The sequence below is a fragment of the Triturus cristatus genome, chromosome 10, assembly GCF_964204655.1.
Source record: "Triturus cristatus chromosome 10, aTriCri1.1, whole genome shotgun sequence".
NCBI classification, from domain to species: Eukaryota; Metazoa; Chordata; class Amphibia; order Caudata; family Salamandridae; genus Triturus; species Triturus cristatus.
The window spans coordinates 332,282,925-332,427,103 of record NC_140593.1 but is presented as its reverse complement, the minus strand read 5'-3'; the positions used below and the strand labels follow the sequence as shown (position 1 = coordinate 332,427,103).

Sequence of the window (144,179 nt, the reverse complement as noted above, 5' to 3'; positions counted from 1 at the left end):
TTCACTTAAAAAAATAAAGATTTAAAGTGGAGTTATACATAGTAAGAGTTTAACTTACATTACAAAACCTTAGAAATTCACTGAAAAAGCATTACATTTTGAATTTTTAAAAAACACTTAACTTCACCAGTTATATGTAACTGACATGAGTATAACTTGCACCACTATGATGCACTGCTTATGACCTCATACATTACATCACTGATGACATATGAAATCTATGGCAGTGCAAGCTCTACTTAGGTCAGTTATGTATCACTGATGAATTTCAGTTTTTTTAGTTTTAAAACATTAGTTGTATATTATTAGAAAACCTACATATAACTTCTCTTTAACCTTTGATGTTTTTATTGAATTTCTTAGATAATTTTTTACCATAAGTTAAAATCTTATCTTACTTATCTATAATTCTACTTTACCATGTGTTTTTTTTCTAGTAAATAATTCGGTACATTTGATTTTTTCAAAGTACTTGTTGCTAAGTAGTGAATCCCAAGGTAAGTTTACCAAAACTTACCAACAATGGAATGATTCCCGATGTACTGCTTGCAGTGTCATGACTTGCAGTGAATTGCCTGGGATGTAAATTGGCACAATTATTATTATTGACATTTGTTAGGCGCAAAACGAATCATCCTCACGGGGATCTCCCGGCACCACAATATCAGAAGAGCGGAGGGGAGACAACTGATTAGTGACTAAACAAGCAGGTTTTAAGACGTTTTTGAAACTGCCCAAAGGTGGGGCAAGCGCGAATGTCGTTTGGCAGCTTATTCCAGTGGGAAGGCGCAAGATGTGAAAATGAACGACCTCCCATTCTGATTTTGTTGATCCTCCTTGGGCACAACAGCCGCCGATCTCTCAACCTCAGTTGCTGAAAAGGAATATAGGGTACTAGCTTTTTACTGAGGTAAGCCGGATCATACCCATGTAGTGTTTTAAATACCAGACACAGAAGCTTAAATAATGCTTGTTTCCTAATGGGCAGCCAGTGGCATAGACGCAGGAGAGGTTCCGAAGGTGATCGAGATGGCCGATTGAAGGCCAGACGTGCAGCTGTGTTCTGCACAACCTGCAGTCTAGAGAGAAGATCTTCCTTAATCCCTACTAATAGGGAATTACCATAATCCAACCTACTGACTAGTAGTACCCGAATGAGCGACTTTCTTGCAGAAAGAGGAAGCCAAGGAAAAATCTTTCTGAGCATACGCATCAGGCTGAAACAGGTGCCGAAATACTTTTCACGTGTTCTTCCATGGAGTTTGTCGTCCACAATAACACCAAAGTTTTTCACCCATTTTTTGGGGGTGGGGATTTCACCCAGCTCAGGAGGCCACCAATCAGTAGACCAAAGCTCCTCCGCTGTCCCAAACAGCAAAATCTTGGTTTTGGTCGTATTCAACTGCAAAAAATTAGCTGTCATCCAAGCTGCCATCTTTAGTTGGCATTTTATAAAATGTTCTGTGGTCGAAGCGGGTTCTGAATCAATGGTAACTATCAGTTGTGTATCGTCCGCGAACGATACGGTGTCAAAACCACAAGCTCTAATGATAGAGGCCAGAGAAGATACATAAATGTTGAATAAAGTGGGGCTTAAAATGGAGCCCTGTGGGACCCCTTTATCCACAGCCGAGGTCTGAGAAGTAAACGACTCAAGTTGAACTTGCTGAGTTCTGTCGGCAAGGAAACTTTCAAACCATCTAAGTGCCATTCCTCTGACACCAATCTCTCGTAGCCTATGCACTAGGATTCGATGAGAGATGGTGTTGAACGCTGCCGACGGGTCGAGAAGGATCAGCATAGTAGGTGTCCCATTATCCGGGGTCAACTTGATCATATCTGTGACTTCAGTTAGTGCAGACTCGGTCCTGTGCGATGCACGAAAGCCTGACTGAGAGGGATCAAGTAAATTATTCAGTTCAAGATATTCAGTTAACTGCTTATTAATTGAGGCTACCATGACTTTTGAGAACATAGGAAGGAGAGGTATGGGTCTATAGTTTTGAAGATCCAGGGGATCGGCCAAGGCTTTTTTTAATATAGGTCTAATTTGAGCCATCTTCCTTTTCAGGGGGAAGGTGGCTGTGATTAGAGATAGCTTACACACTTCAGTAATGGGAGCTGCAAGAGATTGAATCATCGTGGTTGTATGCAACCATGCTAAGTTCCACCTGTGTGTTAAAAGAGCTATAGATTTTATCAATCTTTAGCTAAAAATGGTTTGCCAGATCATCAAAGAACTGTTGAGTCCGCGGAATGGATGAGTTATTAACCCTTCAGGTTGGTGAAATCTTTCAAAATTTTCAACAATTCTTTGGGAGAATTCTTAGCTTCAGTAATTCTGGTCCCCAGGTGAGATCTTCTAGCGATGCTACATTTTTAAAAGTATTGCCTAAGAGACGTTCTGTACGCTAGTTTGTCTGCCTCCTGTTTTGATTTTCTCCATTTCCTTTCCCATTTCCTGCAAGCAGCTTTATCTTTCTTAAGACTGTCATTGTACCTGACTTTACCCAGGTCTTGCATACTTTACTTGGGGCAATAGAGTGCAGAGCTTTAGTCAGAGAGACCTCTAGTATTTCCAGTGCAGCGTCACTGTCTACACAGTTCTGAAGGACTGGGGCTTTGAACGCAGAGATAAATGAAGCTAGGGTCACCTTCCTCCATGGTCTCTGAAAACCTTGGACAAATTGAGGTTTATTATGTCCTTAGATATGTTTAACAAGAATTTTAGAGCTGAGTGGTCTGTCCAAGTCAAGGCTATAGGGGGATCCACTACTACATCCTATGTGTTAGAACAAATGTTGTCCAATGTGTGTCCCGCTATGTGAGTGGGGCTGAATACTTTGGGAGAAAGGCCAAGAGATTCCAAAGCTGCTATCATCCCTATGGAGTATGGGTCGGAGGTGATATCAAAAAGATGGTTAAAATCTCCTATTAGAAGAAAGTAGTGTGATTGCAAGAAGAGCGGTGCAAGGGATTCCAGAAGAGAAGCGCAAAAAGCTTTTTTATTTCCCCCTGGGGGATGATAGACCACAGCTCCCATCCAGTTGGGGCCATTTGCTACTCTCAAGTTTAAATGCCATCAGCTCCAAGCTAGGGGTAGGGATGGAATCCAAAAGCTTGATGCATAGAGGTAGGCGGGTCGCAATGGCTAGAACCCCTCCCTTCTTCCCCACTCTATCCAGTCTAGAGACTCTGTAATCTCCTGGAAAGGCAATAGCCAAAGATGGAGCGGCGAGCTTATGCAGCCAATTTTCAGTAAAGAAACAAATGTCTGGTTTAAGGGAGTCTAACAAATCCCAGATTTCTGCTGCATATTTGAGAATAGACCAGGCGTTAAAGTACAAACCCTGCAGTGTGTACTTAAGGAGAAGCTAACCACCATTTTCGCAACCATATTGTAGAGCAGAGGAGCCTAGTATGGGAGGTCAGCCTTAGCAGGCAAAACATGGATGTACTTGAATATTACATAAGTGCTCTTTCAAAGCTTTCGAAGATTTAGACAATGTATAAGAAAATAATCAGTAAAACGCATTATTTTACCCAATGTCTTCACATACTTTGGGGGAAAAATATTTTTAGGTAAGAACTAGCAGAAAAGGATATAGCTATTGCTTTAATTTCTTGTCAGTCATTCATTATTGTGCAATTCATAAAGTTGAATAAACAAATAAGTAATGCTAGGGTTAAATATAAATATTGGACCTCACATTGTGTGGATCTGTGTGAGACTCTGCACTTGTTTAGGTAATCTTTAGATGTATAGTAAAAAATATAAAACCCTCTGAATTAGGAAAGAGAGGAAAAGGTATATAGCTATTCCTCCAATCCCTACTTTATCTAACTGATCAGAAGCCAGCAGCCAGTGGTGTCAAATACTGCAGACTGGTCCAGCAAGGCTGCTGCTCCTTCTGCATTTACAATTATTTGAAGATCATCTAATGCTGATTCTAAAACTGAATGTGAGCCACGTGCTGGTCTGAATCCAGCTTTTTAGCAATAGAAATATCTACAGGGCCTCGGCTATAAAAGCTGATAAAGGAACTCAGCCATCTCAGGGCAACATTACCTGCCAAAATGCCTTTGATCGGGAGCCTAGAAAGCAGCTAAAATTATTTGCCTCTGTTGAATCCTGGGAAAAAAATGCAATCATGGGAAAGCAAACATCTTTTTCATTTTTGCTACAACTCTGTCATTTTAAAAAACATGGTACTTTGAATTTTATTAAGGACAACTATCCTTCTCCACTGGATGTAGGTGCAGTGGAGGTGCAGATTAACTACTATTACCGTAACTAATGCATCTGATAGGATAGGAAATTATATCTGGATGGCACCGAGAGTAGGACAGTGATTTGTCTATCTGCTAAATGATGTTTGACCAAACTACTTAGGTGGTTACACCAAATTATATCAGAGAGTGCCCACTTTATTTGTCAGAAACTCAATCAATGATTTTGCACAGATCTTGAGATGGTGGACTAGGAGACATAAAGGTGGACTGAGAGACATAACATTGGGGTGTGTAACTTTCTTTCACACTGCGACTGGCATGACTGCTCGCTGGGGAAGACAGTGATGTGCAAACACATGCAGTGTTCCCTTCCAACTTCCAACTCCTATGGCATTTTTGTCAACTGTTACTCCTTCAAAAAGCAATATGTGGTACAAAAGAAAGAAGAACAACACCGTTTTAACCCACATGGGTCTGCCCCGGTGGAAAAAGGACAGAAGTATGGATAAACTACTTCCCCAGATGACGGTGATTGACTACAGGGAGCGAGCCCTCCTTCAATCGATAAATGCTCTCCACTCAAAGCAACAAGACAGAAACAGTTGTATGGTCTGTGGAGAAGACAAGTCCTACTTTTATTGACTCAATGAGCTTAAACTGTGACACTACAGTAATTGTAGGGTCAGGTGACCCAGGAGGACTTGGTAAGAATGAAAGAATTTAAGCATTGGCAATGATAGCCTATTCAGCTGTAAAATTTGAACGGCCTGGTACAGTGGTGGAAATATTGCACTGTAAGAGTAATACCACACATGATATTATAGTGCCCCCTTTAGAGTGCCACTCCTGACCAGCCCTTTAATGTGGAATTGTGCATTATAGACGTTAATACAACCTACAATCAATAAATGAGCAGCTACCAAGGCACAACAATCAATGTTTGAATATTCAGGCTTAAGAGATGTGTAAAAAGTAGTCAACACTGAATGAAAAGAATATTATTTCCCATGTGCACATATGTGGCATCGATAACTTATTTGCTAGTACGCGCTTTTGCAATACACAATAAATGTAGCCATTGAAAAAAATATTCTTTCTGAGTGAGCTGAGATATCCGCCTGTGCTGCTTAGTAAATGGTGAGCTGAAGGAGACTTAATAACACTATTCTTAAAAATCATGTTGTCAACGAATATTGATAAAAAAGTGTTTTTTTTAAAGCATTACTTCAAGCAAGTAGCCAGCACTGTGATGTTAAGAAAACCTGGCAAAAGTGCACTTGAAAAGTGAACTTACAGTAGGGTAAGACCGTCACAACGTATCCCTATTCCCTTTTGGTGTTGAAGAATCTTCAAACAGTAATAACACATCAGAATATTTTATGTACTCGCAGATCTAATTTTACCCTACTAAGATTACAAACGGATCTCTACGAAAACTGCAACAATGTAGATAAAACATGTACTTACAGGCTGAAGACAAAGCAAAATCACTCAAGAGTCCTAGAAAGAATGGCTGCTACTACTCATACATTTACTGGACAGAAAGACAAATTGTAGACATTCAGACACCTGTTTCAACCACTTCACTCTGCAGAAAATCAGGATGATTACTTGAATAAATGAAATCTTGTGATGTAGCGGACGCGGGTGGGAAATAATAACATAATTTACCATCCACACCATACACTATAATAACTACAATAATATAACTATAATGTCGGGCCCATAAGACATTATTTCTCTGATAACCGTAACAAAGGTCCTCCGACGGATTTTTGGTAGAGGGACTGTGAATTTGAAACCACGGAAATGCTATTTCCCCATGAGGACCTTGAATGAAGGAAATAAGCTAAACAACATAAATTAATTATTAGGCAATATTTATCTGACTCATGAATGAAGACAAACACCTTTCTTTTGATTATCTCTTTTGTTATTCAGATTAATGAATGGTCAATCACAAAAGTCCAAATAGAATGACCTTATTCAGTTCACAAACGTTACAGAATATCACAAAAATTGCATAACAGAATCGAATCACAATAACAGATTCAGCATGAATGGAAGAGTCAGAATAAGAGAAGAACACAGCAGCAGTGAAAATACTTTACCTAAGAACAGAAATTCGAATGCTCAGTGAACATTAGTAGTAAAAATATTCCCACGGCCGTTAGGAATATTAGAGGCAGCACCATCAGTCGATGATGTTCAAAGTCTCAGGAAAGTTCAATGGTTCAGCAGGATTGCCAGCCAGAGTGTCAGGAATCAGCACGGCATGCAGCATACCACGAGCGCAGGACAAGTCCCCAGAAGTCTTGCGAACAAGCCGATGAACACCTTCCCACAAAGGTCTTTATACATTGCTACTTCCTTTCCTTGGCTAAATTGTTACACTTTCTACTTTCTACAAACATTTTCATTGGCTAAACACAATGGTGTGGCGGTCTTCTAACAATGACCTAACCATAATTTCTGAACACTCTTTGTATACAACTTCCTTAGGAGGAAGAGGAAATAACCTAGTTACAAATGTATTTAATTAATGAAACTAACTTTCGAACATCCTTCTACTCTTGCTCATACAGGAAAGAAGGTAATAATTTCAGACAGAATTAGGTTAATATCTACACTCTAAGAAACAAATCGTGACATATGAGGGTCTGCAGCTAAGGACGGCATTGTGTTACAAATCACTGGACAGGAGTACGTGAACACATCCCCTAATATTCTGAGGCCTACATTTATTTGGCAAAAGAGAGAATTAATTCTAAAGAAAAAATCCTACACTATACTTTCACAAAGAATAACGTATTTTCCCTTGTTGTTTTAATTTCTGCAGTAAGGGAGTTAGAATGACACACATTAGATAATACATGTAAACTATATTACTTTCATTTAGTCCTTACTGTGTTTTATTTGTCTAACTAAAGTAGAGCATATTATCGTGCCTTTGCACATTTCTCACGTTGTACACTAATTTCTGTTAACATTAGTAGCTTTCGCTTTCCAAGCATTAGTATTTATTTTCACACCAACAGGTGGATTTCATTAAGCAGATTTTATCACAAAATGCATGCTCCATCAATCCCCCACCTGATGATTTCAGAAACCATTACAACAACCCATATCATATTACTATCTGATATCAATTTGTAGAATGCAGTTTCACTCATTCTCATTTGTTTTAACCTAACACCCTCTAAATCTCGCATGACACTGTAATAAACACCCTTTCGGTCTTCCATTTCTATTACTTCTCGCTTTCTTTTTCTCTATTTCATTTTAACCTCTTTAGTCTTATTTTTGCAACATTAATAAAGCAGCAATATCATTATTATAATGCCAGCAGCCACAGCAACTAGTGGAGTTAGTATCCTTCCTAATATGCTGTTAGCAAATGTAGTAAACCAATTACCTTTAGAAGAGAAACCTTTACCAAGTTTCTCCCAAGCACCATCAACCTTCGGTTTTGCCAAATCTTCATGCAAATGAGTAATGTTGCTGATATATCCTTCCAGATCTTTACTTTTATCTGGAATATATGTGCAACATTGTTGAATTTTTAGCATACTAGAGACTCCGCCCTCTTTTGCCAATATTACATCTAGGGCAAGTCTATTCTGTAAAACCATGGTCCTCATAGCAACCATTTCTGTATCAACCATCGAAAACCACCAGCAGTATCTGTTGATAAACGATCAACCACTGTGGACAATTTGCGAATCTTTTGCAAATTAAGAATCACTGCAACTGAAGGTATCAATGCTCCAAAAATACCTCCAACAATTTCTGCTACACTCAAACCCCTTCTAACACATGTTTTTCATTGGTTCCAGTGTTATTATTCACATGATAAATTTTAGGGAAAACAATACCCATATAAAAACACCCATACCAATGCGGTGTCAACCTATAGTAGGGTTTTTTACCACACACAAAATACACACCAGGGAACAAAGGATCAGTTCCTCCTCTTAATCCCCAGCCCCCTGTAATTTTAAATATGTGCTCACATTCACTGGAACCAACAAAATGATTATTTTATTCAGTGTTCTGCCTAAGCAAGCAATGATTTCCTCTATGAGGCCAATCTAAGGTTATTGAAACCAAAGTCTCACCTTTTTTATAATTACCTTCTTTAAGCGCCCATGGTGGTTCTCTACTCTTCTGTTCTACAGCCCTCTTTTTAAAATCTCTACGCCTATCCTCCACTGTGTTGAATAAATTCTATCTCTACACTGCGCAATTTGCAAGTAAGGTTGTTATGGTGTGCGTATACTGTATCTATTGTTTTAGTAGATTGGAAAAAATCTCCTATATATTCTGCATCCCTTGCACTATATACCATATTCATATTATTTCTAATAAGAAACTTCAGAAAATATCAGATGAAAATTTGAATAGAAGTGTTGAAATGACTCCTTTCCATAAAATAAACTTGTTAGAACACTACACAAAATACCATAAGTTAGTGGTAGGTGATGGTATGTCACCCCTTCAGACACAGACAAGGGTAATTGCATGCACACATAACAATCTCTTGCATCCATAAAATCAACATATTCATAAAGGAGTTTAGTAAACATATTTAACGAGAAGTCATTAATAGACTTGTCAACATGAATACATTTCCAGTTAGTTCCCTAATGTTCATTTCTGGATCATCTCTCAGATCTTTTTTGGTATCTATAATTACATGCTCATTATTATTAGTTGATGTAGTATTGGCTACATTAATAAACATAAAACGTGGTAATACAAACGTTAATACCAACCATACAAATATTGTAGCAAGGACAAATGAACAACAAATGTTAAAACACCTTTGCCTAGATGATCTATTTTTCTGTTTGCCAGTCTAATTTCTAATTCTATCTATTCTAATTCTAATAAATTTGGAAAAATCAAGGATTAGCCAAAAACTCTTAGTCCTAATGATTTTTTTGATTTTTTTCTTCCCAAAAATTATTCTCAAAAATTACTTTAAAACATGTCTAACTAAAAATTCATCAAAGATCATTAATTTCGCTAGAGTAGCTTTAGTCTGTGTACCCCACACTTATTGAGCCCTCAGCTCTTCAACACACTTTTTTATTTCTTTTGGGCTTTACTTCATTTATTTTCATAAATCTCCTCTCTCTTTTTCTGCACCCTTTTCAATTAAACAGTTCATTTAGGGTGGCTTGTACGAGCAACTGCTTTTTTAACAGAAATCAAGAAACTCTTTCTCCCATTAATTTGAAGAAGTAGCCACCATGTATGTCCATTCAGGTGCTGTATATTTTCTATTTGGTACTTTTGTTTTCTTTGTCCTTCGTACACAAACTTCTTCTTCTTCTGCTTCACTCTGTTCTGATTGGCTCGATATTTCAATCACTGTTTCTGGTACTTTTCTGTTAAGAGTGTATTTTACTCTTTTTACTCCTTTTGGCTACATCATTCTTTGTCCTTTTCCCATTTTCATTTTCAATTTCACTTGAAACTGTTGCTGTACTTTCTTTCAGTGTCTCTCTTTTTCTTTTTTCTTTGTTGTTATCCGCAGGGATCACTTCATTTTCAGCATTGACAATGACTGCATCAATTTAATTTGTCCCAGTAGCTTGTACCCACTCTATTTCATTTTCAACTTGCCTTGGAACGTCTCTTTGTTCCCAGTGATCTTCTTCTGCAAGTTCTTCTCTTTCAAGTGGATTTGGGACTCTTTGTGTGGGTATGCCCAGACGTGGGTCCCGTGCTCTCCATGCCACTGGAGTCAAGCTATCCTGGCTGAAGAGGGGTGAAACCCCAAAACCGGTCCTAGGATGCTTGTTTCCAGTCCAGGGAGGACGTGGCCTGGCAGTTCGGGCTGGACTGTTCCCATTGGGTGCAGGGTCAAGACTGATTTGCATATGGCTGTGTCCAAACTGGAATGGCATGGTGAGCAAAAAAAGAATGGATTTTGGCCCAGATCTCTGTAATGGGGTGAATGTATGACATTGTTCTGCATTCTGTCCATGAATTGTTCTTTTTGCATTTGTCTCCCTGAGTGGCATGGGTATCCCCAGACGTGGGTCCCGGCTCTCCATGCCACTGGAGTCAAGCTATCCTGGCTGAAGTGGGGTGAAACCCCGAAACTGGTCTTAGGATGCTTGTTTCCAGTCCAGGGAGGACCCGGCCTGGCAGTTCGGGTTGGACTGTTCCTATTGGGCGAGGGTCAGGACTGATTTGCATATGGCTGGGTCCAAACTGGAATGGCATGGTGAGCAAAAGAACAATGGATTTAGGCCCAGATCTCTGTGCTGGGGTGAATGTATGACATTGTTCTGCATTCTGTCGATCAATTGTTCTTTTTGCACGTGACTCGCATGAATCCAGTTCGGCAAGCCTCCACACTTGACTGCAGTAGTTGTCACCTGTATTATCTGATAAGGCCCGTGCCAACGTGGCTCTAGGCAGTTCTTCCTCACATGTTTTTTACTACGACCCAGTGTCCAGGACACAGGTCATGTCCTTGTTCTAGCTGTGTTGTTGTTGCAACTTCTCCAACCTGGTGAGACGCAGACCGTACCACATCAGCCAATCCTTTGCAATAATCCAGTACCAAATCATCAGTTATGTCCATTAGCTGATTTTCTGGGACTGTCATCTGTCTCATAGCCCTGCCCATTACAATTTCATGAGGGGACAGTCCTGTTCTTTTGTTTGGAATACTTCTCAAGCTCATTAAGACTAATGGAAGTGCGTCAGGCCATTTCAGTGTTGTGGATGCACAAACTTTTGCCAATCTTGGTTTAATTGTGCCGTTTACCTGTTCCACTACTCCTGAAGCCTTAGGTCTATAGGCACAGTGCAACTTTTCTTCAATTTGTAATGCTGCACAAATCATCCGAATGATTTCATTATTAAAATGTGTTCCTCTATCTGATTCCAAAGAGACTGAGAAAACCAAATCTAGGTATTGTTTCTCTGAGAAGCAATTTAGCTACTGTTAAACTGTCATTACGCCTTGTTGCATAAGCTTCAACCCAACAAGAAAACAGACAGACAATCACAAGAACATATTTTAGTCCTTGGCAAGGAGGCATTTCAATAAAATCAAGTTGCATGCGTGTAAAAGGACCTGCAGCCTTTCCAATACGCCCCATGCTTACCACTGTTTTTCTTCCGGCATTTTGTTTCTGACATATCGCACACCTCTAACAGAGACTTTCTGCAATAACCCTAAATTTGGGGTTATACTATGTTTGGCGAAACAACCTAATCATTGCATCTCTGCCTATATGTGTTGGTTCATAAAAGACCCCTGCTATCTGTGACAATAGACTATCTGGCATTACTGGTCTGCCTTCTGTGTAAATCCATACTGCAGTATCTGCTCTATGGGTGAAACCTGACTTGACACAACCCTCTTTCTCTGAATCATTTGCTTCTTCCTGAAGCTCTCTCACTTCGTCCCATGTTTCAACAGATGAGAACATTAAACTGCATTCTGTTTGACCAATATGTTCATTTTGTTGATCCATGTTAATCGTATATATATTCAGAGCACAAAATCGTGCAATCTCGTCAGCATATCTATTACCCAGTGTGACGTATTCACAACCAGAACGATGTGCTGAACATTTCACCACCCCAATTTGTGCTGGCAATTGTAGTGCCATTAGTAGATTTTTTACACACGCTCCGTTTTGTATTAGTGAACCCAAGGAGGTCAAATATCCACGTTGAGACCACAACTGCCCAAAATCGTGGACAACCCCGAAGCCATATTGGCTGTCAGTATAGATTATAACTCTCATTTGCTTTGTTAACCAACAAGATCTAGTAAGAGCCACCAACTCAGCCACTTGTGCAGAACTCACTCTCTTCAAACATGATGCTTCAATCACATTTGCCACTGTACAAATTGCATATGCAGCTCGTAAGCATCCTTCTGAATCTCTCAAACATGGTCCATACACGAACAGAACAACATCTGACTCGACCAATGGAGTATCCTTGATATCAGGTCATGGTTTAGTGCACATTTCAGTCACATCCAAGCAATCATGATCTGCTTCATCCAAAACCACTTCACATCCTGTTGTTGGTAGTAATGTTGCAGGATTTAAGGTTGTACACCTTGCTACAGTAACATTCTCTGCTCCCAATATCACTTGCTCATATTTTGTTAACCGACTGCCCATAACATAATGAGTGTGAGTTCGTGTCAACAAAATCTCAACTGAATTTGGCACATACACTTTCAAAGCATGTCCCATCACAATCGACTCACTCTGCTCAAGACTCATACAAGTAGAAGCAACTGCTTTTAAACAACCTGGAAGAGCTGCAGTGACTGGATCCAAAGTGGCAGAAAAATATGCCACTGGCCTTTATGCTGTTCCGTGTGTATGCATTAGAACTGACCATGCACAACCATCACGTTCATTACAGAACATCTCAAAATCAAAGTCTGGCATTTCCAATGCTGGTGCTTGACATAAACTGTCTCCCAACACCATAAACGCCTTCATGCTTTCCACATCAAGGTGTATTGGATCTGTCACATCTTTGTGTGTCAACTTTTGTAATGACTTGGCAATCAGTGAAAAATTCATAATCCACTGCCTTCAATATCCGACCATTCCCAAAAACACCCAAACTTCTTTCTGTGGTTTTGGCGAATTCATTTGCATGATAGCATTGATCAGTTTCTGAGAAACTCTTCGAACTCCTTTTTCAATGATGTGGCCCAAATATAGTTCTTCTTTTTTGCAAAACTGTAATTTTGAAGGGGACACTTTATGCCCAACTACTGCCAAATGGTTCAGTAAAGCAATTGTATCTGTCACACAGTCTTTTTTCGTTTTCGATGCCACCAATAGGTCATCAATATATTGTACTAGGACTGAATCTTTAGGCATTGCCAATGACTCCAAACATTTTTTCAATATCTGATTAAAGATAGAAGGACTCTCTGTATACCCTTGAGGGACTTGGCACCATGACAAAACACGGTTTCTGAACCGGAATGCAAATAAACATTGGCTATCCGGGTGCAAGGGTATCGAGAAAAATGCTTGACACAGATCAATTACTGAGAACCACTCTGCATCACATGGAATCTGGTATAAAATCACTGCAGGACTTGGTACAATCGGACAACAAGGTATAACAATTTGTTTAACCTTTCTCAGGTCCTGTGCAATCCTATATTTCCTGTTTGGTTTTCGAATTCTCATTATATATGAATTGCATGGACTTCCAAGGATTTCTTTCAAAATTCCTCGTTCAATCAGCAGTGTCGATGAAATCGTTTCAGGACTCATTTTGCACTGGTTTATTTTTGGAAACTCTGCATCAGGCTTTACTGTAATCTGAATCGAAGCTACTCCTTTCATCAATCTGATATCTTTCCCTGTAAAATCCCACACATCCATCAACACTGTGTCTCTCAACTCGACAGGCAAATCATTCGCTGTAAGTAATGGAAACAATTCAAAAACAACAGTTGATGGAGAGAATGCAGATCAATGTCATACATTCACCCCAGGACAGAGAACTGGGCCTAAATCCATTGTTGTTTTGCTCACCATGCCATTCCAGTTTGAATCCACCCGTATGCAAATCAGTCTTCACCCTGTGCCTCATGGGAACTGTTGATCCCGTACTGCCAAGCCAGGTTATCTCTGGACTGGAAACAAGCACAAGCATCCTAGGACCGGTTTCGAAGTTTCACCCCTCTTCAGCCAGGATAGCTTGATTCCAATGGCATGGAGAGCACGGGACCCACGTCTGGGCATACCCATCCCACTTGGGGTGAAAAAGGCAAAAACAACAGTTGATGGAGAGAATGCAGAACAATGTCATACATTCACCCCAGTACAGAGATCTGAGCCTAAATCCATCATTTTTTTGCTCACCATGACATTCTAGTTTGAACCCAGCCATATACAAATCAGTCTTGACCCTGTGCCTCATGGGAACAGTCGAGCCCGAACTGCCAAGCCAGGTTCTCCCTGGACTGAAAACAAGCACAAGCATCCTAGGACCGGTTTAGGGGTTTCACCCCTCTTCAGCCAGGATAGCTTGATTCCAGTGGCATGGAGAGCACGGGAACCACGTCTGGGCATACCCATCCCACTCGGGGTGACAAATGCAAAAACAACAGTTGATGGACAGGATAGCTTGATTCCAGTGGCATGGAGAGCACCCGAAACCGATCCCAGGATGCTTGTTTCCGGTCCAGGGAAGACATGGCTTGGCAGTTTGGGCTGGACTGTTTCCATTAAGCAGAGGGTCGGACTGATTTGCTTATGGCCATGTCTGAACTGGGGTGGCGGAGTGAGCTAAAGAATGATGATGGATTAAACCCAGATCAGTTGACTGGGGGTGAGTGCTTGCAATGTTCAACACTCCGTCCATCATCCCCTTTGGTTTCGCTTTGTTCGCCCTAAGTTGGCATGGTATGCCCAGACGTGGGTCCCTTGCTCACTTTGCCACTGGATTCAAGATAGCCTGGCTGATGAGGGTTATGAACCCGAAACCGGTCCCAGGATACTTGTTTCCAGTCCAGGGAAGACTTGGCTTAGCAGTTCGGGCTGGACTGTTCCCATGAGGCACAGGGTCAGACTGATTTGCTTATGGCCATGTCTGAACTGGGGTGGCGGAGAGTGCTAAAGAATGATGATGGATTAAACCCAGATCAGTTGACTGGGGGTGAGTGCTTGCAATGTTCAACACTCCGTCCATCATCCCCTATGGAAACAATTCATTCACTTCTGTTCCCTGCCTTGACATTTTGAATATGACATCTTCGTCTTGTTTGTAAAATGCTATTCCATCTGGGATGGAATAGATGGAACAGTTCATCTTACAAAGTAAGTCAATACCTAATAGGCTAACCCGACTTGTGTCACAAACATCAAATTTGTGCAATTCTTGGAAATTACCAATTTGAACCTTCATAGGTCTAGTTATTGATGTTTTGATCAATTTATTTGATACTCCTACAACTTGGTTTGGAATTTCCACAGTTCTCACAGTGGAACGGGTAGCACCAGTATCTACGAGGAATGTGAAAGCATTACCTTCAACTTCACCATTGTCATAGGGACCGGACTGATCTGCCGCCAGAGATGCGCCAAGAACGCACTCTTCCTCCCCCCTCAGGCACCATCATTGTGATGTATCTGAGTCATTTTCATCTGTCTGCATGAACTATTGAGAGGCCACCTGTACATTTGAATTTATTTGACCATTTGTTTGATAACCCACATTCGCATTGTACCTTTGCACTTGACCATTCACATCCTGATTTGGCATAGGAGCCAGTGGTATTTGTAAACCCTGATCTCTATTGTGCACTCGCACTGATGTATTCTGATTTTGTTCTTGACCCATTTGAGTTTGACTCATCTGATTCTGGTAACCTTGATTTTGCACTTGCATTAATCATAATTTCCAGTCTGAACTGCATTATATATCATACTCTTACACTCGCGTCTCCAATGTCCAAAGTTTCCACAATTGAAACAAGGATTTTTCTTCTTCCAATTTTCTTCATCACCAAAGTTACCTCTACCTCTTCCCTGACCCATCGGGACTATTTGTGTCACAATATTGCCATTTGTAACTACACCTTTCATCCCAGTGGTAGTCTGGCCATTCTCAACCAAATCTGCATTTAGATAACCTCCTTTCTTTGCCATTTTCATTTGTGCTACCATCAACTTCTCTTTGAACATTTTATGTCTCATTTCTATGTCGTCCCCACAATATTTTGCATATCGAAGTATTTTATCGATTGTTTTACTCTGGCAACAAATTAAATGCTGCTGAATCATAGCACTTATTTCTGGTCTCAATCCATACACAAACCTGTATACATAATGTCCCATATCTTTTTCTGTGATATTTTCTATACCACTAAATTGCTTAAACACTTGAAGAAGCCTCTCATAATATGCATGTACCGATTCCTTCAATTCTTGAGTCGTTCTATCAATCTTTACCCAATCTTGGAGAAATTTTACCCTTCAAATATGTAATAACCTGATTATATTTCTTCATAAATTCTTCAGAGGGTGCTCCTGTTTTTGGATCTCTTGGATATTCTTTATTTGGCCAATCTACAGCAATTTTACACTCAATCCACAAATCTGATCGTACAACAATATCAAAAAGACCATCCAAGTCTACCCACAAGACTTTTGAGACTTTCACAAATCTTTCTACTTGCCTATTTCTCTCAACCGAGGGAAATCATTTGTAAATGACAATATGTCTTGTCTTGACCAAGGAATATGAACCATACCACCTCCTGGTTCCTCTCTCATTGGATATGCTGAGGCAGCATCAACTGTTGCTGATTCTTTTTCAGCTTCTCTCACAGGATACAATGGCAAAGCAACATTCGCTTTTGTATTTTCATCTTCCTTCTTTTTAGCCCATCTTCCTTTCCATCTATCTAATTCTCCCTAACGTTTCAATGTATTAATCAACTCTTTAATCTGCAATTGCTTCCCTGAAACATTCAGATTATCTAAATCCTTGTCTGTAAAACCCAATCTACATGTCTTTTGTAAAGCTTTCGACTTCTCAATGTCAACTCCATACATCTGAGCAACTTCTGCAAAGGTCTCATGTAAGCCTCTTGCTTTTCTCATAATATTTTTACATAAAAATAATCTCATCATCCTGATAACTACTCAATCTCTCAGGACTAATAGTACCTGCAATCATTTCTTCTAAATCTCCTCTCAATTTGCTCACATCTATATATACATCTTTATTTTGACCACTACAGTCAGGTGCAATTTTTCTAATCCACACATCTAATTCTTCTGGCGATGGATTCACTGATCTCTGTAATCTTCACCTGAATGACTTCTTGACCTGCTAGGTTTCTGTTGATTTGTTCTCCTATCAGTCTGTATTTATTTCTTTGGGTCTAATTGTATATTTCGGCTAGGAGTTATATTTGTCTTTTCTGAAATGTCATTTGAATGTTTCATCTCTCTTGAATCTTCACTCACATTCGTAATATTATTTCCATAAACTCCAGTTAATTCTCTGTAATCTGAATGAGAATGCTCATTACTCCTCACTGGAACCGTTAAAGCATGCAATTGAGCAAGTCTCTGCCCCTCATTGTACACTGGAACTATTGGGCCGTTTGTAACTGGAACTGACAAAACATCTGGATTTATTGTCGATTTCATTCTCACTGACTCTTCTCTGTTTACATTTTAAATCTGTCTTTCATTATTAGGTAGTCTATTCACTGGTTCTTCAATTTGAATTAAAGTAGCATTTGGCGAAACACTCGGAACATCTACATTCGCACTAGTCTGTTCCTCATGATATGGAGGAGCACTAGTCGGCAATAATTCATTCAGGCAATCCTTGTGGTTCCAAATTTTCCTTATTCCCTCTACACTTTCCCCCTTCAGTCTCTTCAGCCTCTCTAACATGGAATAATCCAGTTGTTTCTATAATAGTACCTCTTCTCCACATTTTCTTGCGATCATCCCACTTTGCTTCTGAGTATCTGCTCACTGTATTCTTATATCTATTTTGCTGTCTATCTCTTTCTCTTTTGTATGCTTCGTAATCCCACTCTTCAAGAGCTTCGTACTGCATAGGTCTTGGGTTTGGACTCAAATCATTCATTTGTCTCCTCAGATTTTCTAAAACTTTGGTATCAAAAGCAGAGTTTTCTGGAAATGCTAAATTACCATCTTAGTCTGTGTATTTCATCCAATTTTCTAATCAAGTACAAGTATGATATCCCCTTTCTATCACCATAAATACTGCGGCTATCAGAGTTCCTTCTCTAATTCCTTCTCTAATTACTATAGGTTGATCCTTACTAAAGTTTTTAACAATCTTATTATTTTCATGTTTTGTTCTCAAATCGAAAGCTCGTATTTGTGAATAAATCTACAAACCTCACTTCTGTGTTATGGTTTTCCTTCCAATCAATGCTATTTTTGCTGTTCAATCTCAGCCCAGCTCACACTAACTATCCAATAGCAGTGCAGCACTTTTGGTGATATATTCTCACCACTGACCAATACCAGCGTGGCACCTTTTACATCAGTCCTACTCCTTCTACTGACCCTCTCTTTACAAAATCAGCATCAACGTCTTTAAGTCTTTAACTAACAGAACAAACTACATAAAACACAAGTTGTCTGCTCCACTAAGAGAAAATTTGAAAGTATTTAGCACATATTCTAGGAGAGATCTCCAGCAATAAAACCTCGACCAGCGTGATTTTTATTTGTTCTCTAACAAGCGGAAAATTCTCTGGACTTCTCCAGTTGTACTTCTGAAGTGACTCAAATAAACGTCCACTACTTCACTCAACAAGATTCCCTGTACAATACTTTCAGTTTGACGACCGCCTATTACCCTATTACAAGCAGACAACGCACATAAAGCTTAGTGTATGCCACACTAAGACAGCCCGTAGGCTTATCCTGGGATCTCAGACCAACGACAGACCTGTCAATTCCATTGAGATTCAACAAACCTCAACGTGACATAAAGGTACAGACTCAACAAATATATCAGCGTCTAAGTCAGTCTGTTAACTCCGTCTTTTCAAAAACACAGTAATTTTAACCTAACTAACCATCCTCTGCTACCAAAACTGATGTAGCGGAAGCGGGTGGGAAATAATAACATCACTTACCATCCACACCATACACTATAATAACTACAATAACATAACTATAGTGTTGGGCCCATAAAACATTATTTCTCTGATAAGCGTAACAAAGGTCCCCATAAGGATCTTTGGTAGAGTTAAAAGAGACTGTGAATTTGAAACCTCGGAAATGCTATTTCCCCATGAGGACCTAGAATGAAGGAAATACGCTAAACAACAAAAATCAATTATTAGGCAATATTTTTCTGACTCATGAATAAAGACAAACACCTTTCTTTTGATTATCTCTTTTGTTATTCAGATTAATGAATGGTCAATCACAAAAGTCCAAATAGAACGACATTATTCAGTTCACAAATGTTACAGAATATCACAAAAATTGCATACCAGAATCGTTTTACAATAACAGATTCATCATGAATGGAAGAGTGAGAATAAGAGCAGAACACAGCAGCAGTACTTCACCTAAGAACGGAAATTCTAATGTTCAGTGAACATTAATAGGAAAACTATTCCCACGGCCATTAGGAATAGCAGAGGCAGCACCATCAGCCGATGATGTGCAAAGTCAGAGTAAAGTTCAATGGTTCAGCAGGATTGCCAGCCAGAGCATCAGGAATCAACACGGCATGCAGCATACCACGAGTGCAGGACAAGTTCCCAGAAGTCTTGAGAACAAGCCAATGAACACCTTCCCACAAAGGTCTTTATACATTGCTACTTCCTTTTCTTGGCTAAATTGTTACACTTTCTACGTTCTACAAACATTTTCATTGGCTAAACACGATGGTGTGGCGGTCTTCTAACAATAACCTAACCAAAATTTCTGAACACTCTTTGTATACAACTTCCTTAGGAGGAAGAGGAAATAACCTAGTTACAAATGTATTTAATTAATGAAACAGTAACTTTCAAACCTCCTTCTACTCTTGCTCAAACAGGAAAGAGCGTAATAATTTCATACAGAATTAGGCTAATAACTACACTCTAGGAAACAACTCGTAACATATGAAAGTCTGCAGCTAAGGACAGCATTGTGTTACAAATCACGGGACAGGAGTATGTGAACACATCCCGTAATATTCTGAGGCCTACATTTATTTAGCAAAAAAGAGAATTAATTCTAAAGAAAAAATCCTTCACTATACTTTCACGAAGAATACCGCATTTTCCCTTGTTGTTTTAATTTCTGCAGTAAGGGAGACACAATGACACACATTAGAAAATACATGTAAACTATAGTACTTTCATTTAGTTCTTACTGTTTCTTTATTTGTCTAACTAAAGTAGAGCATATTATCGTGCCTTTGCACATTTCTCATGTTGTACACTAATTTCTGTTCACATTAGTAGTTTGCACTTTCCAAGCATTAGTATTTATTTTAACACCGACAGGTGGATTCCATTGAGCAGATTTTATTACAAAATCCATGCTCCATCACTTGTAACCTGGCACAGCTCAAGCCAAGACTCAAAACCTGCTCTCACGTGCTCATATTGGTGGCATGATTGAGGGTGGGCATGGTCTAAGGTCATTACTCCTCTTAATAAGTGATGGGCTAAGTCTGGTGCCTCACCTCATTCGGATGTACCTTGACACCTCTGCCTTGTGGGGCGGAAACTGCAAGGCAATGTGGGAGAAATGTTGCCAGGGACTCCCTGTTGGACGATTGCATATAAATCTTTGCTACAGGGTGTATTACCCATCATGTCAAATTGGCAGTATGACAAATATACTACATCTGCTAAATTTCTGAGAGGTGGGATGTAGTCCATCTAGTATCATTCAGAAAGTGTAGGAGGCAGTATGTGTGCGCATCCTCTGTTGTACCATACCTGTCATGGGTCCGGCTGGTCTCCTCACAGTCTGATAATGCTACTGCTGCTGCATAGAATAAAGGGAAGTTAATGAGGGTCAGAATATAGTTTGGCTCCCAAAGAAAAACAGAGTTCAAAAACAGATGCAAATGCAACTTGAAGGAAAGCTGTTCCCACCTTACTCACAACTTTCATTGGTACCAAACAATTACCTGGTGTGCACAGAGATTGTGCAAGAGGCAGTTTGTCAAAGCTCACTTTCTTTTTATGGGCAAGTACAGTGAATGTGAAGGTTAGCCACGTAGTGCTGAAAGCCAGCAAACCTTAAATAAGTAAGGCTTTTTCATATTTGCTGAGTAAATTATAATTTTTCATCATGAGCTGGAAAAGGTGGGAGTGTTGCAGGCAAGAATAGGAGAATCTCCAAGATATCAGTAGTTAAATATCAAAGAGACATGCCGGAAAGCCCCAAGCAGCTGCATTTATAGAGGAGTTAACTAGTTCCCAGAATTTGGGCAATTGAGAATGCAAGGTGCCTCTCATTTCTCCACGAGACTGCAGAGGTACTTCCAGATCAGATGTAAAGAACTGAATTTACCACTATGCTTAATGAAAATTTCCTGCAAACACATATCTCTTTACATCTTAAGGAGCACTGCCCAGGCTCACGGCCTAGAGTATGGAGGGGATTATTGAAGATCTGAATCCAACCTTTTAGTCATACTGATATCTACAGAACTTGATAGAGGAACACAGCCATCTCCGGTCAACATTCCCTACAAAAAGGGCTTTGATCGGGAGCCTAGAAATCGATGAGTCCCCTACAGCCAGAGTAAAAGAGTCACAGGGGAAGGACAGGCAACCGCATTGTGTCAAACTGTACATCTTCTACCGGGCTGGCTTTGAAGTAGTTGATCACCAGGACACAATAAAGCAGTAGTTTGGCAGGTTGGAAGAATGGCCTATAACCTCTATTCTCTATTAGATTAGGAGGTATGTGCCTTAAACTATTGAAATGACAAATTAGAAACCTACCCTTTGATACGTGCTTAAAAAACACATCATTGTGCATGTTATCAAAGTTTGTGAACCCCTCTTCAAAGATATTTGAACAGATGATGAACCAACAAAACAAACAAGTGCCAGAAGTACACACAGCCATGATGTCCAATACACATTGTCCCAGAAGGCACTTTGTCATTTTCTTATTTGAAATGGGTAGTGTACATTGAGGGCCTTATTTAGAGTTTGGCAGATGAAACACTCTGTCAAAACATGACTGTCTGCCATAATACTGGTGCCGTAGGCTGTAATGCACTTGCAATACGACAGGCGGTAGTAACAGTGTATTCAGTCCGCCAAACTCTAAAGGCCCTTGATTTTCAATACAACTTGTCACATCTAATGAATTTGTGCTGGTCAGTGAAATTCATTGCATTGCCGGAATCATTTTGGGGCTCACACCCAGTGTGCTCATCAGTGTATGTTTGAAACGCACATACTTTCAGAGTTAGAACCTACTAAAAGGCTTGGAGTCTTAATCGGCTCTCTGTTGTGTGTTGTCCTGAGTGATCAGGTTTCCTCAGGCTCCAAGTGGTGTGCCTGATAGAGCCCAATTCAGAGCAGCACAAATACATTGCGGGTGGGAGTAGAAAATGATTCAACATTTTTGGGGCTTTGTATTTCTAGATGCTGGCTTATCGTCATGCACGACTGATCATTTTACACATAGCTCCCAGATCTGATATTTATATGCAATGTTTTCTGTTGGGTCTTGAGGTGGGAGAGAACTGGAATGCGTGTTTGGAATGTGAAATTAGCTTTGTGTTTAAGGGCAGTGACAGTTGCTGGTTTCCCTGCTGCCCTGCTGGCTGCATTTATATGCTCAAGAATAAAGTGAATTCCTACCAGAAAGGAGCGTCTTCATTCTTCCACGGTATCCTTTAATTCGCGACGATAGTGGACCGGACCAGAAGAGCTTTTCTTTTTGCCAGCAAAGTGTCCTGTCTGAAGTGGGACTTCGGCTTCGGCTTTAACACGACTGCAGCAGTTGTGCTTCCCGAGGATTTTATTCCACGTGACCAATGTGCATTCTGCACTCGACATTGCGGTGAGTCGTGCCTCGTTTGAGGGAAACAATACTATTTTCAAAGTGACATTTCGTCACTGGAACGCACTTTGCCTGCACGCCATTATGCTTGCTGCCGCCATTTCAAGACGGCCTTACACTGGAACGCACGTTGCCTGCACGTCATTACGTTCACAGCCGCCATTTCAAGACGGCCTTACTTTACTTTGTGTACTTCGTCGTAGTTCCCATTTTAAGACTGTTTGGTGTGACATGCAATTAAAGCTTTCTTTAGAAAACTTTATTTCGACCGCAAAGGCCATAAAAGCGACACTACATAACAATAATTTTTGTACAAAGCTTAACACATTTCAGCCACCAAAGCAAAATACAGAAATCAATTAAATTAAAACATCCAGAAAATTAACAATTGGTAGCAAATTTCCTCCGCTGTAACCATACAGCATTTAGGAAACGTGAAACAGCAAATACAATTGCAGGATAGGTGTCGTATTTTAAAACTCGCAGGGCATTAGCACAATCACGGAAACCAAGATTCTTACAAATTAATTTTACCCAGCGATTTCTGTGCGCACGATATGTTGGGCAGAAAAAAAACACATGTTTTTCGTCCTCCTGTTTATAGCCACATGCAGGGCATAGAATACTTTTGTTAATGTCCCATTTAGAAGTAAATGATCTTAGTGGTAGGGTACCTATTCTAAACTGGACATCGGCAACTTTTGTAAAGCATACTGGCTAAGCATCACTTAAACGTATGCTAACAACGCCTCGACAGGCACCCCTTTTATGCAAATAGCCTATCTTTTAAGATTAACTACTACACATCTATTCAGCGATAGGTACGCTTTTGACAACACGCAATTATCGGCGATAGGCATGCCTTTTATGAAATTGCCTATCCTTCAAGATCAATCATCTGCATATTTATTCAGCAATAGGCACGCTCTTTACAACTTGCATTTATCGGCGATAGGCACGCCTTGTTACACAAATAGTCTATTGTTCACACAGCTATTATTAAATTTCAACTATAAGCAAGTTTTGTCACATATTAGCCTTCATATTTATACTGTTATTTAAAGAATGTATTTATTTTTAGTGATAAATATCTTCTAGGCGCTTGTAGCAAGTGTGTCATCCTTACATAAGACAGCATCATTACATAAGACAGTGAACTTTCTGTATCTCTGTATATAGATAAACATATAGCTTATTTTAAATATGCAACAATCTTTGAATTCTCCAGCTCCTTTCCTTGCATCTCCTGGGTTACCTTTAGTCTGAGTGGAAACAATGGAAGGAGGATTTTGAAGCTTATTTAGAAACTATGGAAGGTGAAGTTTTCACTCAAAAGAAGAAATATGCCAGTTTATGTCATTCTCTAGGTGTAGAAGGTACAAGATTTTTTCAACATCTGACGGTTGCACCTGCTATGGAAGTGGGTGACGTTATCGACGAGTATGCATCTGGTATGAAGGTTTTGGATCTACGTTTTTTTTAAAAAAGTAATGTCATTATGAAATGTCATAAAATTTTATAAAAGACATCAAATGCCTGGTGAAACGGTTGAAAGTTTTGTTAGTGACTTAAGGGTTTTAGCTGCAACATGTGAGTTTAAAACGTTTAGGGCCATATGTAGGTAGCCTCACATTTACCGATTCATAAATACCGAATTTTACCGATTCGGTAAATGTGATGTAGGTAATGATTCGGTAAAGTTTACCAAATCGGAAAAATTCGGTAATTATGAATCGGTATTTACCGATTCGGTAATGAGGCATACCTTCCCATTGATTCCTATGGGCCTGGAAGCCCATAGGAATCAATGGGAAGGTATGCCTCATTACCGATTCGGTAAATACCGATTCGGTAATGGGGGGAGCATATGCAAGGGTGGCAGGGTGTCACATTGACACCCTGTTGCACCCCTGAATCTTGCATGTGTGCACATGTGGCGCACATACATGCCCTAAGGGCATGTATGTCTGCCACATGGCACTCTTAAATCTGCAAAATATTGCTTTTTGCAAGGTATTCGTTATTTATCACCAACCTATATTTGGTGGTAAATAACGAATTTCTAATAATAATTTTCACTATTTAGAGTGCTCCCTACATCTGATTTCTGGATTCGGTATTTACCGAATCAGTATTTTACCGATTTCTTAATTTCCGATTCGGTAAATACCGAATCCAGAAATCAGCCCCCTACATAGCAAATGCCTAAATACCGGTCGGTAACGGGATATTTACCGAATTCCGGCCGTTACCGACCGGTATTTGGCTTCCTACATGAGGCCCTTAAAGAGGAAGTAATTTGTGATCAAGTCGAGGAAAAGTCAAGCAGTAAAAAGGTTCAAGAAAAGCATCTTACAGTTGACAATTTGACCTTCGATAAATTTATTCAATTGGCTAGTGGAATTGAATCTACCACCAAATTTATGGAACAAATGAATATCAGTACTCAGGTTCAGTCTGTACAAGCACAAGACAAGACTAAGAAAGTCTGGCTCAAAACTGAAAAAAAGAAGAAAACATTTGAGTGTTATCGCTGTGGCAGCAAATTTCATTTAGGTAATTCCCCCTTGTGTTCTGCTCTTGATAAATGGTGTGGTAAATGTAGAAAAAAAGGTCACTTCATGAAAATGTGTAGAGCTAAATAAGTCTGTGAATACTGTTGATGGGAATTCAGAGACTTATCATTCTGATTCTGATGAGGGTATGTGGTATGCATGGTAAGTGAAGGTGAAAATTATAGTGACAGTATTTCAAAAGAAAATGTGTGTAATGAAATCGCCTCTGTGACTGAGTCAATTGTCAGGAAACCTCTCTGTATCATTTTAGTTAATGGTACTGCAATCAACATGATGGCTGATTCAGGCTCTCTCTTTACTCTAATAGGTGTGGAGGAATGGAGGAAATTAAATAGTATACAGTTGAGGAAATCCAAAGTCAAACCAGTGGCCTACAGAGGAGACCCCATTGAAGTGTTAGGTGAATATGAGGCACTCATAGGGTTTAAAGGGATTTTTACTAATGGTACTGTGTATGTAGCAATAGATGGATCGAATTTATTGGGGTGGTTGGATCAGCGTAATTTGACAATTGTGCTTGATCCCAACAGTCGAGAACAAGTTCTCTTACGAAAAGAGGTGACACACGTAATTTCTGTGGAAAATTGTGTTAGGACTCAAGCATTTCCTGATGTGTTTGGAGACAGACATGGGAAGATTAAAGGCTTACCCACTAATTTCAATTGAAAACTGGGGTTAAAACTGTGGTACATAAGGTGAGACATGTTCCTATTTCTATGATAGGTGAACTAAAAAAGAATCAGAAAAAATATGTCTAGAGAATATAATTGAGCCCATCGAAAACTCAGAGTGGCTTTCGCCAATAGTTTTAGCTAGAAAGCCCAATGGATCTTTAAGAATGTGTATCGATTTAAGAGACTTGAATGAGAGGATTTGGGTTGACAGGCATCCTTTGCCTAATATTACTGAAACGCTGTAGGAAAGGGTATACCCAAAATCACTGGGGCCTGGGTGCAAGGCAGTATATAAAGAAGTGGTCCCAGCACAGTGATGTTTTGAAATGCAATATCAAAAGCAAAATCAATAAACAATAAACAATTAAATAGTGCTAAAATGTTATTTAATCACACGAAGCACATGATAACTTTTGAATTAAGCTAACAATTTGCGAACAATATAAGAATAAAGGTTGGAATGCCCAACTAGGTGAGGGGAGGGTGATTTGAGTGAGGTAGTAGGGCAAGTGACATATAACATTCAGCAGTATCACAATTAAATTGTTAGGAATGTTGCTCAATGCCACATAATCATAGTGAACTTCTTCAATTGGTATACAGTCATTTGTAAAGCCATGTACAATAGAACAAACACAGTGCACATTGCACTATTGGTAGTACTGGCGTGGATGGTATGTTGACGTTTCGACCCCTTAACCCATATAGGTTGGTTTAGGTCCTTACTGACGGTGTCTTCCTCAGGACAAGGGTGAAGGTGTGCGAGAGGAGCACCTAAAAATACAATGAGGATTTCGTCAGGTCCAAAGGAGGAGAATTTCATGGACGAGAGCACAAATAGGGATAGATCACTATATTTACCGTGTTAGGGTTGGGAACCTAGTAGGTACAAACTTTGCGTCAAGGACAATAGGGTTCCAGGGCTCCAAAATGGCGTGGGTGGGAGTGATGGACACCTGAAATTATAAGGTGTCAGTAAATGGGTAGTCGAAAGGAGGGCTCACTCAATTGCTATATTGAAAGTTCTAGTGAAAATGAAGTCAACTTACTTAAAAGAGGAAAATACATTTTCACAAAGTTCTCAAGGCAGTAATTAATGCTGCTTAGATAAACGTGGCAAAGCCATCGGTAGGAGTGGTGAAGTAAATCACAAACAGTTTCTGGATGAACTCTATGAATAAAAAGGGGGGTAAAGAACGGAGGACAATCAGTGCAAGGGTCAAAAAGCAAGTGTCTAAAATCAGTACATTAGTTAAAAACAGACTCAATGGTGAAATGCATGCTGCATGTGGCAAGGCCTGGTAATAAAACGGCCGACTCACTTTCAGGAGAAAGGAGTCAAAAAAAGGAAAGCTCTTAGCAATCAATAGAACTACTGAAAAGTGATACAAATGAATAATATCATAGGCATGCAAATTAATGCCGCTTACGTGCGTTATTCAAAAGGTGAAGGTTGAACAACACGCTGCCCAAGCAAGCTGGAAAAGCCGTGTTGGATATGTCAAAATCCACCGCAGGGTACGGGTGAACTCACAGTGATATTTATCGTGGTAGCGTGATGCAAAGGCGGAGACCGCCGTGTCAAAAATGAAACGCGGCTCCCGCCCAAACAATGGCAGGGAGAACGGTGCCCAATTGATGCACGCAAGACAATACAGAGGATCAAAGTATCCGCGTTAGTGCAATAAAGCCCAGTGTAATGGTCATATTTGCATACACAGAGACGGAACGAGCTCGTGTAGGCGACAGGGAAAGGGCAAACAACCCAGTCATGGCGAGATCGACTGTACTAACTAATTTCCTGGGGTAGCTCTTACCGTCAGTTAATCAGGCGTTCCTCTTCGGAATGAGAGTGCGAGCTGCGTCAACATTGTCTCTTAATTTATGTCATGCGCGAGGACGCTATTCGCCGCATGACGTCCCACGCGTGGCAGCAGCTAGATGCTTGCCGTGTCTAGAATATAATAGTGTATTGGAAGAAAGACCCCGGGGTAAGGGGAGAATGGAATCTTTTATGATGTTTAAATGGAAATAATCACATTAATGGATGAAGCACATCATGTTATTGTAGGGAATTAAACAAATGTACAAATCAAAGAGAACATCTGTATAAGTCAGAAAGTAAAACATGGTTAGCAAAGTCAATATGACCCAATCGATGAGGGTGAGGGTCTAAAACCTCACCAAGTAAAGAAATACATGATTAAGATAGTGGCATAGACATTAATGTAGGATCAACGTAGATGACATTTAGACACAAAAGAACTCGACGGTGCAATAGAAAAATAAAAATGTATTTATCTTCCAAGGAAGCTACTATATACAGACAAAGGGCGTAGCGATGGGGGCAGCCTTCGCCCCGGATCTAGCCATCATTTATATGGACAATTTTGAAAAACTGTATGTTTTCAACAACAACCCCTTCTACCAACATGTGGATTTCTGGAAACTATATATTGACGATATATTACTTGTCTGGAATGGCGACACAGTTAAACTCAACCGTTTTCACGAGTGGCTGAACCTATGTGATCAAGATATACAGTTCACAATCCAGTCAGATGCCCATGAGATAGCTTTCCTTGATTTAAAAATTTGTAGTGAGGAGAACAAATTATTCACTACTCTTTACAGAAAATCTGCTGAACGCAAATCTCTCCTAAGGTACAGCAGTTATCATCCATGCGGCCTGAGAGATAACCTTCCGGTTGGTCAATTTCTACGAATTCGCAGAAACTGCACGAAGCCGGTAGACTATTTGGCAGAGTCCGAAGATCTTAGTACCCGACTGATTTCAAGAGGTTATCCCAAATGATTGGTCAAAAGAGCTCAAAAGAGGGCTTGGTTTAATCCAAGGGAAACCCTACTAATGGTTAAAGACAAGGATGACTCCGCGTCTAAAAGAATGATCTGTGTCACAACATTTTCCACCCAGAGTAACGCTGTGAAAAAGATAATAAACAAACATTGGAACCTAGTGTCAGCCGAGATTTACCAACCCAATCCACCCATGCACTCTTTCAAAAAGGCTATGAGTATTAAGGATCCTGTAGTACACTCTTTTCTGGAGAACCCGGTAGAACCAACCATCCAATCACTCTGGAACTTACCACCTGTAAAAGGACACTACAAATGTGGATCTTGCAAAGCATGCCTTACTAGGATACAAACTAAAAGTTTCATCTACAAGCATCACACAATTGTGTTACATTCCTTTACCAACTGTAATTCCACCAACGTCATCTATGGGATAATCTGCCCATGTGGTTTCCTATATGTTGGCCAGACACAACAGAAAATCAAGGCTAGAATATTGCAACACCAAAGTAGGATCAGATGCTCTGTCGCGGGAGCGCCCCTAGTTGAACACTTCAGTCAGATGGGACATAGTCCTGATCAAATGCAATGGTTGGTGATTGAAAAAACAGAGCTGGGCCCAAGAGGGGGCAACATGGCTTCAATCCTTACCATAAGAGAATCTAAATGGATGATCCGTTTGGACACTATCAACTGCGGCCTGAATGAACAAGACCCCAGTAATGCCCAATTGGCTTGTCTCAGCACCTAAGGAGGTCTATTCTAAGTGCACAATTCCGACCTTGCTACTACCTTTCGGGAGGTTCATTGTATCTATATACACTACACTAGATGCCTCCTTACATAGAAATATACACCATTATGTATGATCCCATTATATGTCTTTGTAATCTGTACATGCTTGACATATGTGTTGCACCATGATATTTAACCTCATGACAATATTGCACCGTCGAGTTCTTTTGTGTGTAAATGTCATCTAAGTTGATCCTACATTGATGTCTATGCCACTATCTGAATCATGTATTTCTTTACTTGGTGAGGTTTTAGACCCTCACCCTCATCGATTGGGTCATATTGACTTTGCTAACCATGTTTTACTTTCTGACTTATACAGATGTTCTCTTTGATTTGTACATTTGTTTAATTCCCTACAATAACATGATGTGCTTCATCCGTTAATGTGATTATTTCCATTTAAACATCATAAAAGATTCCATTCTCCCCTTACCCCGAGGTCTTTCTTCCAATACACTATTATATTCTAGACAAGGCAAGCATCTAGCTGCTGCCACGCGCAGGATGTCCTGCGGCGAATAGCGTCCTTGCGCATGACATAAATTAAGGGCCTATGTTGAAGCAGCTCGCACTCTAATTCCGAAGAGGAACGCCTGATTAACTGAGGGTAAGAGCTACCCCAGGACATTAGTTAGTACAGTCGATCTCACCATGACTGGGTTGTTTGCCCTTTCCCCGTCCCCTACACAAGCTTGTTCCGTCTCTGTGTATGCAAATATGACCATTACGCTGGGCTTTATTGCACTAATGCGGATACTCTGATCCTCTGTATTGTCTTGTGTGCATCAATCGGGCACCGTTCTCCCTGCCATTGTTTGGGCGGGAGCCGCGTTTCATTTTTGACACGGCAGTCTCCGCCTTGGCATCACGCTACCACGATAAATATCACTGTGAGTTCACCCATACCCCGCGGCGGATTTTGACATATCCAACACGGCTCTTCGAGCTTGCTTGGGCAGCGCGTTGTTCTTCTATAACTGGCCAACCTTCACCTTTTGAATAACGCACGTAAGCGGCATTAATTTGCATGCCTATGATATTATTCATTTGTATCACTTTTCAGTAGTTCTATTGGTCGCTAAGAGCTTTCCTTTTTGACTCCTTTCTCCTGAAAGTGAGTCGGCCGTTTTATCACCAGGCCTTGCCACATGCAGCATGCATTTCACCATTGAGTCTGTTATTAACTAATGTACTGATTTTAGACACTTGCTTTTTGACCCTTGCACTGATTGTCCTCCGTTCTTTACCCCCCCTTTTTATACATAGAGTCCATCCAGAAACTGTTTGTGATTTACTTCACCACTCCTACCGATGGCTTTGCCACGTTTATCTACGCAGCATTAATTACTGCCTTGAGAACTTTGTGAAAATGTATTTTCCTCTTTTAAGTAAGTTGACTTCATTTTCACTAGAACTTTCAATATAGCAATTAAGTGAGCCCTCCTTTCGACTACCCATTTACTGACACCTTATCATTTCAGGTGTCCATCACTCCCACCCATGCCATTTTGGAGCCCTATTGTCCTTGACGCAAAGTTTGTACCTACTAGGTTCCCAACATTAACACGGTAAATATAGTGATCTATCCCTAATTGTTCTCTCGTCCATGAAATTCTCCTCCTTTGGACCTGACAAAATCCTCATTGTATTTTTAGGTGCCCCTCTCGCTACACCTTCACCCTTGTCCTGAGGAAGACCCCGTCAGTAAGGACCTAAACCAACCTACATGGGTTAAGGGGTCGAAACGTCGACATACCATCCACGCCAGTACTACCAATAGTGCAATGTGTTTGTTCTATTGTACATGGCTTTACAAATGACTGTATACCAATTGAAGAAGTTCACTTTGATTATGTGGCATTGAGCAACATGCCTAACAATTTAATTGTGATACTGCTGAATGTTATATGTCACTTGCCCTACTGCCTCACTCAAATCACCCTCCCCCCCTCCCCTCACCTAGTTGGGCACTCCAACCTTTATTCTTATATTGTTCGCAAATTGTTGGCTTAATTCAAAAGTTATCATGTGCTTCGTGTGATTAAATAACACTTTAGCACTATTTAATTGTTTATTGTTTATTGATTTTGCTTTTGATATTGCATTTCAAAACATCACTGTGCTGGGACCACTTCTTTATATACCAATATTACTGAAATGCTTTCGATGGTTAAAGGTTCTAAGGTGTTTCCTACCCTTGATATGTCTTCTGCATATCATCAAATTTCTCTACACAAAGAATCACGTAATTTTACATAATTTGTTGCACCTTGTGGGGCTTACAGATTTAAGTGCATGCCCTTCGGATTGTCCTCAGCCTTGTCAGTTTTTCAAAGAGTTATTGAAACTATGTTCAAGGGGGTAGACAACATTAGATATTTTCAAGATGACATCTTAGTGTACGGTGCAATTGAAAGAGAGCATGATGAAACATTAGCGCAAGTGTTAACAATTCTCCAAGAGAAATGTGCTACTATTAAATCTTCAAAGTGTAAGTTTGGAGTGTCCAGTGTGGATTATTTAGGGCACAAATTGTCAGCTGAGGGGATCGAACCTAAGGAGTCCTTGGTTAAGGCTATCAAAGGGTTTCCAGTTCCTAAAAGCAAGGAGAAATTAAGATCTTTCTTTGTCATGTTGGAATTTTATGCTCATTTTGTAGCATTATGTGCCGAAAGAACCAAGGGAATGAGGATGCTTCTCAAAAATAATGTTACATTTGAATGGTCAAATGAGGTAAGCAAAGAGTTTGATGATATGAAGTGTGCAGTTGCAGGTGCTATTCCTCTCAAAGCATTTGACACTCGTGATCCTTGTGTTGCTGTAACTGATGCCAGTCAACACGGATTGGGTGCTGTACTCATGCAATCAAGGAATGGCAAGGATGAAATCGTAGCTTTAGCGTCACGTACATTGTGTGGGGCTGAAAGCACTTACTCAGATATTGAGCATGAAGCATTAGTGTGTTGGTGGGGTGTAGACCACTTTAGACAGTACTTATGGGGCACGGAGTTTACCTTGCGTATGGATCATAAACAGTTACTTAACTTGTTCACCACAAAAGGGGCTGGCAAAGACACGCCAAGGATTGCTAAGTGGTATTATCGCATGCAAGGTTTTCAATTCAATCTAGTGTATGCTCCTGGGGTGAAAAATATTGTTGCATATTGTTTATCCACACTGCCCTTGAGGATGGAGGAAGAGGTTAACAAAGATGATGAATGGATAATAGTAGCTTGTACTACAGCTGATGATGAGAGGTGTTGCATTGAGGAAGAGGAATGGAAAGAAGCTGTTAGACAAGATGAGGAATTGCAAGAGTTAGTCTCATATTTGGATGTAGGGTGGCCTAAGGGGAATGTGAAGGATGTGTGCAAGGCATACAAAGAAATTTTTTGAGAATTGAGTGTATCTGAAGGCATAGTTAGGAGAGCGAATGTGTTAGTTGTCCCTCAAACCATTAGCGGAAAATGTTTGGAATTAGCCCAAGAAGGCCAGGTAGGAATGAGGGCCATGTAGAGGAGAATCAGAGATACGTTTTGGTGGCCTGGCTTAGACAAAGATGTGGAGCATTGGGTGAGAGAGTATCCAGCTTGTGCCCTCAGTGACAAGTCTCATGTTACAGTTCCCAGTTCTGTGGAAGCTGTTCTGGTGCCAGAGAAACCCTGGGTCAAACTAGGAATGGACATTATGGTTCTTATGAATGTGCTGAGGGAAGGTCAGACATATGGTATTGTTCTAGTGGATTACTGTTCAAGTTGGGCTGAGGTGAAATTTGTGCGCAGTGCTAATACTGTGGCGGTGATAACATTTTTACATGAGTTATTTATGCATGAAGGTGCTCCCATGGAAATTGTCACAGACAAGGGGGTTCAGTTTAAATCTGAAGAGTTTGGCACGTTCATGAAGAAGTGGGGTGTGGTACATGTTACTACCTCTCCGTACCATCCTAGGAGTAATGGCTTAGTGGAAAGGTGTAATCGTGTGATTAAAGACAACATACAGTTGTCTATGGCCAGTGGTTTGGATTGTCGTAAGGAATTGGAGGATCTAATTTGGGCTTTGCGCACTACTCTGTGTATATCCACTGGTTTGTCTCCTTTTGTTGTGTTGAAAGGGAGGCAAGCAGCGAATAGGTTGGTGCATCCTTGGCTGTGCAGTTCTATGGAATTGAGCGACAAGTTGTCTGATGTGGCTACCAAAGGGGGTGTGCACAGAGTAAGTATGTCTCCTAGGAGAGTGGTAGAATTTTGCAAGTCAAAGAAGGGGATATGGTGTGAGTCAAGGTGCCGGGGATCATTGCCAAGGGGCATTCGAAATTCTCGGAACCTAATAAAGGTTGTTTGTGTGAAAAGATGTGTAGTTTGATTGGATGATGGCAAATAGTGGAATAAGGAGAAGTTGGCCATACAAAAGAAATTCAATCTCGTCAGTGATGATGTTGAAACAAGGGGGTCCTCGTCCGTTAGACCTTCATCTGTTAGACCCTGTAGGGAGAGGGTACAACCACAATAGGTACAGGATTATGTGTTTTCGTACCTTCTGCCATGTCCTTTCTTCATCACAAAACTTTTGTGTTCATATTTGAAGTTTTTACTTTTGGGTTTTTGTTTTTTTTACATACAATTGTTTTCCTTAGAAAAAGGGGGAAGATGTGTTGGGTCTTAAGGTGGGAGAGAACTGGAATGCTGGTTTGGAATGTGGAATTAGCTTTGTGTTTAAGGGCAGTGACAGTTGCTGGTTTCCCTGCTGCCCAGCTGGCTGCCTTTCTATGCTCAAGAAATAAAGTGAATTCCTACCAGAAAGGAGTGTCTTTATTCTACCATCGGTATCCTTTCAAATTCCTTTTAAGATAATATAGATTCCAAGGGTTGCTTTGGAGGCTGAGTTTAGTAAGGACGTTCAGGTGGTGCAGCAGCAGTGGCCGACAGACTATGACTGGGCTGATCAGCTGAAGGTGAAACTTCAAAGAATAATTTGTGTGAAAGTTCAGCAGTTAGGACATTATTAGAAGAAATTCATAAAAAGCAAAGAGAATACGAGCAAACAAAAAGACAGACAGTCGTGTAAAAGAAATGGATTGAAGATTTCAAGTAGGTATAAAAGTAGCCTACAGTTTGAAGGACATTTCCTAAAGTTCCCTAATTTAAAAGGTAGACTTTGGAGTGGCACAAAAATTCATGGTATATGAAATTGCAATACGAAATAACCAGCAGAGCCAGATATGCAAGACCAAAGGCTTCACAAAATTAGTGAGCTACTGAATGGTCTCTTAACCCTCTTAGTGCAGGTGATGCGGTGCTCACATTCTCTGCGCTACCTCTCTAGTGCAGAGAATGTGAATGTCAAGACCTCATAGTCAGGGAAGAAAATCCCTCTTGTGCTTGCTTCGGAGGAATTCCCTTTTCATGCCTACTACATGTGGACTGCAAAGAAAGAACTTACTTTGTAGCTTGATAACATTGTTCAGATTTAATTACACAGCTGCTTTCAGTACTATCAATACCCTAGGACCCAGCTCAGCCCCGAGCTCTGATCTCAATAGGAGAGGTACAATTGGAAAGAGGAGACTCTCCCCTTTCCAGAAGGATCTCTCTCTATTAAATCCATGCTCGAGGATTACCACAGGAGGGTAATACCCGAGAAGAGATCCACACACTAGAAACCAGGATGATTGAAGAATGTGTTGATCCCGCGTTTAGGGACTGACACATTTTTATCATCTGGACCCAATTAATTCCTAATCATCCCTTTCACGCTAGGTGAGTTTAAACAAAACAAACCAATTGTTCATCCTATTTATCCTCTTTCTTGGTGATGAATCTTGTATAGCTAGGGATTGGCAAAATAATATCAGAATTTACCATAGAATAATCTTTTCAGATAACTAATTCAATGGCATTAATAATGACAAACTCCTTTGTGAGTTTAAAATGCTTTATCTAATTACATGCAAATTGCTCATCAAGTACAATACAACTCGAATCATAGGTCATCACACAAGAGAAACATTAGCAAACAAACATCAAAAGTACATCTCAAATGTCAGCGACATGAGTGAGTGGGTAGGCGTAGAGACAACAGGAAAACATTTGTAAATAGATTTATGCAAATTCAGAATATCAAACTAACCAATCTCGCATGGTTTCTAGAAATCAGAAAAGCTATCCTCTGGCCATGAGAGTAAGCAGGGCACCTCAAGAGGAGTTGAGGAACCAAGTCAAAGTGTCAGGATCAGCAGACCAACAGCCCGTCCATAGAATTAGGAAACAGCAACACAGCTCTCCCCTCTCACAAAGTAAGGAAAATGCACTCTAACCCCTACCCACTTACTACTAACAGTTATACCATAAATTCACTAAAAGTCCAACCCTCATTGTGTCATCTCACATAGATTTATTAACTTTAATTGGTCCAAAACAGGGGGTGTTCAGTCACACCACTCTCGGTGTGTCTAACTTTTCAAATGTTTTATTGTTTTAACTTCGCACATTGTAAACAGCTTCCAGCAGAAGAAACTCTAATATCAAGATTCTGTGGTTGTACGCTTCTCCATCTCACTTATTTATCAGTTTGTATTTACAAATGTCCTCATGCTTCCCTCTACAAGGAAATTCCATGCATTGACCTTATTTTCTTCTGTGTACCCTTGGCCATTCACCAGGAACTTGAGAAGGACTGATCACAGTTTCTCCTTTCTACATTTCCAATATGCCATGTTAATTCTAAAAAGTCTCGCGGGCCTTTTATGCAGGGCAGTAGAATATACTTCTAGGAAAAACTAATATAAGCATTATTTATCATTGTATTAAACTCTACTATTAAACACTCTTTGAGAGCTTTCATTTGCTTTTTATTTTCTTACGCACTGTTTGTTATTTTCTAACGGTTAATGAAAAATAATCTCTTGACTTTTTGCATATACATTTGTGGCCTACTCTAACACTCCCAGCCCGTGCTTGTGCAGTTTCCATATTTCCCCTTTTAGTCTTATACTATTAGTTTCATGCCATTTGTTTAGTAATTCACACAATGAGGAGTTCAATCCGAGCAGGTTTTATTTCGCAAAAGCCCTTCTCCATCAGGGTCATGCTCCATGCTCCCCACAACAATGGCCCACAAGAGCACTAGGATTTTTTTGTATTACCAGTAGGCTTGGGGGCCGGTCCTTAATGGCACTGGACAACATCCCTCAAACCATACCACCCACCACCCCCACTGTAGAGATAAACACACCTTTTCTATCCCTTGAGGGCAGATGTGGGAGATTACTCCCAATCAGACTGTCCCAGAGGTGCCTGAGAGCTCTCAAGACACCAGGCACATGAGAAAAGAAGGATGAGTTGTAAACCAACCTGGCCTGGCATTGTGCAGCCCCACACCCGCCTACTGCACCCAAGAAGACTTTATGTCCCACTACAGTAGCAAAAGAGGGTGTAGTCCAAATATGTCAACCCAGTGGGGCAGGGAAGACAGAAAGACCACAAGAAACCAGGGCAACTTTTTTTTTTCTTTAAAGGAATGGGAAGGGGCAGTCAGCGGGTAGCAGGTTGTCTCCACCCACCTAGGCATTTAATGGTGTTTATGCTCCTTCACCCAACGTGTAATTTGGGAGAGCCGTCTCCCAGTTTGCCTGCACCAGTGGGAGTGGGCAGAAATACCACCAGAGTGCAGAGAGAGAAATTCTAAAAAATGTAATGGTTTGGGCCGTATCCAATACTGGAATTGGCCCAGAGCATGAATACTGCCTCCATCCCGCAGGGAAAGAGACGAAATTTGGATTACATTGGGTGTAGTTTTGACATAGTGCTGCAATGAAGAGTGGTTTGGTTAACCCCCATTCTATCTCCTCTAGGAAGTAGAAAGACTATGGATCTGACCTGGACTTTGGCAGATGGTTACATTGTCACAAACATGATGGCTATCCCGTCTGCCTTAATAAATGTTATATAGGCTATAATGCTCTTGTAATACGGCTGTTGGGATATCTGTCATGTTTGTGATGGAATAACACAGCCGACAAACTCTAAATCAGGCCCTATATTGTGCCCGTGGCTTGGACCACTGTCAAAACAGGCCATACCATTCCGCTTTTGGACTCCATCCCCGGGGGCTAGTTGACTTACTGACCCCTGGGGCAGGAAAACTCAAGTTGAAACCTCCAATCTGCCCCCTAAGGTGGTAGTAAGACTAGTGCCATGGGGTGGAGGGGAACAATGCAATGACAGGCAAACCAAGTACTCCATTCTTTTCTCAATTTTTCCCTGGTGGACTTTAGGCACCCCTTGGGTGAGTTGAAAGTGGCTAAATGCCCCAAACCGCTCACCCGAGAAAAGAAGGCAGAAAGCCCATTAGGCCATCAGGGGGAAATGCTTAAAAGGTTATGGAGTACAGGGCGTGAAAAATCCACTTGCTATGGAGAGTCAGCTTTAATCAGAACAAGCTATTTTTAGGTCTTTTCTGGCGAGTAGGAAGACAAACTGACTTTTTACCTCTGTCTCTGAAAGCAGAGCAAATGTGACAAGATAACAAGATTTAAAGACATCTTTATTGCTCACAAAGTGAATGAGCAATAAAAATGGCTTTAAATCTTGTTATCTTGTCACATTGGCTTCGCTTTAAGAGACGGAGGTCAAGTACATTACCGTTAGGTCAAGTAGATTTTTCAAGTTACTAGACCTGCATTTCTAATAAAATTTATATGATTTCTCGAGCCCTGGAGTAGTGAGGGGGTTGGCCCATCCTTGCATTAGGCCCCGATTGCCCTGGCTTAGTACTTCATTCTGCTCCTGTCAGGGGCAGATTTGGGACATTTACCACCAATTTGTCCACCCTAGAGAGTGAGAAAGTTCATCAAACCACCAGAAGAAAAGCTGTGAAAACGAATTGTCACCAGGCTCCACCTTAAGGACCCAGACAGTCTTTAGGTTACCTGGTGGAGGCAGGATTAGGCATTTATCCCTCCCTTACAGCCCTAAAATCAGACATATACTCAAAGAACTCTCTTTCTTCTCTCTTTCCATAGGGATGGCTGCCACATTTGGGCCTGAACATCATCAAGGGAACCTTAGTAACCCTGTGCATTTCTGAAAAGTAGAAACCAAGGATAATCCAGGGTATTGTGGCCTGAAGGGATCCAAGCACGTTTTCTGACCATGAGTACATGTCAAAGATAAACACTATGCATAACAAAACCTAAGTTCCTCTCAAGACATTTGTGGGTGAGCTTAAAACAAAAGACAAGAATTGAATAAAATTCTAACCATGTGAAGAGCACATTGACATGATATTGGTTTCAAACACTCAAGTTTTGATCAATTCCTGTTTGGAATGACAATCCCATCTACAAATATGAAGCTATAGTTTTGTTTGGAAAAGAGTGGGAATACTGAATGGTAGGCATTTTGCCAATACTCGCATATTATAGAAGTTCACCTCTCAGAAAAGTGGGGAAATTCGGCAATTTTAGCCCAGCATTGATATCTACATAGTATTCAAAGTAAGAAGAAAGTTGTGGGACGCACCCAAGCCACACCTCTTTGCATTCACCCAAGTGACTAGTTTTCAGAAATGCTGGGAGTTGGGTGCTGCTCAACCTTGGGTCCAAATACAGCAGCAACCCACAAGCCCTGAATGATTGAAATGCAATGGAAAACTTTTCCTGTTTCTATGTTGCACCATGGGCGATTTCCTGCTGAGGACAATAGGCCACTCACAAAAGTGTGGTACAGTTTTTATGGAGAGAAGTGAGGAAACAGTGGGTGATAGGACTTTTCCTAATCCCTTCAAACTCTGAAGCCTCCCCTCATTGAATTGTGAGGAAACCCTGAGATATTAGCTGACGTTTGATGTATGCAGGGGATTTTGGGTAAGAAAAAGTAGTGTGAACCATTCAAACCATACCACCCTTAACACACCTGGGGGTCTAGTTTTGGAAATGTCTGGGGTTGGTAGGTTTCCCTGGGTGTCAATTGACCCAAATACAGCAATCGGTCAATCGGCCCAAATACAGCAGCTACCCACAAACACAGAATGATGGATATTCGAAGGAAAAAGCTTTACAATTAACTCACTACCTCACCTTTACTCTTTCTACTTCTTTTCCCTCTACCTCACCACTCTCACTGCCTGACTCACAGCTCTCTACCTCTACTCTTCCTCTTTTTTCTATCAATAGCACGAATATGGGCTTCTATAACGCATTCCATTACAATGCGGTTGTTACAACGACCACATTGTTTCTAAGCGATCCATTCCATCGCAAGTTGTTTGAACGACTTGCTGTAGGGAGCACGCTGGACTTATTAATAGTACAATTTACTATTCCAACTCCAGTGTGCGCAACAGTAGGGAAGGTGTTGGAATAGTAAATTATACTATTCCTAAGGTTAGCGCGCCCCCTACAGCAAGTCGTTGAAATGACTTGCGTTGTAATCGAACTTGTAGAAACAACGCAGTCGTTGTAACAACCGCGTTGTAATGGAAGTGCGTTGTGTTAACAGCGTTGTAAATGCTGTTTCCCATTAGCTCCACTTCCCCTCTCTCCAAATACTCTCTGCATCTTCTATATTTCAACTCACCCCCCACCACATTTCTCTCTCTACCTCTCTTTTTTATGCTTCTCTCTGCCTCATCTATCTGTCTTGACTTCTTGTTCTACCTCACAACTCTCTACTTGACCCTCTATCTCTATCTCTCCTTTTTTCTCTCTGCTACATGCAGCATTTGTCATTAGATGTGTGCACAGTTTTAATACAACAAAGCTAAAGAATCGATGCTTGTTAAATAATGTGCAGCCAGCGGAATGAGGGGCAGACAATAATAAAATACAACACTCTGTGACTTGAAAGACATTTTTGAAACAATGATGCTTGTTCACCTTAGCACAGACTGTCTGGAATTCAAACACCTTTCACAGTTTTAACAAGGCGTTCACACTGCCATTGTAGTAAAGCAATATGTGAGACTCGCTGCATTAGAGTAATCCCTCCCCAATCAAGGCCACCTAGTGCTGGCCTCGCCAATAATTTTCCCCTCTTCCGTATGAGTGGACTGCACATACTCTCAATAGACCTCAACGCTTTAAAAAAAAAAACTGAATTAGAACACAAGCAGCACATGTCTAGATGGATGTGTGCATTCATATGGTGTAAATGAAAAGGCCAGCCAACATTATACATTGTCATTCTGCTCAAGTTTAATTTTACAAAGAAAGAATCTGTGTGTTACAATCAACCAAATGTTTTTGTGTCAGGACCATAGTACACTCATTTGTTCCAGTAGGAGAATCTTTTCCGTCATGACAGTGTTGCATGATGGGCATCTCCCACAACAAAAGAAGGCCTATCAACCAATTACAGGCGGCTCTGGGCCACGCGCCTGAAACTGCACATTTAAATAGGAGCTCCATTACTTTTTTTTTCATTTTGTTCAGCTGCGAGCCCAGAACCATCGTTTCTTCTTCAAAACCATTACACCGTCAAGCTAAGTGTCCACAGTCCATGAAGTAATTCTCTGTCTTTTGTTCTTTCCCAAGATGATTAGGATTTCTGTAAGTATGTTGAATCAATCATCTCACTGGATGACTATCATCATCATTGGCTGTCAGCGGGATCACGTTCTGTTCTATCAGGAAACTACGGAACAGTTTAGCTTCTGCCACCTTTATTGATGTTCTTAGTTGATGGCATGCAGTCTCACCTATTATATTTATTTTTGGGGAGTTTGACTTTGCATGGTTGTGTTTTGGTGTACAGACTATGGGCCGGACTACGAGTTTGGCAGTCCTCCTGTAGGACTGCTGCGCCCATAGGAGGACCGCCAAGCCTGTGATGTACAAGCATGCTGGATTCTGAGTTGAATCCAGGGCGGTCAGGGCTGCGGCGGTGGCTGTGTTAGGCTCATAAGAGAGCCTGAATAGCAGACCTCTGCTGTGAGAGTGCCTGCAGCAAGATACTGCACATGTGGCATGCACCACATTGTGCATGCCACACTGTGCGGGAAAGAGGGTGCAATTCCAGAGGGGCACAATATGTGCCCCCCTGCCCCACCTCCCCCCCCCCCCCGGCATTCACCTGCGGTCCCAGATTTGGCCGGGGTGGACCTTGCATCTCTACTACCCTTTTCAAGGCAGGTTCCTCGCCATGAAATGGGCGGTGGATGTGCAAGTTGGAATATGCTTGGCGATTCCGCATCAGCACCACCAGCATATTCCTGCCCCTTTCCGCTCTGCCACTGCCACGAGATCATGGATCCTGGCAGAGGTGGCAGTCCTGTGGCAGTCCAACCGCTACACTTCTAATATGGCGGGTGGACCCTTAGTGGTGGCCGGACCATCACAGCGAGTACAGCAGTCCTGGACCGGCGCACTCATAACAAGCCCCATAGTTTAATATATCATTTTTGGCTCTGAGCGCATCTCTATAATCCGCAGCACGTTCACAAAAAGCACTGGAATTTGCCATTTTTGTATTTCATGATACATTTTTAAAAAATGTGCCATGTTGTGTTGGAAGTTTTAGTTTTTCTTTATCCAAAATAAATATAACAGAAATCGCTGCCCTGACAAGGTCCATCAATCTTACTTGCCACAGTGTAATAGATTGCATCAGCCGAAATGTAGCGATATTTGGGTATTGGTTCACATCTGCAGCGATCTTCTAAAACTGATGAAGTATTGGAGGCCAATGTGCAATGTCTCCACCCAACATAAGCACATGAGAAACAGCACATTATACTCAAAGGAAGAGGGAAAAATGCAATTGTCAATTTAATAGTCAGAAAGCCAGAGCCACAACGATTCTTCATCTTTATTGGTTTCTGTATAAATATGGACTTACTGCACTTGACACAAATTCACTCACTACTCGTTATCTTCTTAAATGGCCCACAACCAACAAAACATACTGTATGAAGGGATAGAAAGCATCTCACAAAGGTGTGGAAAACGTAATAGTTTGCCTTTCACCAGATTTTGTAAGTAAAGCATCAGAGAGCTAATAATTGTGGCCTGATGGTGGTAGTGTACCCAATTGGTTATCTGGGAACAGATTTACATCTACAGTAAGAAATAAAAAGCTTCCTTATTTAAATGTATTTCAAGGTAAAAAGAATGAATCCCTTTTTTGTATGAAACCTAAGCATTTTCTATAATGTAGGGATCCCACTTCTACGAATGAGTAATAGAATAGTTAGATAAATAATGCAACAGCGTTGGTGTGATGCAGCGCAATTGTGCTCTTTAATTTGTAGGGGTGCATTACAATCATGAGTACTTTGCACCGTCATATATTCTTTTTTCGTATAACATTTGGCTATTGGAATGTGAAATGTAATAATGTGTAAAGTGAAGTGTTAGGGTTACTTCGTGCAACGTGGAAAAATTAACATTGTAATTGTGTCCTAAATAATGGAATCTTAATGTTCGTTTTATAAATGACTAGTGAACGCACTGATTTGAACGTACACAATATTAATGTTCATGTATACATGTGATTAATGGAGTTCATATTAATTCTTATGTTAGCCGACTTTTTAGGCATCATGTGTATTTTTCCCTGGCGCTCATGGTTGAAGCATTCGTAATGTTTATATGTATGAAGAATCTTTTTCTTTCTCACGTTTCTGTTGCAGGTGGAAAATTAATCTTCGTTAGTTAGAATAACACTTTTGTTTTAGGAGTAAGGCTTAGGGAGGAGAGGTTACATTTGAACGAGTGGGGCTGATAATGTGAGACGGTGTTTTTTTTCACTGGAGAAGGCCTGGGAATCAAGGTCATCAAGCCAGACGCTGTAAGTATCGTAACCAACTGGAAAATTATCTACAAGGAGGTGTCTAACTGGATGGGGTGATCATGGGATGTGAAATGGGTGTGTCCTAAGATTTTGATGATGGAATTAGGGACAGTGCCCCGGGGATTGAGTTAGGAGAGAAGATCTAAGGGAGAGAGAAGGAGCATTTTCGAATGACTGTAGTTTTATGCTACTTGACCCATTCAATGTGAGTGCACTTCTTAGGAAGTCTTCACGCACTGACACCTTTTCCTGAACTTGTCTTGGGAATGCTTAGTAGGGATTTCACATTAGTGGTAGTATAGGGACAGGCTAATGCTTTTTACTTACAAACCTCCAATGAAGAATAATCTTGATGTTGGTGCAGTGATTGCCCGCGTCCTAATCCTAGATCTTGTCATTCTTTGTATGCTTCACCATCTAACTTTGCCCATAGGTTTGGCTTTGTATTAGTTCCGATGTATTTCTACACCCTTATCTTGAGGTGTTTGTATGTCTAATTATTCTTGGCTTTGTAATAATCTAACTAAACGTAACCTGGAGCCAGTGACCTGGAGCCAGTGATTCTTTGAATTCATGTTAACCCCTTCAGTGCCCATGACGAGATAGTCTCGTCATGGAGCGCGGTTGCGCTGTGCCCATGACGAGACTATCTCGTCATGAACCCCGCCCGCTAATTCAACGCCCGGCACCGGGCGGGGAAAGGGCGGGGCACTGAAGAGGTTAAATTGTGAATGTTAAATCTAATGAGAAAAGTTATTTCTCCCCTCCATACTTTCAAGCAGGAACCAACGGTCTGTCGACCATGGGTTCCAGAGTATATCTAGAAAGGGAACCCGGCACCGTCAACTGTATAATTTAGCATTCCCTGCAGTATAATTTTGTGAATGCTGCTCCATAACTTGGTGTTCAATAGACTCATAATTCAACTAACTCTGCATATGATCTATAATATAGCAGTTGCTGTACTTTTCTTAGAACAGAGGAGATTCCGAAATGGGGGTTATTCAGAAGATGTTTCCAACTCTTTGGTAAATAAATATCATTCTCAGAAACTCTTTATTTAGGGTATGAATGAAGTAAACAGCGTATTGATTTATTTACCTACATTGTACCTACTATATGTAAAAAACATAGACCAGGCTGTGGAAGCAGGGGTAGGGTAATGTTAGGACGACATTACATTGCAAATGAGGACCAGGTGTAGATGCAATTATCAAAAGATGAAGGGCCAATGAGCATACTTCTGGGGTAGGTAGAGTCAAATGGGGAAAGTGGGGAACTGTATTAATAGGTAGGTTTTCACATCCTTCCTCAACTGCAGAAGATAGGGGTGAGTAGTTTCAGCCACAGGTGGTAAATTTATACTTAGGAGGAACAGGGGCAGAGCAAAGATGCACACCAGGAATTCACACTTGTTTGCCATGTCATTATAAAGTTTCTGAATTTCAAATAAAGCTACAGTTGAATATTGATTGGTTCTGCAATGTGCCAACCTGGAGCTCATGGATTGACCATGTGGTCCGGTTTTCTTGGTGCTACAGCCTTAAAGAGCAAGAGGAAGAGTTTGAAAAGAATTAACTTTATTGGGAAGCCAGCCCATCTATCACAGGTCAAGGGTTATATGGTCAAATTTCTTTTACCCTGTTGTTAGAAATGTGCTTTCTAGTTGGCAGAAGGTATGAACCCCGTCCAAGCAGGAACCACAATCCTAGTCAGGGTAAGCTGAATACACACTAAAAAATAACCTCTTCTCACCCTCTAGTAGCTTGGCACAGAGAGGTCAGGCTTATGTAAAGAGGCAATGTGTAAAGTATTTGTGCAACACACACAGTAACACAATGAAGACACAACAAAAAGATTCCACACAGGGTTAAAAAATAGACAATGTTGTTTTTGAATAAATCAAGACCATAATGACAATAACCAAAAAGTAGAACAGGAATTATGAATTGTTCAGGAATATTTGAAAATATAATGCGTAGAGTCTTTAAGCGCCAACCTGGGACATCTGGTCGCGCTTGAACTGTGTAAATCCAAAGTTCAGACCACCCGCGATGGAGTGCGGGTCAGATACAGGGACGAGCCTTGGCCCGCAGAGAAAGTATCTTGGATGTAGGATTTATTGATGTCGAAGACCCGATGCGCAGAACAAAGTAGGCTACGAGGCCTTGTTGATCCCTTGGATGTAGGCGATGAGTCGGTTCTAATCCGCGCAGTCGGGGAAGCTTCGCTGGGTAACTCCTTTGCAATGCAGGCAATGCGCTGTTGTCGAGCTGCACAGTCTGTTGTCAAGCTGCGTAGTCATCGAAGTGATGTCCTTGAGCAGCAATGCACCGGAGAGGATGAGTCAGTTCCAATGGGAGCAATGGAGACAATGCGTCAATTCTGCTGGGTCAGCAGAGAAAACTCACTTAAAAGGGCCCAGGACTCGGTTAGCACCACTTGACAGGTTGGGATTCACAGATGGCAGAGTCCAGGTGCTGTTGCAGGAAGTCTTTGATGTCCCTGGAACTTCAGAACAGGAGGCAAGCCAGCATGCCCTTTGAGTCGCTCTGGGTTCAAATGAGATGCGTCTAGTCCTTTCCTCAGTAGAGTAGAGAGTAGCAGGCAGCTGTGCAGCACAGCAGAGAAGAAAATCAATTCTTTCAGAGCAGCAGTCCAGCAGAATGGCAGTTCATGCAGCAGCACAGCAGTCCTTCCTCCTAGCAGAGTTCTTCACAAGTTCAGTAGTGCCTGGTTTGGTGGGGTCGTAGACCCAGGACTTATACCCAGTGGTGCCTTTGAAGTGGGGGTGACTTCAAAGAAGGTTCTTTGAAGTGCACAAAAGTAATTTATTCCCATCCCTGTCTCCGAACTATCAGTAGGGGCTAATCTGCACTTTGTGTGGGGACGGGACACTGCCTATTAAAGGTACAAGTGTCAGCTTCTCCGTTCCTTCCTGCCCAGGAAGAGCCATCAGAATGCAGATGAGTTCTCAGACACACCTAACCTTCATGTGCTTACGGCTATCTAGAGGGAATGCACAAAGTGAAGCTGTCACCTACCCCACAAGTGTATTGGAGGCAGGCACACAGAGCAGTAAGCGCAGAGAAATGCCCACTTTCTAAAAGTGGCATTTCTAAAATAGTAATGTTAAATCCAACTAAACTGCTTACACAGGCTCTGCAGTGCAAGGCCTGATACAATTTTGAAAGGCTACAGTGTGGATGGCACAATAACTGATGCAGGCCCACTAGTAGCATTTAATTTACAAGCCCTGGGTATATGGTCTACCACTTTACAATGAACTTATAAGTAAATTAAATATGCCAAGTGTGTATACACCAATGCTACCATGTTTAGGGGACAAGCACCTGCACTTTAGCACAGGTCAACGGTGGTAAAGTGCTCAGAGTCCTAAGGCCAACAAAAAGAATCAGCAAAAAGAGGAGGTAAGCAAACAAATGTTTTGGGGAAGACCACCCTAAGTCTGTCAGGTCTAACACATTTTATCAAGTGGGTTATCACAAGGACAATTGTTTTCAGAAGCACCAAGGTGGTGTGGGGCAGAAAAAATTAATAAGGCTTTTCTGCATCACTTTAAGAAGTTAAGAGTCTTGACTGTCGTCCTAAAGTTAGGAGTGTATAGGTTGAGCTTGAACTTTCAGAGGAAGTACAGCAAAAAGATAACACCATATAGGAAATAACTTTTTACAATGATGTGTTCTTTGAAGGTCGGCTGCAAGTCTGTGTAGAACTGAGACTTAACTAAGAAGGGAGTTACTCTTGGCATAATTATGTAATTCAATGTCTTGTCTTGGCTTGGAAACTTGGTTCCAGAGGGTCAGTTTGGAGGGAAAACATAACTGGTGAGTGTGGAGCTTGGAAAACACAAGTGAGGAAAAAATTGGGGATCCGAGCATTTATGGGGAGGTTGTCAGGGTCTCTCTATAGTGCAGCAGGCAGGAATCCTTATATATAAATTTGGAGCCATTGGTAGTGGTTGAAATGAAACTGAAGTTTTATTTCTACTACACTTGCTAGCATTTTACCCAAGATAGTGAGGAGAGTTGTTTGGCTAAGTTGTGACTGTTAATATGAGTCAGGGGCAGGATATGGTCTGCCTTGAGAGAAATATGTGCCAATTGTGAGGAAATAATGGATTGCAAACGGGAGGAGTTAAGGGCTTTATGATAGACATGGGATGATGATTGTAAGGGTTATTGGTTGAGGGGGGTGGAAGCCCCACTCAAGCAACAACAATCCTTGTAATGGTGAACCACAAAAGGCCCTAAATTAACCAGTGCTCAACCTTCTGGCAGCTTGGCACACAAGCAGTCAGGCTCAACTTAGAGGCACTGTGTTAAGTAATTATGCAGAACATAAACAGTAATAAAGTGAAAACACAAGAAAGATCTTAAACCAAAATAGGTGACATTTTGCTAAATAAAATAACACCTAAATGAATTAAATCCAAAAGGTAGAACTAGAACTGGAGTTATACACTTTTTAACTTTTTAATGAAATCTAATGTCTAAAACATCACAGTGCCAACCGCAAACATCTGGTCACACAAGAGTGGGACAAAGTCAAAAGTTAAGGTTGACTGTGATGTAGCACGGGTCAGATATACGAGTTAGATTGGGCCCGGTCTCAGCTTACTTTCGTACTTATAAGAAATTTTGAAGAAAAGTTCCCGAGAAGGTAAAGTTCAGCAGGGCAAGGCAGCCGGCGCTTTCTGGGGAGGAGGCGTCATTGTCGGGGAGCCGCTAGACGGAGTTCCGGTGAAGATTTCTACCTTCCGACTTTGTTACATTTATGGAAGTCGAAAATCTTCATAGTGATGAAGCTGCAGGCTGTAGTCATTGAGGGTTGCATGAGGCTGGATACCTTCGCTGAGAGGACCCACTGAACAGGATTTGCTGCTGTGGAGAAAAATATAGTGGGGGTTCCCGCGGAGTCAGGCCGACCGGTGATTTACCTGGGGCAGATCAATTGGCAGGTAGGTGCCAGTCTTATGTCTCTGTTTGGTTCTCAGTCCACTTTCTGATGAAAAATGTTTAAGTCTCAACTTTTAGGGTTAGGCAGGAGCAGTACATTTAACACCATTTCCAAGGGTCCAGTAGTTGGTGGGAACCCCTGGGGTGTCGAGACTCAGTCGAACAGAGGCCAGGTGCCGAGTCCAAGGTCTCTGGAGCCTGTTATGTCCCAGGAGCTCACAAATGAGGCCAGCCAACCAGCTATTGGTGTCACTCCGGTAGTTCTGGGTTCAAGCAGCAAGGTTGGCCACTGGCAGCAGATCAGTCCTCTGGGGAGCAAGGCAGGCCTCAAGTAGCAGCACCGTCCTCTGGTAGCAGCAGGGCAGACCTTGGGGAACAAGGCAGGCCTCAAGCAGCAGGGGAGTTTTCTGGGAGTCCAGGTAGGCCTTCTGAAGTCTTCCACAGGTCCAGGAGCGTACTGAAGATGTGTTCTGGGGGTCCAATATTTATGCCTGGTGCTAGCCTTTGAAGTGAGGGTTTCTTCTGGTTCTGGAAAGTTCTTTCCTTCCTCTCCCAAGGCTCCAGGAAGTCTGGGGTGACAAAAGGCTAATATCAGGTTCCTGTGTATGTGCACTAGAGGCAGCCCTTTGAAGTGTAAGTGGGGCAGGGACCAGCTCTGCTCACAGCCATCCAGGCAGGATGGGCCATTCACAGTCATGTAACCCAGGGCACTGACAGCAGGCACCAAATGGTTAGGGCAGGAAAATGCCAACTTTCTTAAAGCAGGATTGTCATAATTGTGACTTAAAATCAGACGATTTTCTATTAAAGATGGTTTTAAATTACAATTCATTTGAGTCCAAACATGACATTTCTACCTGCTCCCAATCAGAAGTTAGCACGTATTAAACATAATAAGGTAGCTCAATATTATACTATGAGAGAGGTAGACCTCACAATAGTGAAAAACTAATTTAGGAGTTTTTCACTACCAGGCATGTAGAACATAAAAGTACATGTCCACATTTCTAAATATAATGCACCCTGCCCTATGGGTTTTTTACGGCCTACCTTAGTGGTGACTTATATGTATTGAAAAGGGAGCTTTAGGCCTGGCAAAATAATTATTTTGGCAGGTCGAATTGCAAGTTTAAAACTAAACTGCACACAGACTGCAATGGCAGGTCTGACATGTTTTAAAAGGCTACTTAAGTGGGTCGCAGAATAAGTGCTGCAGTCCTACTAGTAGCATTTAATTTACAGGCCATAAGTACATGTTGTACCATCTTACTAGGGACTTATAAGTAAATTAAAGATGCCAATCAGGTGTAGGCCAATTTTACCATGTTTTAAGAAGTGAACACAAGCACTTTAGCACTGGTTAGCAGTGGCAAAGTGCACAGAGTCCTAAAGCCGACAAAAACAAATTTCAACAAAGCAGGAGGGATGAAGGCAAAATGTTTGGGGAAAGTCACCCTAAGGCTGACATAAAAATACGGCAATCCGTAAGAGTGTGCATCTGTAGAAGGGAGAGAGCAAAAACGTAAAAGTGCTTGCAAGAAACTGAAGAAGAGAGGGATATGAACAAGAGAAGGCATGGTGTATGGGAGATCACGTCTGAGAAAAGCAAAAAAAATTATTTGCCAGGGAAAGATGATTTGTGCACAAGTAATGTGTACATGTGTGGGTGAGGGGCATTTCTTGAAGAAGTAAGAGTGAAAGTGTGTGTGACAGAAAAAGGGATGGTAGGAGGAATATCTGCAAAGAAAGAAACTCTTTAAGAGAGGAGTGTGAGAAAAAAGTAAGACTAGGAGGTATGGGAAAGGAAGAGGTGATGAAGGAATGCATGAGATACGAGAAAGAGAACTGTCAGGAAGAGTGGTGTGGGTGCGTGGTTAGCTTGAGTGACATGAAAAGGATAGAGATAGCAGAGTATTATTGGAAGGACAAAAACAGTGTGCAAATGAAAGTATGAGAAAGGATGGTATGTTACATAAAGGGAGGGAGGTGGAGGGGTGAGACAGGAAATGTGTGAGGATCATGCTTGTAAGAAGATGGGGAGAGATAAAAAGAGATTAAGAGAGTAGCTGTGGGAAGAGATGACAGTGTGAGACACAGGAGAGAGCAGAAGCAATGTCTGGAAAATACTAGGAGGTTGCCTGCGCTGCCATCAGCAGTGTGTGTCATATTGCTATGGAAGCAGAAAATGTGTCATCGTGGAGAAAGGGGGTAACAGAAACATGTTGCTTGAACTAGGATGGCATAAATCATTATGGTAGCGGAAGGTGGTGTAATGGGAGATAGGAGTGCTATAGAAGAGGAAGTAAGAGAGGGGATAAATTAGAAATCTAGGGGTGAGTGTGTTAACAATTAAAAGAATGTGACAGGAGGTGTATGTAATAGATAAAGTTGGGATAGAAGAGAACTTTAGGACATGACAAGCAACAGCGGTGACAGGCCTCTGAGGTACAGCAGCAAGACTTTCAGAAGCTGATATGGAATATCAACTAATTGAGAACTTTGTCCGAACACGCATAGTCACTCATTCATCTGTCTATATATTCAACTCAGCAAGATACAAATCCCTCAAAAGATCTGTCTGTAATCTACATGTCAATCATGCTTTAACAGTACATGTTTTGTAAATAATGAAAGCTTGTACTAATCTCAACTGTTGAATATGATCTGTGGGGAAAGGAAGACTGCACTGGCTGCCTTCTGTCAGAAAATTAATCTCGCTTTAGAACTGGCATGTTATTCTTGTTCAGTGAGGAAGCAAAACTTGCATAGTGCTGCCCAGTTTTTACATGTTCAACGATGGTGAAAGTGTTTGCTATTGCTGAGCAAGCTGAGCTGCTGCACCTGTCCCCCGAAGTAGAGAAGTTTGCACTGATCTTCCCCAAGATGTGCAATATTTGATGTGAGATACCTAGACCCCATAGTCATAAGGAACGTCACTGACTCCACATGGGCTATACTTGAGTGCCGAAACATGTTGATTTACAAGATAAGCTTGTCTGTTGTTTGACTCTACAGCTTTGTGGTCCTGCTTTTCTGCACTAGAGGTCCCTTCTTTAGGGAATACACTTCCCTGTCACAAACTTTCTTTTCTTTTCTTTTTCTCCTTCACCCTAAATAAAAACTGCGTTCCGTCCAGTGCGTTGGGCTGCACCTGGACGTCTGCGGCGGCTCTATAATGAAGCATGCCACTGCATAGTGGGTGAGGGCAGTATTATAAAATCTTTTGATTTTCCCACTTTTTCTGTTTTTCACTGGTTAACTATTCCCACATAGTGGAGGGGGCAGGAACAAAATAATTTTCCAATTAATTTTTCAATCTAAATTGGGTTAACGTCCCTGGCCCTGTTTTAGTAGTCCTTCTCTCTTTTTTGTGAGTTTGGATATTTGAAGGGGAGTCAGAGAAGGCTCATACCCTAGTCTCTTTCTTGTGATTTTTTAGATAATTTCAGCTACCTTATCAGAGTACTGTTTGTGCAAAGAAATCCATACACATTGCACATACATAGAAGGCAGGGTTTAAAGTGGGACAAAAAAGTGAGAGGATCTTTGACAATGACCATGGCCTATGTAATTGACGGTGCAGCCTACAACTAGTGAATCATAAATCCTGAGTATCACAACTTCATAAACTCCTATTCAAATACCAATGACTGAAACTAGCATGCAACAAAGTATTTACATATAAGAAGCAGTAAACAATGTCTGCAGGGTAATGTAAATCATTACCATGTATTATCAGAAGCATTAAAAAATTAGAAATCGATTATGGAACTTTCCAAAATCCAACAAGATATGTTTTTTACTGATACTTTTTCACTGTGTCTATTTTGCTGGCGCTTCTCACGCCATTATTCATTAGCTGATTGTCTCCCCTTTGCTAGCCAACTCTTTACCAAAAGCTTTGTTTCAGAAGTTTACACTGGAGGATCACTGAGTTTCAACCATAACTACACCCATGCGCTGCTGCTGTTACTCAGCATTAAACCATGACTCCAAGTACTGTTAATCAGCATTACATAATAATTCCCACAGACTGCCTGGTACACCACAGTGCAAAATCCTACAAACCGCTGCCTTCCAACCTTGTGTAAAGCGGGTATTGACTTTTCAGAGTGTTGCTGGAGCTCCATTCACATAAAAATCGTAGCCCAACAAAGAATTTCCATTTAAAAGCATTGAATAAATCAATGTTTTGCAGGATTGCAGCAAAGAACAGGGGCACACTCCAGCTCCTCCGAGGGTTGTAAATGCTAAATAAATGCCAGTTTAGTATACTACTGGGGGCTGAAAAGAGTTGCATCAGAGCAGAAACCCTGCAATTTCTGCCCAAAATTCGTCACTCATTTTTGCTGCCACATAAAAAACAGTTCCTGCCCACTCTTAGATTCTGGGCCTCAAGTTCCATAACTTCTGTTGTCAGCGATTTACTGCATGTCAGCATGCTGTCTGAGATTTCCAGATTTTAGAGGGGAAAAGTAACCTTTCCCATTTGAGAATGAGTCAGATTCACATTTTGCACTTTCTTAGACTTGGCCCCAGACCTGCTGCAGAGTGAGGTAGGAGAAACCATGCAAACAGAAGATCATGTTCAACTCCAATAAGGCATCTCCCTTTCAGGTACAGCATTGCTGATCTGATGACCAGAGTTTGCTCTTTGAAAAAATACATTATTTGCCTTCCCACCCCACACAGGTCTCAGAACAGGTGGGTAAGCCCCCCAACCACCCGGAGCTGCAAACAAAATAAAAAATAACCAGTCCAACTCCCTCAAGGCCCCACAGGTCACCATTTTCTTGCATGGTATCCTTTGAGAATGATATATGCACATCATGAGTGATGCAGCAGCAAAAAAGAATAGTGTATGCCAGCCTGGTGTGGAATGCAAATAATGGTGGGCCTTGGAGGCCTTTAAAACAACATCCGAGGACATTGCTTTCCTGTTGTTGTTCCTCTTCCGGTGCAGGCTGGAGAGACACCTGGGAGAAAACTGTACAGTGAGAGTGCCTACATGAGGATAGCCTGCACTCTTGGATCCCATTCAATGTGGCTGCCACAGGGATCCATGCAGATCTCCGTTTCCCACCTACCATGACTGCTTGCTCTAACATACACTTTCCAGACCCGGCTGCAGTGCATAGAGGTTGGAGGTACACAGTTGCCTTTTCATTGTTCCTTTCTCTGCCCTAAGCATGACCCACGGAGACTGGCAAGCTTCCTCTAACTCTACCTCAAGAGAAAGCGTGCTGTCTCTTGCCATTTCCAAGGCTGCTGCTATGCGTCTGCCATGCCCTATGACCTAAGAAGATGCACCCTTCCCCAATCTACTACAAGCTACTACAAGGCACTGCTGGGCACCATCTCCTAAATCATCCATGCTACCCATAAAGGCAGTCCAACAGCATATTTAAACTGATGTCTTGCTGCTGCAGGGACTCTTAATGCATCAGTAGATAGACCCCCCAGGATATCGCGATTTTGCAATTCATAAAAAAAAAATATTTTTACACTTTAATAAAAATCCTGCAATTCCAAGGCACAATGCTGCTGGATTCAAGCTAGCTTGGCTGATGAGGGGTGATGGCCCGAAACCGATCCTAGGATGCTTGTTTCCAGTCCAGGGAGGACCTGGCTTGGCAGTTCGGGCTGGACTGTTCCCATGACGCACAGGGTCATGGCTGATTTGCATATGGTTGGGTCATAAACTGGGGTGGCATGGTGAGCAAAAGAACGCTGGAGAATGTTTGATTTGCTCTGCATTCAATTTTACATTCCTAGACCCCAGTATTTATTACATCAGGCAGTATATGTACCTGCCATAATCAAACCGCTTGGTCTTTGGCCTGTCACTATTGGAGTCTGCCAAGTCACAATCAGCAAAAGACAAACAGATGATGGACGGAATCTATGTGTGCCACCTGACCGCTCAAAAATACGTCGGTACTCTTGATTTTGGCATCAGACTACCAGTTTTTAATGCAAAAAAGTAGATTTCAGCTTTCAATGTGGGCATTAATTTCACCCAATTTTGGTTTCTATCTCTTCTTCTCGTCCAGTTTCAAATATTGACAATTTCTTGCTCTTATGGCCTAATTTGACATTGACCTGACAATGGACAGTGCCTTGACCAAAGCTGCAGCAGGTGCTCACTGTAGTGCTTTTTGCACCTTCAAACATACATGACAGTTCTGAATTCCTATGAGCAGGACCACTTGAATTATGCGATTGTGCGGCTGCTGCAATTTTCACATAATTATAGATTAGCCACATTTGCCACATAATCCATTGTCTTCTGCATAATCCGCAGGTTTCAACTAGGCCTGGGCTAAAATTCCGTTCCGCTCGCGGAAATTGCGATAATTTGACATTTTCGCGTTCCGCGGAGAGCACGAAAATGTCAAAATTTCCACAATCCGCATTTTTTGCTTGCTCGCGCTGTAAAATAATACATTCTCGCGTGTGCGCGATCGCCTTACCTGAATCCCCGCGTTCGCCGACAAGTTTTCCTGATCCGGTCGCGTTCTCCACGAGATGTTGGATTGTTGGTAGCCATTTGCGCTGTCTCGCGACAGTTCGCGCCCGCAGTAACGTCATTCATCGCGCGATCACGTCTTTCTTCTCGCGATCATGCACCGCGAGACAAGTGAAAACAATATGGCCGCGCCCGTGAGCAACCGCATGGGTAAGTTGGCGAGCCGCGACCACGCAAAAAATACCGCGAACGGGCGGGAAAAAAACGTCTGCATCTTCGCGATATTTCCGCGTGTTTGGGGAGATTTTTAACATTTTCGCGATAATTTGAGAAAGTGAATTTCGCAAATTCCGCCCACCCCTAGTTTGAACAGACAAAAGTGTTGTTTCTAGCTAAAAATGTTGAAAAGTTACTGATAACGCAGAAACATGTTGTGCCGCACAGTGGAAGGCTGTTTGGAAAGGTTAACTGGTTGATTATTGCTATATGTGGGTGTTACAATGAGGTGCAACCAATTGCCACAGTGTTAACAAGTGTGAAAATGACAAAAGAATGAAATAATACTATCAGAAAATGTGCCACATTATGCCACATAATAAGCCTTTTCTTGACACATAATTTACTCAGCCCGGCCGCATAATTGCAGCAGCCCTGCCTACGAGATAAGTTTCATGGCAAAAAATCGGAACTTCCTAGTTAACTTGCATTGATTGGAAGGAAGTTTTTAAGAAGAAGCAAGCTAAGTTTTGCCTAAATCATGAGCGCTGCCTGACACACAGCCCTTGACGTTAACATGCCACCTGAGCCGGCTCTTCCCAGGGTGACATCTAGCGACCCCCTCTCCCGCAGGGCTCAAAGGGACACTGCTGTCGTGACTTGTCTCTTGCGAGCTGGCGGACCCCCGCTTTCCGTCATGCGTCACAGGTGCGGATCTCCCCGGGTCAATCTGTGCGTGCGCCTCCTGCGCCACAGGGACCGCGCGTACTGCGCGAGACTCGTCTCGTAGAAGCCCACAGCTCCCGGGCTGGAGGGGGCGGGGTCATCTGGCTGGGTGGACCGTATCTGTATGGGCGAGTCATTTTTGCTAACCAATCACAGACTTCACCGTGAAGTACAGTCACAAAAACCCTACTAATAACCAGCCTCCGAATTACCTCCCATCGCCTTCGTGTTGAGAAGTTAGTTGGAGCAGCGAGCGAAGTAGAGAGAACCGCTGCAGAAAATCGTCTTTCGGGCGACGGAAGGTAAGGCTTGCATAGAGGTTATAAGTAATAAGCCTTAACATATCTGATTGCATGCAATTTACAGTGTATTGTGTTGGATTGTGGTGGTGCGATGATTTTGTTATTACATTTTGAACCGGTTAACACTCTGTTTTCTCAGTTTTCATTTGCTTTAGTTTTGGGAACCGGTTTCATGCTATTATTTCCATCCATCACTTTATCACTTACTTTGTGGGATGAGAAAAAAGAAAGTCTGTTGGCATTCAGTCCTTAAGTGAACCCGTGTTTCTATATTCTATTTATTTAACGCGAGCTGACCACAGTTGTCTATTTTATCAAAATGAAATCATTACAAATGGAAATATTTTGTTTTCACGTCATATAGTAATCAAGTATAACTCAGTCAGAGGAAAAGGTGTCCGAGGTTTTCAGAAACGTCCACTTAAATATCATTTGAATTGACAAAATTATTAAAGCAGAAATGCTTTTATTCAGTTTGCCATTGTGTTCGCTGTATATGTGAAGGGCAAATTCTACTTCGATAAATGATGCATTTCGTCATGTTCAGTATCTTTCATTTCAATAATTAAATTCGTGCTGTGACTCGCGAGCTGTGGGTGGTTAGCGTTCCATAAACGGACCAATTGACCGACAGTCTAATGCTGAAAACACGCGGTTTAAAACCAAGGCATGTTCGTGGCATGTTTATCATCATTCCTATATATATGTTTGTGTTGCCACATTTAAGGCGTGTGGACGGTAGGAAGTCGTCCAGATATGACCTCTGATCATGCCGGCTTTAACACTGATAGTGCACCCGTTCACCCCCCCCCCCCCTCTCCCATGACCACCTCTGCTAGGGGTTCTCTCGCTAGCACACTTTGACAGTGCCCCTCAAGTCTCCATAACCACTGTCTCTCAGATTCATTTAGTTTTATAGCACCACTCATACCAGTGTAAGGTGTCAGACCACTTTACATCACACATACATTGCACAGACAATCAAATGTGTGTAAATCAGTGTATGGCAAATGTTACATCAAGCAAGACTACAAGGTGTGGTGTCGGACTAACATGTCATCGATACTTGTAGGCAATATAGTTTGAGTCCTTATCCTGGAAAAGCACAAATTCAATATGTAAAACATAACATCATTGTTAGGGGTTCTCTTTAATATTAAGAATTGTTTTCTACCCCAATGAACCCCAGTTTGCATGCAGCTCTGATGACAATTAATAGCTCAATGTTCTATATTAGGATTTTGACTTATAAACAAGTAACAAAAGGAGCCCATTGACAGTAGCAGTAACCAACTGACCTATTTACATTATATGCAGTTTGTTATGTGCATGTTACACGTTCTTAGCAGCAGGCATGTTAACCCTCTGCGCTAGGCTGAGTCAAAACTTCCACTAGACAAACCAACAGTCTCTTTCCAGGAAGAGGATTAATCACTGGAGTTAGCTTTACATTTAAATTGATGCCTGAAAATTTCTAGAGGCAAGGAATGCGGCAGCAGGTGCTTTTAAAATGATAATATACTTGCAAAAATGACTCCCCCACCCCAAATCAGCGCCCGGTGCGGTGGCACCGATCACACCGCCCTAGAGCCGGCCCTGCCTCCTGTGATGCCGGGTCTGGTGGCTCAGTGTACTAAAGCGTCCACTGCAGGGGGCTGTGTTCGACCTCATGGTCACAGGTTCCAATCCTGGCGGGTCCACTCAGCCTTTCATCCATCTGAGGTTGATAAAATGAGTCCCACTGAGTTGGGTATTCTGCGGAAAGGTGCCCACGGGTGAACGTGCGCTTTACAAATACACGTTATGTTATGTATTCACTTGGATTACTGAGGAGATTAACCCCCCAGAAGCTCTGTGTTGTTGTCCGTCTTCCCTTGTTATTATAGCTGTGCTAGTCTTACCCTTGCCCATCCTTCTTCCTCTCTACCCTACAGATGCAAGGGGGCAGCATGAGGCTGTGGTTGTCCGCGCTGACCTTTGCCGTGTCGTTGCTGATCTGCTTGGGGACGCTGGCGGACGCATATCCCTCCAAACCTAACAGTCCCGGAGAAGACGCGCCGGCAGAAGATATGGCCAAATACTACTCGGCGCTGAGGCACTACATCAACCTCATCACGAGGCAGAGGTATGGTTACACGTGTGGGGCAGGGTGGAGTACGACGCACGCCTCCCTCGTGCGAACACCGGCACCACTTAAGCATCATTCTAGAGATATCTCACCCTGTCTAAAATTCTTGATTCACTAACCCAAAGGGTGGTACTTTGTGTTTTTTTTTTTTTAATTCCATTTCAAAACCACAAAAATGCATTTTAATGACAATTATGATAAGCGAGGTAATATGAAAGGGTGGAACAATGTAGTATCCAGGACTGTCTGAAACAAGGAGTGGCATTTTTACTTCAAATGTCGACGTTCTCTGCTGACGTCACTTTGTCGACGTCCTCTGCCGACGTCACTTTGTGAGCAGAGGAAAATCAGACTGTATGAAAGAGCCCAGATCTTAGCAGACTAAGGGAGTGGATGGTCATCTGCACGAACACACTGTCTGCTTGGGGTTTCTTTCACCTTTTATCAAAATGAGACATATGAATCCTGAAACCTCCAATGGAAACATACAGTATGTTTTTAAATGTTCAGTGAGTCAGAGAGTCCATCTATTTTCATTCAAAGGGCAACGTGGCCCCCTAAGTGTTGGAGAAACTGCACGCATGCAGAGCATAGAGAGTGTTCTAGAAGCATGTTTTTGGAGCCGTATACACACAGGCAACATCGCAATGGAGAACTCCCCTCAATGTAAAGTTTCCCAAACAAACGCTTGAGTCCGTGGCTCACATACACTCACCCATCAAACCACCAGTCACTGTGTCCCATTTTTGTTTTATATAGCACAAAAGACGTTTTACACAAGCACCAGTTGTATTATAGACAGACACATTCATTTTGTTCGGCACAGGGAGATACGTGATTTGCCCAGAATCACAGGATGTTGAGCATCCTTGCTGAGACTCGAACCTGGTTCCCCAGCTTTGAGGTCGACCGCTCTAGCCGTTAGGCCACATCTCATAACATGGCCATCACGCATGCCTTCAAAGGTCTTCCCACACAGGCTCGATACAAAAACAATACTCTTCCAGCCCCACACTCTACATGGAGTAGCTTTCTATCCATATGGGTAAGTCCCTAAGTTCCCCACATAGGCATAGTAAGTACTATACAGATGTTAGAATAAAATGTAGTCAGAAAAGCAAGTGCAGAATACAGTTAGAGCTGTGTTAGTCACTAGTGGCATTAAGTTGTGATGTCATAGAGGGAACTCTACTCACCATGCTGCAGGAAGAGGATGGATGGGCGAGGGGGAAGGATTAGAGAGGGGCAAGATGGGCCCAGATGGGAGGCAGCTAGTAGGCTGCCCAAAGGAAACTTACTTTTACAACCCACCTTCCCACCTGCACAATATTGGCACGCCTCAACGTGACTGGCTTACGTTTAATGTTACACTACCTACACCTCGCAGCAGGACTATTGTACCTTAGTGGGGCAGTGCAAGCCCTTTCCAGCAAGGAGCTTATTCTATTATTGGGCTATTCCAGCACTTCTCAGAAGCCTGACGTGCCCATAGCAGACAGGACCAGCACTTCTCAGCATATCTGCAGTACCGGTAATGGGGGAGAACACAGCAGGATTCATATTCTCTTGATGGGGCAGGGCAGGCATTACTCAGCAAAACTGTAGAACAGTACCAGCACTTTATAGAAGAGCTGCTGTAATGGACAGTACCAGCACTTCTTGGCAGGGCTAGTAGACTTCTAATGCATGGTAACAACACTTTTAGCACTTATGCTGTGCTATTAATGGATACTAGAACAGCTCTCCCAAAAGTGGCTATAGGTTTAGTGCGATTGTGCAAGCGGCTGTCTGCATGGTTGTTGTCCTGTTAGTGAGACCATGTCAGCACTTGTCTCCAGTTTTAAGTAGGTCTCCCTCTTTGTGAGTCCAGCCCCAGGACACTAGCACCAAGACACCTCGGTAGTCTTGGCTCTATAACTATCTTACTTACTTCTGGACTCCCATACTTTAAGCAGAGCAGAGATAGCACTTCTCTGCATCAATGTCTTGTTTCCAATGAGATTGTACCAGCACTTCTCTGAATGAAAAATATATTTAGTGAAGTCTTTGCACCTGTCCAGCTTATCAGCGCTTAAAAGGATGACCCAGACACCACTATTACAGCTCTCTATCACGGATCATAGTTTGATGGCCAATGACATGCTTACTATGCATTTCTCTTGTTGAAACCAAGCTGCACCTGTGTATACTTTTATGTGCCCTCTCGGATGAAACATCAGCATACAGAAACTGACAGGTCGCCTCAGCAGACATCCGCCCCAGGCACTTTAATGGAATCTGCCTGAAAAACAGGCAATCCCTTTGTGAACTTTAGGGTGACCACCTCACTCCATATCATCAAGGAAAGTGTTTTCAGTCCAGAACTTAGCACCTACACATCATTATCAGGTGTGTCAGTCTAATTACGTCAGTGAACGCAAGACTACAACACCCTAAATGCATTACGATCACGTACAAAAGACCAGGATTGGACACCAGCTCCTTGATAACATGGAATCCGGTTGTCACCCTAATTGAAATGAAGTTGTTCAGAGCCGATCCCCTATACTTGGTAACCGGCTCCACTATACAGACTTATTCATGTTCAAATGATTCTGCTTGTATTGGAGATGTTATGTTGTGTTATGTTAGATGTTCTTCTAAAGTGCTTAAATACCCCCCAAAAATTCGTCTTGGCACTAGCTGAGATAGTAGGAAGCAGGAAACAGTTGTAACTGGAGGCAAATTGAACATCTCCCTGATGCAGGCTCTAGGTGCTTGACACCGCCTCATGGCCCCTGACCCCTGTGCGGGGCAGCAGAGCTCCCACCATGATTGACAGGAGGTGCTGTGACTGCGGCAGAGATGCTTTTACCTCTTTTCCCCCATTCCGCCTCACGTAAAAACGTCATTGAGACGCGCCCAGATGCACTGATTGCCAGCACGAAGCACTATTCCAGGGTGTCAATTGCCTTTCAGAGACGATTTATTAGAATGGCAGCACTGCAACTGAACGAAATGCATGTGTGACTGACAGGCAGTGGTACTGGGGCAGACACCTGCCTGCCCTTACCACCACATACACGCGTTACCCACTGTTGTTCGCCGACTCTAGCAATATAAAAGGATAGCGATGGCGGACACTGCAGTAAAATGATACGGCTCTGTCTGTAGCACGGAAATTGATGCACTTAATATATTTAAGAATTTTTGAGATGCTTAGTAATTTAGTGGATGCTGGAGTCTGTCACCTAAAACGGGAGAGATCAGATAGCGTAGATTAAAAGTTAGTTTGCAGTTGCAACTTTGTAAAACCTGTTCTGATGACATTCACATGTGTTGGACCGCCTCAGAGGGCTCAAATTGCAGCTACATAACTGTCCTGTACAGAGGCGCAACTAGAGCCAAATTTCGGGGGGGGGGGGGGGGGGTGGCTAAGACAACATTTCGGGGGGGGCTGAATCTTTTAAGCCATAGGCAGTGTGGAGCTGCAGGGGCTCTTAGATGGGGTGAAACAGCAGCGAGGCCTCATTAACATGCAAATGGCCTTTTAAAGACCTGTGAAGTGCTCGGGTGCGGCTGTGTGGGTGCCCGGGAAGCTGTCTCATCCCGGGCTGCCACACACTAGGTGGGGGGGGGGGGGGGGGGGCTGAAGCCCTGTGAGTCCAATGGGTGTTGCGCGCCTGGTCCTGTACATATAAAATCGACTCGATGAAGTGATTACGTAATATGACAGACATGGCAATCCGGGTTCGATTCTTACTTTTTCCGGTACTAGTCCAGAGATCAAGCAATACCCTAGTCGCTTTCAGATTGCATCAAAGTGACAAGGGAATCGTCCCTGTTGCAAGATCCCTCCTTTATGTATGGATTTTGAGTAGTAATGATTTTCGAAGGTTTACTGAAAGGTACGTGAGCTCAGCTGTCACCCAAGCAACAGCTCTGATGCGGAGAACTATGTAAATGGGAGGCTAGCGGGGCCTTCCGAGACCTCGTTAAGAGCGGTGTCTTGCACAGCCGAGCAATAATCCCGCCCTTTCTGTCTTCTTGCATGCTCGCAGGTGAACAAATTGCTATTCTTTTGGTGCACAGAGAAGGCAAAGGGGGCTGGGTCAGCCTTTCACCCTTCTGAAGTCAATAAAATGAACCGATGAATTGTGTCGATAATAACAAACTTCATAAGGCAGCAGAATATAATTCAGGTTGAGGTGCGGAGTATACAAATGGGATATATTTTTAAAAGAAATAAAGCCCCTACTACAGGGAAAGCATTGGAGGGGAAGACCTCAGAGGGTTTCATTGCTCTGATTCAAGCACTTTTCACATCACCTTTCAAGACCTACCCAAACCCATCGCGTTACTGGATACAGGTGCTTGTGTGAAGCATTCAGAGGAAACAGCATGTGTGGAAACCTGGTTGATTCCTGTGCGGCAAAATAATCCTTCAGAAATCCCTTGGACTGCGGTGCAGTCAGATAGTATGAATTTAGTCATATTTGTGGGTACCCCCCTGCCTATAGATGAGCCCCTGGGGGGCAGGTTGTCAGTTTCATTTACATGACAGCTCATCCTTACTCGTGGAAGTTGCTGGTCCAGCCCTGTGTTGTTGTCAGAGACACTGGCCTCTGAGTACATCTCTCAGTTTCTATATGGCCTGGTCCTTTCAGAGCCGGAAGAAGAAAGCTTCCCTAGCCTTGCAAGAAGGACCAGTGGGGGGGATCACCCACCGGATACATCCCAGGGAGATAGGTAACTCAGGTGCAAACTCAAGATCACACATGTGCAAACTGAAGATCACATGTCCGAATTGGCTAGAGTCAGCCTTCCAGTATACAGATGTGCAATAAATAAGCATTACTTATTTAGGAAACAGTAATATGTGTGTGATTCCTTTCAGACAGTGGTCAGAGCCTGCTACATTCCATCTCGGTGTACAATTAGGTAGTATTATTTCAAGCCCTGGAGTTATTGTGAAGCACTTTAACTAGAGAGAGGCGCCCCCTATAGATGCATGTAAGGTCTGGGATGAGGGGGAAAAAAACCAATAAATATAATACACAAGAAATCTCCCACACGACCTACAATATTATGGTTACGGCTTTACACAGCTCTTTTGGGCAACCCTTCCTAAATAGATCAAAACATGCTAGCACATTTCATTTCATCATTTTATTCAAAATATACTTTTTTGTAAATAGAACAATATTATTTACTTCATTGATTATTTATAAATATACAACCAACATGAAATTCTTTGGGGGAAAGTTTTGAAAATACTTTTTTTTAGTAAAAAATACATATATAGTGACAAACATGGAAGCTATACTCCTATGTTGTGGAATACAATACATGCAAATCAGCTTCCAACAAATAGTAATAACTTTTCATATCCCGATCAAGAGAAAGCAAAAACTTATCACATCATAACACACCTCTCATTCCATGTCATCCTCACCAGAACCAGGCATACATACACACACATTCAAAACCTCATCCACTTCCCAGCTTCAATAGACGTGCTAGTAGAACACATGGTAGGGACCCTCTTCAGCTATCCATGGTGTTGCCGCCAACCGGGAATATATCTAGCCAACGTACGTTTCGGTGGATTTGACAGATTTATGTCCAACTTCCTCAGGGCCATCCAATTTTTAATTTTCAATTTTTAATCACATACTAAATGGCAGAGGTGCGATGGGGAATCTGCAGATGAAAGGGTTTTCAGTTATTGGGGAGCCCAGAACAATAATTTTAATCAGGCTAAGTTTTACAATACACAGAAAAACTTGTGCTTTTTACTTCACCTTAATATAGCAGATAGAGACGTGCCAGAATGAGGTGAATGGAGAATATAAGAAAGAGTGTTCCCAAAAAGGAATCCCTAAGAAAAATAGGTCACCTTCACCATACCTGCAAAGTGCGAAAGGGTGTAAGAAAAATTAAAATAAAAAGGTGATATATACACTGCATGCAGAGTATTCACTGTGCACTACCATTGGTAGCCTTAGTTCATTTCATGCCCATGTATGCATTGCGTGGACAAGTCATATACTGACCCAATTTGATTGATCCGGATTTCCTACTAGTCTAAAATCCATTTGTCAGTGATAGTCCAGGAGTCTCGTCCTTAAATTAGTGCTTCATTTCTGTGATCCTTATTTATTTTATGGGGGTAGGGTTTTTTGTCCCCCGTCTCGATACTGTAATGCGAGAAAAACTTGTTATTACATATAGTCCTATACTATCTTCTTGGACGTTAATTAAAAATTTGGGCAAACCTTCTCATGCAGATTTACCTGTAGGGCTCAATTTCTGTGCTTTAATGCTGGCGTTTATTTATGTATGTTCCCCAAGCTCCGCAAAGATTTTGCCAGTAGGTCAGGCTTTGGTCTGTGCCAAGAGTGCTAGTATTATCTGCAATGATACAACGTTATGATTGTAGTGAGGACTACGTTGCAGTTTCCTGTGGACGAATATACACCAAAATTACCGATCTTTGTATCAGGACATTTACCTTATGTTTGACATTGTCTTATTTCTTCTACCGATTTTAATCACGGTCCCTTCATGTGATTCGCGATTCCTGCTGGAGTATCTAGGTGTCACATGACCACTCTATGAAGAAACATTATTGACATTACTAGTCTCGCTTTCCCTACTATACTCAGACTGAGAAACACTTTGCACTTCAGTTATGGGATTACTCTTTGTCACTTTTATACTATTGCTAGTAGGCATGTTTACACGCTAATAAGGTTTTATGTGTTTGTTTTCTGATCTTATACTATCTGACCTGATAGTTTCCGTGCAATGATAAAAGGGACAAAGACAAGCCCGTCACGGTTAGTGATCTTAAAACATACCTATCTGCGATAGCTCGCGTAGTATTGCCCCCCCTCTCTTACCCTGTCTCTCAGCACGAGAACCGGCAAAGAACCTGTGTGCGTACTTACTTGCATTTGCCATCAGGTCCCTGTGTTCTGTGTCTCTCAGTCCCCTTCACCCGGAAAGACCAGACACTGAATAGAGTGAACTTAAATACACTCGCCATCTCCATAGTCGTGGCGTGATCCTGGGATACATCTCTATGGTCAACCACGTGATAGTTTACCATGGTTACGGAATACTGAACCTTAATCCACTGATACTATGGCCGCCCTGTTGGAACATCGTCTATTCAGTTATACGTTTACTCTTTTATTATTAAACCGCGTACTTGTATCACGGTGTTGTTTATAATTCACTCACTAAGTGAACTATTTTAACAGAGAGTTGAATATGGCACTGCTAAACTATGATACGCTCGTCATCTCCATATTCGTGGCATACTCCTGGGTGCATCTCTATGGTCAATCACATAATAGTTTGCCATGATTACAGTATACTAAACCTTAATCCACTAATAATAAGGCTTCCATGTTAGAACATAGTCTACTTGATTATGCATTTGCTCGTTTATTGTTGGGCCGCGTGCTTATATCGCGGTGTTGTTAATAATTCACTGTCACAGTGTACTATTTCAACAGTGAGTTGAATGTAGCACTGTGAGTGCCAGATTCAAACGTGGTGTTACCATCAAGATACTGTGCTAGATCTTTAGTTTACACACGAGGCAAATTATTTGTTTAATTTTAATAGAGGGTTCAAAAGATGATATCGGTACAAATTTCTTTGCTGATGTTATCTTAGAGAACGTGCTTTGTCATCCAAGATGTGGCTTCTTATCAGGAAATCCACATGTGATGACAACCATCTTTTGTTCTGTTCAAAGTCTGGACACCTACAAGGCATAGCCTCTCATCAGATATGTAATGTAGTTGATACACTGTATACAGAGCGAGGGTTAAACAATACCAGCAAAATATGGCACTCATCACATGTTCTGCAGATGCCAATAATAGGTGATACACTATATGTAATGCTGGAGTTGAGTGACACTCATGTATATGGGAAACAAGGAATAGGACATAACTACATCATTTTGTTATGTTCCATATTATTTCCTCGTTCAGGCCTTCTTCCACCGCATTAAGTGTATACATCCAAAATGTCTCCCTACGTTTGCGCGTTTCTATCATATTGTGGCCTAATTTGGTCTTGACTTTTTCAAGAATAAGCCATTGTAGGTCTATTTCGGAGTGTGCATGTTCTTGACAGTGACGTACCATAAGGGTTGCCATCTTCCCTGTCCGTATTGCTGAACTATGCTCGGAGTATCTCAGCCTGAACTCCCGCCCTGTCTCTCCCACATACCCCTTGCCACAGGGGCATAGGATAAGGTATATGATGTTGAAACCTTTGCAGTTAGTTTGGTCTTTAAGAATTCCTGAGCGTCCATTGTACTCCCATTTTTCTGTGACTATGGTAGTATCGCAAGCAACACAGGTACCACACCTGTGGTTCCCTTTGATGGCTGGTAAACCTGTAATGGTTCCATCTTTCATAGATTTGGGTTTTGATTCTCTCGTATGTACCAGCTTATCTCTTATGTTGGCATTTCTACGATAAGCTACTATCGGTCTTTGTAGGACAGTATTATCGTCATTTGTATTGAGTATAGTCCAATGTTTGTCTATTATCTTTTTGACCATGAAGTTGAGGGGTGAGTGGTTAATGATGCATACTAGTTTGTCATTCTTTTTGCACTGTGTTCCTTCCAGCAGAGCCTCTCGATTATAAAATCTGGCTCCTTTAAATGATGTCCCTATTAGTCGTTTGGGGTAACCTCTTTCTAATAATCTTTTCTTTAGTTGTTCCCCGTGTGTGTCGTATTCTGCTATACTAGAGCAGTTTCTTCTTATTCTGAGGAATTCCCAAAAGGGTATGGAATCCTTCTGGCTATTGGGGTGGAAACTATAATGGCGCAAAATTGTGTTTTTTGCCGTGGGTTTTCGATAAAAACTCACTGACAACAATCCTGAATCACCTGATGAGACAACTATGTCTACAAATTCACACTCTATGGCTGCTGTAATTAGCTGTAAATTTTAGATTTGCGTCGCTCATGTTTAGCCATGAGACATAATCCTGTAGAGTGACTGCATCTCCATTCCAAATAAAAAAGATGTCATTTTGCGCCATGATAGTTTCCACCCCAATAGCCAGAAAGATTCCATTCCCTTTGGGGAATTCCTCAGAATAAGAAGAAACTGCTCTAGTATAGCAGAATACGACAAAACATAGGGAACAACTAAAGAAAAGATTATTAGAAAGAGGTTAACCCAAACGACTAATAAGGACATAATTTAAAAGAGCTAGATTTTATAATCGAGAGGCTCTGCTGGAAGGAACACAGCGCAAAAAGAATGACAAACTAGTATGCGTCATTAACCACTCACCCCACAACTTCATGGTCAAAAAGATAATAGACAAACATTGGACTATACTCAATACAAATGACGATAATACTGTCCTACAAAGACCGAAAGTAGCTTATCGTAGAAATGCCAACATAAGAGATAAGCTGGTACATACGAGAGAATCAAAACCCAAATCTATGAAAGATGGAACCATTACAGGTTTACCAGCCATCAAAGGGAACCACAGGTGTGGTACCTGTGTTGCTTGCGATACTGCCATAGTCACAGAGAAATGGGAGTACAATGGACGCTCAGGAATTCTAAAAGACCAAACTAACTGAAAAAGTTTCAACATCATATACTTCATCCTATGCCCCTGTGGCAAGGGGTATGTGGGAGAGACAGGGCGGGAGTTCAGGCTGAGATACTCCGAGCATAGTTCAGCAATACGGACAGGGAAGATGGCATCCCCTATGGTACGTCACTGTCAAGAACATGCACACTCCGAAATAGACCTACAATGGCTTATTCTTGAAAAAGTCATGACCAAATTAGGCCACAATCTGACAGAAATGTGCAAACGTAGGGAGACATTTTAGATGTATACACTTAATGCGGTGGAAAAAGGCCTGAACGAGGAAATAATATGGAACATAACAAAATGATGTAGTTATGTCCTATTCCTTGTTTCCCATATACATTAGTGTCACTCAACTCCAGCATTACATATAGTGTATCACCTATTATTGGCATCTGCAGAACATCTGATGAGAGCCATATTTTGCTGGTATTGTTTAACCCTCGCTCTGTATACAGTGTATCAACTACATTTGACACCTTTATAATATCTGATGAGAGGCTATGCCTTGTAGGTGTCCAGACTTTTAACAGAACAAAAGATGGTTGTCATCACATGTGGTTTCCTGATAAGAAGCCACATCTTGGATGACAAAGCACGTTCTCTAAGATAACATCAGCAAAGAAATTTGTACCGATATCATCTTTTGAACCCTCTATTAAAATTAAACAAATAATTTGCCTTGTGTGTAAACTAAAGATCTAGCACAGTATCTTGATGGTAACACCACGTTTTAATATGGCGCTCACAGTGCTACATTCAACTCACTGTTGAAATAGTACACTGTGACAGTGAATTATTAACAACACCGCGATATAAGCACGAGGCCCAACAATAAACGAGCAAATGCATAATCAAGTAGAATATGTTCTAACATGGCGGCCTTAATATTAGTGGATTAAGGTTTAGTATGCCGTAATCATGGCAAACTATCATGTGATTGACCATAGAGATGCACCCCAGGAGTATGCCACGAATATGGAGATGGCGAGCGTATCATAGTTTAGCAGTGCCATATTCAACTCTCTGTTAAAATAATTCACTTAGTGAGTGAATTATAAACAACACAGCGATACAAGTACGCGGTTTAATAATAAAAGAGTAAACATATAACTGAACAGACGATGTCCCAACAGGGCGGCCATAGTATCAGTGGATTAAGGTTCAGTATTCCGTAACCATGGTAAACTATCACGTGATTGACCATAGAGATGTATTCCAGGATCACACCACGACTATGGAGTTGGCGAGTGTATTTAAGTTCACTCTATTCATTGTCTGGTCTTTCCGGGTGAAGAGGACTGAGAGACACAGAACACGGGGACCTGATGGCAAATGCAAGTAAGTACGCTCACGGGTTCTTTGCCGGTTCTCGTACCGAGAGACAGGGTAAGAGAGGGGGGGGCTATACTACGCGAGCTATCCCAGATAGGTATTTTTTTAAGATCACTAACCATGACGGGCTTGTCTTTGTCCCTTTTATCATTGCACGGAAACTATCAGGTCAGATAGGATAAGATCAGAAAACAAACACATGAAACCTTTTTAGCATGTAAGCATGCCTACTAGCAATAGCATAAAAGTGACAAAGAGCATTCCCATAACTGAAGTGCAAAGTGTTTCTCAGCCTGAGTATAGTAGGGAAAGCGAGACTAGTAATGTCAATAATTTTTCTTCATAGAGTGGTCATGTGACACCTAGATACTCCAGCAGGAATCGCGAATCACATGAAGGGACCGTGATTAAAATCAGTAGAAGAAATAAGACAATGTCAAACATAAGGTAAATGTCCTGATACAAACATCGGTAATTTTGATGTATATTCGTCCGCAGGAAACTGCAACGTAGTCCTCACTATAATCATAACGTTATATCATTGCAGATAATACTAGCACTCTTGGCACAAACCAAAGCCTGACCTACTGGCAAAATCTTTGCGGAGCTTGGGGAACATACATAAATAAACCCCAGCATTAAAGCACAGAAATTGAGCCCTACAGGTAAATCTGCATGAGAAGGTTTGCCCAAATTTTTAATTAACGTCCAAGAACATAGTATAGGACTATATGTAATACCTTTTTCTCGCATTACAGTATCGAGACGGGGACAGAAAACCCTACCCCCATAAAATAAATAAGGATCACAGAAATGAAGCACTAATTTAAGGACGATACTCCTGGACTATCACTGACAAACGGATTTTAGACTAATAGGAAATCCGGATCAATCAAATTGGGTCAGTATATGATTTGTCCACGCAATGCATACATGGGCATGAAATGAACCAAGGCTACCAATGGTAGTGCACAGTGAATACTCTGCATGCAGTGTATATATCACCTTTTTATTTTAATTTTTCTTACACCCTTTCGCACTTTGCAGGTATGGTGAAGGTGACCTATTTTTCTTAGGGATTCCTTTTTGGGAACACTCTTTCTTATATTCTCCATTCACCTAATTATGGCACGTCTCTATCTGCTATATTAAGGTGAAGTAAAAAGCACAAGTTTTTCCGTGTACTGTAAAACTTAATCAGATTCAAGTTATTGTTCTGGGTTCCCCAATCACTGAAAACCCTTTCATCTGCAGATTCCCCATCGCACCTCTGCCATTTAGTATGTGATTAAAAATTGGATGGCCCTGAGGAAGGTGGACATAAATCAGTAAAATTCACCGAAACGTACGTTGGCTAGATATATTCCCGGTTGGCGGCAACACCATGGATAGCTGAAGAGGGTCCCTACCATGTGTTCTACTAGCACGTCTATTCAAGCTGGGAAGTGGATGAGGATTTGAATGTGTGTGTATGTATGCCTGGTTCTGGGGAGGATGACATGGAATGAGAGGTGTGGTATGATGTGATAAGTTTTTCCTTTCTCTTGATGGGGATATGAAAAGTTATTACGATTTGTTGGAAGCTAATTGCATGTATTGTATTCCACAACATAAGAGTATAGCTTCCATGTTTGTCACTATATGTGTATTTTTTACTAAAAAAAGTATTTTCAAAACTATTCCAAAAAAACTGTGATGTTGGTTGTATATTTATAAATAATCAATGAAGTAAATAATATTGTTCTATTTACAAAAATGTATATTTTGAATAAAATGATGAAATGAAATTTTGTAGCATGTTTTGATCTATTTAGGAAGGGTTGCCCAAAAGAGCTGTGTAAACCCGTAACCATAAAATTGTAGGTCGTGTGGGAGATTTCTTGTGTATATATTTATTGGTTATTGTGAAGCACGTCACAGATTACATTCTAAATGCACTGTATAGGTATATGCAGTCATCCAATTTCTCTTGACTCCAAGAAAATCTCTCCTGCTAAATCCTAGGTTCTACACTTGAATAAGACATGTGTTCTTGGGAAATCACTTAATATATGTGTGTTTCAGTTCCCACTTCTGCCAAAACAAGAAACAGGGTACACATGTTTTACTTGCTATATAAATTACCAGGCGCAAGCAGCTACATGAGAATATAAAGATATAAAATGCATTGTCTGGGGGGTTTGATTCTCTTTCCTCTTCTGTTGCCTCGCTGTCTGCTTTCCCCCTATTTCATGACACTCGCCTGTGCAGGTTCCACTCTCGCTTGCAAGAGCAGAAGTGAACTCTTCGTCTGTTTCAGGGGATCACCAAGCCCGCTCATATTGTCTATTAAGAAGCACCAAGGTTGTGAGTTAGTAATTGGGAGACACAATAAGGTGCCGCTGTTTTCACCTGCATCTATTCGGTCTGATAATTCCACACCTCTGCCTTCTAGACCTAACACTAGGCAAATAACAGCTGTTAATGCCTGGCAGCATGAGGTCAGTAAGGCAGCCATACTAGCCCCTTTCCCACAAACGTTGTACCACTTAGAGGCACAAATACGCCAGTTGTCTCAGGCTGCTCCACTGAATGAATTGAAATTGAAATTCTATAGTGCTTACTGCCCATGACGAGGCGTTGAAGCGCTATATGCTGCTTCAGCTTTTCTCGCACAAAAAATTGAACAAACAGCTATGGCACCCTTGTTAAGCCTTCTCACTGGCTGAGTCAAAAACGGCTTTTCAAATAAGATAGCCATAAGACTTTCTTTTGATTTCTTCCTTCAATCAATTAGCCAGCAGGCTGACATTGTACAGGAATCAGAGCACAGTAAGTGCCCAAGAAACCAATCGTTTATTATTTCGCGTCGGAAAATGTATTCATTAAGAAAGCAAAACAAGAGAAGCAACGGCACACAGTGTTCATCTATTGAAGGACTTGATTGACTTGAAGGAGCAGCCATGATAAAAAAACAAAAACGAAAAAAACAAAGCTGGTGGCAGTTACCTTAATGTTTTAGGCGGCAGGATTTACTAACGGATAATGATATGTGTGCGCAGCATTCATCCCAGCATCGGAGCCCGTATATTTAATCTTCCTATGGACGCCACGGTAGGACTGCTCACTGAGCTGGGCCCGCCAGGCAGTCGGCCGCCATGTTTGTTACGTCAGACTCTGTTACCACAAAGACAGTCCATGCTTTGTCCTTCCCGCAGCTCAGTAACCGCGAGGACGGTGCAGGCTGCTCATCAGAAACAGGCTTTTGTGTGCTGCGACTCCTGCACAGACATCTTTATATTAACACTGGATTCTTTCATTTCCAGGGACACGTCTTCTGAAATTTCCACCATTTCATGCCATTTTGTATCAAATGCAGTTTTCTTAGCAATACCACTTCCATATCCCTTCGATCTATTTTGTGGGTGCAGAGATTGTCTCACGCTTTTATCTCATTTGCAAAACAAAATACATTTACAATTTTCGTGAAGCAAACATGGCTACACCGAGTAGGAATTGTTTGGTAGTAAATCGTTTCATTGCCTATCACCAGTGGGACCATAACCTGTTTTTTCTAAATGCACATGCTGCCCTTGAGACTTTTGCAGTGAACGCTTGACAGAATGTTGCTTTAATTTGAGGAAAGTGACCCTACAGAAGAGCGAAAAGAAACCCAGATATACCCTGTGTTTGTGATTTCAGGACGGGGTCAGGTAGAGAAACATGTTATTAAGTGATTTGCACACTTAACCCACTTGCATCGTATGGGCATGATACCCATTGGCCCAGATTCGCAAACAGGCTTCTGTTTCTGGGGATGCCAAAAATGTTGGCAGGTTTAAAAAAACTGCATTATGTTGCATTACGTTGTATTCCTTATTCGTGTTTGTTCCTATGCAGAAAATACATACTGCATGTGCATAACTTACAACATGCAGCAAGCACATAGGCCATGATCATGTATTAGTCATGTGGTTATGGGCATGGCTGTGGTGGGTTCAGAAGCATCTCTTCGATAGATACATCTAACAGCATCTGTGCTCACCCAGACGGTCCTCCCCACTGTGGCAGTGAGGGTCTGGCTCATAACTGCAGCCGGTGCCCCCTGCTGTCATTGGGACTCTTGGGGTATTTCATTTAATTTCACCCTGAATGACCTACAGACATGAATATGTTACATTCCCATGGATTGGTCCATTGCCTACCCGAGGTTAATATTTTGGCCACAAAACTTTGCGGGTTGGTATTTCTGTCCTTTATATGCTGACATACAATCAACGAGGACTCTGTGTCCAAGGCAGGACTGGGCAAAAAAGTACACCCGGGCACCAAAATAAAAGTGGCCTGGTTACTGAACCAGAAACTTAAAAGAGGCCCACATTTGCAAATCAGTCCAGTTTAACAAACTTGTAAAGACATGCTGCATGGGTATTTTGCAAGGCATGGGAGACTGCATATACTTGTGTTTGCTGTAGGCATAGTTTGTGGTAATATCAGGGAAATCAACAGTGACAACTGGCTCACATGGCCATAAAACAGGTCCACAAACTGGTAAAAACCAAGCTCACACAATGACCTTTCAGACCAGCGCATTGGGCACTTATTGATTTCCCTATAGACCAGTCCAACCCGGTCTGAGTCATCAGGTACAGCATTTTCCAGTCCTGGGATTCCTTTAAAAGACATATGCTTTCTGTGAGTTGTAGATATGGCTCATATCAACGCACCTGAAAACAGTGGTTTGTAGGAGGAAAGCCCAGCACTGGGACCTAGTATCCATCATGTCATTGAGTCATCAGATCACATGTACAACCAATCCGGGGTCATTCACTGCCAAGACTACTTGGGTGAATGTCTGGGGGCCTGCTGATATCTCTCGCCTTGCTACCCCACGTGTGTGTCATGGTCGCTAATGCTCCCTAGTATGCATGTACCTTATGATGTAGTATTGAGGGGGTGCCAAATACTTTTGCGTTCAACATACCTCTTACCCTACACACTGCTGTCGCATCTGAAATGGTGAAATATGTGTTCTTACAGCTTTCAAAATCTGTAAATATCTAATTGTATATTTTATTCACTTTAACCTGAATTTTAAAAAACAATTCAGGGAGAACCTTCAGTCTATAATGCGACCAGGGGAAATTTAAAACCCATTAAAGAAAACACAAAAACTACTACAATTGTGAAGAGACAGAGCCACCATATTGCGAAGAAACCATTAACATCCTTTACTTGCTGCGATTTAATGTGGCTTCTCGCTGTCGAATTCAGTCTGACTTCTCATAGTTGCAAGCTCGGAGTTGTGAACTGGAGTGCCCTAATACTGTGCTCATTTATTCAAAACATCAGTTAATGCGTTTTTTTTGTTGCCAAAGTCTGTTATTCCTAATTTGCTTCGCTGTCCTGTGTCAGTTATTTATATCTATTGAAACTCGGAGCTCTTGAACTTTGGCATCAGTTTCGGGGAGGGTGTAGACCCAGGTGCAGCACAGACTTCCTAAAGTATGGACCCGCCTTCTTAGGTTTGATAGACAGCTGAGATACTGCTGCTCTCTTCAACCTTTTGGGCGGTGGTGTTAAATACTTGACTAAAACACTTTGCGATTAACAGATTGATTAAAAAAAATTACTTGTTTCCAGCTGGATTTTTGCTGCAAATACTAGTATAGGTATGTAAGAATTTAAAAAAAAAAAAGCTATTTCGCTACCAAAACAGAAAGGGTGGGGGGCGGTAAAGGTGGCAATCGGGCAACTTGCACAAAAGACAAGAAGTGAAAGGGGAGAGACGTTAGCAGAGTAGCTACTTTTTTCGCGAAAAGGGAGAATGGGAGTGAGATAGGAATCATGGTACTAGCATAAAACTCAAAAAGCAAAATGGCAGAGGTAATAGAATAAAGCCATAAAAAACTAAAGCTGCCTTTCATCCAAAGTCTGGGGTGAAGCAGGGTTCAGTCTTTTTCGCCTCTACCTAACTTTGGGGCATATTATCAAGAAACGGCGTTAAGATTATCGCCGCTTTAGCGGCAGAAAACTGCCGCTAAAGCGGCAATAATGGGCTTGATAATATGCCCTTGAGAATTCCCATAGAAGCCCATGTTCCGGTGTCAACATGGGCTTCTATTGGAATTCTCTGCGGCATATTATCAAGCCCATTATCGCCGCTTTAGCGGCAGTTTTCTGCCGCTAAAGCAGCGATAATTTCTCTATATGATTAGCTAAAGTGCCTTGTATAATGTCATAGCTATGTCCATGACACTTTACTCAGGGGCATGTCATCAAGGACCGGCGATAATTATCGCTAAGCACACTTAGCGCTAGGATAATTATCGCCGGGTAACGTGGAATTCTATCGCTGAGATAGCATGCTATTAGCAATGCTGATCTCAAAAGCGATAAAATTCCAAGCGCTAACTGCCAAATGTGAGATTATTGCTGGAAATCCAGCGATAATCTCACAAAGTTTGGCGATAGCTTGCTGATAGGGCAAGGCATACTTAGCCATGATATCCACCTTACATAGGATATCATGGCTAAGTCAGTCTTGAAGCACGCGTAAGGAAAGTAGCGATAAAAGAGGTTATCGCTACTTTGCTTGTCGCTCTGCAGGTTAGCGTGCCCATTGATAATTGGAGAAATATCGCTTAGCACCATTTCTCCACTTATGTCAGGGCAGGAACGCCCACTTTGCATGATGCAAAGCTGGGCGTTCAGAATACAGGCGCTAATGCAAGGTTTCACGCGATAGCGTGACTTTGCTGATTAGGCGATAAAATTATCGCCACTTTTCGTCCGAAAACGGACGCAAAATCGGCGATAATTTTTTATCGCCTCGTTGATGATATGCCCCTCATATTTTTTAAATTTCACATGATCACATTTGGTTTTACTATAATCTTTCCTTTTTCTTGAGGGCTCAATGAAAGCGGCTAAGTTTGAAATTTACTTCAGATCTACTCGGTTTGGGCGCTGGTCTTAACCAATCCAGACCTTTGAATGCAGGCACTAGACAAATCGTAAAATACAAATCAGTTAGATTTGTATACATTTGCTGTGATATGAGCAATGAAGGATCTGCTTGAAAAAACATATTGCTTGAAAGAGAGTGCACAGAAGATGTCACAGCACCAATATTAAAGGGTAAATACAGAACGCAGCCTGGATACTTAGAACATGGTCCTGTCAATTGAATAAATTAGACAAACTTCATTTCCGCAGGCAGGTGTGGCTAGACAAGGGGGCAGATTTACAAGAAAGAGACGCATCTGTGAAGATGCGTCACTTTCCCTGCGCCACTTTGAGAAACCCTTACGCCACCATGGATGCACCGTATTTACAATACGGCGCACCATGGCGCTAGGATTGACAGATGCGTCAGAAATTCTGATGCATCTATTAACGCAAAAGTCACGCATTGCTGGAGTCGTGTCGCAAGCACGACGCAACTCCAGCAATGCAGGGGGAGGCCTATCCTCATTGTGCCTCGTCACTCCTTACGCCTGCTTCAAGCAGGCGTAAGAATTTGACGCAGTGGCGTCCTAGAAGTGGCACAGTGAAATATTGTAGATTTCACTGCGTCACGTCTATGAGGCTTTTTTGCGTTGGAACACCCACCCTGCATACATTATACCTGATGCAGGTATAATGTGACGCAGGGCTTTACAACGTGACGCATCTCCCTAGATGCGTCACGCTGTAAATGGGCCGCATTTTTACGCTGCTGCTGCGTCACAAAAAGTGAATCTGCTTGTAAATCTGCCCCAAGGTGTTTCCAAATCTAATGCACACATGTATCAAAAAAGCAGCATTTTCGCACTGCAGTGGTTAACCACTGTTGGTCTATGCTGGATCATGCGAGCCAACCCTTACTGAGGACACCGCGTTGGCAGCTGTCTGCATCTGTAGAGGCTGCATGCCAGTATTTTCTATTCATTTATTTGTCATGCTAGCGTAAACAGCCAGCAGGAGATGGAAACAAGGAGAAGGGCGTGTAACTTACAATGGGCTCTCTCTCCTTAGGGTTTCTCATTAAGCATGCTGATGTTCCAAATGTTTCCAGAGACAGTGCAAAATATGTTTTGTTTTGCTTTGTAAAAAAGATCATACTAGGCGTGAGTGCATGTTGAGGCTGTACAATAAGACTAAACAGTTTCACTTTGAAAAGTCGAATTCTTCACAAACACTTCAGGGCAGTGAGCTGATACCGCATGCATTGCTTTATGTATATTACAAGGGGAGATGTAAAGATGAACTGGAGTCATATGCTAGCTCTAGGAGTGGATCTGTAAATTCTAGGGAGGTTTTCTAACAAACATGAAAATAATCTGCACTGGCATTCTTTACATGTAAATTTGCTTCCTACATATTCATTGTGGATCTCCTGAAAATTGGACATAATTTTAATATTCAGTAGTTTACCAAGCCAGACCCTAATCTATACACAGTGACTGCCTGTTAGGTTGAGCTTCTTACATGCTCAGAAGTAAGTAAGTTTGTTCTTGACAAATGACTTAGATTCTAAAATGAACTAGAAGCAATGTTTCTCTGTTGTGTTAAGGATAAAAAAGAGAAATCACCAAGAGATTAGAGCACAAGTAAGAGGAAGGCGGCAAATTAAAACAGTGTAATAAATAAAACAGTCTGGCTTGACTAAGTGTGTGTTACCTTATGAGGTATTCTTCCACACCTTAAACTATCTCGTAAAATAGTTTGATTGTTGGCACTAAAGGTTCAGATTGTTGAGCTTGTATTACTATAGAATTTTTTCTTCCAAGGATTACATTAGCCTGTAAAATAATAGCTTTTTCGGGTTTTCTGGCAGCAGACGTCACTCACATGACATTGCCTTGCTGGGACAGTTGTCAGTGCAGCTGATTTTTGTCTTTAGAGGTCGTTCCTCTTTCGAGAAAGTGGGACTGGTCCAGTGGACAGTGATGGTTTGAAGGTCCACAGGACCCAGCAGTCTTGTTGGTCCTCGACTATTCTTCTGAATATGCAGAATATACAGACAAGGAAGACATATGCCATTAAAATGTTTGCATTGTAGAATTTTGTATGGCAGTATTTGAGGTCTGTGATGACTACTGTTAAGATTTTAGCATGTGTACTGGTAAGCACACCAAAGTGATGTATTTCTTGGAGGATGTCAACCATCTATACACAGAGAAGTATAGCTTATTAGATTATGTTGGAAAATAGGGATACTTACTGGTAGACCACTGGGTGGGAACATTGCAACTATATTTTTTGGAGCCTAAAGGGACATTAAAAACCCACAGTATTATTGTGATGAAAAATTTGCCCTGACCCTGCCATGGTTTTGTGAGCTTTGCGCATCCTGAAACACCAGTCACTATTTTAGTGTGTCTTTCTAAGTTGAACACCATGCGCAGAAGTGGTCCCGTGCACACTGTGCCACTGGAACAAAGCTATACCCCACTGATGAGCCATAATAAGGGCAACACCGGTCTTGGGTTGCTTGTGTTCTAGTTCATGAAGTGGCCTGGTTTTGCAGTTTGGGCTGGCTGTTCTCATTGGAGCAGGGTCTTGACTGATTTGCAAATGGTTGCGACCAAACTGAGGTGGCACGGTGTGCAAAAGAAGGACAGACTGGGATGCGGCCTGAATAATTAGCAGTGGCTGAAATTATTTCAAGCATTCCTTTCCTCACTTTTTGTATGCTTTAATGACTGGAGGAAGGGATAGCACAATCCGGGGAAAGCCATACAAAAGCAAACAGTAACTTGGTTGAAAGAAAAGCAGGACCAGCAGCAATCAGGAGATTTGATCTAAATTAACTTGAGAATTATTACTACTCCCAGATGAGTCCCAGCCTACAATTACAACATTATTTTACGCGGAACAAGTAACTTGTCAGAATTTTTAATGGAAAGTGAGAAATTTGAAAGGAATTGTCAAACATGAAATCTGTAATTAACTCTCCCACACTGCTATTTGAGAGAATATATACAGATTTAGCTTTCCCCTCCTTGCCTATATTCATCCAGTGCATCAGACAGAGCCCTGCAATGATTTATTTCCAATGTTCTATGTACATAACGTTTATTCACCATACATTTATGATGTGTATTGGTACATTGTCTTTTGCATTCTTTTCCCAGTTCCATCCATGAAATGTATTGTGGGACGCCCTTCCCTCCCATCACATGCATTTATCTGGATATTATCCGAGTTGGTCTGAAAGATATGCCTGCAAGCATATCATCCCAACTGATTCGGATTGGCCTAGTGTTCCCGCACCCAATATTATCAGGGAGCGTGCCCTGCCCCAACACCCGCCGACCCTGCCTTACTCCACGACCCCCTCACGCCCCATACAGGTATTTACCATCTGCAGAGAGCACGTGGTAAGTGTGAGCATAATGTCCCTAGAATACAGAAAGACCTGCAATTTATGGCTGGGAATTTAACGTCTGCATGGTTTCTCCCCAGGTCTACTGCCTGGATCATTCATTCTGGTTTAGGTATTTCCCCACAGAGTTTACAACCAGTTTGGAATGTGGGCCAATGTGTTATATTTTTAAAATATTTTTTAAAATGTTTTTCAATATATTTTCTTGTACTGATGCCCCAGAGGACAGCCAGCCAATGAGTGCTTTCATAAAATGTGCATTTCCGTTTACTCTATGAAGACAATGTATGACATAATACAAAAAGACGCATAGCTGCTTTGTGTTTGTGGACAAGGTGTGAAACATTTTCCTTTTGGGTGTAATGTGGTGTTTATTATATGTAATCAAGCTGTTTTTTTCTTTTGTTAGTGTCTCCTTTGTGCTTGTCCCATCCATCTGATATCTGAGTTCAATGCAGTGCTTCATTGGGGTTCTACTCCCTTGAGAGTTTCTCAAAATGATTGCAGTCGATGACAGAGAATGTCTTCTGTTTTTGGGTTGGGAAACTACCTTTTTCATGGCAGTTGCAGGTGGGCAGTGGCACGCGTGTTGATGCACTACCCTCCGGTGTATATAATGTTACAGGAGATGTCATTTTCATGCAAAGTTCCGGTCAGTAAATGTTGGCCATCCTTAGACCAAATTGGGTTTTTCCATTATATTTGCAGTAAAAAGAACTTTATTTCGTGCATGTGTTAATTTAAAGGCTGTGGTTTCTTCTTGTGCCTCATTTTTGTGTACGTTTCTTTTTGCCAGGGTGGGCCTGTAAACATACACCGAGCACGATTTAGATTCTGCTGTTTGTGCAGCCTATGTAGGAATGTGATTCAGGTGTCAGTGCAGAATATGTACATTTTTTTGCTATAAATTGCTGGGCGTTGTTGAGGACTCTAATAGTACTGTGGTGCAGGCTCTTATGGGCTCGCTGGATCCAATGAGCCATACAGATCAGTTCTAAGCATGTCGTATGGCGTAAACGACACTTTTTTCACAGTAGCGACTGCAAGAATAGGAGTCTGCTCCCTGCCCTGTAGCGAGGTATAGGTTGGCACATCATGTTGGAGGACGATTAGTGAATGATACAAAAAAATCTGTTTTTGTACCATGTGGTTTACACTGATGGTGTTATGAACGAAAATAAATCCAGTGTGTGACCCACAGAGTTTATGGGTCAGCTGGTATTTTGGTTGATTCTAAAGGCTCTTTTATACGTGGTCCATGGGTGGTTTAACTTTGGTTATTCGAGTCAACAGGGCAAGTAACCAGTTAGCACTAATTTAGCACCTGTGGTTTCTCAGATTTAATGGCAAATCAAGGAGTTTGACCGGAAAGATGTTGCCCTAGCCCGAAGGGCAGTGCATTACACAGAGGAACTATTTGCATTTATTGTGTATCATACTGTCATGCACTAATACAATGAATTGGGCCTGCTTGTTATTTAATTCTAAGTGAATTCTGTGGCATAGATGAGTTCTCCTCTGCTCCTCATTCCTAATTTGTGCTTTTATATCGTCAGGCTATTCAGGAACAAACATTCAAACATGGTGATATAATTGTCTTTGGACAATATCTCTGTGAAGCTGATTGAGTACATTCTTTCTCGTCTATAGGCTCTCATACATCGAGTGTAGATATACAAGATCATTGCCTGTTGACCAGGCTCATTTATATTGATAGCTGCACGTCTTTAGGGAAGTCCATCTAGTCTCAAATTTTTAATTGGTTGGAAAAATGTCCCATCATTTGGTTCAATAATATAGTTATCTAATAATTAGTAGCAAGTGTCGGTGTAAATGGTAGTTGAATAAGGAGACGATTTGCGTTGAACATTGGTGGAAAGTTTCTTTTGTGATAGTTGCTTCTTTAATGCTTAAATTCTTAGCTGAATAAACCTTATGATACTGGAGTGATAGTGGGCCATGCTTTATGGATCTTTACTTGGGATACATGGGAGTGTGGCTGTTGGGTTTGATGCTGGTGGAAGTCAGTTATTGTTTCCTAAGTGGTTGTGGAAGTTCTTGAAGGCTCGTATGTTTGCTTTTTGACCTGGACCATTGCTAAGGCATTAGTGTAGGCATTTATTGTTTGCCTTCCATAGTTGTATGTGTCTGTCTACTTCATCTAGTGTTTTCAGGACTGCTTCTTGACATGCCTCCGAATGTTTCATGAACAAAGCAAAGTCCATATGACTTGCACCCACTTTCTACTTGTGTGCTCTTCTGAAATGATGATCTCTGGGTGCTTCTTCAGAATGGCATTCTTGAATCTTTCCTTTTCCTTTTTGGGATAGATTTTGGGTAATCTTTCACAAAGCTCACCCTGCCAGCATTGCATTGCATATTGTGTTTGCACGCTCTTCCCTAGCTGAATGCGGAATTGCCATTTTTGGGGTTCTGTCCAATCAGAGGGGAGAAGAGAGTAACTGATACTCCTAAGATGTACGGCTTGGCATTTGGGGACACCATAAAACGTGGATGTCATATGGAGAGCAACCACAACAAGAGGGCAGTGGAGTACAATCAGCAGATTGGTGCTGTTAATAGAGCATTAAAAAGAATCAAATTTTGGCATTGTCAGTGAGGGTGGACAGATGAGAATTTGGACAGGCTAGGTTAACTGGGTCAATAACTAGACAGTTTTACTGCAACATTGGGGCTCAGGCTGTTGTGGGAGGGCTTCATACACGTTGTTACTGTGATTAGGGATTTGCAATTTCTGTACCCTAATTTAGGTGTGGCAGACAGGACATGGACTCTGCAATATGAAAAGAGGTTCTCTTGACTTTGCAACATGCAAATCAATTTGTGTCTGTGAAGTAGTGGGCTGCAGGCGCAGTGGAATGGGTGTTAGAATGATTGAATCTTACACCTATTGATGAAAACATATCCTCATATAGGTATAAATATGCATGATGTAGGTCGTGGTAAATCAAAAGGGACTTACGCTGCGTTAAAAAAAGATGTTCTTACTCCCCCACACCACCTAGATCACATTATGTCAACGGTTTAGTTGGCTTTTGTTGAAGTCGACTTAAAAATATCTAAAAAGTGCTTAACACATGCACTGCAGTACATGCAATCAGTCCACTTCCTCTGGTGTGAAATGTGTTGTGCTTTGAGAGGATGAGAGTATATTACAAGCATCTATGCTTTGAAATTGGATGTGTGGTCTTTCATACTGGTAAAGTACTGTTCATTGAATGGTGAGGCCAGTCCATTCCTTTTTCCAGGCCTGTGAATTTCTGTATGCAGCCATGCAGAGTGATGGTATGAAGAGGCTTGGTTAGTGGCAGAGAAAAAAGTGAAAGAGTCAAGCCTGCTGGCGACAGTTGAAACGGGTGTCTGAGGATATATAAAGTCCATCTCCAGCCTGGGCAGTTTTGCCGGGCATCTGTGGAACCCATAGATTGAGCCACCTGAGAGGAACGCTCAGGAAAGTATAAATGCTACATCAGAGGTGGCAGGGAGCACTAATGAATAGCAGAGTTAATAGTTCATCACAGTGAGGAGGGTTCAGAGGTAAGCCTTGACATAGGCTGTCTGGAGCATCAAGTTACTGGGTGTTGTTGTAGGCTGCTAATGCAAGCTACAAGGGGTGGTGCATGAGCGTAAGGTTCTGGCTGATCTGAGCTTTGGTGCAGAGTTGTATTAACCAGGCTTCCTTAGTTACCTTTCCATGGATCATAGTTGTCTGAGAGGCTGGTAACTGCAAACTCATCAGGGCTGAGGTGTGCTTTGTTTAGTAGCGGAGGACCTATCCACTTATGAGCAAATTGATTATGTTCAGGAGCATGGGTGTCAAGACAAAGTAAGGGAGGATGTCATTCTTGTACATGAGATCTACAAGATACATGAGGATATCTGTGATGTCTATCGGTGAAAGTTTTACAGGAGATCTAATTTGAAGTATTGCATGGACGGATCATGGTAGCGTGCGTGGTGTTGTCAATGATAAGTCTGGTCTATTTTTCCAGTAAAGAATTGGCTCAAGACATCGCACTTGTCATTTTAGGGGAGTATTGGGAGCAGTTTGTAGAACATCACTTTGCTCCTGTTGGAATCCTTTGTAATGGTTAACTTGTAATATATGTCTTTGGGTGTACTAATAAGTTATCTGCATGAGAGGCTCATTGCTTTCTATGACTCATACTTTGAACATAAAAAAGAACGAACTCCTTTTAATAAATCTTTAAGGTAGTTTACAAACTTCTGACACCTAGAGGTGACACACATTGTCCCTGCCTTCCAAATCACACTTGTCGTAAACCCATATTTTGCTATTTTCACCCCATTTGGTTCAACATAAACATTTGGTGTTTGACTTCTGGAGTAGCTGGGACATGCTGTTCATATAACAATTACATGTGTTTGACTCAAAAATAAAAACAATACATGTTTGGCACTGTAGTAGGTCATGTGTAACAATGTGCACAGTTGTACACAACTGCATACAGTCAACATAAGTTATGCAAAATTAACTTTCATCTGAAAATTATCAAATGTGCTTTGTTTAGTTTGCAATAGGCTGCCGTGAAATGTGTTTAACAGAGAAGCAGTTGACAAAAACTCTATTTACCTATTGGAAAATAGTGCAAACCACAAATGTATAGCACATAGGTGTGTGTATGACAAAATCAATAGAAACATTAGAATTTTATTATTATCTACACTCCTTAGATAAGTTTAGCTATAATGTTAGCAACGGGCTAACCACCTTTTCCTAGGCCAACCATAGTTCACACTTCATTGTCTCAACTGGACATACCAAAAACCAGCCCATGTGAAAATGTTCTCTGTGTCTAGGGAGTAAACATATTCCTACAGTCTCCTGACATTGTAGGTGCTGCAGAAGAAACCCAAGAACTAGTTAAAATTGGACATTTTGCGTTATAGCTGAACTTAAACTGTGGGGAGCCCTCCTAAACGTTGAACCTGGGACTGCGAGCTCAGGAGGCCTTGCCAGAGAGTTTCAACACTTTTGGAACACCAAAACATAAGTTACAAAACATTTTCCTAAAGATGGGAGTTGGAAGTATTTTCTTTCAGGACAACTGGTACAAGAGGTTAGTCCTGTCTGAAGTAACTTCCCTTCATATATTTAAGTGGTTTCTCCTACTCATAGATTCAGACTGTGACTGCAACTTCCACGTGGAGCCTTGCTCAATTGCAGTTTCTAGTCTTGCTCCGCTTAATATTTTTGACCTCTAGAATTTTTCTAGTTCTAAAGTTAAAACTTTGCCCCGTATTAACGTCCAACTCTTCCCTAGCCTCTCTCCATAACAAACGGCTGCAAAAGGTGCCCAGGTCATGGCCCTTCATATATTTTGCCCATTTGACCAGAGTTAAGCACCAACTTGTATCTGAAATTAATCCATTGTGACTGGCCACGGACCTGCCTATATCTCAGTGAGCCATACCTCATTTTTGAACGTTGATTTTTTTAGGAATGTTTTTGAATTTTGTTTTAATTATTTTGTAAGAATACTGATCCCTACTTATCCCTACTTCTGATTTTCTTTAATTTGTGAAACTTTACTCATTATCGTTTGTCTCTTCAACCACATTGGTTTGGAAATTTTAAGGGAGTAATTTAGCCCTCAGTGGCCCAACCCACCCTATGTAAATTTCTATGCCTTGTTAGCATTTACCCCTGAAGCTGCGACTGCCTCCATAACAGAATGCTTCAGCAAGACAAATGGTGCTGGCAGGCGTGCCCTGCCCAGGTGAATCTGATGCCCCTTTTCTCCCAAACAGAGACTCCCAAATTAGAAGTAAGTCTTCAAAAAAATAATGTCCCTAATGTATTGGGAGGATTCTCTCAGTATTCGGAAGCATTTGTGCACTTTTCCTGTCTGGAACAACCACTGTGTACATGATGTAGCCAACCTGACAGCAAAAAATAGGCAGATGACCAAGGCTTCTAATGAGGCCGGCACTTACAGCACCACGCATACCTGAGGCATTTCCAACAAGTGGGTTTTCTAAAGGGTGGAGATGGCAACAGCTCCGTCAGGAAAACAATCGACCCCTAAACTCTAAGTGAGGTGGGAGATGCGTGAGGTGGGCGTATGGAAAGGGCACCAATTTCTACCATTTGTCTAATTTTAACCCACATTTAACATAAGGGGGAGTACCCTATTTCTTATCTAGAATGGTGTGTTGGTGTCATTGGACAGGTACCCACATACATTTTTCCTGACAAAAGTCGAGATGCTTATGCAAAAAGACCAATGGATTCAGGCATTTCTCACAAAAAACATTTTAACTTGTAGGAATCAGATTATTTTGGCTTCCTGAGAGCTCAGCTTAACATGAAGACTGCAGTCTCTCTCTCTCTCTCTCCTAGTTTAATAATCTGGTTTCCTTTACTAAAAGGGTGTGACCCTTTCACTGAACAGTGTGGCACCTGCTAAACTATATATTCCACAGGTGTGAAACTTCTCTGCCTTCCATCCTGCTGATTGCTTTTTATGTATGGATGTAACCCAGAATGCAATTTAGGACATGCCGAGAAAAATCAAATCCACTGAACAGGTGCTTGAGATGTGGTACTATGTTGGGCGGTTTATTCCTACATATACTTTTCTATAAAATCTTTTGAACCTCCTTATGGGAAGTTCTGGTTCCAGCTGCATTAAATATGATCACAATGATAGTACTACAGAAAAATCCCATCACAAATCCTGCATACCTCAGCAGCTAACAGCTCACTGCTGATCTTCCAGAACTGGGTAAGATGCTGGGAAAACTGGTCAGCAGGCGATAGCTAGACCAACCGGACAAACATCTGCTGCTGGGTACCCAACAATTGGAGTTCAAACCAATGTAGATGTCAAGGACTGGACACCAAGTGTCTGTCAAGTTTCCTTCTTGAATGTCCAAAGAAAGGGCACCTCCTCCCAGTAGTGAGTATCTCTGCACTTAATCGTACATGTAAGAGATTTCAACTGTCTCCTTTAGAAGGTCCAAGTCAGGAGAAGAAAGTAAAAAAGAGGGCAAAAAACCTTCTTGGCAATCTTTTAGCTCTTGATTGAACTTGGAGATTTGAGCAGAAGGAAATAAGCAAGGCATCAAACGCCTCCTGATCTAAGTGAAGAGAAAAGAGCCAAGCAGGGGAATGTTAGAATAAAGTCCACAGGAAAATCTGTCTCCAAAATCAGGAATACAATTAAAAGCGAGTGGGCAGTAAATGCACTGGAGAACAAGAGAGCCAATGCTTTGCAACACATCCGTGACTTGTGAATGCCTCATATATACATATATATAAATATAAATATATATATATATATATTATATATATATATATATATATATATATATATATATATATATATATATATATAGATATATATCTATGGCACCAAACTCTCCTCCCTGCAGAGATGAGCAAAGGACACAGCGGGGATTCAATGGCTGTTTATTAGAAAATTGGACGGCATGACCGGTTTCGGCTGGACGCCTTTCTCAAATGCCTCAGTTCCAAATTCAAGTTCCCTGAAGGTTTCTAAAATAGGCCCCTCCTATCGAATGATGAAGGGCTCACCTGCAACCCCTTAGTCTGCAGCACGTCACAACAGTCCAAGTGCCAGAACTACATGTCCCATGATGCAGTGTGATGGTAAGTATCTGGTTGCAGCAGGAAAACTCGTCGAGAATTACAGGGCATAAGCAGCCTCGAGTCCCCAACTTCCAGCTAACCCCATCCACTGAGAACCAGGCTGGAAACGCAAGGACAATGCCAGCGTCCCCCCAAGCAATCTTGGTCCGTTCTGGGGCAGTCTCTCGGTTCCCTTGATTTGAGGCAGCGGGTCTCGAACATCCGATTCCTCGGCCCAACAACAGATTCATTTGCTCATGAGATCGAGACCGCTTAGCGGAAGGGTCCTTTGTTGCGCGCCACAAGCAGCGCGCTTCATATGGCACCAAACTCTCCTCCCTGCAGAGATGAGGAAAGGACACAGCGGGGATTCAATGGCTGTTTATTAGAAAATTGGACGGCATGACCGGTTTCGGCTGGACGCCTTTCTCAAATGCCTCAGTTCCAAATTCAAGTTCCCTGAAGGTTTCTAAAATAGGCCCCTCCTATCTAATGATGAAGGGCTCACCTGCAACCCCTTAGTCTGCAGCACGTCACAACAGTCCAAGTGCCAGAACTACATGTCCCATGATGCAGTGTGATGGTAAGTATCTGGTTGCAGCAGGAAAACTCGCAGAGAATTACAGGGCATAAGCAGCCTCGAGTCCTGAACTTCCAGCTAACCCCATCCACTGAGAACCAGGCTGGAAACGTAAGGACAATGCCAGCGTCCCCCCAAGCAATCTTGGTCCGTTCGGGGGCAGTCTCTTGGTTCCCTTGATTTGAGGCAGCGGGTCTCGAACATCCGATTCCTCGGCCCAACAACAGATTCATTTGCTCATGAGATCGAGACTGCTTAGCGGAAGGGTCCTTTGTTGCGCGCCACAAGCAGCGCGCTTCATATGGCACCAAACTCTCCTCCCTGCAGAGATGAGCAAAGGACACAGTGGGGATTCAATGGCTGTTTATTAGAAAATTGGACGGCATGACCGGTTTCGGCTGGACGCCTTTCTCAAATGCCTCAGTTCCAAATTCAAGTTCCCTGAAGGTTTCTAAAATAGGCCCCTCCTATCTAATGATGAAGGGCTCACCTGCAACCCCTTAGTCTGCAGCACGTCACAACAGTCCAAGTGCCAGAACTACATGTCCCATGATGCAGTGTGATGGTAAGTATCTGGTTGCAGCAGGAAAACTCGTAGAGAATTACAGGGCATAACCAGCCTCGAGTCCCCAACTTCCAGCTAACCCCATCCACTGAGAACCAGGCTGGAAACGTAAGGACAATGCCAGCGTCCCCCCAAGCAATCTTGGTCCGTTCGGGGGCAGTCTCTCGGTTCCCTTGATTTGAGGCAGCGGGTCTCGAACATCCGATTCCTCGGCCCAACAACAGATTCATTTGCTCATGATATATATATATATATTCACTGAAAAAAACATAGGTTTCAGGGGCGTTATAGTTAGCTGGACTTTTCACTCGTACAAAACCATTGAAATTCCCCCGTTATAGTTAGTTCAGCTAACTATAACTCGCGCGCCCACAATGCACTGCTGATGACGTCACATATTACATCACTCATGACATGGTCAGTGACATCACCGATGACATCTCAAATGACATCACTGATGACATCACAGATGACATCATCCAGTGAATGTGTGTTTTTCTGAAAATTACATATGTTTTATATATGTATATCTCAAGGTCGATGGAAGAATAAATGGGTATATAAGTGTCTAAATGGATGATTTGTTTTTGAAAAATTGATTGTATAACTGACTGATTAAGTGTATCTTAGTGAATACATTGCTTAGTGAGTAATGTTTAAATATGTAAATATCTGTATCAGTCTCTCACTTTGTGTATAAGTGGCTGCATGGGTTGGCGAGTAGCTACATGAGTGTCTATATAGGTTATTAGTTGGTATTTTGAGTATCAGTATGAGTGTCTGAGTGTCTGTATGGTTCGGTGGGGGGTATTACGTAGTGCATAGGTGCATGAATGAGTGACTCACTGTTTGTGTTGAAGACAGCATGTGTGCAGGACTGTATGGGCGGATGAGTGTGTGCATGGGTGTGTTAGTGAGTGAATGACTGTCTCAATAGTGTCTTTATGAGTAACTACATATGTTTTAAACTAGTATATGTGACTATTGGTGTATATAAGTGAGTATATGTGAAAGTGAGAGATTGAAAGAGTTCCGGTATGAATAAGTATGTGTTTCTATAAGTGATTGTTTAAAAGACTAAGTATGTGTAAGTTTCTGTAGAAGTAAGTGTGGTGGTGTGTGTATAACTGTATATGCAAGTAAATGGATGTTTGATTCTTTATTAGCATGAGTGACTATGTGTGTGAGTAACTCTATGGATGAGTGGCGTTGTGTAACAGGATGTATAGGTGTATGAGTACATATGATGAGTGAGTACATGTATGAGTTACTGTATAGGACTGTTGGTGAATGAGTGGATGTGTATGTGGATCTTAGAATTACTGAATAGGTTGTTGTAACTGATATTGGTATGTCCATTGTTTTGAAAATGTTAGTTTCTATTTTTGAATGTGTGTATCAAAGGTTATATTAGGGGGAGAGGAGGTCTGCCACTCTATCAGCAAGGATGATGTCATCAGTGATGTCATTTGAGATGTCATCAGTGATGTCATGAGTGATGTCACTGACCATGTCATGAGTGATGTAATATGTGATGTCATCAGCAGTGCATTGTGGGCGCGCGAGTTATAGTTAGCTGAACTAACTATAACGGGGGAATTTCAATGGTTTTGTACGAGTGAAAAGTCCAGCTAACTATATCGCCCCTTAAACCTATGGTTTTTTCAGTGAATTTCTAAGGTTTTTTAAATGCTAATTCCTAACTATAATGTGCCTGAAACCTATGGTTTTTTCATTGAATTTTAAAGGTTTTTTAAATGCTAATTTCTAACTATGCCTACAGAGATAGGACATGTGAAGAAAGAAGAAAAAACGCACAGAAAGAAAAAAAAGAAATGCAGAAAGAAGCAACAGAAGTCCTCAAAGACGAAGAAAAGTGCAGGAAGAAGGATAACGTGCAGAAAGAACAAACAGAAGAGCAGAAAGAAGCCTTGTTGCAAAATCATCCTGTACCCTCAACTTTTTCAGACGGATACTGGTGGTAACTGAGTCTGACTAACCAGTCCTAGAGCCAGTGCTATGTTAAAAGACACTCAGAATACAGTGAAAACACCTACATACACTAGGGAACACTATGCGTTGGGATCCCCCTGTGATCAGCATGACCTCCTCTGTAAGCCCCTAGTATATAATGGGGCAGGGGATTAAAACTACCTCTTAAAACGCGCCACAGGGCGTGTTTGCACATGTCACCTCAGGCCCCATCCCCTCACTTCCCCACTGTGTAAACACGCCGTGTGGCCGTTTTAAGTTGGGAGATTAAGTCCCCTTGAATCCTGAGGGTCCCTAGGGTCCAACTAGACCACTAGGTAACTCCAGTAAGCGCCACAGAGCTGCGTTGCAGAGAGATGTAAAAAGGGGCACGGCCTAGACCACCTCTCTGCAACGCAGCGCAGTGGCGCTTATTGGAAGCACCTGGTGGGCTAGTTGGCCCCCAAGGTCCCTCAGGATTGAAGGGGAATTATTTCCCCAACTTAAAATGCACCACAGGGCTTGTTTGCACACGTTAACTCAGGCCCCGTCCCCTCCCTTCACCACTGTGTAAACACGCCCTGTGGCCCTTTTTTGTTGGGAGATGAAGTTCATTTGAATCCTGAGGGTCCCTAGGGTCCAACTAGCCCACTAGGTACCTCCAGTAAGCGCTACAGAGCTGCGTTGCAGAGAGGTGTAAAAAGTGGCACGGCCTGGACCACCTCTCTGCAACGCAGCTCAGTGGCGCTTACTGGAAGCACCTGGTGGGCTAGTTAGCCCCCAGGGGCCCTCAGGATTGAAGGGGAATTATTTCCCCAACTTAAAACGCGCCATAGGGCGTGTTTGCACACGTCACCTCAGGCCCCGTCCCCTTCCTTCCCCACTGTGTAAACACGCCCTGTGGCCGTTTTTTAAGTTGGGAGATTAAGTCCCCTTGAATCCTGAGGATCCCTAGGGGCAAAATAGCCCACTAGGTACGCGCCATTGCAGAGAGGTGTAAAAAGGGGCACAGTCTGCACCACCTCTCTGCAACGCAGAGCAGTAGCGCTTTCTGGAAGCACCTGGTGGGCTAGTTGGCCCCCAGGGTCCCTCAGGATTGAAAGGGAATTATTTCCCGAACTTAAAATGCACCACAGGGCGTGTTTGCACACGTCACCTCAGGCCCCGTCCCCTCCCTTCACCACTTTGTAAACGCGCCCTGTGGCCATTCTAAGTTGAAAGATTAAGTCCCCTTGAATCCTAAGGGTCCCTAGGGTCAAACTAGCCCACTAGGTACCTCCAGTAAGCGCCACAGAGCTGCGTTGCATAGAGGTGAAAAAAGGGGCGTGGCCTCAGAACACCTGTCTGCAACGCAGCTCCCTAGCGCATACTGGAGATACCTGTTGGGCTAGCTGGCCCTCAGGGACCCTCAGTATTGAAGGGGAATTAATTCCCCAACTTACAACTGGCCAGGGGGCGCGTTTGCAGAGTGCTGCAAGGAGGGGGCGTGGCCTCCGGCGCGATGCCGGTCTTTTATTTATTTTATTTTTTTAAGAAGGAGGGCTGTGTGGCCCCCCTTCTTTTTCTAATTTACTGGCCCTGGAGACCCCATCCCCCAGGGCCTGCACCCTAACTTTTTTTGTTGAAAAAAATAAATTTGGCCCTCCCAAGGCCTTAATCGGCCCCGGGGACCCCAACCCCCGGGTCATGGTCTTTTTTTTTTTTGTTCTTTAGGAAGGGGCTGCGTTGCCCCCCTTCTCAGGCCACTTATGGCCCCGGGGACCCCATCCCCCGGGCCGGCCTTTGTTTTTTATTATTTTAAAAAAATATATATTTATAGAAACACCTAGGACATGCTGGACAAACCGTATGTACCTATCACCATGACGATTTGCGTGATATTCATTAAAAGACGACTATGCATAGAATGAATCCACATGGAATGTATTTACACAGCTAGTGAAGCTCTGACGTGTCTGACGCCCTACCGTGCCTAATCCCGGTGCCCCCGTCGGTGGGTACTCTCCAAGTAGACACCCTTGGCGTTTATTTATACAAACATGGGTAGCTATTGACGGGCACATTTAATATACACGCACACCAAGCCATTCAAAGGGGATTCGACAAAAATTCGACCAAACTATGCAAGAAACACCCCTCACAGTTAATAAAACACACATCCACCGCCGGATGTGTAATACTTTTTATTTTACTCTCTGGAAAGGAGACAAACCTCACTTGAGAGTCACAGCGTGCTCCTGGCTGAGCCCAATGCTGTGTTACACCCACCAGTGCCCGCCGAGTGCCTCACACCTCTGTGTTGTATTTCACCAGCTAGTGCGTATGCTATGACACTCTCTAGCCCATGTGCACTGTAACAACACCCCGTGAATATGTCATGCCACACTTGCCTTCACACGGGTTATATTGCCCCATCTAACGTGCCTTCCTCGATGCCTATGTTATAACGCACAGTGCTATGCCATACATATTACAATCTGGGATCCATATCCTTGTCACAGTGCATATGCAACGTTACACTCCCCAGCACATATTTTATATTACAACTTTAGAGACTAGTTAGGTTACACAACACTGCCCTGTGCATATTACACTCCAAGGCGCATATCGCATAGCACACGCTAGTGCCTGTGCTATCTCGCGCTCTCCAATGAATCTGTCATTGCGCACAATGTATTGCATATTATATTTCACGCCCGGTTCATCTTATATCACACTTTTTGGTGCATAGTTTATACCATATACTATATCTAGTTTTCATTTTCAATCGTGCTCCCAGGACTATGTTCTATGTAACACTGCGTCCACCTACCCTTTTCACGAGCATTACATTTTGCGATGGGGGTGGAGGGTCTGGGGGTGTTTCTGCCAAGTGAGCCCGGAGTCACAGTCACAAACGTCCTCTTCTTCCTGAATAAAAGTGAGATTATGCTGCATACTTGTTCATATTTTAAGTAGTTCGCACAGACACACATTTTAAAAACAATAAACTTCCTAATACCCACCTTCTCTGAACAGTTAGCTTGCTGTCCCATCCACCTCCTCCCTATCCTCTGTTGTCTGAATCCACGGATTAGCCTCCTCCCTCCTGCCATGCATGGTCTGATGTGCTGCCACTGCCCTCCATTTAGCATGATGTACCAGTCCACTCCTCCTGCCCTCCATTGCCCAATTCTATGGCCCATCATTGACCTCCTGCTTAACCTCTGTGCTTAGCTTGCTGCCCCTATTCTCCTTCCCCCTGCCCTCTTTGTGCATGCCCCTGCTCCATCCTTTTTGCCCACCATGTTCCATGGACCTGCCACTCCTATCTACTCTGAGTGTTCTGTTGAGCTGCACTCCCCTTCCACCTGCCTAGCATTGTCAGATGACTGTAACCTGTCCCTGCCACCTCCACCCTGCCTGTCCACATGCCATGCCCCTATCCCCTTCCTCCTGTCCTCCATGGTTCATTTTACTGCCACACCCTTCTGCCCTCCCTGGTCTGTTGTGCTGCAACTGCTCCTCCTGCCTGCCCCATGCGGTCTGTTGTGAGGCCCCTTCCCCTCAACTCTCTTGTCTGTGCCTAGGTCCTGACCCTCCCTTCTTTCCTCCATGGTCCTTTATGCATGCCCCTGCACCCTCCTTCTTGCCCATCATAGCCATTGTGCTGCCACTAACCCTCCCGCTTGCCATGCATGGTCTTCTGTGCTGCCATCGCCCCTCCCACCTTCCCTGTGTGGTCAGCTAGCTGCCCCTGACCCCCTCCCACCTTCCCTCCATGGTCTGTGTGTATGCCATCATAGTCTCATTGTTGCTCTCCCTGGTGTGTCTTGTTTCTAGTGCCCAACCTGCCTGACCTCCATGGTCATCTTGCTGCTCCTGCCCTGCCCCCTTGCCCCCAGCCCTCTGTTTCCATGTGCAGACCCCTATTCCCTCCCTCCTGGCTTGTCTGTTCCATTGTAATGCCCCTGATACGTCCCTCCTGCCCTTTATGGTCTGTTATGCTGCAGCTTTCTCTCCTGTCTGTCCATTATGGTCAGCTAGCTACCATTGCCTCTTTCCCCTCTGTTCTCTGTTGTCCATGTGCATGGTCCTGTCCCCTCCCTATTGCTTTCTATGGATTGTTGTGATGCACTCCAGTCCCGCATGCGCTGTGTGGTGTATTGTGCTGCTACAAACCCTGATGCCTGCCCTGTAGGGTCAGTTTGGTGCACCTGTCCATGTCCCTCCTGTCCTCTGTTATCCGAGTCCATGTCCCTATCCCAATTCCTCCTGCCTACCATGATCCAATGTACCATACTTGCGAACATTTCGAACTTGGTAAGAGGGAGATTTTGAAAAAAAACTGGGGTATTGATTTTCCCCTTTGAGTTACATTGAAAAAGAGGAGATTGTAGACAGGAGACAGATCAAATAAAGACCATTTGAGCTTAAAAACATTGGACGTTTCCTGGCTGAAACGGGTCTGTTGGCATGTATGGTTGTACTACCACTGCCTCTTCCTTCTGCCCACAATGGCCTATTATATTGCCACAGCCTCTCTTGCCAGTCCTGTATTGTTGGTTTGTTGCCCCTGCCCCCCTTTCCACTGCCCTCCATAGTCTGTTGTGCAGCCACTGCCCTTCCTGCCTGCCCAGTGTGGTCAAATTGTTGCGTCTGCACTCTCCTACCTGCCTTCAATTTTCAGAGTCCGTGCCCCTGGTCTCTGCCTCTCAACAGTATCCCAATGAACAACTAGATTGCTAACATTCTATATTTATTACAAAAGTGTGGACCGCCTGACGTCATCTTGATGTAATCAAAACTGCAAGACCTAGAGTATTTCCTTTAGAAATTACATATATGAGAGGGTCTTATTTGCATCAAAATTATGGTTAGTGCTCTAAAAAACTAAAATGAGGACATATTTTCTGAGTTTTCAAATAGCGACAAAGAACTTTTAAATTATTTGTAATCTTTATGTTTTTTTATCCAGTTGACCACTTGATTAAATGTTGCACCTAGGGGAGAGGATGTGGTGTTACTTCCAGAGCTGCAGACTTTGCAACTGGGGAACCAGGTTGGAGTTTCTGCTTCAGCTCAACATTCTGTGATTCTGGTCAAATCATTTAATCTCCCCATGTCTACAACCAAAATGAATTTGATCTTGTGTGATGTAACCAATGCTCATGTAAAGCACTCCAATACCTGACAAGTCTGTACTATATAAAACTGCAAATACACAAAAAATAAGTGTTTTGCACACTTCTGTCATTGGGCTACATGTGGGCTACATCTGGGTGATATTTGTGCTGCATTTGGGCTCTTTTGTCTCTGGTGGTCATCTTGGGAGATTTATTTGTTATGAAGTTTCCTAATTTCCTCATTTACTGCAGTCTCCTCAGTAGGTTGTTTTCAGTTTTTTACTTTGATTCCATCAAGAAGGTATTCAGATATGTCACACATTTGCCATAAATTCTGAATGTTAGCACTCTAGTTGCTCATTAGATCACTGTAGTAAAGCTACTGCTCACCACGGAAGTCTGCTGCTGGTATTAAAAGTGCATGTTTCAGTCTGCATGTCAGAATTCTTTTATGAAATAGAAGAGGGTTTGAGAAGTCAAAATGTGCCCTAATTTTTCTTTCTTCAGCACTAATCATAATTTCTATGGCAAAATAAACCCCCTCATTGTGTTCCTTTTTAAATTAAATGTTTTAAGTGTTACCAGTTAATTCCAATCAAGATGGCTTCAGGTGTGCCATACTTTTGTCATAAGTAAGACAGTAAGCGCTCTAGTTGTTCTTAAGAACAGTCTGGGACATTCTGTCATTGGGCTATACTTGGGCTACATCTGGGTGATATTTGGGCTACATTTGGGCTCTTCTGTCTCTGGTGGCCATCTTGGAGATTTATTTGTTATGAAGTTTCCTAATTTCCTTATTTACTGCAGTCTCCTCAGTGGGAATACTTTCAGTTTTTTATTTTGGTTCCATCAAGAAGGCATTCAGATGTGTCACACATTTGCCATAAATTCTGAATGTTAGCACTCTAGTTGCTCATTAGATCACTGTAGTAAAACTGCTGCTCACCAGGGAAGTCTGCTGCTGGTATTCAAAGTGCATGTTTCAGTCTGCATGTCAGAATTGTTTTATGAAATAGAAGAGGATTTGAGAAGTCAAAATGTGCCCTAATTTTTCTTTCTGCAGAACTAATCATAATTTCTATGGCAAAATGAACCCCCTCATTTTGTTCCTTTGTAAATTAAATGTTTTAAGTGTTGCCACTTTATTCCAATCAAGATGGCTTCAGGTGTGCCATTCTTTTGTCATAAGTAAGACTGTTAGCGCTCTAGTTGTTCGCTAGAACACTCTGGGACATTCTGTCATTGGGCTATACTTGGGCTACATCTGGGTGATATTTGGGCTACATTTGGGCTCTTTTGTCTCTGGTGGCCATCTTGGGAGATTTATTTGTTATGAAGTTTCCTAATTTCCTGCAGTCTCCTCAGTAGGAAATACTTTCAGTTTTTTACTTTGGTTTCATCAAGAAGGCATTCAGATGTGTCACACATTTGCCATAAATTCTGAATGTTAGCACTCTAGTTGCTCATTAGATCACTGTAGTAAAGCTACTGCTCACCAGGGAAGTCTGCTGCTGGTATTCAAAGTGCATGTTTCAGTCTGCATGTCAGAATTCTTTTATGAAATAGAAGAGGGTTTGAGAAGTCAAAATGTGCCCTAATTGTTATTTCTGCAGCATCAATCATAATTTCTATGGCAAAATGAAGCCCCTCATTTGGTTCCTTTGTAAATTAAATGTTTTAAGTGTTACCACTTTATTCCAATCAAGATGGCTTCAGGTGTGCCATACTTTTGTCATAAGTAAGACTGTTAGCGCTCTAGTTGTTCGTTAGAACACTCTGGGACATTCTGTCATTGGGCTATACTTGGGCTACATCTGGGTGATATTTGGGCTACATTTGCGCTCTTTTGTCTCTGTTGGCCATTTTGGGAGACTTATCTGTTATGATTTTTCCTAATTTCCTCATTTACTACAGTCTCTTCAGTAGGAAATACTTTCAGTTTTTTACTTTGATTCCATCAAGAAGGCATTCAGATGTGTCACACATTTGCCATAAATTCAGAATGTTAGCACTCTAGTTGCTTATTATATCACTGTAGTAAAGCTACTGCTCACCAGGGAAGTCTGCTGCTGGTATTGAAAGTGCATGTTTCAGTCTGCATGTCAGAATTTTTTAATGAAATAGAAGTGGATTTGAGAAGTCACTCAAAATGTGCCCTAATTTATCTTTCTGCAGCACTAATCATACTTTCTATGGCAAAATGAACACCCTTGTTTTGTTCCTTTTTACATTAAATATTTTAAGAGTTACCACTTTATTCCAACCAAGATGGCTTCAGGTGTGCCATACGTTTGTCATAAATAGGACTGTTAGCGCTCTAGTTGTTCTTTAGAACAGTCTGGGAAGCTGCAGTAGAACACAAAGGAATCAACTGACAGTCTCTGCCCTTGTTGGATGTACATGTTTTACTGAGAATGTCAGACTTCATTCTCACATGACTGAGAAAGATAATGTGAATTTACAGAAAATATGCTCTCAGTTTAGCTTATAGATCACCTTCCAGCATGAGAAGATAGTTTTCTCTCAAACATGATTCATGATATCACAGCAGAAGGCTTTTTCACATGGTAAAATCACCATAGAACACACCACAATTCCTAAAATGAGTATGGTACCATCAACAAATGATTTATAATGTAACTAAAGTCTTAAAACCTTCTATTAACTGCAATGCTTTTTAATGAGGTGCTATCATGTATATTGGTCCCAAGATGGCTGCCAACACTTCTTGGATGAAGTGCTGACAGCCAATCAGATCTCACGGTGAGATGTGTGGTTAGGCTCCGCCCAGATATATATGTGATTTTACTTTTGATTTTCTCAGGAACTACTGAACAGATTGACGCCATATATGCAAAAGGCACATGCCTGACCTGAGGACTACCTCTTTGCCAAATTTCAAGTAATTCTGTTCAGCCGTTCGGGCTGTACCTTCGACTAAAGGTCCTATGGGAAAATGCATGGGGAAAACGCGTTTTGGGACCCCCCTTTTTTCTCAGCCCCCGCTTGACGAATCACCCCGAGACTTTCAGAGTAGGAGCTGAGCGGAGCGCCCCATTAGTTTTGAAAATTTGACGAAGATAAGTCAACCGGCGCCAAAGTTATTCAAAATAGAATTTTCAGATTTCCTATGGGAACTCGGTCCTAACTATAACTATCTACTAGCGACCGCCAGTAGATAATAGAGAGAGAGAGAGAGAGAGAAAGAGAGAGAGAAAGAGAGAGAGAGAGACACACACATGCATACACTTTTATACATATATATGTCCTCCAAATCAAATACACATATATGTCCTCCAAATTAATTCCTCCCTTCTCCTGGAACACCCAACGAGTGTGGTGCAGACGAACGGGTGCAAGGAGCCCAGCATCAAATATTCAAAATCTCTGTCACCATTTAACAGAATAAAGGTGCACTCCGAAGCCACCATATCCTGTTATGTATTGATTCAGGCAAGAGAAACACCCAACACGTTTCAGCCTGACTTCTTTGTCCCATGAGCAAGGCTGTCAGGCCGAAAAGCTTTGAGTGTTTGTCATGCAGGAATAATGCACAACAGCATGTTATGGCGTTGGAGTGCATGTGTTGTCAGTTATAGGGGGACAGAGATGGGGGAGTGTGTGTGTGGGGGTGTGTATGCGTGTGTGCGTGCGTGTGTGAGTATATAATGATTCAAACAGAAAATGACTTCATGTGATGACTGAACTTCATCTTGAATTGGATACCTCAGGCAGAGATCCCTGGACAGGACATCATATTGAAAATGGTGCTTCTTAATATTTGGCCATGCCCCTTTCTTCAAACTCATGATATTTACAAGGCATGCACAGAAGAAACCAAAGTTTGACATTTTTCCTCTGATGCAGGACTCTGCAGTCCAGTTGCCCCTTGTAAGTCATGGAACACCCCTCTGTATTACTGCAACTTTGATAATATCAGTGCAGTCCAATCCAGGCTGTGATGACTCCCAGATACGCTGCATGCGACCTACCTCACTACATAATAAGAACAACTTCTTGACACTTGCTGCTTCAAGTAAACTCCCTGTGTAGGCATGACAGTCCCACAGCTCCCCCAGACAAGTCAAACAGGTAAATGAATATTGCCAGAAACCAATCATCCCTATCTAACTTTATAAGATCTGCAAAAACCATGGGATTTTCGGAAGATATGATAGGTCCATATATGTCCATCAAACAACTGACAGACTACCTCACCATGTATGGGTAAGAGCATCTCAAAAACTGAATTAAAGAGAAGAATTTGTTTTCCATGAAACCATTAATTTTACAAAAGAAGCAGCACACTTGGCAGGTAATGTGCACTCCTTAGATTCTCCATAAGAATATCTTCTGCTCTGATGCTTAGATGCCACCAATTGGTTGGCCCTTTCATGATCTGGTAGTCTTGTGTGCTACTTTATTTGGCTATTATAGTAAAGATGTAGTCATGAGAACGAAGATGGGAGCTGAAATCTTCAAATCTGTACTGGAACAGAAGACAAGACGATTCCTAAAATCTCAGTTTAGGAAATCTTCTAGAGAATATCCTGGGTATAGACAAAAGCAGAAGTTTTTCTGTCACAGCCAGAGGCAACAGAAGAAAAGAAAGGGAGAATCCAGCAGCTGGTAAAACCTTAAGACTAACTTCTTTTGCTTACAATCACACTGGAGAATCAAATCTCAGCAATAACTTTCCACCTCGGCAACCTTTATCAAAAGGAATTTGGGTGCTAAACCATAATGCTAACTGACTATGATAACCGATTCAAGAACACACCAGCAAGAATTCCACACAGAAATGGAACTCTTGATTAGTACTAGCTAAACAAAACGTTGATTTGCTTCAGGTGAGAAATGGTATTTAAAAGGTGCCTAATTTATTAAAATTAAAATGGGTAGAGGTTCTAAAAGAGTACAGTTGTAAATTGAACACATCCACCCTGGATCTGAAAGCAAAATTAATGATTCAAGACAGAACAAGTTAGAACATTTGGTTCTTCTTGTCTTGACTTTTTCCTGGATTCCCAACATACATTTCCATGTGCATAAGCCCCCGTCGTAGAAAATTACATTTTGGTCCTTTCTCTTATCTGATGAAATTATGATTCTATTTCTTTCCTGTATAAAATGAACTAAGGTTTGTGGACACTTCTCACTAGTTATTCTCCTAGGCGCATCGCACCTTTTTTCTTTTAGTTTCCTTTTTGCTTTTAAAATTGGAGTTAAAGTAAACAAAAGAGTACTGTTGTGCTTTAAATTAAGAGTTATTATAATGTGGGTATGAAATAAAATAAAGATAATCATGTTTCTTTTGGAATTCTGAAAGAGACTTTTGTTTCAGAATGCATGTGCAGAGATCCTGTGCACATGCAGAAATATTTAGTGCATATGAAGAAGATTAGGGCTACCAATGATGGAGACCTAGAATTACAATGATGGAAATGGTCCTTCTTCTGGCCAGCCACTAGCTTTGTAGTGGTTGGACATTAAGGGACAGTAACTATGATTTTCTAAGGTGCTCCGTTGGTCTTTCCTCTACAGCAACGCAGTGATTAATTTTTCAAAGAAAATCTAGGCGCCAGGGCTCAAGGTATTCTACTGCTGCTGAAATCACCAATAACTCCTTCCACTGCTGTCCAGTGTGACATTGTGGACCATTTCAGGTCACCCAAGCTGTAGAGATGGCATGGAAGTGCTAGGTGTACCATTTCTTTAGTATGTTGAATTGCTAAAAACTGCATACTATGTGTTCTCCTAAAAAAAAACAAAAGGCTAAGAGCTCCGCCATGTGATGTACTCTTAAACAAGTGGCAGTGTTTAAAAATTAGTACTGTTGCCAAACACTGGCACTAAGTAAGCACTGCTGTAACCACTCTCATATCTGTGCAGTCCTTAATTGTCTGTCTCTGTGACACCTTCATTTGGTCTACAGATGCCCTCTGGTAGGTGAAGCGAGAGCCATATAAGTTTGCTAAGCGTCTCTGATCCCCTGTGATGTAGCTTGCCATAAGCTTGGAGGCATGTTTTGTTAATCTGGTAAATCTCTGAAGACACCTGTGGCACAGTATAGTTTTGCACTCCTCAGCTATATCTGTGGTGTCATGCATTACAACAAGATTGGCAATTCTGTGGACCCATAAGGAATTAGGAGAAATATACAATATGATGACAATAGATCTCCTAATGGATAGATTATGTATATTTGTTGGATGACCGCATATTATTTGCAGGTACTAAATAACTTTATTCAAACTCAAACATTATTTATTCATGAACCTCCTCTGTCTCTCCCTCTCACCAACCATCATTATATTGCATAGCAACGTGTGTTTAATTCACACAAATATGTTTTATTTCATATTTTCATCCAACATTAAATCATTCTCATACTTAAGTGCTTTGGATTCTTAAAAAAGAAAATAAATCACCCAAGATAAAGGCAGATGACCTGATTTAGAGTTTGGTGAATGGAATACTCCTTGTGACTGAGTATCCCATCCACCAAACTCTAAATCAGGCCCAGATCCCTTGTATCCTGTTTGGGAGCAATTTACAGATCCTCTTTGGTGTGTGTGTGTGTGTAAATATATATATAATCCATTTCTTTTAGGGGTTAGATGTGAAGGTGCATTTCAGCCTAAAAAATTAGTAGGCCTCCTCTGGACAGACGCACAGGGTACATCCCCTTTGTATGGCACATTTATTTTTAAACACTGTGATTTCAAAGCAATGAAATCAATAATCATTGTATGCTTTTGTTGCAAGAGTTTTCCCAAAAGCAGTTTGACTTAAATGCATCTGTCATGTTTTCCTATTTTCCTATGATCCTTTCTTTGTCTGTCTTTTTCTCTTCTGGGTGAACTTAAGTATGTTAATTTTCTTAATTCACCCTTAAGCAAAGTCGAAAGATGTTGTCCAACAATTTTGATCCTGTTTCTCAGTTATGCCCTTCCTTGTTTATTTTCTCCAATGTGTACATCTCCCGCTAATAAAGAGAAAATGTTATCCTGATTAGGTAATTGTTGTCATTCTTCTAAGGAACATTTGCAATTCTTCTGGCATGTCTGCAATTCATTGGATCTTTAATTTCACTTTTATAGTTTTCCCATGACTTTGAATAGCTTCCTGATAATAGATAATACAAAAAATGGAAAAAAACAAGCACACTTTTCTAATAGGTATGATTCAATTGATATAAATCCACCACATCTTTTATCCACTTCTTCTATCAGAAAACGAACACCGAATGAGAGAATTTAAAGAAAATTATTTTAATACTTACACCATGGTTCCATATAAAAATATTACGGATTTGTTTCTCTTTGCTAGTAGGTTCATATTTACGACTAATCATCTCAAATTTTCCTCCTATTTCATATTTAGTCCAATATGTTTCAGTTTGATGGCCATTAGTCCACCCTTTCAAAATGTTTCTGATATCATTATCAGTAGCATGTGACACAAATCAGGACTTTGGGGAAGGATGACTTATTTTACTAAACTATTTTATTTTCATATTTTAAGAAGAGCATACATTTACTTAAAAAATTCTCAAAGTGCAGACTAATCTTTTTATAGGTATTTGAATTTCTTCTCTGTGTTTACTCTCATTCATTAGTATTCCATTTCACATTTATCAATGTATGCCCATTTATCTGGCTATCCACAACCTTTCAAACTTTTGATTTACTGAAGGGGATTGTCTGATTTAGAGCTTGCAATTATAATTATGTATAATTATGTAGCATCCTCATGTATTGCAATTTTGAGCGTGGTCTCATTACTTGAAAGCTTTTTTTTATTGGGCCTCATTCCTAATAATAATTTCTGCAAATGGTTCTGTGTACTAGTTGAAAGGGCAGGCAGCAGGGATAGGCCTGTATGATGACCCTAGTAATCAAAATGCTCTTTGAAAGATTTCATTAGCCACCCACTTTAATTTTGCTTTGCAATATGAGAATTGAATGCCTTTTATAATTATATCTCAAAACTGACATTTTCATAATACAACCCAAATACATTTATTGTAAACCTAATCAAATTCCTTTTCAGCATCTACAAGTGCCATAGCAAATGTTACATTTTGTTGTGTCTAATCTGAAGCAGATAATAAGGTATTGCCTAGATATCAAATATGACGCCCAACTATGAAACTGTAATAGGTGTACCCCTTTCACTGTTTGGAGAGATCTCTGGGTGACCACATCCAAGTCTTTATTAGTTCTCTTTGGAAGCAACTCCAGCACTCTTCTTGGGCACTCCAGTATCCTGTTGAGACATCTATCCTCCAAGTACCTGGGTTTCATATCTCCTTACTTCCTTACCTCACGAGGCATCTCAATTTGACCCCGCTGGAGTCCAAAATGAAAAGCGACACACAGAAGTGGTCGCAGCTTCCTCTGCATTTGATGGGCCGCATCACCCTTTTCAAAATGATGATTCTCCCCTGCTTCCTCTTCGTATTTCAACATTTCCCATTACTGATACCTCCAAGCTGGTTTTGTGTGTTTAATTCCATCATTCGCTCCTTTCTATGGCCAGGAGGTCACTCCTGTGTAGCGTTTCCCAACGGTCGACAATCTCCACATGATGGTGAGCCGCGGATGGTGGACTTTCATTACTATCAGGCCTCCCGATTGATTGTGATCAATGACTGGCTTAGCGATGGGTGGGATGATCGAACATACCGAGGGGGACTTTCCTCTGAGTTTCGACCGCATTGTGGATCTGTTGTATGGCACTCCGATACCCGGCAACCTCCCTGACATCACTCACGTGATCTTCCTTTGCTGCCGTTTTGTGTCACAATTTGTATGCTGGAATGGTACGTTGACTGGCATGACTCTTCTGTGGAGTGGGCGCCGGCATCACCTCACTGCTGGCTTCACCACACAGCTGGCTTAGAGGGTTCAATACTTTATTTTTTAAGTTAATAAAAACCATAACAATATCATGATAGAAAAAGAGATTCAACAATTTACAGACATAAAAAATGTTTTAAAAAAACAAAAAACAAAGTTACTATTTTATGCTAAAAGCAAAATGCAGAATCCTTATCATGTTAACAATTAAAAACGAAGCATGATTCCTTATCATAAAGTTGTTGACGGAATTGGTATTTCATCAGATATTAGCATTAAAAACATTTAGCATTTAGAATTTCAATTGGGTTACTGGACATTACTGGACTGGCAGTGTCTAATTCCTTCGGTCATTTGATTTTTTCATAAGTAATAAAAATTTCATCAGCTTACAAGTCAATTGAGGGTCTGTTGTACCAAGTCCTTTAATGATGGCCGATCTGCAACTTCAAATGCCCCTATCATTAAAAGCTTTTTTTAGAAGCAACACTCGTTTGATTTTAAGAAGGGGCAGACACAGATGAAGTGAATGAAATCTTGCCCTGCTGCACCACATAGGCCACATGTTTTGACACCTTTATACTTCCATGCAGGTTGATGGGCCAAACTCAGTAATACCCCAAATCTAATCGCCATTAGCTTTTCTTTCAAATGAGGTGAATATGTTGTACTGAGGTATTCCGCTGGTCGTGATGATGTAAAAGATTGAAGAACCATCCAAGCATGGGACCTTTTAGCTAAATTGTGTTTGTCTTCTAATAATGATTGAAGCTTGGCCGCTTTGTTTTATCTCTCTGCGGAAGACTTGAAAGTAGAGGTTCTGAGCCCAGAGTTCAGTTGTGTTGGTTTCCTTCAGTGCAGTTTTCAGGAATTTGCCGTAACTTGAACTTGGATCATCTTCCTGGGCTCGCCACAGGGCATCATGTAAAATATTGGATCGGCTCTGCCAAAGTATGACCAGGGTTTAATTGCAGCATATTTTTTCCCTATCTCCTGTTGGATAAGGCCGAATTCCAATCGGACCTGAGCCGGGGATGCATTCTGAGGTAGACTAAAGACTTTTTTTATACGTCTTTGTTTGCAGCGAGTCTAGGAGTTTTACATCCTTGCCATTTAAGGCTATGCTCGCATAAGTTACTGTCAGTAATAGTTTTGCAGCCATCACTGCTATTAGCGACTTAAAGGATGTACCCTGTAATTTTTTTGCAAGGGCACAGAATGCATAAATAAGGCCATTTCCTTTTTTTTTCGAGATATTGTTTCTGAAATTGGAAATTTAATCTGTTGTCTATGTAAATCCCCAGTTATTTGTATGTACTAACTATTCCAAGGCTCGTTTCTCCCAGCTTGAAATTATATTTATGTCGCGGGCAATTCTTAATTGACATATTTTTGGTTTTTGTGATGTTAATTTCCAAGGCGTTAGTCTTGGCGAACATTAGTAGCTCATTGAGTGCTCTTTGTAGGCCAATTCTGGTTAAACTAAGCAGGACTATGTCGTCAGCATATGAAAGATGCGTTATGGGCAGTGTAGGAAGGCGTGGATGATGTGAATTAACCTGGTCCAATCGTGGTGAGAGATCTGCCATAAATAGATTGAATAAATTGGGGGCTAATACACAGCTTTGTTTTAATCCGATCTCTGTTTGTATTCCCCAGGACAATTTTGTACCGTTTGCTATTTTCACATGGACCCATGTGCATGTGTACAATTGTATTATGGGTCTTAGTATTGTTTCCAGGAGACCCAATTGCTTTAGTTTACTCCATAACAGACCACGGTTCACACGTTCGAACGCAGCTTTAAAGTCTATAAAACATAGTTGTAGTTTTCTTTGCAGGCATTTGCACTTATCTGCGTTTGTGGCCAGGGCTAAAATATTTGTTGTTGTGCCACATCCTTTATGAAATCCTGTTTGGTTGAATGGAATCAGCCTGTTTGTGTTGGACCATTCTACAGGTCCTCTAGGATTAATGATGCATAATATTTGGCTTTGACATCTATTACTGCAAGTAGCCTGTAATTAGCCGTGTCTGACCTGTCACCTCCATTGAAGATCGGGTTGTTGATTGACCTTTTCCAGCTCATGGGAAGGGTATTTGTTGTACCGATCTCATTATAAAGGCCCGCCAACGGAGTTGCCCAATAATCGGGATCACTCCTAAAGATGGGCTGCGGGATGCCATTTGGGCCAGGAGCCCCGTCGTTGTGTCACAATTTTATTATTCTGGATGTGTTTTCTACTGAATGGTGTTGACTAGCTGGGGCTAATGATAGAGCTAGGATGGTACTAAGATCTTGTGGTGCTGTTGAGTTCTTCCCTGAGTGTTTAGGCTTAAAGGGATTTTCCAAATGGGACATGATCAACATCTTGGTCCTTGGAGATGTTTGAAGGGGGAACATTTTGTCCTTCCAGGAACTGGAAGATCGCTATGAGCTCAGTCAAACACAATTCCATAAATATTAGTAGCTACACCAGGCTATTCTAGCTGATATCCCTCCAGACACTGAGATATCGGAATTTAGTCCCCTTGAGGTCAAGTTGATTGGCCACATGAGTAGAGCTGCAATTTCCAAGGTTTATTGGTCACTTATTAGGGATGCTCCACACAATTTTGAAAAGCTCCGACTCAGCTAGGAAGGTTGGGTTGGTGAGCTTGATGAGGCGCATTGGAGGAAGGCCCGTGCATGCTGGCTATTTCTACTCGCCTTTGACTGATTCAACCGAATTATCTGCATACTACTTACCTTGCCCCTTTACGTTTGCACCTGGCTGGTCATTTTTCACTGTTCAGAGGCCCTGCCCAATTTCTACCACGTTGTTTAGGTCTGCCTGACCCTTTCCATATATTGGCAGCGGGTGAACAGCAAGCTCTCCAAGGTCCTGGAGTGGACCTTGACCTGACCTCTAGGGTGGCCCTGTTGGGAATGGTTGACTAGATGGGCTGACAGCACGTTTGTGGGTGTCACCACATTAGTGGCTAAGCGGGACATTGCTCAGCGACTGAACTCCCCCAGTGCCCTGGCCATGGTAGAGTGCGGGAGTGGACTGATGCGTTGAACTTGAAAAGTCTGTTTACATGGCCTGAGGCTGTCCACAGGAGCATGACAAGATATGGGAGAGGTGTGGGGGGGCATACTATAGACTGGGGATGTGATTTGTAATAGGTATTACTCACCACTAAGGCTTACCTTAATCACACAAGAGGCTATAAAATAATTTGAAATCTATGTTCAACAGAATACAGCAACGATATGTCAATAATGAATCATATGAGCAATTGGCCTTTTTTTGCTTGATGTTAGAAGTATTCCATTATACTCCTCTGTTTTCTTTTGTTACAAAGTTCTTTAATTCAAGGTTCTTCAGCTTATTTTTATAAATGATATATGAAGACATAATACTTATCAGCAACCGCTTTCCCCTCGTTGACTACATCCACGCTGACATCAGCTTTTCCCCTTCCTCCATCCCCTAGCCATCTTCCCACCCACTACGGATGCACACACAATCTAGCAATACCCAGAAACTAACAAGAACAGATCGACCAATAATCCCCGCTTACGCGCAGGCATGATCATCTTGACACCCACTATCCACAAAGTACAACAACGCTCTAACACTTATATAATGCTATGGTCAACCTTATTAGAACATCAAGACAGTCCTTCAGATGCACGACAGATGCTCAATATGTTCTAAGTTATGTTAAAAGTGTTATGTGGAACCATTGGAGACATCCTACAAATCCTATGACTGTACCAAACACATCAGTCGTTACATTGTAATATGTCATCGTATAACATTATGCATAACTCCCACTGTTTTTGGGACTGTGTAAACTAAATTGAAAACCAATAAACACTATTAAAAACAATTATACATGAAGACATCTCATCTCTGATAATACAACCTTACATATTTCATATTGAACTCCAAAAATTCATGCATGAAGATGCACAAATAACATTCCATACTTAGATTATAATAATGTAATGAATTACACAGTATTTAAACCAGCTAATTCTACCATTAAAATAGTTGGACAATAAAATCATCCAAAAATTGTTCCTACCAGAACTTCAGGAACAAATATAGGCATTCTAAAGCTACAAAACTATATTTTAATGACATTGAATATCTGTGTTTTGCTATGTAATCACAATCCAATTAGCTGTTCTTTCTATAATTTGCTAGTTTCCTGCTTATAAATCCTTTGGTTTTGATGTCTCCTGTTATTTAAAATTGTCGAACATTCTAATGTGAGTTATGTTTTATGTTGATCATTAATGAAGAGAAAACAAACATCTTATATATTTATCTTAACTTATACAAAGAATTACATGCCTCTCCATGCTGATTACATATATTTATTAAAAGCGTAAACACATGATGGAGTTAATAAAACATAAAGATTGGAGATATTTGTATCATTAGGATGTGTTTTCATGGTCACTCAATAAATGTAATTTTAAGTTTGGTGAACATTTTAAACTTTCCATGTACATTTGTTCTTTGATACCACAGATACGGTAAAAGGTCCAATCCAGAGACAGCGCTATCTGATGTTTGGTGGAGGGAAAGCACAGAAAATCTACCCAGAACCAGGTAAGATATAGAATTTTCTCTTGTCATATTAGAAGTTGCGCAACTCTGCAAAACTTTTTTTGCATTTCTAACTGGGATACACATTAAAGCTTCATATGACTATGGATTTTTTTCAAAGGAAATTAAAATATAGACTGGGGAATGAGATTACAATATAGGACCTCATTATGATGTCGCCCAACCTAAGCTCGGCAGTTCCGACCTCACAATTTGGATCGGACCTCCCATAGGGCGTTCGGAAACATCCATTTTGCTATGGCAGCTTGTGCAGCTGGCAGAAAAGGCCCACAGCACAAGCTCCAAAAGCATGTTTAGGTGCCCACCAGGCCCTAGAGCGGAGAGCCAAGGGGATGTCATTTTCCAACAGCCTTTCCATGTCAGAAAGGCCGTCATGGAAAGGCTGTCGGAAAATTACATTATAATCCCGATGGCGAAGGTGAAGCTGGCAGCGCCGTCATTAGGGGATTATGGTGTCTTTCTCATGCTCCGACGGGCTCAAGGAGCCCGTCAGTACATCAGCGGACAGTCTCTACACCTGATGCCTCCACCCGCCGCATTGTACTGCGGCGGACGGAATGCAGGGGCAGATGCCGGGAGGACTGCAACCAACAGTCGGTCAGTTGTAATCCTTCCGACATCATAATCAGCCCCATACTATCTCTTTACCTACAAAATTTGGTGTATATGAAATCTGTGTATATAAAAATGATTTACACAAGGTAAAGTCACAGTTCTTTTAGCAATGATCGTAAGTCACAGTCATATGGCTAATCGTGTGCCACACTTGGGAATCAAAGGTCAATGAAAGTGAGATGAGAGAACTCAGTACATGTGTGGGTACAAAATGTGCATCAATATTATAAATAAATATCAGATGGACAGGGTAAAGGTATGAATGGGATGCTAATTCAAGGCTTTTAATCCAGAGTATTTGAAAGGAAGCACCTGTCGAGAGCCTGGGAATATATTCTTAAAGTTTGCTAGTGCTTTAAATAACAAAGTAGACCTTTTCTGTATAAAGTATAAATTATTTGCAAATCTTTTCTGTACTGATTTCTCTGCCCCTGAGTCATAACAAACATTAGATGGACTGGGGGAGTGGTTGGAAAATTGAAAGTACATACTTCTAAATGGATGAGGTTAAGGCAAAATGGATGAGGTTAAGGCAAATTGAGTGAGGGGTATAACGAAGGACATGGTAATACAAAACACAGATGCACATGAGAGTAAAACAATTTCAGTTTGCAAAATACACATTTAAATCTACTACTATAATATTACTGACAAATCAGGCTCAAATGTACTCCTGCCAAGCCTGGGACATTGAGCAGTTCCCTCTACACTAAACCCACCAATAAGAACAGCCTGTTAAGGTTTGACAGCGCACACACACGGGCTCTCAGGGAGAACCTACCGGTAGGACAGTTCCTACGCATTCGTAGGAACTGCTCAGAACTCCGTGACTACAGAAAAGAAGCCCAGATAATTACGGAGAAACTAAGACAAAAAAACTATCTGACCAAAATCATTAAGGGCGCCAAAAAGAGAGCACGAAACACCCCCAGAGAGGCCCTCTTGGAGACCCAGGAAAGAATCCAACCACGACAAATGATTTGCGTTACCACCTTCAACTCCTCTTCGAATGAAGTGAAAAAAATAATCAATAAGAAATGGTCTATACTTACATAAACAAAACTGACATATGAGAAACCCATGTTCTCATTTAAGAAAAACAGGAGTCTAAAAGGCTCCCTTGTTCACACAGACACATACAAACCTAAGAGTGACAACCAAGTGACGTTGTGGAACACCCTGCCGGTCACTGGCCACTTCCCGTGTGGGTCATGTGTAGTGTGTGCATTCACTGAACCCACCAAGAGTATTGACTTAGGCCCTCACACCCTATGGGAACAAAGGTCCCATACCAACTGCAATACGGAGTCAGTCATTTACCTCATTAAATGCCCATGTGACCTACTCTTTGTAGGCATGACTAGCCGCAAGGTCAAGATCTGTATAAGCAAACACAGGAGTACCATCAGGAGGGCTGTCACAGCGACCAGACTCACAGCACATTACGTGGAGCAACACCATAAAGACACTGATATAAGATGGACAGTGATTGAGAAAGAAAAAGGTAGTGTTAATCTACAAAAAAGACTCCTAGACAAGGAACAACGTTGGGTTTACCGTCTGAAGACTTATGAGACCGGACTAAACGACATTATCCCATGGAGCCAACTCAACAAATGATTAGGACATTCCTTTCACACCTCCTTACATCAGTATTACAATATAAAAATGAGCCTCTCCTAGAGACTATGTATTGAGATATATATACATATGTATTTCAAACACACCTATATATATATCCTTAGGAATCCTCCAGACATGCATATGCGCAATCTGCCCTATGCAGGAGTCCAAAAAAACTCTCAATCTCTTTTTACACCATGAAGACTCCAGAGACCTCACTGCGTCGGGCTCGTGCTGAACACACATGGCAATTTTAGACATTATGTACTTTCCACTTCCGGTACTCATAAGTATGATTTTAATCACCAAATCAACTTTGCTTATTGTTTAAAACATCTCTACACTCATTATGATTAATTTTCATATGTGAGGACCGCTTTTCAATCGTGGCGACTCGCTTTATTTTCCACCCTAAGGACACTCCAACAACGTGTTATGGTGATGTCCCACATCCTGTTACATCTTAAATGGCCACAGTAGCTTTGAGCAAATCAAACACTTAGCGCTAACTACAATCCCCACAATTCCCGGGGACGCTCCCTACGCACGCGTCACGACGTATTAGCGTCACTTCCGGGTATCACGGAGTCAGCGTACTTCATCCGCATCCCCTTCCGCGCTAAAAACATGTTTAAAAACCCGGCCTCGCGTCTCGCTAATCGCACGAGCCGAGGACCGGAACCACAGCAGGTTGAAATGCCGGGTGAGAACTTCAATTGAAGTAGATACATTAGCAAGCCCATCGGCACTCTCAGTGTCCGCACGCCCTAGCATACACTGTCTACGATACCGGGGGATCCACCCCTAGTTCCTTTCCCACCCTTCCCTCACTACTACCATCACCTTTTTTAATACCAATTATAGGACCACCCACATTATCGCTCCGGTCCTATGAGTAACGCGCAGCCCTCCCGCAATTGGTAAGTTATGATGATGGCATTAAGTAATGATATGCATTGACATCAACAGTTAGTCCAGTATCAGTGGCAATGCACAAAAACTTCACATTTTTCGCCACCTATCAGCTAAGCAACAACAAGGAAATTTATTCTGGTAAACCCCAGGACAGTTTGTTTCTAGTAACATTTTACTCAATCTGTTCTCCCAATTCAAAACACAAGGATGTTCTGTACACAGCACTTAGTAGAAACCTGTTCTACGTAGGTATTTGAACTATAGAGATGAAGGCACAGCTCAATAAGTCACTCACTAGCAATGTCGGCATGGACCAAGAGATGACAAAGAGCAATTGACAGTCTTGGGCCACTTTTAGGTTTTTTGACTGCAGCATCAAAACCTATTCTTTTTTGTATTTACAGTGAATCTATTCACAGATGTAAACATAATCATTAGCTCTTTATTGCTAAAAGTCAGTCACAAAGGATACAGTTGGCTGGATAATAATCTCTAACATCGCACAAGAAATGATCAATCTTTCAGTCAGGCACCATGAGGGAAGGCTTGTGCCTGGAAACTGACAAAACATCACTTTGCTATATGTGACAGAATCAAACTTAAATATCTTAATAGAAACAAATGGTTTGATTTAGCATCTGACACTTGTAATAGGGCGGACATGATATCCATTGTGTTTATGATAGAGTACCCATCTGCCAAAGTCTAATTCGGGCACAGAGTCTCAAAAAGCCTGAACACAGATGCTTTAAAGATGATTTTCAGAAACACTATGGGGTAGATTACAATGCTGTTCGGAAAGGATCCGAATCGGATTCGAGTTTGCCGAATTAGTTTTGGAAGCCTTGTTTCTGACCGATTCGGAAACCTTTCTGAACGACCTATTACAATGTTTGTACTTTCTGAATCAGTTCCGAATCCGAACCGGATGGCATTCAGAAAGTCTGAGTTGTGCAGAGCTGAATCATGTCTGTCTATGGGCCGCGTTTCTGAATGACTCCGATGCTTTCTGACCAAGCGATTAGTGTTCTCTCCCTGACACAAGATTGTGTTTAGCACAACCTTTCACTAGAGAGGCCCCAGTCTTCTCCCTCGTCTTCTTCTCTGTCTTTTGACACGGATAATATAATAACCACTCTGACTACGGTCAACTAGAGTATTTTTTTGTGATTAACGGCCTTGGAATAAGCCAACCATCACATATGGCAACCACCGGTCTGCAACACACTCCCATGGAATTCATTGGAAGTAGGCAATAACACCAACACATAGGAAAGCATATACAATGAGTTAAATTAAATAATATTTTACATTGAAAATTATTTACATTTATTTGAATATTATTATAGTTAAATATTTTAAAATGTAAAAATCAGGAAGTGTTATTTTTTTAATACAGAGAATAACACTTAAATAAAGTAAATGAGGAATTATATTTTTTATTTCAACAACAAATGACAGTGAATAACTTATAACTTGAATTCAAGATTGTGATACATTCAACAGCAATGATGATGTAACAGGAGGGGGAGAAAATGTATATTTAACTTTAATTCACTTAAAAAATACATAACATGTATTCATAGTTTAAGTTTTATTGCAGCTCTATTGTCTCTTGTTACTGTGGTAGTCCTAAGTGAATAGAGTTTAGTCTAATATATTTTAATATTTTAAAATCAAAAATAAGTATTATTTTTTAAAACACATTTTCTTAAGAAGACAGGGCTCTGAGAGCCCTGTAACTTTGAACAGGGAAATAAGGCAGAAACTCACTATTAGTACCTTTTTGATCATCAGTTTAGTCATAGGAGTCTCAATGCCTTCTCTTGAGGGGGTGGAGGCACATATGTCTACATCTAGCTGTAGATCAATGAATTACTGGAAGCCTCTCTTCCAGTACAAAACCTATGCTTGTCAGAACAGAAGTCATTTCACTATGGTGCAATGGTGTGTCCATTGGCACATGGCACCCTAGAGTGCATCAGCACTGGGGGAGAAAAAAACAGCACCAGCTCTTCATAGCTATGGCACTGTTCTTCTCTCATCCTCTGATGCAGTGCAGCGCAGCATTTTAAGTTGCTTTGCTGGGTTGTGCCAAAACATAGTAAATGTGACCAAAAGTATGAAGAACACCACAAACGAGCGTAGTCAGTGTAAATGCAACAAATATTACTCTAGATGTTACGAGAGGGCCATCAACATTAACAATGCGATAAAAGTATTAGAGACCATAACCACACTCCACATACGAGATTGAGATGCACAATATCATTCAAGTCTTTAAAGAGTCAACAACAGCTCCCAATGCATTATTGTTAAAGAATACACCTGCCGAATACATCCCCAAGCAATAGGCAGATACCAGCATTGCCTAATCTGAAACAAGCAATATAAAGGCAGAGGAGAGAAGAGACACATGCAACAATAGCACCAAAACATATACAAGCATTAATATGTGACCTACGTGTGCTGAATTGGCTGCCACTTGAGGCCAGCATGCATCTCAAAATTGCTTGCATGACTCATAAAGAGTTGCACCACAACACCCCTTACTATCTGGCCCAGAAATTGACCCTTTTGGGTGGGAACAGATCCGCCAGAAGCACAGGCTCCTTACGGCTCAAGCCACAAAAATTAAAGAAAAAGAAAATTTACTGCCGTTCCTTCTCCGGAGTGGTCCCTAATATCTGGAACTCTCTTCCCACCGAGATCAGATGTAACCCCTCCACATCCCTCTTCAAGAAAGAAGCAAACATTTCCTATTCAACAAATTCCTCTCTAGCTGAAGGCTTGGCCTCGCCTCCACTTCCTGGTTCACCCCGCCCTCTATTTTGCCAGCTGTAAATTGCCAGAATCTTAGACCTATGCTTCACTTCACCCCCTTCGTTATTCTACATATCGCTATCTTGGGGATCACTGTGCCACTAGTCCTCCCACTCTAAACTAGTCCTCCTACTCTTCATTCTCCCTCCTTAACTACCTCATTTCTTTTATGTACATTGCTGATTGTACTCCTCTTTGTTTTACGGTTGATATGTACAGCTATGTTTACACTTTTATCTAACTCGGGTACTGCTGCTATTCTGCTTATATACTCCCACTGTCCCAGGAGTACTATATATTTTTATTGTCTCTCTTTTTATCTCGTATTACTGATTTCGTTCCTACTTCGGAAAGTGCCAAGTTGTCATGAACTCTAGCACTAAATGCCATGTGATTTCACTACCTCAAGCTAATTTATGCATCTACTCTCCCTCTCCCTGGCTACTCCATTTTGATATCTACCTCAGTACTTTCTACTCTCATGTATCCTACTGTCCTTCGGACTCTCCTAGACAATTGTTACTGTGTATTTGTTTCTGCGTTTTATGTAACTTCAATATGTGCTGCTATCTGTTCCTTTTTCCCGGGGTAGACCATTCGCATTTTTACCTCTACTATATATATGTTTATGTACCCTTTATGTACCTCATGTTATTATTGTTGTGCTTATTTTTACCTCATGTTATTATTGTTGTGCTTATCTTTACCATTACTATTCATATCGTCCATTTTTACCACTACTACATATATATGTAGGTACCCCCATGTACCTCATGTTATTATCATTGTGCTTATTTTTACCATCACAATGTATATTTCTATGAGCCCACTATGTACCTTATGTTATAATTGCTATGCTTACTTTATGAAAGCGCTCTGATACCTTCAGGTCAAGTTTGCGCTACATAAAACTCACAAATAAATAAATATACCCCATTGCACTCACCAAGAAAGGATATAACAGCCCACACAATGATAAAAAAAACCATATTTTTACCACAGCCAGAAATCTCACTGTAGAATAATCATCCATTTGTTTAAAGGATGGCACTGTTAAATGTTGCTTCCCACCTTTTGACCAAATATGCACAGTACATGATCAGTATTAAAATACCAATATTCCATAAATTTTTGGACTACTCCCTATAAAGAAAGCAATTTATACCATCAATTGTTATATAATAATCACCAAAAGGTTAACGCACTCCCCAACAAAATAATTATAGAGTAAAAGCCATAAGCGATACAGTCACAAAAATATTCAGACACCCAAATTCAAGGGTGCTATATTCACTCTAACCAGACAGGTGCGCTCTACAAAAATCCACCGTTAGCATAGAATATTACTTAAACAGTTATTTCAGATTAAAAAAAAAAAGATCAGCCCTAGCCTTTCTGACATTGTAATCGCTTGGTCAGAAAGCATCGGAGTCATTCAGAAACGCGGCCCATAGACAGACATGATTCAGCTCTGCACAACTCAGACTTTCTGAATGCCATCCGGTTCGGATTCGCAACCGATTCAGAAAGTACAAACATTGTAATAGGTCGTTCAGAAAGGTTTCCGAATCGGTCAGAAACAAGGCTTCCAAAACTAATTCGGCAAACTCGAATCCGATTCGGATCCTTTCCGAACAGCATTGTAATCTACCCCATAGTGTTTCTGAAAATCACCTTTAAAGCATCTGTGTTCAGGCTTTTTGAGACTCTGTGCCGGAATTAGACTTTGGCAGATGGGTACTCTATCATAAACACAATGGATATCATGTCCGCCCTATTACAAGTGTCAGATGCTAAATCAAACCATTTGTTTCTATTAAGATATTTAAGTTTGATTCTGTCACATATAGCAAAGTGATGTTTTGTCAGTTTCCAGGCACAAGCCTTCCCTCATGGTGCCTGACTGAAAGATTGATCATTTCTTGTGCGATGTTAGAGATTATTATCCAGCCAACTGTATCCTTTGTGACTGACTTTTAGCAATAAAGAGCTAATGATTATGTTTACATCTGTGAGTAGATTCACTGTAAATACAAAAAAGAATAGGTTTTGATGCTGCAGTCAAAAAACCTAAAAGTGGCCCAAGACTGTCAATTGCTCTTTGTCATCTCTTGGTCCATGCCGACATTGCTAGTGAGTGACTTATTGAGCTGTGCCTTCATCTCTATAGTTCAAATACCTACGTAAAACAGGTTTCTATTAAGTGCTGTGTACAGAACATCCTTGTGTTTTGAATTGGGAGAATAGATTGAGTAAAATGTTACTAGAAACAAACTGTCCTGGGGTTTACCAGAATAAATTTCCTTGTTGTTGCTTAGCTGATAGGTGGCGAAAAATGTGAAGTTTTTGTGCATTGCCACTGATACTGGACTAACTGTTGATGTCAATGCATATAGGCTCTGCATTCAGTGAATATCTTGTCGATACCTGGTTTTTGGTCACTATGTGTGTCTTCATTCAGGCATATAACATTAAATTCAGATTCAGCTAACTGAAAATCTCGATCCTTTAAAATAAGTTTATTCAAGTTCAAGAGTTGAATCTAGCAGATAATTTTCTGTTTGGGTATTTTTTTTTTTTTTTTTTTTTTTTTAATTTTTTATTAGCATCATGAGTAACATCAGCTACATATATAAACAATGTCAGTTAACTCATATAAGATAAAGCATCAATCAAAAACAGTACTGAAAAGCAATATTTCCGTTAAATTGTTAAGACATAATTACTCCCCAAATTTCCTGTATCTTTCGTTTTTGCCTCAGTCCCTTAGTCATCGCTAAAGTGTTTTCCATATCGTAAATGTCTTTAACCAGAAGCCACCATTCCATGACCGTGGGGGGATGGCTTTGTATCCAGGCCCTGGCAATAGTTAATCTAGCACATGTGAAAAGTATATTCATCAAATCACGAGATCTATTTTTTACCCCAACAACTCCGATCAAAATATCCAATGGCGTAAGTATAATGGGCCTAGCCAATTTAGTCGAGATAACACCAACTACATCCTTCCAGAAAATGGATAGCTCGGGGCATGAAAAAAACATGTGAACAATGTTTGCCCCCTTAAGTGCACATTTAGGACATTTTGTACGGTCATTCGGATCGTTCAGATCATTATTAAAAGCCCATTTTAGTATCCTGTCTGGTGAGTAATACAATTGAAACACAGTTTTAAACAGCTGTAACTTCAGACTAGATGATTGAACTGCATTATTTAGGCTATTTAATGAGGAAGTTATTAAGTCTGATGTTACATTCACACCCAACTTTGTGCTCCACTTTTCTGCCACCTTACTAATATCATCCTTATTTAAGATAGAGAAAGTCTTATAACCACACCTGATCAGTGCCTTGTCAGAATCCCTATACATACAGGTCCAGATTTCGGATTCAGATATACTATCAAGGCCTATGCTATGGGTAATATAATCTTTGATCTGATTATATTTAAACCACGCCCTTTCTGGTACTTTATTCATCATCTTTAACTTTTCAAAATCAAAAAATCCAGTATGGTCATACAAATCTCCCAAATTATTTATGCCATTATCCGAGAGCATAGAAGTAGCTAGATCGTGAAAAACACCTGGCAACCCTGGGTTATACCAGAGTGGTGTTTTGGTGTGAAATAGGGAGATGTTATTCCTAACAAGAATAGATCGCCAGATGCTCACTGTGTCCCGAATCGTCTTGAACCGTACTCGTTTAAAGTAGTTGGGGTCATTAAGTCTGTACAGAAACATAGTAGCGTCATCCCCTAATGTAAATTTGTGAAAATAAAGACATTTGTCAGAAATAAGTAGGCTACGAAAACGAGTTAAAAAAGCAGCCCAATAATATAATTTAAAGTCTGGTAGCCCGAGTCCACCTTGGTCATAGGGGAGTTTGAGCAAAGATATCGCCCGCCGTGCTTTCTTATACCCCCATATGAAGCTGCTGATGATGCCCTCCAGTCTGCTAAAGTAAGTGTTACATACTCTTAAGGGTATGGACCGAAAAAGATAAAGAAATCTGGGTAAGATCTTCATTTTAATTAAGTTAATTCGCCCCAAAATCCCCATTGGAAGTTTGTGCCATTTCTTAAGAAGAAGAGAAGTTTCTTTTAATAAAGGTTCGTAGTTGAGTGCAATTATTGAATCAATACTAGAAGATATTTTTACCCCAAGATATGTTGCCACATTACATATTCCATCTATTGGTGTTAGTGAAGTAAAATTTGTAATTATTTGTGTTTTGCTGATATTTAACCTATACCCTGATGCCATACCATATTTATCTGCTTCAATACCTATACCTGATATAGCTTCAGGGACATTTGTAGAGAAAACCGCTACATCATCTGCGTAAGCAGTTATTTTTAATGCATTAAGACCATTTTTGAACGGTACAATCATCTCTTGTTTGTGCAATGCAATCAAAAAGGGTTCTATTGCTAAAGCAAATAGCAGAGGAGACAGAGGGCACCCTTGTCGAGTGCCGCGTTCAATTGGAAAGATAGGTGAGCACAGTCCTGAATAGCATACTTTACCCCTTGGTTGATCATATAGGGATTTAACCCATTTTAAGTACTGACCTTTTATGCCGAATGCAACCAAGGCTGCCCAGAGAAAGTCCCACCCCACGCGATCGAAAGCTTTCTCCGCATCTAAAAGGATCATTCCGAGTGGGGTGGGATACGTCCTAGCAACATCAAATGCCGATATAGCAGTATTAATGTGTGCGGTAGTATCCCGTTTGGGGATAAACCCGTGTTGAAATGGTGAAACCATCTGTGGCATTAGTGACGCCAGCCTTGTTGCTAGTATCTTTGCAAAAATCTTTGCATCGGCATTGATTAATGATATAGGTCTATAAGACCCTCTCTCTTGTGGGGGTTTCCCCTTCTTAAGAAAAAATATAATTTGAGTGCGATTCCAGGACTTTGGAGCTTGTTCACCTTTACCAATAGCTTTGATAACCATAATCATAAGAGGAATTAATTCTTCCATGCATTTTTTATAAAGTTCTATGGGGATTGAATCTTCGCCTGCAGCTTTTCCCAGTGCTAGGGAATTGATAGCTGCCTGTATTTCATCAGCTGTTATATCTGCCTCCAAGTGATCGGCTTGCTCATCCTTTATATTCTGTACAGCATTTTCTGTCAGATATACTTTTATATTATCTCCTATTGGAATTGTTTCAGGCGTATATAACTCTTGATAGTATGTGGCAAACTGATATAAAATTGATTTAGAATCTTGATATAATTGTCCATCGTCACCTTTTATTTCCTTGATCAACGTTTGGGCTCGATCCTCCGCCACTTTATATGCCAAAATTTTTCCTATCCTCTCCCCACTTTCATATTGATTTAGCCTATATTTAGCTAATTTAGAAATGCTTTTCTCCCTAAAAATATTTTTCAAAACTAATCTTGATTCCATCAATTTTGCATTTAAATCTTCGATTTCTTTAGCCCTTGTAGTGGCGGAATTAACTAGCATCTTAGATAGCCTCTCTTCGATATTAGATATATCATCTAGTAATTTTTTATTATGAACCCTATTGATTTTATTTTGCTGCCAAACGAACTGTTGTGTAAACCCACGGATACTGGCCTTACAAGCATCCCATACCATCAGAGGAGATGTAGTGGACCCATTGATATCGATAAAATCTTTTATATGTCCTTTCAGCAAACTCACAAACTTAGCATCAGAAAAAAGATACCGGGGAAAAGAGAAGGGTCTAGGTGGATGTCTGTCCGTTTCAATTTCTATTATGAATGAAATCGGGTTATGATCCGATGTCACCCTAGGGCATATTGACATTTTACTAGTTGACAGTATAGAGTTAGAGGCAAAAACCATATCGATACGCGAGCAGAGCTTATGGGCGGATGAATAGTAAGTATACCCTGCTAAGTGTGGGTGAAGATATCTCCAGGCATCCTTGATTGCATGTATATTAGCCAAATCTAAGATGGCAGCCCTCGTCTTACGCATCCTTTGCAACGCACCCTTTCTGGTTGTGTCCATATTATAATCCATAACACAATTAAAATCACCCAACACTATACGTTCCCCTTCCCAAGTAAGTAATTCCATATTGACCTGATCAATTATTCTCGGTTCATCCTGATTTGAAGCATAAACCCCACAAATTATATATTGGAGGCCTTCCAAAGTCACTTGTACCATGGCCCACCTGCCCGCTTTATCCGTCATTTTTTTGTTGACTTCTATTTTAAGCTGTTTATGCTTCAGTATGGCCACCCCTCGAATTGAAGCATTGAAGTCTGTACAGACCAAAAGATCATAGCCTAACTGATTCAATAACTGTCTATCCTTATATGCAATATGAGTCTCAGTTATAACTACCATCTGTGGGTTATGCATCCTAAGTTCCTCATATACTAGTCTCCTCTTATTCCGATTGTTAAGCCCAGCCACATTCCAAACTAGAAGTTTTAGTTGATACATTTAATTGATATTGTTATTATAAATTCTGACAGAGCTTCTACCCAAAAAAAAACCATAGCATTCTTGCAAACCATATAAGCTTCTCTTAGCCAAAAGAACATAGATATATTTGTACTCATGATGCATTTTTTTATTTTTTCCCCTCCCCCGTTTCCCACCCAGTAGCTCCCCTCTGGTCCCCCCATTTCGGTTGACTGCCGTTCCCTTGGCAGTCGGTGAGCGGATAAAACACTGTTAGGGTCCAGGCTTTCAACACTAATCATATGAAAACAACAGCAACACAAAAAGAAAGAGGAAGAAACCTGTGCTACCCAATGTGCTACCCAATGTTCATAGGAGCAATCGCTCAGTTACCATATAAACTTTTAAAACTAACCAAGATATAACTGAAAAATCAACTAAAAGCGTATGCACTGAGCATTAGCATTAGCCTTAGACACTATCATAGTTGTTAGCTTAATCATTTCCCCTGTCGCCAGGAGGCAATAGCATTTTCAACCTCATTTACTTCCCCAAAGAAATAAGGTCGGCCGTTTTTAATCACTTTCAACTTAGCAGGTTCCTGCAAATAAGCTTGATATCCAAGTTCTTTAATTGGATCAATGAATTGCTTCAGTTTCCATCGTCTTTCTAACGTGAGTTTGCTTAAATCAGATCTCACAAAAAAGATAGTAGAGTCAATGGTGACTGGAGTGTTAGGCCGTGCTTTTAGAGAAATAGCTTGTCGAAGCAGATAGTTGCCTATATAAATCAAAACCGGCCGTGGAAATTTACCACTCTTATCTTTTTGAAATAGGGGTAAGCGATGAGCCCGTTGTATCTGAGAGTCCCAGTCCCAATCTGAAAGGTCGGGAAATGCCTTTTGAAATAGTTGGGTAACATATGCTCTTGGGTCCGCCCCCTCCGCTCCTTCAGCAATACCAAAAACACGGAGATTCTGTCTTCTCTGTCTATTTTCTAAATCTTCCAGTTTATTTTGCATCTGAATTAATTGAGAGGCATGTTTATTCACTTCTATTTCAGAGCGCTGTGATTTCTCCTCTGTCACTACCACTCTTTGCTGTAGTTCCTCTATATCTTGAGATACTGACCCCAATTTGCTCGCCATCTCTTGCAAAGAGGTTTGAGTTCTGTTATTATCCTCCCTCATTTGCTGATAATGTTCTTTAGCTTCTTGTTTTTGTTCATGTAGGAGTTGTAAGATTGTCTGAAAAGAAGCAGACACCTCCCCTTGTGGATCCCATTCTGTTGGCCCGTTAGATAAGGAAGAAGCGACATTTTCCGTGTGTAATTCTTGTATGTTCTCTTCTGTCGGAGTAATTAATGCCTCATCTGTAGGCCCAATTAGAGTGTCAGGCAAGTCATGAGTTAGGTCTTGGGTTATACTGCCACTGCTACCACTACTGTTATTCTTGTTAATGCTACTGTTGCAGCTCTCTGACAAAGAAGCGGAGTTGTCTTCCGTAAGTATCGTGTTAGGCACCGAGGGTACTGAAGGTACTGAAGGGTGTGGCTGATCCAATAGACTTTCCCCCAAAGACCCCAAAGACCCCAAAGACTCTGCCGATTCCTTATTCAGGCCAGATTTATCAAAACTATCGGTCTTTGCTTTTGTCGCCTTTGCTACATTAGGAATATTGGTCTGGGTAGGGCTGAGTGGTACAGTGATCTGGTTTAGGTCTTTGGAGATAATGTTTTGATCGTTGGGGCTGTTACCAGATAATCTCATTGCCATAGATTTAACACCGCCCTTAGCCTGTACCCATTGTCTAATTGGGCTGTTCTCCGCAATCATTTTCATAACATTTGGTTTGGATTTGCTTGTAATTTTAGTAGCTTTATTCTTATTTTTGCCCTTTAATTTCTTTGTGGTAAGTGTTTTATTTTTGTCTTTGGTCGCTTTTAACATCGTGCTACTACCTACATCGTTGAGATCCACATATTCTTCATCTGTCTCTGCGATGTCGGTATTGTCAGTATTTTCAGCGCCCTCACTTTCTCCCACGCCCTCAGTGCTCCCTTTATCTGCAGGCATGCTGGTTGTATTAGTTATTTCAAAGTGAGGGGTGCTCATACTAGTATCAGCATCAATATCAAAACTAGTCAATTTATTCACCAGTTCTACCGGTTCATTATCTTCTTTGGTTAGAGTTTTAGACAGACTAGTTAACTCTTCCTCTGCGCCAGCCAACTCAGTAGTGTCTGTTGTAAATAGCATAGTTGCATTGTTTAAGGTATCATCGATCTGTGCTGCGGCACTAGAATTCTCAAACTCCTCTGTTCTCACTTGAGTGCCCTCAATTACTAATAGGTTATCAACTGTGTTATCAGCAGCAGCACAATCAGCTGCATAATTTTTCTTTTGAGTCGGGTATTTCTCCCCAAGTTTACCTAAATGCAATTGTTCTGCATCTAAGGCTACATCCGTTGCGTTCTTAACACATGAAATTTTCTTACTTGTTGTAAGTTCGTTTGTGGCTGCGATTGAGAGTAGCAGGGGGGTCGTCGCTCTCCCGCTAGCAGCTGTTGTGTGGGTCGTGCGCGTAGGAGGTTTTGGAGCCATCGTGCTGCTGCTCCCGCTGCCGCTCGTCTCCTCTGGCTGTGCTGTTGCCGGTGCTGCGGGGGAACGCAGGCCAAACCAATTGAGTACCGTCAGTCTCGTCCACCTCGTCAGACTCAGCCAACTCGGCCAGCCGCGCGAAGGTTCCTGACTTGTTGAGGCTGCGGTATTCTTCGCGGTATTCTTAGCGCTAGCAGCCCGTAGCTGACTCAGGATGCGATCACCGATCAGCCGTAGCTGCAACATTCAACGCGCCCCTCTGTTCCTGCAGTTCACGTAAGTCTTTTGGCATATGAAAAAAAGCAGAAAAGCAGAAAAACAGAAAAGCAGTCACTCCAGTATTGCGTTGCCGTTTTCCAATCGCGTTGCCGTTTTCAAGATCACGGTTTTCAGATCATTTTGTTTGGTATCCGCCTGGACCCGTTTCAGTGCTCACCACTCCGGCGGTGTCAATCCGCCATCTTGGACCCGATCCTCCGCCTGTTTGGGTATTTTTTGTATGTTAATTTGAATCCTACATGGGTACATTGTTAAAGGAAACTTGAAATAAAATTTAAGTGGCTTCATACCTGGTCATCCGGTTCTTTCTTCAGTCTACCACTGTTACTAACCAAATATCGAAGATCATTTTCTCTTTCCCAGTGTCCCTACAGCCTTATCACTTCCCTTTTTGAAAATACAAAGTTCCTCCTTTTTCACTGGGTGTAACCTTAAGCTTTCAATCCATGGATGGATCACCTGAGCCTCCTATCTCAGTAATATGCAGCATAGTTATACACCACCGTCCATAACAAATATTTCGTGGCCTTGACATATATTTATAATTCTCTAGTCATTAGTGTTAGCCCTGTTATTTTTCTTTATAGGTAATGAAACTGATTACATTATTTGTCAGTTTTTAATCTGACTTATTGTCTATAATAGGGTACTAATAGTGACTTTGCACCTCCATTGAAAGTTTCTCAAGTTTTTTCTCTTGTGCCATCTTTAAGTCTCGTTTAGTCATCATATTGCTCTCTGTTCTGCATCCCCTATTTGCATTTGGATTCTCCTTCATGGGCCCTCTTGTCTCCCATCTAACCACAGTCCATGTCCTTCTCATTCAGTATTGATGCCACTACTTCTGTCATGAAACCCAGACCAAAGCATTTCAATTAATGTTTAGTCTGTTACATGATTACCGTGTTATTTTTGCTTCCAGAGTTTGGACTCTTCCTAGTCCAGACAGAACTATATCTTTTATTTTGTGTAGAATAATCTTTGTTAATTGAAGGTCACTTTACAAAAGTATTCCTTCAGCTAACATCTTTGATACTAAGTTCCGCAGACATTGTACTTCATTTAGCCTTGGAATCCATCAATATAAGCTCTTTCAACTCACATGTTAGATTGAGATGGGAGTTTAGTCTAGTGGCAACTTTGACTCATCTATGGTAGTGCAAATGGTTAATATGCCTGCTGCAAAGATTGTGTACCATGCATTTTAAAGAAGAACATTTTATGTGCATAGCTCATTGGGCTACTACTTTTGTCACAGATATTCTTTTGTTGCTGTATAGTTCATAAATTACAATCATAATCTAGCACAGTGAGCTATGAACTGCCATTAAAGAGCTGCATGCAAACTGCATGGTACAAGTTAGTAAGGTATGTTTTTTCCCAGTCTTTCAATATACTGATGTTGCTAAAATAAAAGGTTTGTTTGGGTAGAAATAAATTCTTATTGTCAAAGTCAACACTAACCACTGTTGTGTTTTGAATTCTGAGTTTGTGCTTCTCCAGACTACGCACTCTTACAAAATGCTTACCAGTATGTGATTCTTACACCTTGTAGTCTCCTTTACCTTATGCAACATTTTCTTTACACTGATTTACATGCGTATAATTCATTGTCTCTGTATGTATGTATGTATGTATGTGATGTAAAGTGCTCTGACACCCTATTGAGGTGCTATAAAACAAATGAAATACATGTGACAGAGGGGCTATGGCGAGATGAGAGTCACTGTTGAAGGGTGATAGTGAGGAAATCTTTGGAGAGCCCCAACAAAGACTGTCGTATCCTGGTGCACAATAAGGACATCATTTACTATGTTTTAATACAATTGAATATATATTGACAAATGTGTTTCAGAATGCATCATTTGTTCCCAACTTTTCTTGGGGTGGGAGCCCCCATTTGCATATTTTTTCAATATAAAATAATAAAATCTTCAGTAATTTGAGTATTTGTTAGGTGTGTACTTGTTTGTGGTTTTTGTTTGCAAATTACTGTTTTAATGCTTGACATCTAAATCGTACAAATTGCTTGGGGGTCCCTGGCTTCCAGTAGTGACTCTGTTGGGATCCTCAGAAGTCAAAAAGTAGGGAACCACTGCTCTAAAGAGACTGATAAAAACCACACTCTGGATATAATCATGCCATTTGAAGATTAACCTCTTTGTTAAAAAAAATGTTTTGCTCCGTCAGAGAGAAAAAACTAAACATTTCAGTTCAAAAGACCTTTGCTTACCTGGCCAGCCCTTGTCATGAAACCCAGCAACTTTGTCTAAGTTAAAGTATGATGGACCATAAGAGAAGTGATGCTGTTTACAAAAAAAAGTATATTGCAGATCAAAGAGAAACGTAGGGTCTGTGCATGAGGAAGGTGGCAACACTGATTCTTCACCTCTGGTGGCTGAACCTTTCGTCTGTCAGACACCCCACTAACCAATAGGACACATGTGTCCCTGCTCTCGGGTTCTCCACAGTGCAGCTCTAACTAGTATAAATGGTGGTGTAGCGAATGATCAATCAAGGGTGACTGGTCTATCGCTGTGTCTGCAGAGTTAACTCTATGAAACATTAACACAGAAAATATGTTTTGTTGTCATTAAATTGTAAATGTAGCACCCATAATCTGCTGTGGAACACCTCCACGTCCACGGGTGTAGGCAAACGTTTCAAAATCCACCTCTGGAACCTTCACCACTAAATTGGCAGAGAATGCCTCTTAGGTGGAGGGGACTTCATTGCCATGGCGGAGAGCTCAGTATATGCCAATGTTGCCACACTGGCAGCCGGAGGAAAATGCTAGCAAAACTCAAATTCACCCGGTTAGCATTTTGTAATAAAACGTGAGCTTCATCTATCGAATCTGCAGTTAAAATTGCAACTATTATGTGTGCAGGATATAAACCATATTAAAAGGAAATATGATTAACGGTGTTTTCTTCCTTTGTTCTAGGTTTGGAGAACTTTCCATGTGGTGATGGAAATCGAAGCACAACACCAGTATTCCCCTATTTTTAAAACCACATTTCAAGCAGATTTCTTCACACCTCCAAATAGAGCCAGAGCATGCAGGCATTACATTGAATTCTGTTGAGCTTTTTCTCTTCGTCAAATTGTACATAAATGAATTTAAATAAATTATTTGAGCATTCAAAATTGTTACAGAGTAACACAAATTAGCAGTTATTGTTACTTTATTTTTGAGCTTTGAGTTTCAAATGCACCCCATCTCCCCTGTCGCACCAGCCCTCTAATAGCATGTACAATTATCATTTCATGAAATGATATTTTTCGTACATGGTTCATTACTTGGTTCATCTAGTATATGCAGATCACAATATTTATTTATATCCGGTTAATTATGTTTGACTATCAATGATGTTCAAGCTATGATGCATCACTCAAGAAATGAAATCCTGTAAAGTACTTATTTCACACTTAGTTTAAACCATAATTGTGTTTCTCAGAAACACTCTGATCAGCAAAATATTAATATTACATTTAATGTAGTAGCATTGCATTCCTTTTAATGTCTTTTTTGGCAGTGCTGTTTATAATTACTCAACAAACGTGCCTCCATTTTTGTTTAGAAAATGCTGTAGTTTAAATTCAATGTTTTTATTTTGTTTACTCTTCTACATTCCTGCCATGCTACACTCATCACCGCTTTCTCCATGGACGTTTGTCACAACCAGTCAAGCAAGCACAGACAACAATGACAAGATGAAGAAATGTATTTAAAGCGTAGTTTCTAGAACATTGCAAACATTAACGTGTAAAACCTATTGATGAAAATATCCAAATAACACTAATTATATATTAACAATTTCTGAAGCTGATATTTTGAGAAGTGCACTGGTATTGGTTTTCTTAAATTTCATTGTATTAATATTGTTGATAACAACTAAATCATGCCAATGTCCTGAGGTAGGTTAATGGGAAGGAAACCATGGTGAGAAGAGAATAAGGAACTAGTGGTTTGGGGAGTTCGTACCCTGCAAGAGTTAGTTAGGAAAGATAGGAGAACACAGTGATAGAGGTTCACGGGGGTTTGAATTTTCCATAAGACCTACTGGAACAAAAACTAGCATCCTTACAAAAGCTGCTCCCCCTTCCATAACCAATAAGAAATCTATGACCAGCATCCTTGACCTTACCTTTCATTACTCAGCATCCCCACAATTGGCAGAAACATGGTGAACCCTCTCTGAGCGTTGTCCTAAACTCTGGTTCTGTGCTCAGGTTGGGGTCCAGAGTGTTCCAAACTCTGGAACTGATTTTGATCTTGGCAGACGGGTTGCTCCAGATTGATATTTCGGTGTACTGGATATCCGTCACCGTTGTGACAGACTAACCCTTCTGTCAAGCTCTAAACCAGGCCCTCACCCAATCCAAGAAACTCCTTTCAACTGAACTATTCAGGAGGTCATTTTTTCTACTGAATCTTCCTTGTTTCTGTGATCGAAGAATGCCACATAGAAATTCCTTCCCCATCCTGCTACACTTTAACGACCTACGATTATTTTGATTGTTGATGGTGTCACCACAATATAAAAATAAGGCAGGAGGATCATAACAAGAATGAGCCAAGATTGTAAAGAATATTGTATGATGTCACTCTTGGTTAACTCAAAGAGTGATGAGGACCCATCTGCAATTCTCCTTTATCTCATTCTGGAGCACATCAAATTTGATCCATGTTTGACCTGGTGCCAAAGGAGTGACAACACAGGCTCCAGATTGGGAGCTACTTAAAATACAGCACTGTCAGCAGAACCTTTGGGTCCATGTGTTAAACTCTAAATGATGCATCTGGAGTGTTAGAGTTGGCAGCTAAATGGGCCTCGTTCATCGGATTGGTATCAGTTAATAATGTATATGGGAAATTTGTAAGGCAAATCGTTCCACAAAACCTCAAGCTACCCTGTGGCATTGTAATTACGGAGATGTACAAATTTGGTTAAATGGGGTAGAAGAGAGCTATATCCTCAGTTCTTTGCTGAATCTGGAGAAGTTGTGAATGTCTCTGAATTCTTGGGGTGCAACACGTGTAAAAGTTTGCTGCCAATCTTCAGATCTTTAGTCTCCACAGGTACAGTATGTAAATGAAGCAGGTGTAATCAGTGCCAAGAACAAAACACAGTATTTTACAGTGAGAGTAGATAAGCCTTAGTTAGCAGTACATTGTGTGTCAGCATGGACAAGCAATCAAAAACCTATTGATTACATATTCTAGGAAGACAAATGAAACAACAAAGAACAGCACCACTTTCTCACAAGCTCTTGTATCATAGTTCTAGGGCTGGTTAACAGGCATGGTTTTCTGCTTCTGCGGTGAGAGGTATTTCTTCCAGTTAAACCACAATGAAATCTGTTGTCCTTCTGTGAAACAGCCACCATTAATTACTGCAGTTGTTAAATTCCCTCTGTCAAATAATCAATGTGCATACAGTCTTCTCAATGTCCCATGAAGATCTTGGTTAAGGTACATCATATTCGGCAAAGTAACTTGGAAATAGGAGCTAAAGACGTATATTATGTTTGCATTTGGTGAAGGGAGAAATAATTGGCTGGATCTCATTTTTGCCACATTCCAACAGATTGCCATTTGGTGAGAAAACAAAATGGTTCTTCAGTGGTAGTTATGAATAGCCTGGCTCACGTCACAATCTGATTCGCATTAAGGAGGATTCAGCTGGTCATTTTTTGTCCACTAGGTACTCCTCGAAAAACGACTTTTTAATTTTACAGGGACTCCTCCATGCGGTCCATCCTATTCTTCAGGTATCCCAAACTGAAAACCCTGCATTAGCTGCTAAAGAGACATTTGTATTCGTGCAAATGTGTTGAATGTTATACAGTTGACTTTCATCAGTGAATTGAAATCTCTGGATCCAGTGTTAAAACTTCGGCAGAAACATGAATCAAAAAGCTGAAGATACAATAAATGACTAACTTTATGTGTAAATGTGTTTATTCTACTCAATAAAAAGATGAATATAAAAAACAGCATTAAAGATGAATTTTCGTGACCTAGTATGAACATATCACTTCGTTGCTATAACTTTTATTACTGCAACAACCAGTTGAAGCAAGTTTTGAAAGTTTAACGTGGTATTATCATTAAACTATCTGTGCTTCCTGGAGAGTGTACACTTGCAGGTCTGTTTTTTCACTGAAGTCTAATGCATGGAATCCTAAAAGTGAAGTATTGCCAGAAATATTCAACTGGAGAGACTATTATTCATCTCTTTGTGCTTGTATTGTGAACTGAGATTGCTTGCACATAATGATCCTTGTTCTCCACAAAAAGAGTGAATCTGCACCCACAGAAATATACCCACATGCGGTGCAGATATACTACTTTTTTGCATTCACAAACAAATCCAAAGGTACGCCGAGAACGCTGAAATGTCAAGTGACCTTTTGTAAAGAATGCGATTGGTCCCTTGCATAGCCCTCCATAACAGAGAACTTCACTAAAGGCCAGTCAGGCTGTCTGTGCAAATGTGCTTTTTTCTCCATCGGAAAAACATCCCACCCTGGAGAAATACATTCGCCTACTCCCCCAGCAAGTCTAGAACTTCACCTTTCCATCCTGGAAGGGGAGTTACTCCAGGCCTTGGCCACTGTAAATCTTTTACCATTTACAAGGTGTTAGAAGGTCTCATCAGAGTTTGGAAATACCCACAAACATACATGAGTGAGTGCTCTCAAACTTTCAAGGCAAACCATGGCTTGACATACCAATTACCTCCCGCTTGAGTTGTGTATACTACTGTGAAAATTCGCAGTAGTTGATGCTTTTGTGCTTGTGAGGAACCCCTATGTGGATTTCTTTCTGGTATAAAATGTAAATTTGGTAATAACCCTAAGTTTATGACTGAATTTATATTTGTGAATGGAGCCTTATACATTTTCTTATTTAAATTGTGTGCATTTTCCTCTGACCAGAAGCAATTATTTTGTATTTGCCACGCACAATTTTAATGTAGGACTACCTCTTCATCTGCACCATAAAGGGGAAGATTTACTAACGCCTTGCAAGGCAACTTTCTGCACTGTGTTGTGTGAAAGGGAGACAGCAAAATGTTCAATATCTACTAAGATATGGTGCACTACTTCTTTTTCCTGGCGCTGACCACTTGTGTAAGCCTAGCACCAACAGAGGTTCCCTTGAGCCATGGGCAAGATTGTTTTTGTGGAGGAAGAATTACCTTCCTGCTCAAAAACAATAGTTAGAGCCATATTGCTCTTTTTATGTATGTTGTAGAGTGCAGTACACATGGAACGATGAAGTAAGGAAGAGAAATGAAGATATTTTTTCTTGTTACGCCTCTCTCAGGTAGGCACACCATTTTGGCGCAAACGCAGGTTTACTTACTAGCCTGGATTTGCAGTACAAAATCCACGAGTGGATGCACAGGAACACCCATGCTCCACCCATGGAACATCACCTCAATGCATAGTAACACAAGGCAGCTCTATGCACTGTGTTGATTTTACATTTGCTTTGCGTGGCTTAGTAACTTCAGTAATTCATTTTGCGTCAGCGCTGCATCTAAAAAGTGACGCAGTCAACTACTTAGTTTCAGGTGTTATCGATTGGAGTCACACACTTGAAGTTTCTTTTTGAATGATGACCCAAGGATGTCTCAAACAAAAATGCACAGTAATACTGTGTATCATGACTACTGTGTCATCCGACCGAAGAGTAAAATCCTTTCAGGTCCACAAGGAATAAGCATGAGACCAATTTACATTGGAATGGAGTTCTGTGGAGATTATTCATGTATTAATATGAGTGACTATTTTTAGGACCCTACTTAGCCATTTCTGCCTGATTGCGAAACAATGCACCAACAGTAGGCTGACATTTTTGTTTGTTTTTGCTTCTGGCTGTGATAAAATCGGACTGTTAGTAATCTTGTTGCTTTAAATTTTGTAGCTCTGTGTTAGAAATGGTGGTCTCTAGTTGGCAATGGTTTGCACCTTTGTCCAAGTAGAAACCCTTGCCTTTAGTCAGAGTTACTCCCTTAAACAACCCTTGCTCACCCCCTTTGTAGCTTGGCACAAGCAAACAGGCTTATCTCAGAGGCAATGTGTAAAGCATTTATGCACACATACAGTAACACAGTGGAAACACTACAAATGGACACCACACCCATTTAGAAAAATAGGTCTTCTTTATCTAAACCAAACAAGGCCAAAATTACAAAAATCCAACATACAATAATCAAAATATGCACTTTGCAAGAAGAACCTCAAAAATGCAGTTCCTTGAAGTTGGTAGCTCCATCCGGGGCTACCGCGGTGCTGAATACAACAAATTCAACAGTTTTGGTCAACCACATCGGTGTGGACCTGCGTCGGTGTCAGAAGACTTGTAAACAGTACCTTTTGGTTACAGCTGACCGTGTCGGTGTGGGCCGGTCGCAGTTGTGGTGTGTAGTGAAGCGGTGTGGCTTGCGGTGCCCTCAGGTCATGGTGCAGGCTGCGGCTCGGTGACGGTCATCCAGCGGCATAGATGAGACCGGGCAGCGGTGCAAAGTGGGGGCGGTGCTCGTTGTGGCGCTGACAAGTCACAGTGCAGGCGGCGGTACTGGTTGATGGGGGCTGGCGTCTTGGGCCCAGACAGCAGTGTGGGACAGGGTGGTGCGTGGTGCGTCATGTGACTTACAAGCAGCACCCCCAAACCACAGTGCAGCCAGTGGCGATGATGTATGCTTGTGGCATCATAGTCAGTGAAACCAGGGTGGCGGAGTGAACTGTGATGGTGCGGTTTGCGGTGCCCACATGTTGCGGTGCAAGCAGCAGCTCAGTGGCGGTGTTCGCTGTCATTGGTTGGACCAGGGTTACGGTGCGAAGTGCGGCAGTGCCCTCTGCAGTATGTTCAGATCACAGATGCAGTGTCAGTGACGGCTGCGGTTTCTCTCTGTGGCAACTGGAACGCCCGGTCCCGGAGGCGGTACCCAGAGGAAGGTGAAGCCTTTGCTGTGCCTGAGACTTCTTGGACAGGGAGCAGGATCTACTTCAAGCCCTTTGAGACACTCAGCAGAAAAAATTACAGAAATGTCAGTCCAGTCCTTTCTCTGCCCAATACAAAAGCAGCTACTGCAGGCCAACACAGCAAAGCATACAGCAAAGTGGTAGTCTCTCCTCACAGCTTCCCCCGCACTTCTTCTTGGCAGGTTCCTTGATCCAAGCGAGTTCTAAAATCCTGGGGACCTTTCCCCAATGTTTATACCACATTTTCCTTTGTTCTCTCTGTGCTCAGTCCAAACCAGTTCTGTCCGCTCTTGCCTAGCTTCCTGGCAGGAGGTAGAGACAGCATTGGCCAAGGCAGACCAGGCCTGTTCAGGTGCAAGGAACTCTCCTCCCACTACTCTAAATGCAGCCCAGATCTATGCAGCCTAGCCCTGACTTATCCAGAAAAGGCAGGACACACCTCAACCCCACCCCCGTGGCTGTCTGAAGAGAATGCACATCCCCAGCCCCTGTCACTCAAAAGCCAGACAGTCAATCCACAACCCACAAGAGGCACATAGGATGGCTAAGCAAGAAAACACTTACTTTCTAAAAGTGGTATTTTCAAACACACAATTTAGATATCATCTGTACTAAAAGAAGAATTTTTAAATTCTGAGTTCAGTCATACTAAACTCCATCCTTCTACCTTGTCCCAATTGGAAGCTATACTTATAAGATGTTATAAATAAACTCACAATCTATCCTATGAGACCGATAACCTTTACATTGTGAAAAATGTAAATATACTGTATTTCACTATCAGGACATGTCACCCACACCAGTACATGTCCTACCTTTCACATAGACTGCACCCTGCCAGCGGGTACTTTGGACCTACCTTAGAGGTAACTCACATTTAATAAAAGGGAAGGTTAGGGCCTGGCAAATGGTTGTACTTGCCAGGTCGACAAAGCAGTAGAGACTGTGTGAGACCCCTTTGAAAGGCTGCATGTGTGGGTGGCACAATTCGTTCTGCAGGCCCACTAGCAGTAGTTGACTTAAAGGTCCTGGGCACACATAGTGCACTGTACTAGGGACTTAGTAGTAAATCAAACAAGCCAATCATGGAAACACCAATTCATATGCACAATTTACTTAGGGAGCATTGCACTTTGGCAATGATCAGCAGTGGCAAAGTGCCCAAAGCATCTAGACCAGCAGAACGAAATCCAGCACACAGCAAAAATACTGGAGGCAGAGGCCAAAAGACAGGGGAAACCATGCCAAAGATGCCAGGTCTAACACTGCATGAAGTGGAAAATGTGTGTCTTTTGCATATGTCCTGCCGATCCTCAAGAAAGTGGATACGGACCCAGCAGAACTCAAGCATTTTAGGCCTATCTCTCTCCTGCCAGCACCTGCCAAAATTCTTGAAAAGGAAGTTCAGAAGCAACTTTCTGAATTCCTGGAGTCTAACAACTATCTCCATGACTCCCAATCTGGCTTTAGATCATGGTATAGCACAGAGACAGCTCTGCTGGAAGAGGCGGAAACAATACGTGAAACTTTAGACCAGGGTAGTTGTGCAATCCTTGTGCTGCTGGACCTGTCCACAGCATTCGACACGGTATCTCACTGGATTCTGTTGGAGAGACTTGAGCACCTGGGGGATCCGGGAAACACTCTAGCCTGGTTCCGCACTTTTCTTGAGGGCCGGTCTCAGCAAGTATTTCTCCTCCCCCATGTCTCTTCTTCTAGACCACTTGTGAACGGAGTTCTCCAGGGTCCGGCTTTGAGCCCTACTCTTTTTAATGTTTATCTCACCCCCCTTGCTTCTTTAGTCGAGCAATGAGGTGTGAAAGTTGTCTCGTATACTGTTGATACTCAGCTGGTGTTCTCTGTTAGCGAACATGCCGAGGCAGCGTTCGACAATTTTAAGCACTGTCTGATCAACATCTCAACTTAGATGACGGACAGCTGTTTGAAAATAAATACTGATAAAAAGGAGGTATTGTTCTTCAATCAACCTTTTCCTCCATGATCCAAACTCAAGTGGCCGTCTGAGCTAAATCCTCCACCTATCCCAGTTGATTGAGCTAGGAATCTTGGGTTTAAATTTGACTCAACCTCTCCGGCAAGGCCCAGATACGCCAAGTTTCCTTATCTTGTTTTTGGAAACTGAAAGCCTTGTGGAGATTTAGTCGTCTCCTGCCTATGGATTGCAGGAAAACTCTGGTCCACGCACTAGTTACCTCACAGCTTGACTATGCCACCAGCCTGTACTTGGGTCTCCCAGCTTATTTGATTAGAAAACTGCAAACTATTCAAAACGCTGCGGCTAGACTCATTAGAAACGTGCTGCTCCGCCACCACATCTCCACCATCTGCGTAGCCTCCATTGGCTGCCTGTCAAAAGGAGGATAGAGTTCAAGGCGCTGTCCTTTGCTTATAGAGCAATTAGAGACATTGGCCCAGGATATTTGAAGCAGAGTCTCCAGAAATACCACCAGACCAGGGCTTTGAGAACTAATCACCAGGAATTGCTCCAGATTCCTCGCTTCACAAAAGCCAGGATTGGTGGCCGCGCTTTTTCAGTGAGAACTGCTTCTCTCTGGAACTCTATGCCTGACCACCTACGGAAGGCTGAGTCAGAACTTATGTTTAGGAAAGCTCTGAAAACCTGGCTTTTTGGCCTACCTTAGTTCCTCCCCCCTTCCCTGTCTGCTGTATCGCCTGCTAGCGCCGGGACACCTCTGTTGGAGGTAGCCGTGTGCTGTATAAATGTAAATTATGATGTTGTTATGGATTTTTTGCAAGTCAGAGATTAGTATTTAGTTACTTGGTCTACTTTGAAAAGAAATGGAATCTCTTTCAAAAATGTTTTACAACCCATATTGCTCATCACATACTACATAATTAGTCTCAGGGTTTAGCAGAAGGTTTTAGGCTGAGTGAGCCTACACACAACAAACTATGAGTAAAATATCGATGGTCACCACTGAAAAAACTGCCACTGATGGTATTCTGAATATAGAAAATATAAGCTTAATCTAATATGTTTATTTTGTATAGTAGTGAAACCCCCACACACTAAATTTGGTCCTAAACCTATGACCAAATGAATCTTTTTTTTTACACCTGGTAGGTAAAAACCTATTTACATATTTGGACATCTCCTCCAAGAATGTGGAGTTCTCCCACCTATAAATCTCACTCAAGAGTTGGGAATATGTGTAGTCCAAGGCGTATTGATTGTTTTAAGTATGGGAACGCACACACACAACTACATTTGTTGGCATTCACAAACTCCTTTTAATCCCCTCTGCAGCCTACAAAGGGTTGGATTTTACTCCAGCACAGCGCTGGTGTAAATTTCCTTTCCAGGGTGCGAAGGGGAATACATCACCCACATGTTTGGTGGGGTGTAAAGAAAGCATTTTCTCCATGGCGAAAAATACTTTCAACAAAAAGCGTGTTTGCGCATGGGTGGTCCCATTGTCCCTATGCAGAGTTCTTCACTATAGAAAACTCTGCATAGTGTGAATTAAATCCCGAAGGAGAATGTCACATGAGCATCCTAGGAATCTGCATTAAAACCTGTGTTAAGTCCTGGGAATTTCTGTGAATCCCAGACAGTAGTAACTTTACACCCACACTTACGTGTACATTTAAAAGTGTCGATTAACTACTTTCTTAGTTCAGACCTTAAATGTAAGCAAGTTTATGGTAGCAGACAAAACGCGCGAACTAGACCAGAAATTGTATGCTCATATAAGGCCTTTAGTGGCAAAGTGGAACAGCAATAAGGTAACAAAAAAAGGAGTGACCCATCCAGTGTCCACCTTTAACACAGCCCACAGGCAGCTGTCGGCACAAATCCTTCACACTCCCACACCATTACACTCTTATTCAAACCCCTCTGAAGCCATGGTACACACCTTCCCTTCACAGGAATCACACAAAGTAATCACAACAGAAACAACAGTAATTCATTTTACATAAAGTCAAAGTGATTTCATACATAATGACATCTAGAAGTTTATCTTAATCCACCATCTACAAGAGAACTTGCGTTTGAACTCCCCCACATTACTCCCAAGGGCAAGAGCATGCTTGTTGGCTGCCCCCACTGGATTTTGCAAAACCAGAATTATTAAGGAAGCCACACAGAAAATTAACACTAGCATCAGTATCACCTACAATTCCTACCGTATGGAAAAACCCATTACCTTCATCATCTTCAGTTATACCTCCATCAATACCACTCTTGTTGACAGTATTATGAAATACTGGTATCCTATATAGATTTCATACCTTCTCATCTTATCACAGCATACTGTGTGACTTCCAATACAGTCAGAGGATCAGACCAAAGGGCACCCATATGTTTACCAAGCCCAGTCTTATGAACATTATATACTGTCCAACCATAACAGAAAGATGGCTGATTTTACTTTCCTTAGTACTATTAGTCATATGACCCCCTCATCTGGTACAACTCCACTTTTTTCCTCATTTCATCATTCTCGCTCATGTGTTTTTCTTCTTTCTGTCTATGAATTAACCACCAAGGCACTGAATTAGTAGCTGGTTGGCACCCTCTCAACAGTTTCGTATGGGGACTCACCAGTAACCAGATAGGGTGTAACTGTATAAAAAGAACATAGCCATTAAAGGGTTTCCATCAACAGATACCGGACATGTCAACTGTAGAGATTCCTTCAGAACCCTGTTGAAATGCTCAACCTGGTGACTGGCCTCAGGATGATAAAGCGCCACACATAGATGCATACCGCCACAACTCCTCAAAAACCTTTCAATTTTTTCCAAACATGAGCTCGACCTAATTATTCTACATAATTTCCTTGGGAAAACCCTTTCTGCAAAACACGTCCTGGAAGCTAATGACCACTTCTGTGGTTATATTCCCCAACCATCCCTGCTTCAGGGCAGTTTGAATGGTTATCAACCAAAACTGTGGCACAGGATTCTGTAGTAAATAACGCGAAGTCAGACTGAAGATTCGTCAAGCGTTTAATTGTAGAAAATAGCTACCCAGCGGAATAACATCAAGGCAGCATCTTCTTCATTCTCCAACCGCCCCAGTCCATCGTTTGAACCCAACAGAATCCAACTCCCAAGCAACCCAGCAACACTTGGACATTCTAAACGATGTCACTAACCTTAGAACAGAACATCTTAAAGCAGCAACACGCATAAAATAGATAAAGGATACCACAAATCCTCCTTTCTTACTAAAAACAAACTAATAAAAAACAAACGAAAACAATAAAAGTTACAAGAGAAAATAAACATATAAAAAAGAAAACTGTACTTAGACTTGCAGATAAATAATAAATCGGCTTTTCCATAATAAATAGGGTTTTCACTACCTGTATCTTTTGGGAGTAATAATTGTCCTACCACTTTTCCTACATAAAGGTTCAGAAGATCCACTGGACAAAGGACCACAAGAAGTTGATGAAGAACAAGAAGAAAAATTTTTTGCTTTTACAATTCTGCACACATTCCACCATTTCCCCCTTCAACTTGGATAGCATTCCTACCCACCTTAATGATAGAGATGGGAGGACCAAACGTGTTGTGGCCCTTCTTAACATAAAGAGGAGATTTTATGCGTACCACGTCTCCAACCCCAACTTGGACAACTTTCGCACTTTTCTTTTTATCAAAGAATGACTTTTGTTTGTGTTGAGCACACAAAACATTTTCTTTTACTAACTCCATAAGAGACTCTATATCAGGTACAGCCTTGATCCACCTGTTCATCCAAGCAGGTTTAAAATTTGTATTTGCTCTTCTTCCTCTTAAAAGTTCAAAGGGAGGGACTTTTGTCGAGGAATGGGGAGTTGTTCTATAGAACCATAACACGCTTTCAAGAGAATTAATAATATCACAATTACGAGATTTGGCCCATTTAATGCAATCCCCCTCCACTCTGTTCATCCGCTCCACGAGACCATTGGACTGTGGATGATAAAGTGAACATTTTATGGGTTTGATGCAACAAGATTGTAAAAAATTCCTAAAATTTAGGCTGGTGAACTGCGTACCATTATCTGTTACAATCTCCTAGGGGAAACCCTTCACGCATGAAAACTTCCTTAAGGAAACCAGTAATATTATAGGTGGAGGCTTCCTTTACGAGTTTAATCTCTGGCCATTTTGAAGCATAATCGACAAGAACAAAGCGACACCCACCAGGTAATATATCAAGAGGTCCCATGACATCCAAACCCACTTTCAACCAAAGTCCGGTAGGACATTCAATGGGAAACAGAGTCGGTGTGACTACCTTTAGACCTTTATCAGCTGACTGGCAAACAAGGCACATCTTGACTGACTCACTGATATCACTGTCCATAGAGGGCCACCAGTAACATTCCCTAATACGTCTCCTAGTGAGCGTGGACCCTAAGTGCCCTTCATGGGCATTTGTGATAATACCCCTCCTAAGCTTTTGTGGAGGGATGAGTTTGTCACCACGAAGTAGAATTCCACCTTCCAAAGAAATCTCCGACTCAATTTTCCAAAATGGTTGTAGATTTTGAGGAAGAATACGCTCTCTAGGCCACCCTGATTTAACAAACTCGATGACCTGCTTCAGAATAGGAACGTCAGAAAGGGCTTTCACCCAATTATCCTCAGTACCAATACCAAGCCCACATAAATCAATAGACGCTATGAAGCAATCATCAGAATCTTCATCTCCACAGTCAGATTTTTTATCACCATCATCAAAAGGAAAACGAGACAAAAAGTCTGCCCTGACATTCCTCCCTCCAGAGATATGAACAACATTGAATTGATATTGCATGAGCCGTGACACCATCCTGAGAATTCTGGGAGAACAGCATTTACTGGAACCACCACCAAGAATATTGATCTAGGGTCTATGATCAGTTCTCAACAGAAAACGCCTACCTCAGACATTTGGACAGAATTTTTCTATGGCCCACAAACAAGACAACAGTTCCTTCTCAATAACAGAGTAATGAAGTTCACTATCTCTCAATACTCTGGAAGCAAATGTGACTGTGTGTTCAGTCGTGTGATCATTTTGAGTAAGTACTGCCCCCAACCCTACTTGACTTGCATCCACTATTAGACATCATGCCAAACTCGGGTTATAAGGCTTGAGAGCAGAACTATTTTTTAAACTGTCCTTAACTGAGCATAATGCAGAGGCACAATCATTGCTCCAGTCAAAAGTAACTCCTTTACTGAGAAGGAGAACTCATAGGACGAACAATAGTAGCATAGTTCGGGATGAACTTAGAGTAGTATTCTAAAAGTCCAAGCAAGGACTTGACCCCTGTCTTGTCAACAGGATCGGGAGCATGAGTGATAGCATCTAAAAGCCCTTGTCTAGGTCTGATTCCATCACCGGAAATAAGGTGACCAAGGTATTCAATTTCATCGCACAAAAACTTACACTTCTCTGATTTAACCACTACACCACGACATTCGAAAACATCAAAGACCTTTTTAATTATAGATTCATGCGTGTTAACATCCTTAGAATGTATTAACACGTCGTCTTGAAAAAAAAGTACGCCATCAATGTCTCCCAACATATTTTGCATCACACGTTGAAAACAGGATGCCGCAGAAGCGAGTCCGAAACGCATACGTTTGTATTGGAAATTACCTAATGGTGAGACAAAAACTGTTAGGGATCGTGATTCTGGATCTAACTCAACCTGATGGTACGCACTGGCTAAATCCAGCTTTGAGAAATAGCGTGAACCCCTGACACTTGAGAAAAGATCATCAATTTTAGGTAACGGGTAAGAGTCGATCTGTTGAGGGACCTCAGGTCCACACATACTCGCAATTTTCCGCATTTTTTGCGTGCGACGACCAAGGGTGAAAGCCAGAGTTATGACTCCATAGGCTCAATGATCCCTTGGTCGCAGAGAGATTTTAGTTCGGACTCTAGGTCATCCCTCACACTAAAAGGTACGCCCCTCAATTTATGCTTTACAGGAACAGCTACATCCTTGACGGTGATTTTGTGCCTGAAACCTCGTATGGTACCAAGATTCTCTGAGAAGATGGTTGGATAACGTTCCTTCCAACCTCTTAAATCCTGATCATCCGAAACTACCAGAACTTGCTCAAACGGCCCAGGTTTGAGGATCATTTTAAATAAGCCTTGATTATACCATCCCAAAATGTTCAGGCCTTTGATCGCAACATAAATCTTCCCCAAAATCTTCCTCCCCTGAATACTAGTTCATCCTCAAAAAATCCTTGAAGATCGATTTTACGACCCTCATAAGACACAGGTGATCGATCAGGGGGTTGAAGGGTCCTGTCACCCCAAGCCTCGTAGAATAATTTCTGTGTCAACATAGTGATCCTAGCTCCAGAATCAACAAGAAGATTTAGAGGTTTCCCTCCTATAACAATCTCAACAATAGGGTCGACACACTCTGCGGAATCGTGAATCAAAGAGATGACGTCATGGTTATCCGTAACAACAGAGATTACATCTGAATCAGATCAGGTCTGATTCTACAACACATGCCACAGTTCTTCTACGATTCTTTTTTTTTAAACACACTTTCTCAAAATGCCCTTTTTTTTGCAATAATTACAAACAGCATTGGCCCCAGGACACCCTCCCCCTTTTTGATGAGGTGGGTTTCCACATCGATAACATATTTGTTTGAAGTTTTCCAAATTAGATTTGAATGAGGAATTATTTCTAACAGTGGAAAAGTTTTTCGAAGGGTTGACTTTCAAAGAACCTTGTTGAGAAGCAGGATATTTGCTTTTACTGTTCTAAGCAATCACGTTGACAGATTCAGCAGGTTTGACTTCAAGTTCTTTCAATTCTACTTGAGAAGTCTCAATGCCCTTCGCAATTTTGATTTGACAAATATGTTTGTCTCTGCAATGGCAAATGAACTGATCTCTGATAAGTTGGTCCGGAAACATTTCAAATTGCCATACTGAAGCTAACCTGCGTAGAGCGGAAATGTATGAATCAACGTCCTTGTTTTCAGAATGATGTCTCTTTAGAAACTTGTGACGGAGAACCATCAAACTAGGATGTTTGTCAAACCTAGTTTTAAGTTTGGAAATGGCATCGTAAACATCAATAACATCATCTGGAGGATGATTGATTTCTGGAAGATGTTTAAAAATTGATCTTGCCTCGAAACCTAAGGAATGCAGAAGTAGAAATTTCTTGCGCTCACTACTGAATCTGGAAGCGCCAATAGCATCAAGATAAGTTTGGAAAGCGTCAAACCATATCTCCCACCGAACGGGAGGTTCACCAGGCGATTCCAAAAACGAGGGAGGAGGTGTTACGGATTGCATGACTTTAAAAAAAAAATATATATATATATTTATACATAAAGTTAAGGGGAAAAAGTGTAGTAGGAGAAAGAGAATAAAATAGGAGAAGTGAAAAGCTAAGAAAATGAATAACTTGTAAGAACTAGTGAGCTTTAGTCTGAAAAAGGTAAAACAGAGAAAAGCTGTGAGTATAATTTGAAATAGAAAGGAAAGAGAGAAAAAAATAGTGTAAGAAGAGCAGATTGCTGATCCTACTGATAATTTTAGAGAAAATGTGAAAAATGTATGAAGTTAATAACTGACTTGTTAACCTGACAATATTAAAAAAATCTTCTTGCATATGGAAATTTAAAGAATGTTGTGTGTATCAACAAAGAATATCACGGATACACAAGTGCTGTGTGCATCAGCGTGGAGATTTAGTTAAAACAAAGTACATAGACACGCAGGTAGAGCTGAGCGTGTCAGCGTAATGTCAATAAATACTGGTGTCCTGAGAGTTTATTCACGGATACACTTGTGCTGTGTGTATCAGCGTGAAGAGAAAATGAAGAGAACACGTTGAAATGAAGCTGAGCGTGTCAGCGTGATGGCAAGAAAAACAGCTGTGCAGAGGACTTGGCCAAAAGTTATTTCTTCCTATGATAAAATCAACTTTGACTCACCGATGACGTTCGCCCACCTTTCCTTGAAAAGAGATGGTGATGTTTTCCCAGCTAAATGAATTCGCGGTGAATCCGTACAGAGACGCAGGCTGCGTCGCTATGGAAACCACACTGAGGGCGAAGAGTAAAATGGTTTCCTTCTGTGACGTAGCTCATTTCACGTCGTTGCGTGCGTCGAGTCTTCTGTTCGGAAATAGAAGCTGGATAAAGATTTTTAAAAAACAGCTTACGTAGGAACGTGCTAAAGTATGACTACGTCATCATAATCTGGGAGACATCGCAGGCGAGCGAACCAAGGTGAGATGAGACAATTCCGTGCGTTTCACCAGTGTTAAGTTTCCAGTGTTTACACAACACAGGAAATAAAAATGCACTTAGTCAATCTGTTACACGGCATGTGCGGAGACCGAAATGCCTTGATTAAAAAATTGTAGAACAGGATGCGCCGTCAGCAACTATGAATGTTAATCCAAAAGACATTCCATTGTCAGAGAAAGTATTTAGTATGCGCCTTGATATATGTTCGATGCGTGGCGGAGCGCAAAAGAAGGAACAGTCTTACCGGAATCAACAATATTCTTTCTTCGTTATAATGAGATGCACGCAAGGTTCTTGCTGTCGCTGTGTAGCAGGATCGTCGCCATATTTGTAGTAAATAACGCAAAGTCAGACTGAAGATTCGTCAAGCGTTTAATTGTAGAAAATAGCTACACAGCAGAATAACATCAAGGCTGCATCTACTTCATTCACCAACCGCCCCAGTCCATCGTTTGAACCCAACAGAATCCTACTCCCAAGCAACCCAGCAACACTTGGACATTCTAAACGATGTCACTAACCTTAGAACAGAACACCTTAAAGCAGCAACACACATAAAATAGATAAAGGATACCACAGATTCCTTTTGGGGGAACCTGGAAATTGGATCCATTAAATCAATAACTCATTTACCCCACAGGCGATCCGACCACTTAACTGGGCTCAGGTGCACTGCAT

General features: G+C 41.5%; 1 protein-coding gene across 1 annotated transcript; it reads left to right on the top strand.

Annotated features, from left to right (window-relative positions):
• Nucleotides 1-56,022: 56,022 nt before the first annotated feature.
• NPY (neuropeptide Y) lies at nucleotides 56,023-130,357 on the top strand. Its single transcript, XM_085631538.1, has 4 exons — nucleotides 56,023-56,146; nucleotides 58,081-58,271; nucleotides 108,847-108,927; nucleotides 127,169-130,357. Exons 2-4 carry the CDS (start codon nucleotides 58,081-58,083, stop codon nucleotides 127,191-127,193), a joined length of 297 nt encoding a protein of 98 aa, XP_085487664.1. The 5' UTR covers nucleotides 56,023-56,146; the 3' UTR covers nucleotides 127,194-130,357.
• Nucleotides 130,358-144,179: the final 13,822 nt, after the last annotated feature.

Bases quoted from the DNA above. Each gene is read 5' to 3' on its own strand.
- NPY (XM_085631538.1), top strand. From the start codon at position 58,081: ATGCAAGGGGGCAGCATGAGGCTGTGGTTGTCCGCGCTGACCTTTGCC. The intron at 58,272-108,846 runs GTATGGTTACAC...TTGATACCACAG, and splicing joins AACCTCATCACGAGGCAGAG to ATACGGTAAAAGGTCCAATC. The intron at 108,928-127,168 runs GTAAGATATAGA...CCTTTGTTCTAG, and splicing joins GAAAATCTACCCAGAACCAG to GTTTGGAGAACTTTCCATGT.